General features: G+C 41.9%; 2 protein-coding genes, 1 long non-coding RNA gene and 2 pseudogenes across 3 annotated transcripts; 2 read left to right on the plus strand and 3 right to left on the minus strand.

Annotated features, from left to right (window-relative positions):
- Positions 1-999: 999 nt before the first annotated feature.
- Positions 1,000-4,531, minus strand: LOC116568673. Its single transcript, XR_004276722.1, has 3 exons — positions 4,265-4,531; positions 3,487-3,669; positions 1,000-1,212 (listed from the first exon to the last, which is right to left on the minus strand). It is a non-coding gene; the product is annotated as an uncharacterized LOC116568673 (long non-coding RNA).
- Positions 4,532-13,624: 9,093 nt separating this feature from the next.
- Positions 13,625-13,725, plus strand: LOC116569753 (annotated as a pseudogene).
- A 17,596-nt stretch (positions 13,726-31,321) lies between these two features.
- Positions 31,322-106,548, minus strand: RALA (RAS like proto-oncogene A). Its single transcript, XM_032304240.1, has 5 exons — positions 106,441-106,548; positions 46,001-46,153; positions 43,732-43,940; positions 38,915-39,089; positions 31,322-33,293 (listed from the first exon to the last, which is right to left on the minus strand). Exons 2-5 carry the CDS (start codon positions 46,112-46,114, stop codon positions 33,171-33,173), a joined length of 621 nt encoding a protein of 206 aa, XP_032160131.1. The 5' UTR covers positions 46,115-46,153; positions 106,441-106,548; the 3' UTR covers positions 31,322-33,170.
- On the minus strand, positions 62,180-65,505 carry LOC116568671 (annotated as a pseudogene).
- LOC116568670 (DDB1- and CUL4-associated factor 13-like) lies at positions 86,933-88,510 on the plus strand. Its single transcript, XM_032304239.1, has one exon. The coding sequence runs from the start codon at positions 86,988-86,990 to the stop codon at positions 88,323-88,325; it is 1,338 nt and encodes a 445-aa protein (XP_032160130.1). The 5' UTR covers positions 86,933-86,987; the 3' UTR covers positions 88,326-88,510.
- Positions 106,549-144,179: the final 37,631 nt, after the last annotated feature.

A 144,179-nucleotide genomic window follows, 5' to 3' on the forward strand; every position in this document is an offset into this window, starting at 1 on the left:
ACCCAGGTTGGGCTGGGTTGGGCCCATGTGGCAGATGGACCTGGAGCCCTGAAAGTGATCACAGGGCTGAGGCAAACAGCCTTTTCCCATGGAAACTAGTGCCCAATTTTGAACTGTGGGCATTTCCACTTTGGAAAGAAAATTACATTTGGGGGCGCCTGGGTGGCTCAGTTGGTTGTGTCCGCCTTTGGCTCAAGTCTTGATCCTGTGGTCCTGGGATGAGCCCTGCCTTGGGCGGGGGTGGGGTGTGTGTGTGCGCGCGCGCGCGTGCGTGTGTGTGTGTGTGTGTGTGTGTGTGTGTGTGTGTCCCTGCTCAGCAGGGAGGCTGCTTCTCCCTCTCCCTCTGCCCCTCCCCCTCTGACTGCTTTGGCTCACTGGTTCTCAAATAAATTTCAAAAATTAAGAAAAGAAAAGAAAGAAAATTACATTTCAAAGGTCTGATTTGACCTTCAGCTGCCTGGGGTATCACTTCTTTTTTGGCACTTCCTCTTCTAATTGGGCTACCTCTGGTCCCAGATGCTCAGGGACTCCAGGAAGTCATCTAATTTAATTATAACCCCCAACCTGTCTAGCTCTTCAGTAAAAAACCACTTTCACACACTAAATCTCTTTGGGGCCACACCATGGCTTCCTGGGGGGCAGGGGAGGCAGTGAGTAGACCGAGCGTGTGTCTGTCATAGAAACACCGGACACAGCAGAGTGCGAGTAAAAGGGATTCCATGTGTATACCCATAACCCTTCCCACACTGGGCAGTCGTTTACCTGATTAAACAGTGCTTATCACTTACTATCTTACTGCATCAAATTAGAGGGGAAGTTGTTCCCATGACCAAATGAGTCCCCATTTTTCAAAAGGGTCATTTTAAGAAGCGGCTTGTCCTGAGTTCACTTGCAGATTGTTAACATGCTTAACAGAGGGAGAATCCAAAAGCTGAAGTGTCCCAACTTGCTGCTTATTAAACAGAATAAAAAACTGAGGTAAGTCTGCCATGATGGTGCCTAAAAACGTATTTTTATATGCTGGCACTCACACATCCATAGAAAGAGGCCAACTCTGGACCTTGACTCAGTTTCCCCAGGCCCACACCACTTGCCAGCCAGCGCTGGGGCACCACTCACTTCCCACCTCCAGCTCCTTCATACCCTTGGCCACTTCCTTGGGTCTCTTCGGGTCAGCCAGAGTGGTGAGGAGCACTGTGTCCCTAGATGATCCTGCAGATGCTTCCCCACACGGGATGGGGAGGGGGAATGGGAAAGGGGGAGGGTGGGGACTCCTTTCAGGACACGCCCCTTACTCACTACAACCCGGCCACAGGCTTCTGTTCCTTTCTCCGAATGTGCTCAGCTCTGTCCTACCACAGGGCCTTTTCCCAGGTGGTTGTTTTGTCTGGAAAGTTCTTGCTCTTACTGGATAGCTTGTGGAATCCCTCTGGTGTGTGGAAACTGAAAACTCTCTACGTGCCTTTAACATCATCTGACCGTTAATGACTCTTCTCAGCACTTAGCCAAGGCACATGGCAAGGATCAGTGACATGACCCGGTCTGCAGATGTTCCCCGGTTAGGAGTAGAAATTCTGCAGCGACTCCCCAACTGGGAGCCATGTAATTTGGGATTTCTCTGGAATTCTATGTTATCTTCCACCACCATGCAATTAAAAGCCTACGGGACACGTTATTAAGTCACTGTGAACATTCTAAATGATTGTTTACCAACAAAAGATACAAGCAAAATTTCTGTAAGATAACTGAATTTCTAAGCAGTACTCGTTTATTTCTTTTGTGCAGTGTCATTTAAAGACCTCCCTAGAAGAAGATCCTATTTACAAAGACAACCAAAGATGAAAACTACCGAGGAATAAACTTAAAAATAAATGCATCAAATGATGTGACGAAAACTGTAAAACTTTGCCAAGAGACATAAAGATTTTGATAAGTAAATGCTAAATGAGGGGCACCTGGCTGGCTCAGCTGGTGGAGCATGCAACTCTTGATCTCAGGGTTGTGAGATCGAGCTCCATGTTGGGTGTAGAGATTATTTAAAAATAAATTCCTGGGACGCCTGGGTGGCTCAGTTGGTTAAGCACCTGCCTTCGGCTCAGGTCATGATCCCAGCGTCCTGGAATCGAGTCCCACATCGGGCTCCTTGCTCCGCAGGGAACCTGCTTCTCCCTCTGACTCTGCCTTCCACTCTGTCTGCCTGTGCTCGCTCTCGCTCTCTCTCTGACAAATAAAAAAAAATTAAAAAAAAAATTCTTTAAATAAACACTGGGGGCACCTGAGTGCCTCAGTGGGTTAAAGCCTCTGCCTTCACCTCAGGTCATGATCCCAGGGTTCCGGGATAGAGCCCCGCATGGGGCTCTCAGCTCAGCGGGAAGCCTGCTCCCCACCCCCTTCTCTGCCTGCCTCTCTGCCTGCTTGTGATCTTTGTCTGTCAAATAAATAAAATCTTAAAAAAAGAGAAACTAAATAAACACTGAACGAGAATTCTCAAAATTAAGGTATTAAATTAACCTATGTGTTTTGCATTACCCAAATCAAAATGCTAATGTTAGCTTTTCTGAGGTTCCTGACAAATGATACTAAAGAATATCTATGTGAAATAATTACATACAAAAATAGCCTAAGAATTCTGAAAAGGAAAAATAAGGGATAGGGACATTTCCCCTTCAAATATTAAAGACATGTACAAGAATATTCATGTAAAATTATTGCTAATAGCCAGAAATTAGGTAAAATCCTGGTGCCCATCAGCAGTAGAATGGATAAGAAAATCATTGTATATTCATAAAATTTATTTACAGCAATAGAGAATGATCTCCGGCTGCACCCAGCAATGTGGTTGCCTTTGAGAGATATAACGATGAGGGAAATAAGGCAGTCATCAAAGAATACACATACTGTATGATCTAGTTATACAGAAAGTTCAAAAATAGACAAAACAAATCAGGCGTGATCAGAACCAGAAGAGGGGTTACCTTTTAAAAACAGTGACTCCTAAGGGGTACAAGAGAGGCTCCTGACATGCTGGTTTCACATGAATATACACTTACTTATTTTTTTAAGGTTTTTAAATTTTTACTATTTTTACTGTTATTATTAAAGATTTTATTAGGTAATCTTTATACTGAAGATGGGACTCAAACTTACAACTTCAAGATCAGGGGTCACATGCTTCACCAGCTGAGCCAGCCAGATGCTTGGAATACAGACTTTTAAAAAATTCACTATTAGACTATTCCAAAAAAATACATCTGTGAGAATGAATGAACTACTGCTGAACCAACAACACAATCAAGTTCACAAGGACAATAGTGAGTGAAAGAGATCAGACACAGATGAGTGCACACTTCTATGGTTCCATGTATACAAAGCAGAAAGACAGCTAGAATCAATCTTTGGCATTAAATTTCAGGAGAGCAGTTACATCTGGAAATGTGAGGGCGGGAAAGGATAGGAGGAGGGACGAGAGGGGTTCTGGTTACTCACATTTTTCTATTTCTTGCTTTGGGTAGTATTTACACAAATATGTTCCCTTTGAGATACTTGATCAAACTGTCCATTTCTCATATGTGCACTTTCTGTATACAAGATATCCTATAATCTACAAATTGGTCTTTTCTCAGGTGCCTTCCCTTTAACCTTGCAATTTCACTTTTATGATTTTTTCCCCTAAGGAAACAATAACAAAATTACCCAAAGATGCACAAAGAAGTGTATCAGAGCACTGTTTGTATAAAATAAAACTAAGAAACAATCTAAATGTCTAATGGTAGGGGCATCAGATGAATAATTTAAGGGGCATACACTGAGATACTATCCAGCCAAGCATAGATGACACAGATCTACATTTATTGACCTAGAAAAAGGCTCACTACACAGGCTCAGATAACAAAGCAGGTGAATGTATTGATGTTTTCAGATATAATCCTAAAATGTTTTTGGCAGTCACTTGGGATGGGGGATTGATTATTTGACTGCTTTTGTATTTGCCTCAGTATATTTTCCACCTTTTCTATAAAACCCATATTTTTCTTTTTAAAAATTTCTTTCTTTATTTATTTAAAGTAGGCTCCATGCCTAGCATGGAGCCCAGTGTGGGACTTGAACTCACAACCTTCAGATCAAGACCTGAGCTGAACTCAAGAGTCAGACACTTGACTGATGGAGCCACTCAGACGCTCCATAAAACCCACATCTTTAAAAAGACATTTAGTCATTTCATTCACAGCAAGACAGTCCAGCAGTTAGTAAAGAGCTAACTTACTTGCCCTAAGAGCACAGACTCCGTAGATAGATCCAGAATGGCGTTCCAGCCTTGACCACTTGTCAGCCACATTACCTTGGGGGTGTTGCCTCCATTTCAGTTAGAAGCTTCCTCTTCTAACTTCACTGCTTCTAACTTCCTCTTCTAATTTCAGAGCTTCCTTTTGCAGACTAACAAAAATGAAGATAATTGGGTTTATAGGATTTGAAATATTTCATTGTACGTAAAGCATTGATCGCTGGCTGACGCACCAAAGATGCTCTTAAATGCCGCGGCCCTGCTTCTGCTGTGTTCAAGGCTCTTCGTATCAGAATTTGGATTTGGGATGCAACAATCCTTTCAACAGATGCTCAACTTCCCAGGGAATTAGAAAATGGTCTATGGTCTTTCTTTGTTCTTATGAGGTCCTTTTTTGGCTTGTGGTAGCAGCTTTTGATCAAAACTGTTGACAGTTCCTGGACCCTTTTCCTTCAGGAGGGCCAAAGAAACGTCATTGCCTGGTGAGGGCAGAATAGTCATGTTCAACCTTGTCAGCAGGTGGAGCTGCTACACCTGTGCTCCAGCTTTTTTTGTTGTTAAGATTTTATTTATTTATTTGACAGACAGAGATCACAGGTAGGCAGAGAGGCAGCAGAGAGAGAGGAGGAAGCAGGCTCTCTGCTCAGCAGAGAGCCCAATGCGGGGCTCGATCCCAGGACCCTGAGATCATGACCTGAGCTGAAGGCGGAGGCTTAACCCACTGAGCCACCCAAGTGCCCCTTGTGCTCCAACTTGAATATCTGCAGGGTGAGCAGCCCAGAGGACTTGGGAGGAGCTCTGGTGACACAGGAGCTCTGAGACAGCTGAGGTCAGGATTCCTGGGCCAGAGCAGCTGGGCTCTCACTATTCAGCATTCATGACCCAGCGACTTCATGCGTACAGGGCACGGCACACCCAACAGTCCCCGGTGCTAGAGTGTCAGCCTCCTAAGTGTCTTGTTCCCAATAATCTAGACCAGGATGTCAGGCCACAGGTATAAGCCCCGCATTTGTGTGGTGCAGGGAGATGTGGGGTCCTTCCCAAATGTCACCCCATGCCCCAAAAGGCTACAAGGTGCCTTCTCAAACACGACAATTCCTAGTGTAATCCCCAAAGTCTAGCTGATGTTCCAAAGGAGGAAAGTGCAATGATCGGAAGCCTGTCAGAACATGAAGCCTGTTAGTGAGTGAAAACTACATGACATGTGAAGCAGAAGTTCACTGATGCTGGGACAGTGTAAACATTGCCACATTTTCATTAAGACAGGAACTAGAGGGGCACCTGCGTGGCTCAGTGGGTTAAGCCTCTGCCTTCACCTCGGGTCATGATCCACCGGTCCTGGGATCGAGACTGGCATTGGGTTCTCCGCTCAGCGGGGAGCCTGCTTCCCCCTCTCTCTCTGCTTGCCTCTCTGCCTACTTGTGAACGCTCTCTCATTCTCTCTGTCAAATAAATAAATAAAATCTTTAAAAAAGAGAGAGAGATAGGAACTAGAGACAAAGTTGTCTGTGAACACCTTCCTGTAAGGAGACTCCACTGGTAGGGGAGGGGGTTCTCCTGGTTTATCCACTAAAACAGCTACCCTGTTTCCTCACCTCTCCAAGCCATAGTCATCATAGCTAAGACTTAGACCCCGATTACTAACACTTCAGTAGACTGACTCATTTATTCCCCATCATGACTTATGAGGCAGGTAACTTTCCAGTGAGAATGCTGAGATCATCAGCCCATGAGACTGGGCAATGCGAGCCTTACTAGTCCTCTTCATCATGCAGCTCTCTCAGCCGCTTTTGTGGTCTGGCTAAAGCCAATCTCCCCCAACCAAGCCTCTTGGTGATCAGATCAGAGGTACCAGACCTTGATCCACCCAAGATGGCTCCCTGCCACCCATCGAGATTGGTGATGCTGGATTGTCTGTAATTGACTAGGGCTGCCATTTCCGAGACTGCTGGTCAGATTGATGTTCCCAGGGCTGTGCCACCCAAGTACAGTCTCACTCCATTGTCCGACTGAGGCTGCTTCCACCACTTGAGCAGGAGGGGACCCCAATGATGCCTCAGATCTAACAGTGATTCTGAGTTTGGGGGATGCACACTGGAATCACTGAGGGGAACTTCTAAGAATCCATTGGCCAACCAAGCCCTGGACTAATTGCACCAGAATCTCTAGGGGTGGGGACGAGGCATAAGCATTTTTTAAAACTCCCAGGTGAGCTCTATGGTCAGCTGTCACCGACTGGAGAGGGGAAGACGAGATCTCCATGAAAACGGTCTTGGAACTAAACTGTTGGAAAACCCAAGACAGAACTATGATCTGGCCCTCCCTTCTTTGTTTATTTAAAAGTATAAAACTTCTAAGTGGGCTAGATTTCATTTTCCTGTTACAGAGAACAGAAAGATAAGCATTCTGTAATAAACATATGGTACACATTATTCCTTCAAATAGAAAGTACTGAATAGAAGAATCCTCTTGGCTAGACCAGAAAGAAGAGTCACAATGACCACTTTTTCATAAATATTTAATGAGTATCGACCCTATGTCAGGCATTGTGCTTGATGCTGGGGAGGAGGACAGACAGCATCTATAGTGGAGAGGAATACTATGAAACCATAGTACAGACAAAGATAAATACTTGTCAATCAGTCAGTTGCACCAGAGATATCTCCCCAGACCTGAAGGTCAGAGTGTCTAGACAGTGCGGTTTTGCCTGAGATTTTGGTAGGAATGAGTGGGCAGGTTAGAGGTGTGGAGAACTAAACAGTGGGATTGTTTTGCAGTTAGGAGAGGTCTCAGGCAGCGGAATGGGCAATGTTTATCTCTGTATCTACCTAGTTTCTTTTTCTTTTATTTTTTAAATTAAAAAAAAAAAAGATTTTGTTTATTTGGGAGAGCTAGAACAAGCAAGCACAAGCAGGGGGCGCTGCAGAGCTCGATCCCAGGACCCTGACATCCTGAGCTGAGCCAGAGGCAGATGCCTAACTGACTGAGCCACCCAGGCACCCTTTTGTCTACCTAGTTTCAAGGGGACAAATAGTTCTAAGCCAATCACTCATGAGACAAAGAACAGGATGTTGACCAAAGGCAAAGGGGTCTACGTGTGGCCTTATCACTCCTAATCAAGATTTTGTATATTGTATATATGTGCTTTTCTTCCCTGTCTTTTTTAGTTGGTAGCATTTCAAATATATGCAAAGGAAGAGAGACTAGTATAATGAATCCTCACATACAATCCTCCAACTTCATTAAGTATCAAAATTTGGTCACTCTTGATCATTTATCCCTCTTTATCCTTTTCAACATAATTTTAAGGCAAATCCTAGACATGTGTCACTTCATTCCTACATACTGTGATATGTATACAGTTAATTATATTTAACCAATTTTTTAGATTTAGGAAGGCTTCCTAAGAGAGGTGACATCTAAGTTGAGATCAGAAGGATGGGTCACAAATAGCTTGGTGAGGATGTAGGTGGCAGGGCCGGGACAAGGAGTCAGGAATGTTTTAGTCAGGGAGAAGAACATGCACTAAGTACATTTTGAGGAGAAAGGGATCCATAAAAGTTTTTGAGAGCCTCGAGCTCCAGAAGGCCTGAGTTAATTAGAGGAGAAAGAAGGAAACGGTATATCAAAAGATTTCCCTAGCCCAGAGCTCTCTGTAGCTTCACTCTGCTGGGGTCCACTTTCAGTTCCTGCCTGAGTTGGGAAATCTAGAATCTCATGGGTCTCAAAGCATCAGACTAAGCAAACTGTGTTCAGGCGCTCAGTTCTCTCACACAGCATCCCTCATTCCTGCCAGCCGAGGTAGGTGGCCCCCTGCCTGCACACCCCCCCCTTACCATGCTGTTAGATCAGAAGTGGGGGCTTGTCTTTCATGGATTTGTTCCTCCTGAAACCCACCCAGAGAAGTGAGGAGGCCCATGTTCTCGAATGGAAAAATGAGGACATTGCAGCTGAGTCCACAGGTCAGGAGAGAGATGAGCTGGCAACAGATCTGGGAACCATCTGCAGAGATGCGCTGGAGGTGAAAAGTGAGCCTGCGCCAGTAGCCAGAGGGATGCGAATATTTAAGTGCCTAGCAGAGCAGTTCCATTATATCTTGGTATCATTTCCTTAAGCTTCATAATTACATTGGTTCATTATTTTTCTTGCACCCAATTGTGTTCCTGCGCTAAAAACTACAAAACTATTAATTATGGATCTGTGGCCTTGTCTTTGGAGATAGTAAACCTAGGAGATGGCAGCAGGTTGGGATACAGGAGGTTGGGGGTTGGGGGCATGAAGCGTTCAGGAGACGAGAGAAGGAAGCTGAGTCCCTGGGAGTTACAGAATTGAGGGTTCGGGGAGGGAGAAGCACGGGAGGCCAAACTCGCCAAAGGGGGAAATAGTTTCCCATAATTGCAGGGACGCCCCACTGAAGGATTCGCAGTCCCGTCCACCAGTGAGGACACGCTGGCTCTGGAAGATCCCCCAGGGCCTTGCTGGTTCGAAGCGCTGGAAGCGACCTACGTCCCGACTCAGCCACTAACTGTGGGACTGGGGCAAGGGCCTTCATCTCGAACCCCTTAAAGACCCCTGGCAGCTGAGGGACCCCGGGCTTGGAGCCAGCAGTCTAGAGGGGCCCTAGCGCCCCTGCACTCCCGCTCGGCGGTCCAGCTCTCACCATCCCTGTTTTACAGACGAGAAAACGGGGGGTCAGGGGCAACGCCAGGTCTGGACCGCAGGGCTCCGGGGGTCGACAAGAACCTCTGCTTGTGACGCTGAAGGCGCTCGCGGGCCGGCGCGGACGGTCCCTTCCCGCGGTTCCACGGGACGAGAACACGCCCAGCGCCAGCGGGAGCAGTACGAAGCTGGCGGCCGGCGCTGGCTGGGGGTGGGAGGCCGGGGGCCGGGGGCCGGGGGCCGGAGACTGGGGGCCCGGCGCCCGACTCCTCACCGCGCTTCCCTTCCGCGCAGGTGCGGCCCGGCCGGAGCTAGGAAGATCCGGCTTCCGGTTTCCAGGCACTAAGGACGTCGCCGCCTCCGCCCTAGGGGATCCCGTCTCCTCGAGGCGGCCGGGGGACGCCCGACTGGGTTCCTTCCTGCAGTCGCCACGGAAACCGCCTCCCGCGGCACGGGGGACCACAGCTCCCCCTCCTTCCCACGCAAGGTTTCGACCAATGAGATAGCGGGAGTCCTGTGACGTCGGCGGTAGCTAGGTGGGCGTCGGCCGAGAGCTGAGCCCCGGACCTGGATGGAGCCTCTGGCTGGGGGTTGGGAAGGACGGGGCCGGGCGAGGAATTGAGGGGCCAGTCCGAGAGCCACAGCTTCCTCTCCTCCTGGATGCCCCGCGGGCACCTCCTCTCGCGAGCTCTCCGGATTCACCTGCCTCCCCGCCCACCCCTCTACCTGCTCCTCCTCCTGAATTCAGTTTCCAAGCTGGTGGCCCCGGGTAGGGAGGGTGGGAGAGGAGCGTTGTCCGAGAAGCCTGCGCTGAGGAATCCGGCCGGGATTGTGGCTGATGCGGCTGATGTGGGCTGACTGTCGCTTCTGCCTGGAGAGGCTGAATGGGGCGCAGGCAGCAGTGGGAGGTACGGGTGAGGAAGGCTTTTCTTGACTGGGGAGGGTGGGCAGGGAAATTCCACCCTGGAGACAGAAGTCGGCTGAGCTGGGGCGTACCTGGGCCGGAGCGGAGCTGTGCTGAGCCTGAATGCCAGCCCTGTCCACTTCCTCCTCCTGGAGGTGGCCGGCAGACAGTGAAAAACGTGGGTCTGTACACCGCGGAAGCCCGAGGGGACATTCCTAGGTGGAAGCGTGTACTCACTGGTATTTGTGGTTGGGGTGAGGAAGGGGGGTGTCTTTGTTAAGGATTCTTTGGGCCCAGAAGATTCTGGGGCTGTTCCTTAGAAGGCCGTAGAACCTGGCTCAGCCCAGCGTGGAGAGGGTGCCTGGAGGCAAGTCCATCATTCTTCCCTCCTTCCCTTTCTCACCTCTCTCCCTCTCTTTCTCAGTGTCTGTTAAGGGACGTCTGTGAGCCAGGCCCTGTTCCAAGGACTGGAGGGAGAGAGTGCAGACCACACACAAGAGAGTTCAGGCCCTCCAGGAGACGGCATTCTAGGGTGCATTCGAGCCTGCCTTCTAGATGCTAGACCCCAGACCCTGCTCTGGAAGTGATCATTTGTGCTGAATGCAGGGAAGAGATCACGACCAGACATAGTCCTAAAAGTGGGTACCCCCCCCTTTTAAAAAAATTTCAGCTTTGTTGAGGTATAATCAGCATATACAATTACAAGGTGTTTGAAGGGTAGGGATGCCTGGGTTAAGCATTTGCCTTCGGCTCAGGTCATGATTCCAGGATCTTGAGATTGACTCCTGTGTTGGGTTCCTTGATCAATGTGGAGCCTGGTTCTCCTTCTACCTACCCCTCCCTATGCTTGTGCCCTCTCTCGCCCACGTGCGCGCGCTCTCTCTGACAAATAAAATCTTCTAAAAAAAAAAATTTGAAGGGGACATCGCAGTGATTTGATATAGGTAGGTACATAATTGTGGAAGGATTCCCTCATCTAGTTAACACATTCATCACCTCCTCAGACCTCATTCATCTTACAGTTGGACATTTATACCCCTTTACCAAATGTCCCTATTTCCCCCCCATCCTAGCTTCTGTCAACCATTTTTCTACGCTGTGTTTCTATGAATTGGGCTTTTTTTTTTTTTTAAGGTTCCACATATAAGCAATCCCATGCAGTATGTGTTTTTCACTGGCTTTTCACTAAAGAGTGTATCCTTTCGGGGCGCCTGGGTGGCTCAGTGGATTAAGCCGCTGCCTTCGGCTCGGGTCGTGGTCTCGGGGTCCTGGGATCGAGTCCCGCGTCAGGCTCTCTGCTCAGCGGGGAGTCTGCTTCCATCTATCTCCCTCTCTGCCTGCTTCTCCGTCTGCTTGTGATCTCTGTCAAGTGAATAAATAAAATCTTAAAAAAAAAAAAGTGTATCTCTTTTTTTTTTTTAAGATTTTATTTATTTATTTGACAGAAATCACAAGTAGGCAGAGGGGCAGGCAGAGAGAGAGAGGGGAGAAGCAGGCTCCCTGCTAAGCAGAGAGCCCGATGTGGGGCTCAATCCGGGGCTCTATCCCAGGACCCTGGGATCATGACCTGAGCCTGAGGCAGAGGCTTTAACCTACTGAGCCACCCAGGCGCCCCAGGAGTGTGTATCCTTTCTTAATGGCATCCCGAGCATATCCCCAAAGCTGCCCTTCCCTTGTGCTAACTCAGGGCCAACTCTCCAGGCCTCTGGGTAGTATCCATCCCCTCAGCCCCAGTACATTCTCTCCCCTTTGGTCTGGAATCAGAAGATTTACCCAGGAAGAATTGGGCCTAGACTCGAGCATCTTGGTCCTACCCTCAGCTGCAGTCTTTGGAAGGACTCAGAGGGGTAAGGTATCGAGGTTCGAGGGATTTGGGGCCCAGCCAAGGAAAAACATATGACCTTGAGAGGCAGTAACACACACACCAGTTTTAACAAGGTTGGGCTTGAACAAGAGAGCAAGGGCGGGGGCGGGGGGGGGGGGAGTCTGTGAGGGCCTGAGAAGCTTAAAGTGAGCTGGAAGGAGCCCCCACCCAGCAGAGAGAGGCAAGGGAACGACCAGGGAGGTGGGACTCAGCGAGGGGGCTTACAGGTCTAGCTACTGTTGCTCAGCGGCATGGGGGGCAGGGTAGGGGGCAGTGTCTGAGTCAAAGGGCAGTTTGGAGTCTTATAACTATCAGACTCTATCTTATCTCTGTATCACAGACGTGGGGGGAGCTGTGCCTTGCAAGGTATGTGAAGCAGGCAGGCTCTAAATGGCTAAAAATCTGCTGGTTAGAGCTACTTTGTAAATAAGGGGATATGTAAAAATTTGAGTTTTGCCCTGGGAATGGGGGAGTGCTGTTGGGTCTCAGCCCACAGTGAAGGAATGAACAGCCTAGGGACTGATACATGGAGGCCATCTTTGGCTCATTTATGTAAGATGCGGGCTGCAGGAGTCTAGAAAGTTCTGCTGGCAGCCTTTCCTTTGCACATGACCTTGTCTCAGGATCCTCTCAAAGAGTGAATGCGGGCGTCTTGTGTTGGGTGTTTTCCACCCTTGGAGGACTCCGAAGACTGCCATTCAAGATCCTTTAAGATCTGGCCCCAGCTGGCTGCTATACCAGTGGCTAAGTATCCTAATGGCGCAATAAGGAGACAGTCTCCTTAGAACAACTTTCTTCACATCATTATCCCATTCGGAAGCCACAGTGGCTCCCTACCGTCCATTCTGTCCCACAGACTAGGTGTGCTCAAACAACAGAACTTTATGGTGTCACAGTTCTGGAAGCTAGAGTTCCGAAATCAAGGTGTCATGGGCCCTCTCTCAGGAGGCGCTAGGAGAGGAATCCTCTCGCCTCTTCCAGCTTCTGCTGCTTGCTGACATTCCCTGAGTTCCTTGGCTTGTAGAGGGATGTCTGCCCGCCCGCATCATGTGCTGTCTTCTCCCTACGTGTCTCCCAGTGTCTGTGTCTCTCTGTCTTCTTACAAGGCCATGGGTCATGTTGGATTAGGGCCCATCCTTGATGACCATCTTAACCTTTGCAGATTGTATCTGCAAAGATCTTATTTCCAAATGAGGTCATACTCACAGACATGGGGATTAGGACTTCAACATATCTTTTTGAGGGACATAATTCAATCCATAATACGAGGTGACTAACCTCCTGTTCAGTGACTGTGATAGAAATATGCAAGAGCTAGGCATCTGGGTGGCTCAGTCGGTGAAGCATCTGCCTTCTGCTCAGGTCATGATCTCAGGGTCCTGGGATCGAGTCTCACATTGGGGTCTGTGCTCAGTGCAGAGTCTGCTTGTCCCTCTCACTCTCCTCCTGCCCGCGCTCTCTCTCTCAAATAAGTAAAATCTTTAAAAGAAAAGAAGTATGCAAGAGTGTCCCTAGCCCGCCCTTAGGAAACAGCTTGTGGGTTCCCTTGTTTTGTCACTGTCTCTTCCTCTGTCTTGCCACCCAGAACTTGAACTCCGATGCTGAGACCATTGCAGATGAAGCAGCAGTGCAGAGGAGCCTGGGTTCCGCATAGTGGGGAGCACACCTCCAACCCTGGACATTCAACCTGGGCTTTTACTTTAAAGAGAAGTAAATTTCAGGGGCATCTGGGTGGCTCAGTCGGTCTGCCTTTGGCTCAGGTCATGATCTCAGGGTCCCAGATTTGAGCCCCACATTCGGCTCCCTGTTCAACGGGGCAGCCTGCTTCTCCCTCTGCACCCCCATCCTGCTCTTGTGCTCTCATGCTCGCTCTCTCTCAAATAAATAAAATCTTAAAAAATAAATAAATAAATTTCAGTGCTCACTTTGATATACTAAAATTTGGAAATGATACAGAGATTAGCATGGCGTCCGAGCCAGGATGACTTGCAAATTCGTGAAGTGTTCTGTATTCTTACAGATGGGTCTAGAAGATATCATGGGGTCCTGCTTAGTGAAATAATCCAGTGGGAGAAAGACAAATGCCATATGACTTCGCTCATATGTGGAATTTAAGAAACAAAACAAATAAGCAAAGGGAAAAACAAAACAAAAACAAAAACAAAAACAAAAACAAAACCCGGAGAGAAGAACCAAGGACCTGAGTCTTAACTGTGGAGAATAGTCTGATGGTTACCAGGGGGAGGGGTGGGGGAGGGCAGAGGAGGCAGGTGACCGGGACTGAGGAGTGCACCTGTCAGTGATGGAGAGGGGAAGGATGTATGGAAACGCTGGATCACTATGTTGTACACCTGAAACCAGTGTAACACTGTATGTTAACTACACTGGAATTAAATTTTTTTTTTTTTAAGAAATTTCAAAGTGTATAAATACTTTACTGTGGAGATTCTACCCATAGCAGCTGACTCCTGTTCCTTTACTAGTGCACTTTGTGCCGTCCTGGGCTTGGGATTTCACTGTGGGGATTGGTTCCCCCTGAGTTACCACAGGGAAGTGAGCACAGGCCCTTTGGCTTTCAGATTTTCCAACTAACTTGGGTTTCTGTCACTTCCTCCCCTTCGCGGGGGCTCACCAGTGCCTCATCTCTCTCTGCTCCTCTGAATTTTTTCTCCTTTCCTCAGTTCAGAGAATCTCCTAAGGCAGGAAAAAAATTACTCCTTTGCATTCACCCAAATCTATGATTTCTGCCATAAACAGACGCTCTGAGTCCCTTGGGGCTTTGACTTTTGAAACTCAAAACCTTTCTCTCTTATCCTGTTGTCTCAAGATGTAATCTGAAAGCCAGAACTCCGGAATGGACATTTTTGTGTGGCTGTACCCTTCCTTTCCCTGGGGTTGAGAGTATAGAATGCCACAGCTTATGCCCTCACAGGGGAAAGGTCATGAAGGCTCACAAATGACCAGGAATGAGGACAGGCTGGCTAATTTATCAAATATGAGCCTGCCCCACGAGCATTCACCTCTATGTGGTGTCCGACAATGACAGTACTGGACGGTGTCTTTAAGAATCTACCCCCAGGGGCACCCGAGTGGCTCAGTCCATGAAGCATCTGCCTTCGGCTCAGGTCATGATCCGGGGTTCTGGGTTTGAGCCTCACAGGAGGCTCCCTGCTCAGTGGAAATTTTGTTCCTCCTTCTGCCTCTCCCCCTGCTTGTGCTCTGTCCGGGAAAAAACGTAAGCTGGTACATAGGATGGCCTCTGGGGATCCAAGGTGGGAAGTCGACTTGCTTTTCGCTGTACAACTTTTGCTCTTTGGGGTTTATGCTTTCTAAGTGCAGGTGTTACCCATTGATCTGGAACGGGCACGAACTTCGGAAATGAGCGGATGAGCCCAGAACCCAGGTCGGGGTGGTGGGGGAGGGGCTGGACAAATTGAAAACTTAGCTCTTGGCTGGGTTTGCCAATGCTGTTGCCAACCAAACTCAGATAGACCTGCAGCAAGAGAAGCCCATAACTCAAGAGACAAGGTTTTTGGAAAAGAGAAAGGGAGACACTTATTTCAAGTGCTGGCAGCTGGTACAGGTGTGACAGAACAGGCAGAGAGCCAGTGATCCTACGTGAGGTTGGGGGTGGGGATTGTTCAGCATGTGATCGTGGGCGCGGCGGTGGGGGCACCTGTGGGGGTGGTCTTCTAAGGCGTTTCATTGCTCTCGGGGCTTTCCCAACCTGGCAATTGGAATGTTCCAGTCATTGCAAAACATTTTCCATGCCTCAAGAAGTTGCAATGAGAAATGAGAACCATGGGTTTCAGTGACAGCATGAGTTGAGCTGTCTTGTCTCTTGTCTGTTTCTGATTTTAATGGTTGGGGTCTATAGTTGAGCAAGAGGGCTTGCTCACTCTAATGTAGAGACAATAAATTGACAGTCGCTTAGATAAGCCCCAAACTGGATATTGACTTGACTGAAACCTCCTGGGGATGGATAACTCTTGTCCTCTACTGAAGGTCTTCATAAAAAACATCCCTCAGAAGCTCACCACTGAGGGCGATGTAAGAAGGACATTGAGGGTGCTGTGAAATCGGAAAGCAAGAAAAACAAGAGCAAAATCTGATTTAACTGTTCTGGCGTGGAACTGGCTGTGGCAGATGTTTTAAAAGCTCTAATGTGTAGCCGTAGTTGAGACCCGCTAGGACTGAGAGGGAACAACTTAAGATCTTCATCCAGAAGGTGTTTCTCTTGTTTTGGGCAAGGCACTGAGGCGGGGGGGTGGGGTAGGGTGGGGGGAATTCAAAAGTAAGACTTGATCTCCAACTTCAGATGTCTCTTGGAGCTGGAAGTTGCTCTGTTTCTTATTGAAGATGTTTCTGGAAAGAGCCTATCCCCTACTCCCTGTCTACTTCTAGCGTCATTATGTAAGAGCTGGGGCTGGGGCTGGGTTTGCTCGTTGAGAGCTGAACTGAAGCATTGTGTCAGCCTCAGAAGAAACAGAGCTTTGTGTCACCTGGAGCCCTTGAGGGCAGCTGGCCCTTCCAGGCACTTCTGGGAGAATTCCACATTCCAGATCACATACTCAGGCCTGGGGAACCCCAGGGTGGGGGTGGAGGGCATCCCATGGCTTGCAGAGCCACAGATCCAAGTTTTGCTCTAGAAAAGACTTTCCGGTTGCCAGCCCTTGGACAAACTAACTATATATATTTTTTGCCATCTTGATAAAGGAGTCATGTAACCTTTTTCAAACTGTAGCAATGAATGGGGGTGCCTGGGTGGCTCAGTGGGTTAGGCCTCTGCCTTTGGCTCCGGTCATGGTCTCAGGGTTCTGGGAGGTTCAGAGACCCCTCATCGGGCTCTCTGCTCAGCGGGGAGCCTGCTTCCCTCCCTCTCTGCCTACTTGTGATGTCTGTCTGTCAAATAAATAAATAAAATCTTTATAAAAAAACCTGTAGCAATGGAGAAATCATCATTTCTCAGAAGAGAGAGCATTCCAAGTTTGGAAAATTCTATTTAATCTTACATTTTTTATCTTGAAATAATTATTGGCTGTCAGGATGCCGCACAATTAGTACAGAGTCCTGTGTCCCCTTCACCTCTCTCCCCCCACCAGTGACCTCTTATCTGGGGGTAAGACAGTTTCAAAATCAGGAGATTGACATTGGCACAAGAGTGTTCTATTTCCTTTGCCTTTGGAGGCATGTCTTGAAAGAAGTTGTTGTGGCTGATGTTGAAGAGGTTACTACTGCCTATGTTGTCCCCTAAGATTTTGATAGATTCCTGCCTCATGTTGAGGTCTTTCATCCATTTCAAGTTTATCATTGTGTACGGTGTAAAAGAATGGTCAAGTTTCATCCTTCTACACATAGCTGTCCAATTTTCCCAGCACCATTTATTGAAGAGACTGTCTTTTTTCCAAAACTGGATTTTTTTTCCTGCTTTGTCAAAGATTATTTGACCACAAAGAGTTGCGGGTCCATATCTGGGCTCTCTAATCTGTTCCATTGGTCTATGTGTCTGTTTTTGTGCCAGCACCATGCTGTTTTGGTGATCACAGCTTTGTAGTAAAGCTTGAAATCAGGCAACATGATGCTCCCAGTTTTGTTTTTCTTTTTCAACACTTCCTTAGCAATTAGGGGTCTTTTCTGGTTCCATACAAATTTTAGGATTGTTTGTTTCAGCACTTCGAAAAATGCCAGTGGAATTTTGATCGGGATGGCATTGAAAGTATAGATGGCTCTGGGTAGTATAGACATTTTTTTTTTTTTAAAGATTTTATTTATTTACTCGAGAGAGAGACAGTGAGAGAGAGCATGAACGAGGAGAAGGTCAGAGAGAGAAGCAGACTCCCCATGGAGCTGGGAGTCCGATGCGGGACTCGATCCCTGGACTCCAGGATCATGACCTGAGCCGAAGGCAGTTGTCCAACCAACTGAGCCACCCAGGCGTCCCTAGTATAGACATTTTAATGGTGTTTATTCTTTGGATCCATGAGCATGGAATGCTCTTCCATCTTTTCGTATCTTCTTCAATTTCTTTCATAAGTGTTCTGTAGTTCCTCAAGTTCAGATCCTTTACCTCTTTGGTTAGGTTTATTTCTTTCAAGACGTGTCTCCAAAGGCAAAGGAAACAAAAGTGAAAATGAACTTTTGGGACTTCATCAAGATCAAAATCTTCTGTACGTCAAAGGAAGCAGTCAACAAAAAAAAGAGGCAACCCACGGAATGGGGGAAGATATTGGCAAATGACACTACAGACAAAGGGCTGATATCCAAGATTTATAAAAAAAACTTCTCAAACTCAACACACACAAAACAAATAATCATGTCAAAAAATGGGCAGAAGACATGAACAGACACTTCTCCAAAGAAGACAACAAATGGCTAACAGACACATGAGAAAATGTTCATCATCATTAGCCAACTGGGAGATTCAAATAAGAACCACATTGAGATATCACCTTACACTAGTTAGAATGGCCAAAATTAACAAGACAGTAAACAACGTGTGCTGGAGGGGATGTGGAGAAACGGGAACCCTCTTATACTGTTGGTGGGAATGCAAGTTGGTACGGCCACTTTGGAGAACAGTGTGGAGATTCCTTAAGAAATTAAAAATAGAGCTTCCCTATGACCCTGCAATTGCACTACTGGGTATTTACCCCAAAGATACTGATGTGGTGAGGGGCGCCTGGGTGGCTCAGTGAGTTAAGCCACTGCCTTCTGCTCAGGTCATGATCTCAGGGTCCTGGGATCGAGTCCCGCATCGGGCTCCCTGCTCAACAGGGAGCCTGCTTCCCTCTCTCTCTCTCTCTCTGCCTGCCTCTCCGACTACTTGCGATTTCTCTCTGTCAAATAAATAAATAAAATCTAAAAAAAAAAAAAAAAAAGATACTGATGTGGTGAAAAAAGAGCCATCTATACCCCAATGTTCATAGCCCCAATGTTCATAGCAGCAAAGGCCACAGTCACCAAACTGTGGAAAGAACCAAGATGCCCTTCAACGGACAAATGGATAAAGAAGATGTGGTCCATGTATACAATGGAGTATTATGCCTCCACCAGAAAGGATGAATACCCAACTTTTACATCAACATGGATGGGACTGGAAGAGATTATGCTGAGTGAAGTAAGTCAAGCAGAGAAAGTCAATTATCATATGGTTTCACTTACTTGTGAAGCATAAGGAATAACATGGAGGACATTAGGAGAAGGAAAGGAAAAGTGAGTTGGGGGAATTTGGAGGGAGAGATGAACCATGAGAGACTGTGGATTCTGAGAAACAAACTGAGGGTTTTGGAGGGGAGGGGATTGGGAGGTTGGGTGAGCCTGGTGGTAAGTATTGAGGAGGGCACGTGTTGCCTGGAGCACTGGGTGTGGCACATAAACAATGAATCTTGGAACGCTGAAAAAAATAAGATTAAAAAAAAAAAGAGTGATCTAGGCTACAGGTCTTATTTACACTTCATCTTTTTTGTTGTTGTTGTTTAAGATTTTATTTATTTGTGGGGTGCCTTGGTGGCTCAGTTATTAAGCGTCTGCCTTTGGCTTAGGTAATGATTCTAGGGTCCTGAGATTAAGCCCCACATCAGGCTCCCTGCTCCGTGGGGAGCCTGCTTCTTCCTCTCCCACTCCCCGTGCTGTGTTCCCTCTCTTGCTGTGTCTCTCTTTGTTGAATAAATAAATAAAATCTTTTTTAAAAAGGGGGAGCTGCAGAGGGAGAGGCAGAGGCAGGCTCCTCACTGAGCCAAAGGCAGACTCTTTACCAACTGAGCCACCCAGGCATCCCACTTTTCATCACTTTTTAAATTAAAACAAACAAAAAACCTGTATTCATTTGTGTTTGCAACTTGTATGGATCTGCATAGAAATTCCCGCATTTAAGATACAGATCTGTTTCATCACTGAAACAGAACTCCTTCCTTCTGCTTCTTTATGTTCACACCCACCCATTTCTAGATGAGAAGTGTTCTATAAATGGACTGTAAAGTATGCAGTCTTCATTTGAAAGGTGACAGCTTGAGGGATATATAACTCACATACCATTCATTTAAAGTGCACAGTTGAGGGGACTTAATGTAGTAAAAGACGTCGGCAACCATCAGCATAATCAAGTCAAAACCTTTCTGTCACCCCACAAAGAAACTTTCCACCAGTCCTCATGGGCTTCTGATTTCTCCCCAACCCTCATTTCTCCCCAACTACTGATCTGCTTTCTATCTGTAGAGAATCGCCTGTTCTGGACATTTCCTACAAATGAAATAATCTAATATTTTATAGTCTGACTTCTTTCACTGAGGAGGTTGTCATCAAGGTTCATTCCAGCGGTAGCAAGAATCAGGACTTTATTACTTTTTTTGTTTAAAGATTTTATTTATTTATTTGAAATAGAGAGAATGAGAGAGCAGGAGAGGGGGTAGGGCCAGAGGGAGAAGCAGACTCCCCACTGAGCAGGGACCCCCCAATGCGGGACTTGATTCTGGGACTCCAAGATCATGACCTGAGCCGACGGCAGTCTCTTAACCAACTGAGCCACCCAGGTGCCCAGGACTTTATTCATTTTTCCTGCTGACTAATAGTCCGTGGAATGGATGTAGCACCTTTGTTTCTCCGTTTATCCATTGTTTCCACTTTGGTCTACAATGAATTGATTGAATTGGTTGGCTATTTTATTGATTGAATTGATTGGCTCTTACGAATTGATCAATTCTTTCTACTCATGGCTATTATGAGTAATGCTACCAGGAAAATTTACATACAAGCTTCTGTGTGGATCTAGGTTTTTATTTTTTTAGGTTGTACCTAGGCATGGATTGCCAGATTTTACGTAACTCTCTGTGTAACCTTTTCGGGAACTGCTAAGGAAGGATAGTTGGAAGAAAGGCAGGCAAGAACCAGGAACCCCTGCCCTAAGAGGAAACCATCCTTAAAAGGATTTGACACCACCCTGGAAGGAGCCCTCCACCCTTTCCCAGGTGATAGATGATAAAAACCTGACTGGATGCACATGAATGGTAAATCGGATTAAAACAGCCTGCCCACAAGCCCATAAAACCCCCTAGACTTAGAAAATCCAGAGGCAACCAACTGGGTTTGGCTCCCTCTTCTTTGCATTATCGCTCAATAAACGTTGCTTTGCTGCCCACCACTCTTTATCTGGTCTATCTCCTCATTCTTCAGAGCTGCTCGACCACGAACCCCGGACGCTACAGGCAAGGGAATCCTGTAACACTGCCCAGCTGTTCCCCAAGCAGCTGTGCTAGCTCACAGTCTCACCAGTGGTGGATGAGGGCTCCCATCTCTCCACATCCCCCCCTGTGATTGTCTGTCTTTTTGATTCCAGCCATCTTGGGGAGTGAGGAGTAGGATCTCATTGTGGTTTTTCAAAAAAGATTTTATTTTTATTTATTTATTTTTTATTTATGTTTTTATATATTTTATATATTTTTTATATAAAATTTTTATTTTTATATGTTTCTTTATTGATTTGGGAGAGCGAGAGAGCACAAGCAAGGAGGAGAGGGAGAAGCAGGCTCCCCACTGAGCAGGGAGCCTAGTGTGGGGCTTGATCCCAGAATGCTGAAGGCAGATGCTTAACCAACTGAGCCCCCAGATGCCCCTAAAGATTTTATTTTTAAGGAACCTTTACCCCCAACATGGGGCTCGAACTCACAACTTTGAGATCAAGGGTCACACACTCCACCGACCGAGCCAGCCAGGCGCCCCTCACTGTGGTTTTGATTTGACTTTTTCTAATGACTAGAGACATTGACCATCATTTCATATGGCCTTTTGCATATCTTCTTTGGAAAAAATGTCTACTTGAATCCTTTGTCCATTTTTATTTTATTTATTTATTTTTAATTTTTTAAAAATTTTTTTTTAAAGATTTTTTTAAATTTATTTGACAGAGAGAAATCACAAGTAGATGGAGAGGCAGGTAGAGAGAGAGAGAGAGAGGGGGAAGCAAGCTCCCTGCTGAGCAGAGAGCCTGATGCGGGACTCGATCCCAGGACTCTGAGATCATGACCTGAGCCGAAGGCAGTGGCTTAACCCACTGAGCCACCCAGGCGCCCCTGTCCATTTTTAAATTGGGTTATTTATCTTCTTATTGTTGTAAGAGTTTTCTCATATAATCTAGATACAAGTCCCTTAGATTTATGGTTTGCAAATATTTTCTTCCATTCTTTATGCTTCCTTGGTGGTATTCTTTGAAGCACAAATAACTTTAATTTTGATGAAGTCCAATTTATCTATATATGTTTCTTTTTTTTTTTTTTTGTCTTTTTTTTTTTTTTTTTTTTTTTTAAAGATTTTATTTATTTATTTGACAGAGAGAGATCACAGGTAGGAAGAGAGGCAGGCAGAGAGAGAGAGGAGGAAGCAGGCTCCCTGCTGAGCAGAGAGCCCGATGCGGGACTCGATCCCAGGACCCTGAGATCATGACCTGAGCCGAAGGCAGCGGCTTAACCCACTGAGCCACCCAGGCGCCCCTTTTTTTTGTCTTTTTTTAAAAAAGATTTTTATTTACTTATTTGAATGAGAGAGAGCATGAGCAGTAGGGAGGGGTACAGGGAGAGGAAGAAGCAGGCTCCCCCCTGAGAAGGCAGCCCCACTCTGGGCTCCATCCCAGGACCCCAGGATCATGCCCTAAGTTTAACCAACTGAGCCACCCAGGCACCCCCTCCTTAGGATTTTCTATATGCAAAATCATGTTGTCTGCAAATGGAGAGGGTTTTTTAGCATGCATTTTTATTTATTTATTTTTAAAGTTTTCTTTATTTGAGGGAGAGAGCATGCATGTATGTGGAGGGTGGCGTGGGGGGCAGGGGGAGAGGGAGAGAGAGAATCTCAAGCAGACTCTGTGCTGACCGCCGAGCCCGTCACGGGGCTGGATCTCCTGATGCTGAGATCACGACCTGAGCTGAAACCGAGAGTCGGACACACTTAACTGACTGTGCCACCCAGGTGCCTGTGTTTTTTAAAATAGACTTTAGGGGTGTCTGGGTGGCTCAGTGGATTAAAGTCTCTGCCTTTAGATTTCATTTATTTATCTGAGAGAGAGAGAATGAGAGAGCAAACATGACAGGGTGAAGGTCAGAGGGAGAAGGAGACCCCCTTCTGAGCAGGGACCCGCCCCTTCCCCCGAAGCAGAGGGACCCCCTCACCGCCCCATGTGAGATTCCATCTGGGGACTCCAGGATCATGACCTGAGCTAGAGAAAGTCGCTCAACCAACTGAGCCATTTTTAGATCAATTTTACGTTCACACCAAAATTAAGAGACATGTACTCCCTGCCCCTACACATGTGTAGCTTCCTTCTTTATCCACATCCCCCAAAGGAGTGTGGGGCACATTTATTACAGTTGGTGAGCCTATACAGACACATTGTTATCACCAGGAATCCATCATTTACATTAGGTGTACATCCTGGCGTTGCACATTCTCTGGACTTGAACAAATTTATAATGACATGTAACCATCATTATGGTATCACATGGGATATTTTCACTGCCCTAAAAATCCTTTGTGCTCTGCCTCCTCTCTAAACCCTAGCAACCACCCGTCTTTTATCTATTTCCATAATTTTGCCTTTTCTGGAGTGTTATTTAGTTGGAGTTATACAATATGGTGTCTTTTCAGGCTCGCTTCTTTCCCTTAGTGGTATGCACTTAATTCTTCAGAATTGAACAACATTCCATTATTAGATATACCACAATTTATTTATCCATTCCCCTACCAAAGGACATCATGGTTGCTTCCATGTTTCCACAATTAAAAATAAAGCTGCTATAAACATCCAAGTTCAGGGGCGCCTGGGTGGCTCAGTGGGTTAAGCCGCTGCCTTCGGCTCAGGTCATGATCTCAGGGTCCTGGGATCGAGCCCCGCATCGGGCTCTCTGCTCAGCAGGGAGCCTGCTTCCCTCTCTCTCTCTCTGCCTGCCTCTCCATCTACTTGTGATTTCTCTCTGTCAAATAAATAAATAAAATCTTAAAAAAACAAAACAAAAAAAACCCATCCAAGTTCAGGTTTTTGTGTAGATGTAAGTTTTCAACTTCTTTGGGTGAATACCAAGGAACACAATTGTTGGATTGTATGGCAAGAATATGTTTAGTTTTCCAAGAACCACCTTGCTGTCCTGTTAAGGGGCTGTTCCATTTCGCATTCCCACCAGCAACAAATGCGGGTTCTTTTTCTCCACATCATCACCAGCATTTGGTGTTGTAAGTGTTTTGGATCTTGGCCATTCTGATAGTGGGTAGTGGGATCTCGGTTGTTCTAATCTGTTAAGGTCTTTGGCCCATTTTTAAATTGAGTTGTTTTCTTATTGTTGAATTTAAAGTGTTCTTTGCGTATTTTTGGATAACTGTTCTTTTAACAGATGTGTCTTCTGCAAATATTTTCTCCCAGTCTGTGACTTGTCTTTTCATTGCATTTTTCTAATGGTTAATGATGCGGAGCATCTTTCATGTGTTTATTTGCCAGCGAGTGTAATACCTGTTTATGCCTTTTGTCTGTTTCTTAGAGTTTGCTTATCACCGTGGAGTTTTGAGAGTTCTTTGTAAATTCTTGATATAAGGCCTTTGTTGGGTATGTGTACTTGTATACTTAAAAAAATTAGTTTCAATCATGTAAGTAGTACATGAATGTATTTTTCTCTCTCTCTCTCTTTTTTTAAATAGGCTTCATGCTCAACACAGGGTTTGAACTCATGACCCTGAAATCAAGATCTGAGCTGAGATCAAGAGTCAGCTACTTGGTGACCAGACACCTGGTTGGCTCAGTCAATTAAGCGTCTGCCTTCAGCTCAGTTCATGATCCTGGAGTCCTGGGATCAGGTCCCTGATCTGGCTTCTCGCTCAGCAGGGAGTCTTCTTCTCCCTCTGCCTGCCTCTCCCTGTGCTTGCGTACTCTCTCTCTGTGTTTATCTCTGACAAATAAATAAATCAAATCTTAAAGAAAAGAGGAGATCCTCAACAAACTGAGCCACTCAGATGCCCTACATGGATGTGTTCTTTATTTAAAAATAATAAAGTAAGTTTGATAAAGTTTCAGCCCCCAAATCCATTCCTTTCCCACCATCCTCCCGGGGATAACCACAATTATGTATTTGAGGTATAGCACCTAGAGTTTTTAGAAATACTCTTCTCAAGATACACAGACTCACAATGGATATAGTGCTGTTTTGTATATGGGTTTTACAAAAAACTTACACTGTTTGTATTGCAGTGCAAGATACATTTTTGAATGAGGGATTTTTTCTTCTATTTTTATTTTTTTTAATATTTTATTTATTTATTGGACAAACAGAGATCACAAGTAGGCAAAGAGGCAGGCAGAGAGAGGAGGAAGCAAGCTCCCTGCTAAGCAAGAAGCCCGATGTGGGGCTCGATCCCAGAACCCTGGGATCATGACCTGAGCCGAAGACAGAGGCTTTAACCCACTGAGCCACCCCAGGTGCCCTTGAATGAGGGATATTTTAGTGAGCTTCTTAATGCTGATAGATATCTCTGGTCTGTTCCTTCACACTGTCATAAAAAGCCTTGCATTGTGTGACTTATTTATGTTTAGTCACACCTCTGCTCCTAGACATCCACGTGGGTCCCAATGGGTCTCCAGCAAACAGTGCTGCAGTGAACCGCCCTGTACAGGGCTCTGGGCACACGTGTGAGTGTTCCTTTAGCACAATACAGAGAAAGGAAGCGTTGAGAACATTAAGGTATTATATACATATATATATTTATATACACACATATGTATACACACACACACACATATATTAAGATTGTATTTATTTTAGAGAGGGAGGGGGAGAGAGAGAGAGAATGAGAGACGGGGCTGAGGGAGAGAGAGAATCACAAGCAGATTCCACGCTGAGTGCGGAGCCCGACGCGGGGCTGGATCCCATGACTCTGAGATCAGGACCTGAGTTGAAATCAAGAGTTGGACGCTGAACTGACTGAGCCATCCAGGCACCCTGTGCTTTTTATATTTTAATAGATCCTGCCAAATCACCTTCCGAGATGTTTTCCCACACCTTAGCCGAGAACCACATGCCTTTTGAATGTAAGACCCTCTATTTCGTATGTCGATTGCCTACCAGCTGCCAAGATGGGGGCTGTCTGAGGGCAAAGAGGAGTGGGATTCAGACCCATGGCCAGTGAGGGGAAGAGGGAGCTCACACTAGATGGTGCCTTCTCTGCCACGGGGCCCGTGCCCACATGCTTTCAGCTCAACTCTGTTAGGAACTGTCGTCAACTGGAGGGGACAGCGGAGACATGAAGACTAAGTCTGGTGCGGATTCGGGGTTAGAACGTGAAACAGAAAGAGTGGGGACACGGGTGGTATCCCATGAAGTCCGTAGTTAACTGTTGTGTACCAGTGTTAATTATGTCTTGTGACAAGTATGACTGGGCTCTGCTGGGAGAAGGATATACAGGAACGCTCTGTCCAATCTTGGCAACTGGACTGTAAATCTAAAATTATTGTAACACAAAATTTGTAAAATAAAAGACTTGAGCATGCAATAAAATATATGATGTGTGTACCGTATTTGGATCCCAACAGAAACAAACAAACAAACAAAAAAGAGAGTTGGTGGGAGAAAACAGCAAAAATTTGAATATAGACTGGTTTTAAACAGTATTAAGGGATTACTATTAATTTTGTTAGCATGTTTGATGAACAAAAATCATCTTTACCTATTGAAGGTTTATGCTGAAGTATTCACAGGTGAAATGATGTAATAGCGGGAATTTGTTTTAAAATATTCAGAAACAATGGGGAAGCTTGGAGTGTGCAACTCTTGGTCTCGGAGTCGTGAGTTTGAGTCCCATGTTGGGTGTAGATATTACTTAAAGAAGTAAATAAAATAAAAATGGATACATCCCTTTAAAAAAAGTTAAAATATTCACAAACAAAAGAGAAGTACGGGGCGCCTGGGTAACTCAGTGGGTTAAAGCCTCTGCCTTCAGCTTGGGTCATGATCCCAGGGTCCTGGGATCGAGCCCCACATGGGCTCTCTGCTCAGCCGGGAGCCTGCTCCCCCCACTCCCCGCCGCCTGCCTCTCTACTTGTGATCTCTGTCAAATAAATAAATAAAATATTTAAAAACAAAAACAAAAAAGAAGTACTTATGGGTACAGTGATATAATTTCTTGGGGTTACTTTAAAATATTCCAGAAAGAAAAATGTAATTGGCAAAATGTTGCTGCCTAGTGAACCTGGACGGACCATACAGGGTGTCGGTGGGTGTCTGTCCTACTTTCTTCTCTACTCTTATGAATGACGAAGTTTTTCTGTAATAAAAAGTTAAATAGACAACACTGGTCCACAGATAGGATTGACTCTGTGACCCCTCCCCCAACTTTTTCTTCCCATGGGACTTTTCCACGCTTCAATAGCACTTCCTCTGTTGTTTGACGCCGTCCATAGAACCTGTCTCCTCTCTGGTCTGAAGGCTCCTTGTGGCTGTTATATCTGTGGGCCAACTTCATCCAGTCTTGTAAACCCCTGGGGAGCCTTGCTATGTACCAGACCCTGTGCTGCCCTGGGCGATGGGCTGGTAGGGAAAAGCAACATTGTTACTAACTGATTGAATTTATAATCCACGCTGGATCAGATCCTTGGGCATGACACTGAATCGCTTGGCTCTCTGTTTCTGTTGTCCTGACTCCTTCTCTGACTTTATCTGACCTTTCTGCCTCCAGCATATAAATCTTGTGATTACCCTGGGTCCACTGACATAATCCAGGATGATCCCCCATCTCAAGATCCTTGCTTCATCATGCCTGCAAAGCCCCTTTTGCCGCGCAAGGTAGTAACATATTCGCAAATTCTGGGGGCAAGGACAGAGACATCTTTGAGGGGGTGTTTTTGAACCGACTCCCTCTTATTTTTTTGAGTTCTGTGTTTATCCTGAAAAAGACTTGAGAAACCATCTCAGTGAATGAGATGGTTTAAGCAAAGGGAGGACCCAATCAGGTCCGCCCTTTGCCCTGATGGTTGTATCCAGGATGGACTGTGTGGGGGTTAGGAGGGGAGCAAGGGCAGGGTAAGGTGGGAAACTAGGAGGTTGTCGGGTGAAATCCTTTAGTCTGGATAAGAATGGAGGTGGTAAAGATGGAGAAGAATGAAGAATTGTGTTTGATGAATGAATGAATGAATGAATGAACGAACGGTCAGTTTTGGAACAAGAGGAACTTGCTTCCCCACTGTGAGGTTTCCACTGTGAAAGCACAGTGCGCTGCTGAGATGGGCAGCCCTTGACCACCACAGCACGGCTTTCCAAGGCCCATGTGGTTGAATGTTGCACAGACTCGGTTTTTATTAAAAACGGGGCCAGGCACAGTTAGAACCTTCCTCCGCATTAAAAAAACATATGCCTTCTAATAAAAATAGTGTATTCTCTGGGTCCTCTTTGCAACCATCCCAGGAGGTAGGCAGTGACTGCCTGTTTTACAATCAAGAGTCTGGGGTCTGTGGGAGCTCAAGGCCACGGAGAAGTCACGGAGGCCAGACGAGTCAGCTCACCGGGTTCTGGGAGGCTGGGTCTCTCTCGTGCCGTCTCCAGGTCAGGCAGCCTCGACATCACCCCCAAGCTGGAAAGGGGAAGGAACTTTGATGCCAAGACTGCACACCTGATTCTGGTTCTTACCTGACTCGTGGGATCTTGGGCAATGCCCTCCCCCTACCGGCCTGTAAACCCGATGAAATAGTGGTTACCGCCCTTTCTCAGCCAACTCCTAGGACTCTGCTCTTTCCATCGCATCAGACGTCCTTTGCCAAGGTCAATCCGCAGACCCTTGTGTGTGGAACACTCTGCCCTTAGGAGCATTTCCTGTGGGGGTGGGGTGGGGGGCTGGAAGCACCTGAACATGCCAGCTGTTGGGTTTTGTCGGGGCTTTGGGTAAAAGCTGTCTTATTCTTCTAACAGATCAGCCCCTGGCCCCGGCCGCCCCCCAGGAGTGGTGTTCTGCGGAGACAGACTACGGATGGCCCAAACTCCCCGCTCCCCACACCCGGCAGCCCCCAGGCCTCTGTCCGCAGCAGCTGTGTGCAGGGCTGCTGGAGCGCAGGGCCAGGAGGACGTTACTCTGCAGCCAGGAGACTCTGGATGAAACTGCTGGCCATCCCTAAGGCAGGCTGCTCCTTCCCGAGGTTCCGGAAAAAGCACAGTGAGGCCTGAGTCCGCGGTGGAGCACTGCACAAAGCTTTCCCTCGGGCACTTGGCCTTTCTTTTACCAACCAGGCTGTCCACACAAAGGGCCTCTTGGCCACTGGCTCCCAGCCAGGCCATCAGCGCTGAAGCGGCTGCCACCACCGTGGGGACACCTGGGGCACATCCCACCTTGTTCCCGGCTACCCAACAATTCGTTCTTGTCTCCACTCTGCTCCTCCTGCACTGTGCAGCGTAGAAGGGCATGGGGTCCCCCCCGCTGTGCTTCCTTTGCCGGCAGGTAGTTGCTAGCCTTGTGGCCCTGGGCGTTACTGGTCCTAATGAACATTAAATTTAACTACATGTACACAATATCTGGCACATAAGATGTATTGTCATTATTATTATTTTTAAGTAGGTTCCATACCCAATGCGGGGCTCAAACTCACGAACCTGAGATCAAGACCTGAGCTGAGATCGAGTCTGACACTCATAGACTGAGTCGCCACTCAGGTGCGACTTCTTAGGATTGTTTCCCATGTTGGCAATCATAAGAAATAGGGAGTTGTCCAGCCCAGAGTAAGTAGACCTAATTTTTTTTTTATACTTACCCTCTTTCTGCATGGGGTACAGAGGTCCTTTCTTCAGTGTGACTCCCTAATCGCCCCAACCCGTTTGTCCTTTCCCTGTTCTATTCCCAGCAGCACCCACAAATATGGCCTGAAAAGGAAAGGCACGAACGAAGGCCTCTAGTGACCAGCCATTCTTGCTGTTGGCTGAAGGAGACTTACAACACTGGATTCAGTCAAAAGGGTTATTTTTAAAACTTTGCAGGAACTTTTCGTAAATGGTTTGACGGTTTTACTCTAATGGTGGTAACATAAGGTTGCCAAGTATTAACTTTTATGGCCCTGTTGCACAATTTTGAGACATGGCATTCTGATTTAGTTTAAGACTGGAACTTTAACCTTTGTTGGTATGTAATATTTAACAGCATACCCCATATTGGTGTTAAAAACAGGTCCAGGGACTCATTTGGTCAAGCATTTGACTCTTGGTTTCAGCTCAAGTCATGATCTCAGGTGATGGGATTGAGCCCCGAGTTGGGCTCCAAGCTCAGTGGAGGTCCCCTTCTCTCCTCTTGCAACCCCCCCACCCCACTCATGCACCCTCACTCTCTCCCCGCCAAATAAAATCTTTTAAAAAAAATGGGTCCAGTGAGGTTAAAACTATGCCAACTAAAACTCAAATGTGCTCATTCTGGCACTGTTTATGAATTAAGAAATTAAAATCAACTGGCTTTTGAAAAGGTAGTGCTCAGTCAAAATTGGGCCAGATCATTCCTACCCCCCAGGCTCTTTGATAGTTACCACCACCATTTCCCACCAGACATCTGATGTGAGGGAGAATGAAAGGCCTGAGGCCCGTGAGATGGTAGCAGCGTGGTGACTCCTGTCACAATTTGGAAATAAATGATCTGTGGGGATCATTCTGATTAGAACATGAATACAAAGCCATCCCCTGGTCACTCTGGACATCAGCGGTACTCAGAAAGTACTGCACACAATGTGACTTTCATGACCACATAAGGGAATCTCCCTTGTAATTATGCTCACGGGACTCTCCCACAGAGCACCGAGGCTACGGTCACTGAGGGAATCTGGTGTTACCCAAAAGCAAGCCCTAAACTGAGAGTTCAAGAGATTTAGTTTTTTTTTTTTTTTAAGGTTTTATTTTTTAATTTTTTTTTTAATTTTTTTTTTTAAATGTGGTTTACTCTGAAACTTTATGGTTCCACTTTTTAAAAAAAAATATTTTATTTATTTATTTGACAGAGAGAGATCACGAGTAGACAGAGAGGCAGGCAGAGAGAGAGAGAGAGAGAGAGAGAGAGAAGCAGGCTCCCCGCTGAGCAGAGAGCCCGATACAGGGCTCGATCCCAGGTCCCTGAGATCATGACCTGAGCTGAAGGCAGAGGCTTAAAGCCCTGAGCCACCCAGGTGTCCCAGGGGTTTCTTTATTTGACAGAGAGATAAAGTGCGCAAGTAGGGGGGAGCAGCAGGCTACCCGCTGAGCAAAGAACTGGACACGGGGCTTGAACCCTGGATCATGACCCAAGCCAAAGGCAGATGCTTAACCGACTGAGCCACCCAGGTGCCTGGAGACTTAGTGGTTTTATTTATTTACATATTTTTAAATATTTTATTTATTTTAGAGAGAGCGAAAGCAATCATAGAGGCAGAGGGAGAGGCTGACTCGCTGTGGAGCGGACAGCCCGATGCATGGCTCGATCCCAGGACCCCGAGCTCATGACCCATGCAGAAGGTAGACGCTCAACTGAATGAGGCACCTGGGTGCCCTGAGATTTAGCGGTTTTAAAATCTCCTGTAAAGCTGCAGAGGTTAAGTCTGAATGTTACATATTACATATATACATATAGTAAACATCAAGTAACACCACAAGCATTTAAAAAAAGGAAGTTTATTGGTCTTTAAATGGCTCAATTTTGCAAATAAACCAGTCGGGTAGTGGCATCAGCCTAAGACATGTGATGCATCTTTGTCAGTTGGCTTCATAGCACCTCAGTACCCAGGAGAGGAAAGGTCTAAAGCAAAGTCACAATGTTAGTGGTTAGGACCCCTGGTTAGATGAGACTGCAGTGAGTACACACGGAGATCGCTGGGCCCGTGGGGCGCCTGTCACACGGGTGACTTTAATTCTGCACATGGCATAGCCTATGAAAAATATGAAATGAAAGATGTACATCTCCAACCCTTTAAGGACCAATATTTAACAGGACAAGCCAGATGGAGTATCTAAAGAGCTGAGTTCCTAAAAAGCCTATTTTTGTTAACTTTACGTACACACCTGTTACCTGGAATGCCTGAACACATCTTGGACTTGTTGAAATTAGGACTGAGCCAAAAGAAAGACGAACTTTGTTGAATCAACTGTCTTAGACCCATTCCGAAGAAGAAACGAAAACTCTGGACAGCAGTGTATTTCCTGTTGAAATTATGTTCCCAGATAGCATGCTAGATTTCTTCCAGGGGACGCACCACACAACAGTGACACAAGCTCATGTCTGGCCTGCGTCTGCCACACACGCTTCCTGCACTACACTCGGGGCTGACAGCCTGGTGTTAACGTCAGGACAGTGTGGCTCTGGTGCTCTTCGTGATGACTCCTGAAAACTCTCCCAGAGCCCAGCTGTCACCTCCTGAGCCCGGCTGGCCAGCACGCGCGCCTTCCCCAGGTGTTCCAGGGCAAAATGCGTTAGCACTAATGACGTTCTTCCCGTCCAGAGAGACCAACAACTTAACACATGCTCACCACTTGCAGAAAGGGATTTCCGCGGAACGGCATTTTAAAGAAAAAGAGGGATCACTGAAACGTGACTGCGCTGAATCCTCACGGCCTCAAGGTATCTTACAAGCATATGCTGGCCCTTTTTTTGCAAACTACCTTACAGTTAGTCAAAAGTAATCGAGGTGCTCTGGAACCTCACTTTCAAGAACCAGAGTATGGCACACATTGTAAATTTGGACAGATCCTAGCAGACGGTTATTTTTTTTACGAATCTTCTATACAAAAGTTGTACTCCACACCAGGCAAATTTTCTCTCACCAGGACACGCGGGGCGATGGGCCCACGGCACCAGTGAGGACACACCCAGGATGATGTCACCGGGTATTTTTCGGTTTCTAAATTAAGGCATATTCAAAAATTTCCATGTACAAGTTTACACCACTTTTCCACGTTAATCACCAGGTAATTAATGCAGGTTCACAGATGAATCACTCTCAATTGAACTATATGCAACAATCATGCCAACAACTTTTCTTCTATATTTTGCATAACAATGGTTAAAAAAAGTGGTACAGTTTAACTACCATGTTCACAATTGTCATTTTTCAAGGCAGTAGAAGACCAAGACATTTTAAAATGATATAAAATTTCAGCTTTATAATAAACCAGAGGGAGTAGCCTTTCCTCCCATCCCCCCTACCCCATCTCAGCTCTAACAGTTCCAGAAAGACTGCCCTTGAAACACTAGCCCACACGCTACATTCAGGACCGCAATAAATGTAGGCAATTATGAAAGAAGTTGAACTTTGCTTCTTGGTGAAGCCACATTAATTTCTTTTTTTAAAAGTGAATTTGACTTTCAGTGCAGTTCCAATTCATGCTTTTAGTGATACATAACAATTTCCAAATTGTTAAAGTAATTTCAGTCAATTGAGCCTTCAATGGCAATGCTTATAAATTATATTTATTAGTATGGTCAAGATAAGAAAGGAGTTTGGGCTTTGATTATAAAATGCAGCATCTTTCTCTGATTCTCTTGGCTAAACTTTTCCTCTTCTTTTTTCCATTCTTTTCTTTGCTGTCTTCCATCTTTCTGGCTCGAATTTCCCTCATCAGATCAAAAAATACCTAGAAAGAAGAAAACAGGGTAAATAAAGCCAACAGATAACGTGAGCTTGGTACTTCTTGGAACCACAGCAGTACTCCTTGGGAATGAACTAAGAGTAACTACTTAAGTGCTCTTGTTTAGGGAGTACAGGGAGAAGACAGCACAAAACCAAAGTCCCCTTCTCCAGGTATACTGAGAAGGCTGGGACATTTTCTGAGTTACACTTTTCGGTACAATTGTTCACATCATATAACCTAATTTTTCCATCCCAATTTTTAAGATAAAGAAGATAATAGCACTACAGATGACGTGGATTCTGTTGATACAATTGATGAATGTATTTCACCAATTCATATTTAAAGGTAATTTATGTTTAATAAAATTTATATTTAATAACTTATTTGTTTTCAGCTCCGCTTTGAGAAACAAAGCTGAGGAAAATGAGTGCTTCCTTTATCGTTCTGATACGAGGTACTAAGAAAACAATTTTCTTTGTGGCAACATACTTGAGATTTTATCAATTCTGTCTCTTATCCAGAAACTGTCAAGTGAGAGCTATTAGCACAATAACTAAAAAATTACTAGAACAACTCAAAAGTTAAATATTGCTGACAAATGCTGGAGGGCAGACAGACAAGGGTCTAAAAGGACACGGGCTCACATCGTACATAAGTAGTTCCAAGTATGCGTATGATGACCGTATGAAAAAATTTCAGGGTCTACACTCTAAAATTCTGAATTAAAAAAATTCAGTTATTACTTTGGTTTTGTTTATTTTTCTCATAAGCATGAAATAAGAAGTGACACCACACCGACATATTAAGAACTCAGCTGAATATAAAGATTTCAAAAATTCTAGTTGGCCTGTACATTGCGAAGGTGCAAAGTAAACAAATGTATGTTACGTGGTGGCCGGCGTGCCTCTAGCTCTCTGAAGGAAAGGCTAACTGAAAAAGCGAGGTGCTGTAAAGCTCATGCAGAGAGCTTCCTGCAGGAGTTACGTGGGTTTGCCTGCATGTGAAACAGAAACAATGGAAGGATAAACCAAACGCTGCTATTATTTTCAGGATGAAGGGAACAGGGGACACAGAACAGTGAGGCATCTGTGAATATACTTCATGGTACAACTTCAGCTTTGGAACGGTAAATGTTTTACATATTAAAAAATGGAATTAAACACAAAAAAGCAGCTGCTGAAAACTGAAAATCAAACTAAAACACTTTAAGGCGAGCTACACAGAGAGTTGGTGACATAATCAAACAGAGTAGAGAATTCAAGAGACTTTAAAACACGGCATACAGAATATAAATCTCAGAATAGAAGCTAAGAATAAAAATTAAAAAAACCTCAACAAATTAAAAAAAAAAGACAAATCTTGAACTTCACTTTGTAATTTAGCTGTTCACAGCAACGGCGGCATTGCTGACTTGGAACAATCTTGTACAGCGGGTTGCAGGACAGTGTAAGAGAGAAGATACGAACATAAAGTCAAAGAAGCAGAAAGTCCTGAATGCTAAAACTGAATTAGGAGTAACAGTATGCTCTCATGATTTGTTTTCTTTACTACATATTTCCCAGCACTTCAAGGGAGGCCACGAAGCAAAGACAAGGCAACAGCTGTGAGCACATCCATCCTCAGGCTATGGCTGCTAAATACCATTCCTCCCAGGGGAACCATGTTCCTTAGATAAATGGCTGATCCCTGATCTGGAGTAAGAAACAGAAAGTGAGTCAGAAAGCAAGGAAGCTATTTAAAAAAAAAAAAAGGCAAGGAAGTGATTAGAGACTAATGGCTTAAGTCAAAAGGACACAGGACCAACACACAAAGGGGTACAAATGGTTAGAAAAGGGAAAAACTGAGCAGAGAAAACCCACAGAGAATTCAGGAGACTGAAACAGACAGGTGACACAGACGCCAGAGGTCTCTGCCCCCAACTGATGCACCTCGGCTTCCCTGGGGTGATTTCGGAACACCTGCCCTTAGAGTCTACAGCTGGCCTGCCGAGGCAGGAAGCTTCCAAACTAGCTGCATGTAACATCGGAAAATGCCCCTGCAGCCTTCTGATGCAGATATATCACTATGGAATGCACTCCAGAAGAAGGTTCAATTTTTTATTTACGTAAGTTCCATGCCAGGCACTTGATCTCACGACCCTGAAATCATGACCTGAGTGAAAGTCAAGAGGTGGATGCTCAACCGATTGTGCCACCCATGTGCCCGTTATAAAATTTAGAAAGCAAACTACAGAAATGCGTATCTACATACACAGAAATACCGTGTGTGTGTGTGTGTGTGTGTATACACACGTATACATACATTATGTATATACTGTATATATACACTATATATATATTATATATATACACATAAATATACTATATATGCATTGTAAAAGTCCTATGTATACAGGGGAAACACAAGCAAACACAAGTCTTCCCTTAGACTCTATATAGTCTTTAAATGCGGATAAACATCTGGAAAGACACCTGAGTTAGCAGTGGTTACCTCATAGGAAGGGGAGTGAAGTGGAATCTGGGTGAGGAGTGACTCCCTTTTTCTCCTTACTACAAATTTTTCTTTATACAATAAGCATATATCCAGGTTTTTAATGAAAAAAAAAATTAAAAACACAGTGCATTTCTACTAAAATTCTCTCCCCAACATAAACTTGGCTCTTTTCATGTAATAAATCATTCTCTCTGTTTTGACATCTACTTGCTCAACCTCTTCCTATTCCTTCAAGATGTTCCTTAAAAATTAGGAGCAACCTTGGAGTTACGCTTGAAGAGTGAGAGCGTTCAGCTGGAAGGCTGCTAACGAGGTTGTGAGGAAGAACCAGCACCCAGTGAGTCCGTGAGCAGGACTGCCAGGTGTCCTCTGTGACAGGCGTGGCCTCTGTGACGGGCAAGGCCCCTGCTCGACCACTCAGATGGTCATGAAGCTTTTCACAGAGTGGATTCAAAATCTGCCTCTTCGAAACTTCTTCGCAATGGTCTATGTGGAAGCCAGAGGAGGGCACGGCATGAGCCCTTACTGTCTTGTAGGGGAGCTAGGATTTGTTTCCTGTGACAAAACAAGATACTTCCCAATATAATAGAAGGAGACACTCATGACCCCAGGAAACCTGTACGTGGCTCCCACAGAGGGTGACATACACCTGGGGGATACCTCAGGGGCTCCCACCATCGTGTGGAGTAGAAGAGGGAGATGACGTGGGCTCCACAGCCAAGCACACCCAGGGCCACCAGCTGCCATCACAGGCCTTCTGAACTCAACTCAGGTATGTAATCTCTCCACATCTCAGTTTCCTCATCTCAAAAGTGAGCATGAAAAGAGTGCTTCTGCTTTACTGGGTTAAAGATGCATGGCTAGTGCTGGCTATAGTGCCTGCGTCTTATAAACACGACTGAATATGAGCTCTTTTAACTACTAACATTATTTCCTCAGCAGTTTCTATTACTAGAAACTGAGTAAGTTGCAGCAAGTTACTTCTACGTAGCCACTGAGGTGTTTTATGCGGCATGGCACACGCGCCGCTCAGGGTGTAGCAGCACACACAGTGAGAGCGTTAGCTGGAACTTCTACCCTGGTGTACAAGCCGCCACATTTCATCTCGTTTTGCTTTGGAGAGGTGACCGTTGACTACAGACCACATGTTCCCACACCGGCCACAGCAATACTCCCCGCTTTCTTCAGGCATCTTGCCACTCTCCATCAAGAGGTGGAGTCGATTTCCCTCCCTTCTGACCCAGGCTGGGACTCTGGGACTACTCTGGCCAAGAGAACGAAGTTGAAATTAAGGCTGTGTAACTTCCGTGGCCAGGCCAGAGAAGGTGATGTGGTTTCTGCCTGGTTCTTCTTCTCTTGTGACGCTGGCCCTTGGCACTTACCCTGCCTCCCTGCCAGAAGAAAGCCTGAAGGAGGACACCTGGAAGAGGTCACATGGTGAGGAACCGAGGCGTCCCTGGACAACAGCCAGCATGGACTGGCTGAATCAGACATGTGCGAATGGTATTTAGTACCTAAGCCGAGCCGCTTCCCGTTTTCGGACTTGAAGCTTTTCAGCGCAGGCACCAGACATGATGGAGCAGAGACAAACCATCTCCCCCGTGAGCTGTCCAGATTCTTGGCCCAGAGATTAAAGGAGCGTAAGAAATGGTTGTTTTCACCCATAAATTCTGGGGGTACAGTTTGTGTTACACAGCCAGAGCAAGCCCTATGCTTGACAATACAAGCATATGGCAAAAAAATTCACGCCAGCAGATGACAGCACAGGGACTGTTAGAATGACAGCTCTGTGGCTTGGATGGTTACTGGTCACCTCCTCTCACGACTTTCCTCAGTTTAAATAGGCTTTAGAGTGTGCTCTATAGCCTGCTCAAGACGTCAATTAGTAGGAACCCCAAAACACACATAATAATATCCAATGTTGCCTCTCAAAACTCCAAACACATTGAACTTTAAGACATATTTTCATTACCAGTTTAAATACATTTGCCGTAGCTTTAGAGAAAACTGGTATACTAAGTAGAAATCTTGTAACACTCATTTTGTACAGATATCTTGGGCCTATGGGAATCTGACCACATGACCAAAAAAACCTAATTGGCTTAAGACAGTATGACAACATTGTCATCAGGCCCACAGAAACTGAACAGAACAAATCTCTAATTTTTCTTTTTTTAAGGATCCCTAATTTTTTTTTTTTAACTTAATGATTTCTGGATCAGTGTTATAAATCTACAGGCACAAGCAGACCAGCTCACTTAAACTTGAGGCCACCTAGAAACGGTATTACTTGAAGTATGGTCCCCGGGGCCACAGTCCGCACTGCAGGGGAGCTTAGTGGAAATGCAAATTCTCAAGTTCAACCCACAGCAAACGAATCAAAATCTCTGGGGGTCAGATGCAGGAATCTGTGTTCATGAAGTTTCACAGACGATTCTGCCCATTAAAGTTCAAGAGGCACTCGGTAGAGCCTAGATGCTTGGCGTCAGGCAAAGGCCCCACGTGGGGGCTCAGGGAGCCCATGCCTTGGCCCAGCGGACAGCCCCCCTGAACACTGAAGATGATGGTCTCCGGCAGCAGGATGAAATAATGCACCTGGGCCGGCTCCTAGAAAGGAGGCAAGGGTGTTCCTCACCTGGACTCAGAGAAGGGCCACCTGAACAAAGGGGGAAGATACAGAAGAGGACAGAGAGGAGAAAAGAGGTTGAGGGTGGGGAATGTAGGTGCAGTAAAAGATTTCAAAGTCCTCTGGCCTGCGGCTCCTTTGTCTTGGGAGTGAACCTACGTGGGGCCGGGGTGTCAGCTCGGAGGACTTACGCCATGCCTTCTAAACTACCCAGCCCATCACGATAAGAAAAAAAAAAATTTAAAAAGGGCAGGGATTCAGGTCAGAAATCCCATCAGTGCTAGAAAAAAAGTGGTGTCTCGTGTTTCAGTGTCTCTTGGGAACCCGAGGACAAGGTGAAGGAAGAAATTCCTAACAGGCCGTGTTTGAGCACTCAGGGCGGATGAGAATCAGCACATACTATATCACTATCTGCAAGTGTCACAAATCTCTAGACACAATGGAGCTGAGTTGGAGCAAATCAACTTGTTAACACGATGTAGCCATAAGGAGGGCCGCCCTTTACCTTGTCAACATTAGCTCGAGTTTTAGCAGATGTTTCCACATAGTTGACATTCCACTGGTCAGCTCTGGTTTTTGCCTCTTCTACGGAAACCTGCCTTTTATCTTCTAAATCTGATTTGTTACCAACCAGCAGAAATGGAACGTTCTCATCTTCTTTTACTCTTAGAATCTGCTCCCTGGATAAGAGGAAATGAGAAAGAAATATTAATATTACCCCCCTGTGTCTGACCAACAAAACAACAAACACCAGCTGCAATGAGCATTGATTCACAGGATTCTTTACAGTAACAATGAGCTCATTCATTGCATGATGGGAAATGAGCATCACATCCTCCTCATTTTATCATCAATCACTTGCATTACATACTCACTTCTCGGATGAAGGAAGACTACATCAGAGAAGGGAGTATAAAATGGCAGTGGAGGTACAAAATGGAAGTGTCAGAAGCAACTTCCTCCTCTTGCTGCTTTTTTAAAAATGAACTTACGAGAAGGGTGGTTTTAGATGTGCAGAGAAGTTGTGAAGAGAGTACAGAGTTCCCGTACTCTCTGCACCCAGTGTCCCCTACTGGTAACATCTTACGCTGGTGTGTGCATTTATCACAACTAATAAGCCAATCTTGATCCGTCTTTATTAACTGAAGTCCAAATCTTATTCAGATGTTCTTCGTTTTTACCTAATATCCTTTTCCTGTCCCAGGATCCTGTCCAGGATCCCATGCAACATTTAGTCATCAACTCTCCTTAGAGCGGCTCTGACAGTTCCCAGACTTGCCTTGTTTTTGATGACCCTGACAGTTCTGAGGCTTGCTGGTCAGCTCATTTGTAGAAAATCTCTCAACTGGGATTTGTCTGATGTTCTTCTCGTGTGATTAAACTGGAGTCATGGGATTTGGGGAGGAGGACCACAGAGGGAGAGAGTGCCATTCTTATTGACCTCATATCAATGGTCCCACTGTTTTTAAAAGCCCCGCCCAGGCCAGACATCTCTTGAGTAGATTTTGGTGTTCAGAGAGAAGTTATATGCCACCACCAATTTTATTTTATTTTAATTTTTTTTAGATTTTGTTTATTTATTTGACAGAGATCACAAGTAGCCAGAGAGGCAGGCAGAGAGAGACGAGGGGAAGCAGGCTTCCCACTGAGCAGAGAGCCCGATGTGGGGTTCAATTCCAGGACCCTGAGATCATAACCTGAGCCGAAGGCAGAAGGTTTAACCCACTGAGCCATCCAGGCGCCCCGCCATCACCAATTTTAAAGGTATGATGGCTCTCTGTTCCTCCTAATCACGTGCCTCCAAGCAATGAGTACTTCTCTGCCTCAGTCTCCTCGTGTATAAAATGAGGCTCACAACAGAACAGTTGCTCAGAGGATGAAATGTAACTGGGTCTGACACACAGGAACTGTTCAACAAAGGCAAGCTGTTCTTAACGATTACTAGTACTCTACTGGAGAAAGAAGTTTTCTTCTAAAATCATCATTCTCTTGCTACCCTTCTGATGCCTCTCCTTTGAAACAAAGAGACACTGAAACTACAGGAACGGTAATTTATTTTATTTTATTTTATTATTTATTTGACAGGCAGAGATCACAAGCAGGCAGAGAGGCAGGCAAAGAGAGAGGGAAGCAGGCTCCCTGCTGAGCAGAGAGCCCGACGCGGGGCTCGATCCCAGGACCCTAGGATCATGACCTGAGCTGAAGGCAGAGGCTTTAACCCACTGAGCCACCCAGGCGCCCCAGGAACGGTAATTTAGACTAAAAGAAAATGAGAAAGTTAAAGGGGTGATTAGAATGGCAGGTCAGCTGAGGACACTGACTGCAGGGATCTATCACGATGTTTGAGATGGAACAGGCATCTTCACCAATCTTAACCTCAGATTTGTCTACACTGGGCTTCCTCGGCAGTGTCGCCTGAATACCACTGCCACCACCACCACCACCACCACCACCACCACGGTGAGCCATTTACTGAGTATTCCCCATGGGCCACGGGCTTTCAGTGCCACTAACTGCACACAATATGTTACGCACCGCAGAGAAAAAGCCGCTGCCACTTAACAACTGTAGGCTGTCCTCCTACAGGACATGGCCCCGATTTTGAGAGATGATAAAATGCAAAAAATGTGTGTCTTCGAGTCTATGAAATTCTCTTAGTATCTAGCGCATGTTGTTGATGCTCAGAGCAGTGCCTGGTGTGTGGTGAGCGCTGCTGAGTACTGGGCAGGGTCACTTTTAGTATTCCTTCATTCTCCTGATTGTTGAAGTCGTCAACACCTGAGTAGACTCCGTGTATGCGGGCAGCTCTCTGGACCCTAATTCCTAGTTTCTAGCATGAATGGATTATGGACTACACAGTCACCTCCATCTTTTGGGGATCCGTACTTACCTTAAGCACCCCATGGAGGAAGGAACGAGGTCACTGGGGCATAGTAACTGGGGGACACATGCTGAGCTGTACAGGACTGGAGGGCTGGGTGTTTCCCACCACGCACGCGACCTCTTGCAAGGCGCGCGTCCACGCTCGCCATCACTACTGTCCCATTTCTGATGTGCTTGTGAAGAAGATACTGGCCAGCTATCATCTTTTTCCCGTAACAACAAATGTGCTGGTACCTTCTTAGCCAGCTTCTTCTGTGATCTAGTCTCAACTAAGATGTTCACGACAATAGACTTACCATCTGTCTCACTACCCGGCAGGGACTGACTCTGGTACTTGTGGTCATATGTGTATAAGTATATACAGTCATTAGTTTATCTTTTAATAAACACCTACTAAGGCACTCTGAATCCCTCCTTCAGGAAGAACAACAGAGAAAGTGCAGTGATAGCATTAATCACTGTATCAGAAATGTGGCCATGGAAAGCCTGGACTTACTGGGTTCAGGGGTGAGAGGACAATATCCTTAAGTTAATTAGTTTGGTTTGAATGAGCTACTTTCCTGGATGTCAGAGAAAGGCAATGTTATGTCTACAATCTTCAGACACATTTTACTTTAAATAAAGTGTTAGAGGCTGTTATAGAATTTTGGAATAGCAAAGTACCTTCACAAACTGGTCCAATTTCTTCATTTTTGACATAAGAAAAGTGAGAACAAAAAAAAAAAAAAAAGAGAGAGAGAGAGAGAGTTTCCTAACACTGTATCAAATGTTTACTGAGCAGGCCCTGTATGATACACTCCAGGAACCGTGCCAAATACGGGCATTAGGGATACCTGGACAGGTGAGAAATGGGTCCTGCTCTCAAGAGTTTTCCCCTCCTCAGGAAAAACACAGGCACATCAAGCTGACTCTGAGAGTGTAGTAAGTGTGCTGGCGGCACTGTCGCAAGCACTTTACCACATACAAAACTCCTACCTTAGAGAGGCCAACAAAGTTAATTTTATAAATTAATCTGCATTTTATTTCTTTATTTATTTAAGAGTGAGAGAGAGCACAAGCAGGGGGAGCAGCCGGCAGAGGGAGAAGCAAGTTCCCTATGAGCAGGGAGCCCGATTACAAGGCTCGATCCCAGGACCCTGGGATCATGGCCTGAGCAGAAGTCAGACACTTAACCAACTGAGCCACCCAGGTGCCCCATTAATCTGCATTTTAAAAGTTTCTCAATGACATGTTTTTTTTGCAAAGAATGCTCTCTTAGATTCCTTTAAGTTCTTGAGACTTTCAAGTGTACATGAAAAGCAAGCTTTATATAGGCTGAGGTATACAAGCCCAGGTTCAGTTTTTGCTCAACCCCCAGAAAACTTTCCTCATCGGTGGAAATCCTTATTTTTCAGGCTCAGCTATCTCGTGAAGGCCTCTGGGCTTCTCTCCTCTCCTGGGTCCCTGCAATGATCACTGCCCACATCTCCTACATTGTCACCAACTTGCTCTTGGTTTCACCCCTTTTTCAACTAGGCTGTATGAATCTCAAAAATAGAGGATACACACTATGTGTTCCTTTTGTGTCCCTCATACCAAGGCAAACTCGTAACACAGAAATAAAAAAGATATAATTAAAGAATACTTTTGGGGATACCTGGGTGGCTCGGTGGGTTGAGTGCCTGTTGGTTTTGGCTCAGGTCATGAACCTGGGGTGGTGGGACTGAGCCCTGCATCTGGCTCCGCACTGCGGAGCCTGCTTGGGATCTCTCCCTCTCCCTGCTCACTCTCTATAAAATAAATAAATAAAATCTTTACCCCCCCAAAGAATACTTTTGATTTTGCATATAGGATATGAGACTACTCAAGAACTTATTTATGCTGTAGCTCTCTCAGAACTTCTCTCCCCTTCACCAGCCAGCCCCCTGCAAACCAAATGGCTGACAGATTTTGATTAAGCAAATAGTAAATAAGATATAAAAAATATATAACACAACCTCGTATGCCAATCTATAGTATTTTTATTTCTATTAAAAAAATCAGCGTGTGCTGTCTGGCATCTGTGTCGTGAGGAGGATGGCGCTGAGCCCACTGAGCATTACACAGGCGCGGGACACTGGTGACCAACACTGAAAGATCTAAAATCTGGGGCAGAGCTCCATGACATGAGCCAATGTCAACTCTGATGGCAGCAACAATATTCTATTCCAGAGAGAAATACTGCAGGAACAGGTACTGAGGCTGTCACAGTGACACGCCCCAGTGCAGGCGGCACGGGGACAGCGGTAAGACAGCAGAAAGGTGTACGGCGGGGACGGGGTCATAGACTGCCATCGAAGAGGGAGTAAACACGATCACAGCAGAGCGAAAGACTGACAAATAACCACCTCTAGCTGTCCGCCTGTTTCGGGGGAAGACACTACTGTGCACAAAGTGCGAAGGCCTCAGTCCCCGCCATACCTGAAGTCGGCTGTGGCTGCAAAGGATTCCATTTCTGTAATAGAGAAGACACAGAGGAAGCCCTCCCCGCTCCGAAAGTAGTTGTCTCTAATTGCAGCATAATCCTCCTGCCCAGCTGTATCCAAGATATCGATCTGCACTTCCTCCCCATCCAGCACTACCTTCTTCCGATAGCTGTCTGCTTTGGTAGGCTCATAGTCCTCCACAAACTAGAAAAGATGAGATACAGATTCATGTGAAGTTGCCAAAACAGTACAGAGAGGTCCCATGCACTCTTCCTTCCATGTTCCTCAATGGTTAACACGACGTTAAGTCACATTTTCATGTTAGATAATTCAGTGGCTTCTACTTTTGCAAAAAGCAAGGGTTTAAGGAGTACGTCTAGAGTGTTTACAGCTTGAGAGCCAGGCCTTTTTCTTCCTGAAAACACCATAACTGCAAAAACGATTATACATCTGTTCAATCAAATATCTAAAAACTCCTTTCAGTGTGACTATAAATAAAAATTTTCATGCCGGAATTGTGGAAATCACTTGAAAGTGAGTCAATATTGAGGTGAGCACTGAAAGCTATTATGAGATCTCTTCTCTAAAATGAACCAAGTCAATAAAGTGGCTTATACTACTCAGTATAATGGCAAAGCACAGACTTTTGAGATCGTTCTCTAAATGTCTGCTTTTTAAAATAATAAAATTAAACAACTTTACGTTCCCACATCTAACTTCAACTCTGTAAATCTCACCTTGGTATTTTTGATCAGTGTATCATTGTTAGCATGTGTCTATGTATACATACATACTTTTGTAGGTTTTTTTTTTATTAGCTCCTATAAATATTTTCAATATCTGATATTTTCTTGTTTATTTGCTCAATATCTATATCCCCCTATGAGAATACAACCCTGAGAGGAGGGACCTTGACTATTCTACTCATCACTGTAGCTTCCAGTGATGAGAAGCTTAGAACAGTGCCTGGTACACAGAAGATATTCAATACATAATTATTTAAAAAATGAACACAGTGTATTTGTAACTATAAAGGCTACAGAACATTCTATATTTTCATGCTTATTTTTATAAGTATTCAGTATTTATGAAGATTTAACAAATATAAATATTCAGATATCATATCAGATACTACTGTGAATATTACTATTGTTGAATACTAAGTGAAAGCTTAACCATTTATCAAATGTCAGGTATGTGACTAGTCCTACCTTTGACCTCCTCCTTACTGTTAAGGGGCTGGATTTAGCTATTAGTTTGAAAGACTAGCTATTAAAATGAATAGTATAGAAAACAGATTGAACAGATAAATCAGCAAGTTCAACTTCTTTGTTATGGTCCCCAGTGAGCAAGATAACAGCTGGATTTAAGCTGTTTGCGGGTGTGACAGACGCTATGAGCAGCATCTGGGGGGTAAGTACCTGCAGGGTCTGCTGTTAGAGGGGACTAGGCTTCGGGCTCTGTTTCTCAATGGAGATCACTCCTCTGGGGCAGGTTGAGAAATCTCTCTGAGGTTCTGTTTTCTCATCTGTAAAATGGGGATACTACCACACCGTGCAGGGTTGTTATGAGGATTAAGTAAGAAAGAGAAACATATAACCTTGCTGCTCTGGAAGGAAGAGTTGAGGATAAATGCTTCAACTGGATTTTCAACTCTTAAATCATTTAAGCTTGATAAGAATCTTCTAGGGAAAGAATATACTGCTGTATGTGGGCTGAGACCTTAACTCTGAGGCAGTCAAGTCTGATATACATACAGGCACACAAATCTGTAGCCTTCTCAGAATTATGTTTTAGGGACACAGCCTTTACCTAATGGTGAGTGTAGTGCCATGCCAAATACTACAACTAATTTTTCCACTATTATTAGAATTGTTTTATTAGTATTAATATTATTATCACAGGACACCTTATTACGTCAACTTTAAGTCTCAATTAGGTACTATATCTACCAGTTCCATTAATTCAAGATGGGAACCTCCATTAAACACTTAAAACGAAAAAGCCAAAGTTAGATCGCTTTAAAGGAGGTACTGCTTCAAGGTTTGATTTGTTTTTAAAATATAACGTTTTTAAGCCTCTTGAGTTATTGACTTATTAAATCAGGATGTGTATAAATGTTGGCTCTGAACTGAAAAATGAGGAAAAAAAAAGTTCAGTAGCTTTCAAGGATTCAGGGATATACTTAAAATAGCACCAAAACGAAGCCATAGATATCCTCTCTAAACCCAAAGTTTGCTATCCATTATAAAACGGGCACTCACCTCATCGTACATGAACTGTAGGGTCAGAGCAGACTTGCCCACACCACCACTGCCCACCATGATGACTTTGTGTAGGGCCAAAGAATTCTGACCCTTGGGCTTGTTTGCAGCCATCTTGTGTCACAGAGTTTGTAGCAAAGGAGTAAGAAGAATCTAGAAAGGATGAAAAAATAAGCAAAGTTCAGTACATTCTTCTTCAGAATTGCAAGTGTAGGGAAGAGATACGGTGTCCTTGGGCTTCAAGATACTAGTTTTCATTTTCATGAAATCACTGTGGTGATTTGAAACAGATGGCAAATGAAGTATGCTCATTTAGAGGAAGAAGCACTTATCAGGGAACACCATGACAATACAACAAGTATATGAGTCAAGGGCATTTCTCCTAGAACAGCTCGTTTTTAGTAATGAGCTGCGACCCACAATGAAAATTTCCCAGTGCAACCACATGCTGACAATAATGGAGTACTGCAGGTATTAGAGCATAATCACAGACTATGAAAACATGCCAAACAATCACTTTGTTCTCATGTTAACCTTTACTGACAATAATTAGAAGAGATGTTTCTTCTAATTCTAGTAAGAAACAACTGACTCCCCTCCCATCCTGCCTGCAAAAAAAAAAAAAAAAGGTTGCCGACTGAAAGGCTTACTCCCTATCAGTTTATAAATGAAGGAATCTCATCCCAGTAACTTGGTAGCAGAATTAGAGATAGACTCCGATACTGTGTATCACACCTCCCAAGGGACGCCATGGAGTAGATGTAATTTACATAGCTGGATCCAGCGTGCCCCCGCTTTCTCCAGAACATGCATTTGTGTACTACCTGTCCGTCTGTGCTCAGGGTGGGAGGACCAGGTTCCTCCAGAAGCTGGCTGCTGCTCTATGCTAATGGCACCCAGCACCCAGCCTTAGAGAAAGAGGCCATGAGGTCACAACCAACAGCCTGTGTGCAGCCCAAGCCAGAAGCCTTTTTGTTTTTCAGTGTTCCAGGGGACTGCTGCTATCCTTCCTTCTCAGCGTCCTCTGACTGCTTTTGGTTACCGTACGGCTTTCCCAAATTGCAGCTTGCAGGGCCACACCGCCTCCTGCCTGCCTTCCCGTTCCGTGCCAGTGTCCCCCACCTCAGCTGCACCAGATCCCCACTGGCCTCCCTCGGTTCTTCAGGTATGCTGGCCCTCACCATGCAGTATCCTGCGTCTGGATTCCAGTTGGGGTCTCAGCCTTACCTGAAACTCTCAGCTCTCCCCTGCCCTGTGTTCTCCTACAGCATCTGTGATACTTTCCCTCATAACCATTATTCCTGGTTGAAACTGCCTGAATGTGTTAGCTGCTTCTTCGGGGTCTTCTTCCCTAATACACCAGAAACAACTCGAGTGCTGGGAGCCATGTCTACCTGCCTTACTCTACACCCGACGTGAGTAATACAATTTGGCAAAATCAGCCATTTGGTACAAACATGTTTAATGAACAAATAAATGTTCTCAGACTGACAACTGTGGGGAGTGATTTAGACGGTACTGGTATAAAGTGGTCATCGCTACTAGAGATCCAACCACAAGTCTGGGCAAGGCCAGTCTGCTGGGGGTCTGTGCCTCATCCACTGGCTTACAGGCACCCAAGAGTTGGGCAATTCTCAGCTGCATCCAGAAATCACACCCATATGACTATTTGCCCAAACAGAAAAGTCTTTCTTTCTTTTCTTTTTTTTTTTTTTAAAAAGATTTGTTTATTTATTGTACAGGGACGGAGAAAGAAAGAGTGCGCAAGTGAGTGGGGAGGAGGGGCAGAAGGAGAGACTCCATGCTGAGTGCAGAACCCCACAAGGGGCTCAGTCTCAGACCCACGAGGTCATGACCTGAGCCAAAACCAAGAGTCCCACACTTGAGCCACCCATGAGCTCCCTCAAACAGAAAAGTCTTAAGGAGTAAAACAAAACAAAACAAAACAAAACACAACACAACACAACCTCCCATAATCTTACTATTCATTTAACAACATGAACATGTTGTACTTTGAGACTGGTTTCAAACTGTATGGAGTATACCTTGAGCTGACACTGTATATGCAATTTCTGATCCTGTTCTTAGTGTGTATCATAAACATTTTAGCAGAAGCAATTTGCACTGCAAAGTGTCCTGTAAAGAATCCATACTTGGAGGCTAGCCATTGGATCAACTCAACAAACAAGAATTGAGTCCCCCCCCTTTTCTGGGTACTAAGGGCATGATCATTAGAGTGTGAATGACTATCATTCCTCAGAAACAGTGAAAAATAACAGCATATTGCAGATAAGGAACTAAAAGCCTGAAGTCTTCCCAGCCTACGCACTTTATGGAACACAATGCTGTTGGTGTTCCTAGGTGAATCAGGAAATGACTTCTTACCATTATGATCCTTACTTGCTGGTAGATGTAATCACTTCATGACTATCTAACTACTGTCTTATTTTTAAAACAGTTAAGTCTACTCTACGAGCTGTGTGTGTGTGTGTTTTGAAAGCAAAACATTTAGCAGCTATAGCAACTGGGTTAGAACACTTTTCCTTCCAGAGCAATTTAAAATACTGTTTAAATATTTGTAAATACGTAATTTAAATAACTACATTGTATTTATTTCAAAAATACACATATGTAAAATTTAAATATTATAAAATAATTGTGATGTAGATGTAAAAAAAGCAGATTCCCAAAGACATTCTTCCAAAGTGCAATCAGTCCCTAATAACTAGGAGCTGCACGTCTCATACGTTCAAGAGGCTATGCAGGATGAGAAGCTTCCACGGAGGAGACACTCCGCTCTCCCCAGTTCAAAAACTTGGCATTCCACAATTTAGCTCCCAATCCCTAGCCCAGATGTTGTTTTGATGGTAAAAAGCTGAAGCCCTTGCCTACCTAGAACTTATAACAAACACATATGCAAATAAGAAAATTCCACAGTTGCTGAGTGCAACACAGAAGATGACGGGCACGGGGCTAGTTTAACCAGGACAGTCAAGGATGACTCCTTTGAGGAGATAGCATTTGAGCTGAGACCTGAATTTGAAGAGAGAACCAGACAGCTCTGAGGGAAGAGCATTCCTGACAAATGACAAATGCAAAGACCTAAAATGGGAGAGTTTGGTACATTTTAGGGACCAAATGAAGTCCAGAAGGGATGGAGCCTTGGGAGAAAGAGTGGGGAGGGTAACAGGAGGTGAGACCGAGAGGTAAAAGAGGCCAATGAGAAAAGCCTTGAAGGCCATGGAAAAATGTTGGGAGTTTACTTTTAATTGTAATGGGAAGCCCTGGAGAGTTTTTAAGCAAGACAGTGACATAACTTCACTTCTATCTTTAAAAAGATCAGCCTGGCGGGTGTGTGCAGAGTGGCTGGTAGAGGTGCAAGGGTGGAGAGCACAGGGGGCTGCCTTCCCTGCAGGAGAGGTCAGAGGCTTGGCCTACGGCAGCTGCGGCCCAACTGGTAATACTACTTGTCCCCCTAACTAGTACTTGCGTAACTATCAATACTATCTGTACTGGGGACAACAATGACAAATCTTTACTGAGTACTCACTAGTGCCAGCACTGCTCGGAGCACCGCAGACGTATCAGTTCAGTTGGGTACCACAGATTATGAATGAACAGTCCTGTGAGATGTGCAGCATCTTAATTTCATTTGAAAGCTGAAGAATCTGGATAACAGAACTTGACTCGCTCAAGGCCGAGTCAGGACTCAAACTGAGGCAACCTGGCTCTCCCAACTACTATGCTATGTGCATGCTTCTGGAGAAACAGCTGACATGGGGGAAAAGCGGAGGCAGGGAGGGTAAGTGTATCTTCTAAAAATACTGAATGGGTGGTGGTACCACTAGCTAACACGGAAAAAGGAAGGAATAGGTCTGGGAAAGCAATCCTAAGCTTTGCTTGTATATTAGATATCCAGTTGGGAACTGAAAAGGACATTGGATGTTCTGGTCTGGAATTCAGGAGTGAGGGTAGAGATGGTCACAAAAATTTGAAAGTTAGTTTATGGACGCACTTAAAAATTTTATTTATTTATTTATTTGAGAGAGATAGAGAAAGCACATGCATGCATGAGTTGGGAGGGCAGAGAGAGAAGGAGAATCTCAAGCAGACTCCCCACTGAGTGCAGAGCCTAATGTGGGGCTCGATCTCACAACTCTGAGCTGAAGGCAGAGGCTTAACCAACTGAGCCACCCAGGTGCCTCAGTTTACAGATGTATTTAAAGTCACAAAACTAAATGAACTCACTTGGAGATTGAGCCCCATATCTGGTTCTGTGCTGGGCATGGAGCCTGCTTAAGGTTTTCTCCCTCTCCCTCCAACCCTCACCAACAGCCCCTATATTCTCTCTTTTAAAACAAATGAAGACATGGGGCACCTGGGTGGCTCAGTGGGTTAAGCCTCTGCCTTCGGCTCAGGTCATGATCTCAGGGTCCTGGGATCGAGCCCCACATCGGGCTCTCAGCTCAGCGGGGAGCCTGCTTCCCCTTCTCTCTCTCTGCCTGCCTCTCTGCCTACTTGTGATCTCTCTGTCAAATAAATAAATAAAATCTTTAAAAAAAAAATGAAGACAGCACTTACTGTGATGAGCACTGAGTAATCTACAGAATTGTTGAACCATTATATTGTATACCCGAAACTAATGTAACACTGTATGTTAATTGTACTTCAAAAATAAAAAAAAAACAGAAATTAATGACATAGAAGAGAGGGTACTTCTCATGCAGGAGGGCCATCTCTTTCTTTGCAACAGGAGGTGAGTTAAAGCGAAGAACAGGGGTCCAGGTGAAGGTTGCAGAGAGATTTGATCATTTCTCTAACTACATCTATATTTCCTCCATGAAATATGATCACACAGCAATTCAGTGAGTGAGTTGTAATTCAAAGGCAAAGCCTGTCTAGATAGATCAATGGAACAGAATATACAGCCATAAATCTGACTACATACTATGGTTTAGTGCGTAATTTCAAACAGAGGTGTGGAGGGAAGCATGGAGGATAATTTAATAAGTGGTACTGGGACAACTGGTAAGCCTTCTGGAAAAAAATAAAGTTAGATCTCTTCTCACACCAATATAAACTACCTGGATCAAAGATTTGGATGATAAATTAAAATCACAACAGCACTGGGGCACCTGGGTAGCTCTGTTGGTTAAGCGTCTGACTCTTGATTTCAGCTCAAGTCACAATCTTAGGGTTGTGCCATGGGCTCCTCTCTCAAAGGGGTGTCTGCTTGAGATTTGCTCGCCCTTTGCCCCTCCCCCCACTCATGTGTGCACACTCACTCTCTCAGATAAATAAATAAATCTTAAAAAAAAAATCACAAAAGCATCAGGGGGGAAAAAACTCTGGAAGAATCGTTTGATAATCTCAGAATGGGAAAGGCATGAAGTATTACATAACACTCATCATCAAATAACTGACAAAATCAACATCCAATAACACTCATCACAAAACAATTTCTACCTGACAAAATCTACAAGAGATAAAGATAAAACTGAGGAAAATATTTGCAATTCATTTCAAAGAGATAATTTCCCTTATATAAAATGTTACTATAAATAACAATCATAGGAGAATGGACAAAAGATATGAACAGTCACAGAAAAGAAAATGTAAATGGCTCTGATATGCTCAACTTTGCTGATAAGAAAAATACAAATAAATTATATTGGGACACCATTGTTTTACCCATCACGCTGATAACAATATGTTTGCAAAACTCAGCAAACTATAGCCCCTTGGCCTCCTTTTTGAGCACAATTGTTTTATGTTTTTGAAGGATTGTAAACAAAACAAATCAAACAAAACCAAACCAAGAATATACAACAGAGAATGCATGTGAGCCATAAGTCTAAAATGTTTACTTCTGGCCTTTACAGTTTATCTACCCCTGGTGGAGAGAAACGGGTACATCCACTCACTGTACCGGGAGTGCAAGCTGGAAATATGGAATACCCCCAACCAAAAAACACAAGGATGCTCTTTACCCAGTGATAGGGAGGGAGGTCCGACATACTGTTAAACTGAAAAAAACGAGAGGTAGAACAATGAATGAACCGCATACACAGATGAGGAAGAGGCTTATTTAGGAATTCACTTGTTTACTGTATCTGGAACAATATAAAATAATGGTAACACAGGCTGCCTGTGAGGACAGAAATGAAATCACTAGTGGACAGGAGTGCGACAATGGGTTTTTACTGCACACCATTTTTTGCATTTTGATTTCTGTATCGTGCATATACAACTTGTTTTAAACAAAGAATTAAAATTAGTCACAAATAATAATATACGCTTGTTTATTGCTCGCATTCACTTGGCAAAAAGTGCAATTAAGTACCTTGTTGGAACTTTCATCCAAACTAGGAATTGGAGGACTGAACCTACATTTTAGTTAAGATATGACATCTCCATGTGTGTGCATGGAGATGTCGTATCTTTCCCCCTCAACGACTCAGCTCATGAGACAGACATTCTTGGATTTCAAATGGTTTGGTTTATTTGGTTTCTCAATTATCTTCTACTTTTTACTGTTCAATTTTTAATAAGGAATGTCCTAGAATAATACTATAGAATCTATTGGTTATGGGTAGGCTTCAAGTTTTCAACCTACTGTTTTTCTCTGCTTCATTCAGAAACTAGACACCTATACCATGCTCAAAAAGACTTGTGTCATATACAAATCCCCTGACTTTCCCTTCTTCTCTGCCTTCCTCCATTCACAAAGGCACTGTTTTTCCGGGCTGGGGCTGTGGAGTTGAACCCCACAGGCGGAAGCCTGGCTGCTGAGGTTTAGTGGATGGGTAGCCACACTGCATGGGCTTCCTGCGGCTGCTGTAACAAATCACCACAAACCTACAGGGGCTTCAAACAATACACATTGATTGTCTTATGGTTCTGACTGCCAGAAATCCAAAATGAGTCTTAAGGTTCAATCAAGGTGTCAGCTGGGCAGATTCCTTCTGGAGGCTCCAGGGGAGAATCTTTTCCTTGCTTTTTCCAGCTTTTAGAGACTGACTTTCCTTGGCCCTTAAACAGCCTTAAATCCCTTTGCAAAAAGACTTAAATCCCCTGGCTGCATCACACAATCTCTGTTTCTGTGGTCATATTGCATTCTCCTCTACTGTAGTCAACCCCCTCCCCCCCACCTCTCTCATAAAAGGACACATGATTACATTTAAGGTCCACCCAGATTGTCCAGAATAAGCATCCCATCTTAAGATCCTTAACTTAATCACACCTGTAAACTCACTTTTGTCACAGAAGTAACATTCACAGATTCCAGGGATTAGGTCATGGATGTTGTGGGCCATTACTCAGTTTACCACATACAGAAAGGGAAAGAGATTCAGACTACAAATCTTCAATCCAAATAGTAAACTCTCTATTTTAAACTTTAAGAAACTTTCTAACAAACGATCAATCTAGTTCTCCAATATTGAATAAGGAATACTCTATCAAGTAAGAGATCAAACAGTCCCTGCCCACCCTAAACAAAAATCCCAATGATCTTCATATTTCCAGAGTTCATTATTGTCTTTAGACTTTCCTAATAAAGGTACTTACTATTAGACTTTAGTCTAACAAAAATACTAGCTGTAAAAGCTCCTAATGAGAGATTCTTTGTAATAAAGAGGTTAAATGAACCATTCACCTGCCCTCCAATTTCAATAGTGCATTCAAGGTTTATGATCATTCAAGTTCAGTTCCTATAGGCAAATCAGTGACTAATTCTCAAAATGTAAGGTACTTCATACAAACAACTTACCCACGACATTCCCTATCTGCATTAAGAGTATCTGCTCAAGGGTGCCTGGGTGGCTTAGTGGGTTAAGCCTCCGCCTTCAGCTCAGGTCATGATCCCTGGGTCTTGGGATCGAGCCCCGCATCAGGCTCTCTGCTCAGTGGAGAGCCTGTTTCCTTCTCTCTGCCTGCCTCTCTGCCTATTTGTGATCTCTGTCTGTCAAATAAATACATAACACCTTTTAGGGGAAAAAAAAAAAGAATATCTGCTCAATAAAACACAAAACCAAAACAAAACCAACCCAGGAATTTAGTATAAAATCAACAATTTTATTTATTTATTTTTATTTTTATTTTTAAGATTTTATCCATTTATTTGACAGACAGAGATCCCAAGTAGGCAGAAAGGCAGGCAGAGACAGAGGAGCAAAGAGCCCGATGTGGGGCTCGATCCCAAGACCCTGGGATCATGACCTGAGCAGAAGGCAGAGGCTTTAACCCACTGAGCTACCCAGGCGCCCTAAAAATCAACAATTTTAGAAGAGTTAAGGGTATACTTGACCACAGAAATGAGACACACTATTGTTTTTTGAAAGGGCTTTAAGACTATTTAGCCACAAATAATATCCCTGGTATAATATCACTGGTATAATTTTTCCAGCAATTTAAACAGGTATTATCAATACTATTTACTGTTCCAGAAAAAGCTTCCACATTCTCTTCAGAGACCAGCTTAACACCAATGATATCCTAACAAAGAGAGACTAGAGGAATTGTAGATTGACTGACCTATTATGTGAACACAGTGCAAAAACTCTAAATAAAAAAAATGTTACCACATAGAATCCAGCACATTAAAAGAATAAGCCAAAGTGACCAAGTAAACCAATGTGACCAACCAGATATTGCAAGAACAGCTTTATATTTTAGGACGTCACTATAATTCCTCATATTAACAGTTGAAAAAAATCACATTAGTACCTTCACAGGATCTAGAATATTTGATAAAATTCAAAATCCACTACTTATAAAAACACTTTAATAAAGGAGAAATTTATTAGTACTCACACAGTAGAGAAACTGGTGACCTTAAAACCAAAACCCTAAAAATCTCATTGTGTTTCATGATAAAATAAAAGCATTCCCACTAACGTTTTTGTCAGGCATAAGACAAGAATGCCCACTACCATCACTCCTTTAGCACTGTTCCGGAAATAGCATCTGATGACATCAGAAAGAGAAGTAAGGAGCAAATGATCATTATTAACTGATAATATAATTTCATATTTAGGCCAAAGGAATCAACTGAAAAATTGCTATTACAAGAAAATTTCAGAGAGTACGTGGTTCTACTAACAAATATATTATATAAAACATAAATTTCTATGTTATATAAAACATAAATTTCTTTTCAAATAACCAGTTAGCATGTATAATGAAAGAAGGGGCCAAAGCAATTAAATGGGAGAAATGACCATCTTTTCAACAAACAGTCCTGGAACAACTCTATAAATCTTGGGAGAAAAGAACCTCTATGCATTTCTCACACTATACCAAAAAACTAATTTGTATGTATGACAGGCCAAACGTAAAGTGAACATATAAAGTTTTCAGAAAACAGGAAAATACGTTTGATCCTGAAGGAGAAAAAGATTTCTTAGAAAGGACACAAAACATATGAAGTACAAAAGAAAAAACTGAAAAATTGGGCCTATCAAAACTAACATCTTTTGCTCATCAGAAGAGATTGTTAAGAAAACTAAATGGTAAGCCACAGCCTGCGAAAAAAATATTCACAACATATATGTCTGTCAAAGGACTTGCATCCAGAATATACAAGTAACTCCAACAAAGTAATGGAAAAAATATAAGCAACCCAATAAAAACTGGGCATAGTACTTGACCTTCATAAACAATTCATAAAAGATATTTCTTTGGCCAAAAAGTTCATCAAAAATTGTTTAACGTTGCATTTACTGCATTTGTTACAAGATACTGCCTTGGAGAAAAGCTGCAATGGTAGCGAAGCAAGAAGTGGTCATTCTCTGGAAGTTACTAAAAAGAAGACTGTGAGGCTTGTGGTCAGACATGGTAAGAAATGTCAGGAAATCAGAAGAACAGAGAATTGGATCAATATTTTGGAATAAAGTCTGGAAGTAAGAAATCCCCATATTACCATCAAGGAAAACCACAGGAACAGTACTTCCATCATTCAGTTCCTCTGCGCCTTTCAGTATTAGCACCTCAACTCTGCAATGGTCATCATTATTGACACTGAGTGGAAGCTCTTTTTAACAGAATCAAACAGAAATTTCTTTTGTGCATCTGTCTACTTTTTCTCAATGTTTATGAGATGCAAACTTTATAATGCAAGCAATAATGCTATTGCTTTCTTTGAATCATTTGATATTTTCAGATATTATGAATAAAAACGCTATAATCCTCCCTATTAAAAAAATTGGGTCATCGTTAGAGGGAAATTCAAATTAAAGTCAGATGCCCACTGGAATAGCTAAAGCTAAGAAGACAACACTGAATAGAGGCAAGGATGTGGAACTATCAGAACTCTTTCGTCTCCTGATCGGAATACAAAAATGGTACAGTCATTTTGAAAAATGGCAATTTCTCCAAAAGCTAAGTAAAACACATACATACCCCATGACCCCTAAGTTCTACTTGTACGCTTTACCCTAGTGATATACGTCCACAAAAAGACTTGTAAAAGAATGTTCGTAGTTTCATCCACAGTAGCCCAAAACTGGAAACAACCAAATGTCTAACAATTAAAAAAAATATATATATATGTATAAATGGAAAAAAAGACTGAATTTACAACAGCACTCACAAAGGCTACATAAGAAAGAATAAGACTTGACACAAACTGACTAAGATATACATGAAGACAATTTAATAACATACTTAGTAACTTTATAAAGAATCAAATAAATGAAGAGAGATCTTGTTTTGGAGGCAAGAGGATTGTACATTGATACAGGCACAAAATCCTGTAATAAAAAAAAGACTATTACTTTTAATACATAAGAATTTATTCATGATTAAAAAAAAACCACCACTGAGTCAAAAGACAAGGGACCTGATTTAGGAGTCATCTGATCTATCTCCTAGAGATTTCTTTACCCTTAAATTTGTGAAGATAATTTCCGATGTTGAAAACTGGCTTTAACTTTTTCTTTAAAGGCAGTTTGGTTTACATACAATAAAATCATCCCCACTTTTTCTTTTAAGGATTTTATTTATTTGAGAGAGAGACTGTGAAAGAGGGAACACAAGCAGGGGAAGTGGGAGAGGGAGAAGCAGGCTTCCCGCTGAGCAGGGAGCTGATGTGGGGTTTGATCCCAGGATCCTGGGATCATGACTTGAGCAGAAGGTAGAAGCTTAATGACTAAGCCACCCAGGTGCCCTGAAATCACCCTTTTAGTGAATTTTGGTAAAAGTATAGAGTCACATAACTACCACTACAGTCAAGAAACCTAACATTTCCATTCCCCCCTCAAAGTTCCTCTTACCCCTTTGCGGTCAATCTTACCCCATCACCCCATCCCCTGGCAGCCACTGATCCAACTTTAGTTCCGATCACCTTTCCAGAATGTTATATTAATGGTCCATATTGAATGTAACCTTTTGTACCTAGTTTCTTTTACCTAGCTATGGCTTTTGAGATATATCCATATTGTTACATGTAGCAGTAGTGCATACATCTTTCTGTAATGTTGGATGGTATTCAGCTGTTTGCAAATAGCACAATTTGTTTATCCATTCACATTTATTTGGGTTATTTCCACTTAAGATGTTAAGGATAAAGAAATTATAAACATTCACATACAAGTCTTATGTGTGTGTTTATAGATAAATACGTAAATTCCTACCTCTCTTGGGTAAATACCTAGGAATGGGATTGCTAAACTGCATGGTGTGTTTAAATATGTTTTCCAAGTGGCTGTACCCTTCTGCATTTCCACTAAGATACATAAGATTTCTATTGCTTTCTGTCTGGGTACTGTTAGTCTAATAGATGAGTACTAGTATTTCACTGTGGTTGTAATTTGCATTTCCCTAATAGCTAATCATGTTAAGCATCTTTTCATGCGGTTGTCTACCATCTATGTTATTGGTGTTCAAATCTTTTGCCCATTTATGAAAATTGGGTTTTGTTTTTTCAGGGAGTTTTAAGAGTTCTTTATATTTTCTGGAACAAAATCCTTTACCAGAAAATATTTTCTCCCAGTCTGTGGCTTATCTTTTCATTTTCCTTACATGTTTTTTGAAGAGGAGCAGCTTTTAATTTTGACAAAGTCTAATTCATCATTTTTTTGTTTCATATTTTTGGAATTCCAATTAATCTGTGACAAATAATAAATGACAAAGAAACTACTGTTTTGAATATTTATAAACAAAACCTTATTAATTTGTCATTGTTAAAAAGAGAAGGTGGAAGGAAGTCCAGGTGAAACATGACATTAGTAGTAATTGTCACCCTAAACTCTTAAGAGGTCTTCCTCCACTTTAAAGTATACAATCAAGGTCTACATGAGCAACATTCAAAGTCAGAAAGTTTAATTTTTGAGGCACTGTTTTATTTTTGAAATGTAACAACATAATATTTTCTAATTATTCAAGCTGCACTGACTAAGGAGAGTACAAAATCATAATAAAGACTGAACTAAAGAAAACAATACTGTTTTAAAGGCACAGTGGCTGGAAACCACTTAAAGATGTCCTAACATTTTGCTTTGTCTGAATAATAACATTTATTTATATGACTTGCCAAACATGTCAGATATCAAAGCACAGACTTAAAATCACAAAGGCTTGAATTATTTTATCTCCTTGGGTCTCTGCTTGTTTGTAAAGCCAAGGTTAATGTGAATAAAATAGCACTGTAAGATGTCTGATAGAGTAAGCATGGATAATATAAACTTTCAACTTTTAAGCATCTTTTCAGAAGATCCAACCTTTCTCTGCAGCAAATATTCAGCCACCAGTCAAGAAAAATTACTAATATCAGCACAAAAGTAAAGCCCTTGCCTCAGTTAAAACTAACAAAAATTCTCTAGAACAAAGGAGGAACTGAGAGCTGAGACTTAAAAGACAAAGCACTAGCCAACCAGAGGTAAACCCGGGAGGGAAAGAGTGAGATGAAGCCAGAAGTAAAAAGGGCCAGGAATAGAACCTTATGTACCAGGAATTTAGATTTTTGTCTTCAGAGCAGTGGAGACCCACCGGGAGTTCCGAAGAGAGAGACTATGACTCAGAGGCTGGCAGAACGGCTGGAAGGCTAGAGGGCCACGTGGACTTGAATGTGGACCAGGGAGAAGGTGTGGATGGATTCAAGAGATACTCAACCAGTCTGGGGACAGATTAGCTATGAAGGGTGAATGGGGAAGTTCAAGCCAAATCACCCAACTTTCTGGCTAGAATGGACATGGGTAAGGAAACAAAGAGGAATGAGCAGCCTTTTGTTGGCGGGGGACAGTGGGAGGCTTGAGAGTTGGTGGTGAGGAGGATTCATTCAGGGAAATAATGGAAGTCAATACTGATCTTTTAACAGATCAAAATAATTTAAAACAAGGTGCGCCTGGGTGGCTCAGTGGGTTGGGCCTCTGCCTTCGGCTCAGGTCATGATCTCGGGGTCCTGGGATCGAATCCTACATCGGGCTCTCTGCTTGGCAGGGAGCCTGCTTCCTCCTCTCTCTCTCTGCCTGCCTCTCTGCCTACTTGTGATCCCTCTCTGTCAAGTAAATAAATAAAATTTTTTTAAAAAATTAAAAAAAATAATTTAAAACAAGAATCTAAGTATAGCCTAAGTATAAGTGTCTTTTTTTCACCCTAGCCTCAGTCTTTTGTCATTATGACTTGATTTCTTTCTTACAGTTTCTCTTATTGATAGTTTATGAACTTCATATTGTCTATGAAAACTCTGCTAAGTTAAAAAATGCAACCAGAAAAAATAACTGAATTGATCATATCTGAATGATTCAGCTTAAAAATTATTCAAATAAGATAATATCAAACCTAGATATTAGTGGGGTGCCTGGGAGGTGTGGTCAGTTAGGCAACTGACTCTTGGTTTTGGCCTGGGTTGTGATCTTAGGGTTGTGGGATGGAACCAGTGTTGGGCTCTATGCTCATCATGGAGTCAGCTTCAGTTTCTCTCTCTCTCCCTGCCTCTGCCCCTCTCCTGCACGCTCTTTAAAATAAGTACGTCAATCATAAAAAAAAAAAGCACTACATATTAGAATACAAAAAGTTTAACAGTAAACATGAACACATGAAATATTTTTAAGGATCTAATTTCACATGAAGACATCTATTAAATTCCACTTTAACACATGTTTCATTAGTAAGCTAGCTCTCTCTGTGTAAAGTGGCTTCTCTGATCTTTTGGCTTATTTCTGGATTTCCTTCCCGTTTCTTTTTCCTACGCCCATCATCTGAGTCAACATAATTACTGAGAGTCAGGTACCACGCTAGGCATGGGAGGGGGCAGTAGTGGATGGGCAGAGAGAGAAGCGAGTCATAATCAAGTACTGAGACATGATGGAAAGAGGTCAAGTTGCAATACACAAGTTTGCTTTCTGCATCCCTTTCCACTTAAGTCACACTTGTTTTCCTGGGTTTTGTTGACTCGATGGTTATAATTCTTATGGCTCTTTAACAGTCATTCTGTAGATGTACATGAGTTTGCTTACCAAGTGTTGTAATAGAAGACGTTAGAGCCAGTGAGAATTCTTCAGTGTAACAATGAGTGACCATTTATTTCTACATTTAAAATGCTTTTCATGAGGTAGAGTCTTAGAAATGAATGAATGGATTGTTTAAGGTTTACTAGGCATAATGTCCAACTCCTTTTCAAAAGGGCTGTGCAATTGTTCAAACGTTCCTGTTAGCAATTGGTATTCTTTAAAAAAAAAACCTGCTTAAAAAAATCTGCTCATTATATATTAGGAAAAAGATCTCATTGTTATTTCTATTCTGTCTTTGATTACATGAAGAGGATGAGTATCTTTTCCATTTAGTTATTTTGTGAACTGTTAATTCATCTCCTGTATTAATCCGGCAATAGTATTGTACTACATTTTATAAAATTTCATGTCACCACTGGCTAGGCTTTTTTTCCTCTAGCTTCCCCAGGCCATTTCCACTGGTGGTGGGTGACCTACTTCCCGTTACAGATCTGGAGACTCTAGCTTCACTGGCATTTTAACAGACACACTTCACTTCAGGGCTCCTGGGCAAGGAACAGCATGACAGGTTGGATTCTTCCCCAAATATCAAACCAAGGAGAGTTTACCTTGGGTCACTAACACTTTCACTGGAACTCCGAGTCCTCCTCAGGCTGAGAGTTTAAAAGGAAACTTTTTTTGAACATTGATTTCCAAAATTACCATGGGAACCAGTGTTGTTGCAACATTTGTATAGGCTGGGTGTATGGGCAGGGATTATCCAGTTAACTCCTGACACATACATACGTAATACCATGTCCTGTCATCTCTTCTGCTGGTCCTCCTGACTCAGCATCAAGCCTTTTCAGCAACCTATGGGAAGAAGAGATTCCCCCTGCAGGCTTTGCTCCTGGGTATGCCGGACTGGGGCTTCCTCCACCCTGGTTCATTCATCAGTGCCATCTGTTTTCTGTCTTCCAAAACGTGGAAAGTCTCTGCTTTGTTGATGGTCACTCCATCTGTTCCCATTCTCAGTGCTGTTGCAAATTTACAAATTTCTGTCTGTAAATTTTATTTTCCTCTGTCATTTGACTGGGAGCCCTCCTTGACACAGAGGAGTCAGTCTACTGGCTTTCACTTACACAAACCTGAGTTAAAATCCTTGGTGACTTCCTTGAAATCCCAAAATATTTCAAATTCAGGAACTACGAAAATCTCATTAAAGACATCTAATTAAAATTAACCTCAGTTTTATCTTTTAAGATTATTTATTTACTTATTTGAGAGAGAGCAAGTGAGAGAGCATGGGCTGGGGGTGGGGGGCAGGCAGGAGCAGAGGAACATGCAGAATCCCTGCTCAGCAGGGACCGTGACACAGGGCTTAATCCCAAGACCTTGGGATCATGGCCTCAGCCAAAGGCAGATGCTTAACTGACTGAGCCATCCAAGTGTCCCAAATTAGTATCAGTTTTAAAGAATTCAAGTATCCAGCACCAATTTTAAGAATAAACAGGCTTCCTGGGGCACCTGGGTGGTTCAGTGGGTTAAGCTTCTGCCTTCGGCTCAGGTCATGGTCTCAGGGTCCTAGGATCGAGCATTGGGCTCTCTGCTTAGCAGGAAGCCTGCTTACCCCTCTCTCTGCCCGCCTTTCTACCTACTTGTGATCTCTCTCACTCTCTCTCTGTCAAATACATAAAATCTAAAAAAAAAAAAAAAAAAAAAAAAAAAGACTAAATAGGTTTCCTGAAATGAGTGACCAAATAATCATAAATTAAAAAATTAAGATTAGGCAAATTCTGGCACAGAAACAGGAGTAGGAGTGAGGCACAAGTGGGAGAAAAGAGAAAGGAGAGCCAGTAGTCTTCACTGCTGCTATAGAGAAGTGTGGAAGTGAATTTTTTTAAAAAAATGTTTTCTTTATAGCATTGAGACAGGTTAGCTAAAACTAGGAATTTACAAAGGGCCATACTGATCAGTCATGCTCTGCAAATGAAGTACTGAAACTATTGTTATAAACCAGGAATTTAGTTTTCTTTAAGATTTTATGTATCTGAGAGTGAGAGCGAGCGAGCCGGCAGGCACAAACGGGGAGGGGCAGAGGGAGAGGGAGAAGCAGACTCCAGGCCCAGCAGGTAGCCCGACACAGGCCGGATCCTCCAAGTGCCAGGATCATGACCTGAGCTGAAGGGAGATGCTTCACCGCCCCAGCCACCCAGGCGCCCCACAAACCAGGAATATAAAGCTAAAGATTAACTCTACGGCAATAAAGAGAACCTTTGTACCAACGGACCTCCACTACAGCTCTTTCCTAGACCACATGCTGATTTCCTACTTTACAGAAATGTGGTTCAATAGCCAATGGTTTATTTGTTTTTATTTGGCGGGGGGGGGGGGGATCTATAGATACTTTAACAGAAAAACCAGGCTGTACTGAGTCTACGTGACTGGAGCGGGTGGCAGTCATCTTTCCAAAGGGAGATGCAGAGCCCGAGGGCAGCTGGCGGCACACACAGGTTACAAGCGGAGCCAGGATATTCCGATCTTTTCTGGTTCTGCCCTGCATCGCCCGCTCATGCGGTGAAATGAGAGACTGACCACTGTACTGAAGGACGGAAGAGGTCCGACGGGCAGAGGCGGCATCCCGACAGGAGACAATCAATCACGGAAGAGGACGCCGAACTAAGCCCTATACGACTGGGTTGACGGTGGGTCAAACAGTAGGACCGGATGAGAACCGGGGCTCGGTACAGATCTCTGTGCTTAATGAAAAGAACAGCAATGCTAAGGGAGAGGACAGGAACATTAAAATGCCTGAAAGTATTAAAAAGAAGAGCCTATTGTCTTTATTAAATAAGACAGGAAATGCCATCTTTATTTTCCTCGCGGCAGGGGAAGCACACTTGCTGGTTTTCATGCACCACGATTTCTGGAATGAGGCCTGCGGGTCGGCTCGCTCAATCACGGGAGGACGAGCACGAGGCTGCCTGCTAATGCCGGAGCACGGCTTCCCGAAACACCTCCCGTGGGTGCTATGCTCATGCTGGATCTACAGCGCTGCCCCCAACAGCAGCATGTGCAGCAGCGAAAGCTTCTGGAACATCGCAATGGCATGATAGAGAGGTGTTCTGTTTTGTTTTGGGGCTATTTCTTGCTTGTACGTGTAAACTCTCTTGGAACAGCTGAAGTTAACGGATGAGCAGGAGTTTGGTTCTGAGCCACAAAGCTTCAGACACCCACTACAGATGCCTCTGCCCTATTTCACGACATGTCCTTCTCTAAGAAACACATTCCGTGGCTGAGTGTGAAGTCCTGTGGTTGAAAGCAATGACGAGCGGGCCACCACCAGCCCGCCTTCTTCCTCCATGTGAACCTCAGTGGAGGCCGTAGATGGGAAGGACGTCTCTGTTTCCTCTCACCAGGGAAATGACGTGGTGACCTAGTGAAAGGCAAGGGCAAGGTAGCCCCCTGCCACAGAGGTGCGGCCATCCTCTGTCATGCAGGCGGAGAACTCCGTGGCCTGCCTCTCAGCCTGCTCGAGCTTTAGTCCTGTGAAATGGAACATGCCAGTCCGGTCGGTGATGTGCTGCCGGTGTGAAGGAGCCCTCCTTGAGGCTGGAGACCAGTGAAGTCAGCACGCTCATGATGCTGTGGGCCACACACACAGGGCCTGCCTCATGGTTGGGGCTGACCAGGATGGTGGAGGCAATCTGGGCCCCACGGATCAGGGAGGGTTGGAATACATCAGGTGGATCAAGATCTTCAACTGTGACTCCACCCTTCTGGCTGTGTCAGCGTCTTGGCGGACCACAGTGAAGGCTCCCATGTACTCTCCATACAGGCCCCTGTTCTTGGCATTAGACTGGCAGAGGCCAACCTGAATGTTCTGTCCGATGAGGTGGCGTACAGCCCAGGCGTCCTTGTTGCCATCACCGCTAGCAAAGCCCTGGGAGGCCATGTCAAAGAATGCAAAGAAACTGTTCTTCACCACCGTTGCAATTTCCTTCCACTGCTCAGGGTGAGGGTCCACTCCCGTGGGACTGTGGGCACAGGCATGCAGAAGAACACTTTGCTGCAGCATTTTCAAAATGTTCTCCATAGTGTCTGTGAAGTCAAAGCTGCACGTCTTAGGTTATTGTATCAATTAACCTTGGGGCTGCATGCCAGCGTCCCTGATTTCCCCAGGATGATTCCCCAAGAAGATATTTGGCTGAACTTAAAAAATCTTTGCAGAAAACTGGCTCCAATCCTCAAGGCCCTAGTTCCAGAAATGGTCTTCAGGGTGACCTATCTGCTACTTTTCAGCACTTGGTTGGTCTTACCCGGGACTAGTTCTGCAGCTGCCTTACAAAATTCAGCAAGTCTCATGACATGCAGGTATTCTTGTCCACATATTTTGGAGCAGTCTGGGCCTCTGCCTTTCGGACACTGGGAAGCACATAATGCTTTCCATACCACCCAGTAGGCACCAACTCCCAGATTCATCTTTTTGCTGTTGTCTCTCTGAAAGGCTTCTGGGACTCCCACGATGGGGTCTGGGAGTCCCATTTCCACATGGGTCCACCAGGAGCTGGTTCTGGCAGAGACCGCAGAGAGACACCTAGGGGGAAGGTGGCAATGAACCGGGACAGTACGCCCACGGTGGGGGCGGTGAGCAGCAAGGCCAAGGTGGGCGGAGAAAAGGCAGTGGGGGAGCTACAAGGTGGAGCAGAGGGCCAGCAGCCAATTCTTCTTAAATAATAGCAGGGAGTCATTCAAAACACAGAAAGAAAGAAAACAGAAACTGGTAACCTCTGAAATTCTGACTTGCTATCACGCGTGGCACGAGGCATCCATGTAGTCTCACTAAGCTCCTAGTATGTACTCTATGATGCTTGCTGTATAAATATGACACGGCAGAAAACCAGGAAATATTGCTGTTTTTCATTAAAAACTCTAACAATGAATATAAAAATAGACAATCTGAACTTATATTTAATAATAGCTTGAGTATTTATCAACTTTCTCCTTTGCAAAACTGTTTACCACAGGCTGATTTCTTTTCCTGCTTTCTTTCTTTCTTTTTTAAGATTTTATTTATTTACTTGACAGAGAGAGAGACAGTGAGAGGGAACAGTGGGAGAGGGAGAAGCAGGCTTCCTGCTGACCAGGAGCCCAATGTGGGGCTTGATCCCAGGACCCTGGGATCACGACTTGAGCTAAAGGCAGATGCTTACTGACTGAGCCACCGAGGTGCTTAACCACAGGCTCATATCTGAAGGCTATCTTGAATGCTGTTGAGTACTCTTAATGTTACCATTAGTGTTGATCAACCGCCCACACATGCATATACACACGCACATGGGATGTGTGCTTCTCTTTCCCTAAAGTTTTCATTATTTTTATATATATATATATATTTTATTTATTTATTTGACAGAGATCAAAAGTAGGCAGAGGAAGGCAGAGAGAGAGAAAGAGAGAGAGAGAGAGAGAGGAGGAAGCAGGCTCCCAATGCGGGGCTCGATCCCAGGACCCTGGGATCATAACCTGAGCTGAACGAAGGCAGAGGCTTTAACCCACTGAGCCACCCAGGTGCCCCAATATTTCATTATTATAAAAAGCAACATGTATTCATCATACAAAACTTGGAGAGTAAAGACACAAGCAGGAAAAGTCACCTGAGTGGTAACTTAATGTTAATATTTTTGAATTTTATCTTCTTCTAGGACTACCTTATCTTTTTTAGAAGATTTTATTTTATTTATTTGAGAGAGAGAACGAGCAGAGGAGCAGGGAAGGGGATGGGGGCTGCGGCACAGAGGGAGAAGCCGACTCTCTGCCAAGGAGGGAGACCCACACAGGACTCAATCCTGGGACTCTGGGATCTGGACCTGAGCCCAACGCAGATGCTTAACTGCTTAACCGACTGAGCCATCCAGATGCCCCACAAAAACTATCTTATAGAGAGCATTCAACCGATCATATGGTTCAAGAGACTGGGAGAAAAATTCCAAGGAAAGCAGGAAAAAGAATAAAAGGGAAATTAAAAAAAAAATACCTGAAGACAGTAACACTGCAGGAAAATAAATATTTTCATTTATTGAGTATTTAAGTCGGACACTTTTTCAACTACTTGATTATCTCAAGAAACTCTTAAAGGACATTAAAACTATAACCCACATTTTACAGCTCAGCCACAGAGAGCCTTGAGAAGGTGCCCAAAGTCACACTGTTGGTGTGAAGCCAGGATTTTTAAAAAATCCAGATCCTAAGTGTTTACCATCTAAACTTTACTACCACTATGGAAGAAACTGATAAGAATGACCTTTCTACAGGGCCTGGGCCCCAGACAGTTTCTGTTTGTTTTTTTAAAGATTTTATTTATTCAAGAGAAAGAGTGAGTGAGTGGGGAGTGGCAAGGGGGAAGGAGAGGGAGAAAGAATCTGAAGCAGACTCCTCACTGTGCCCAGAGTTGGACATGGGCCTCGGCCCCACAACCACAGAGATCATGACCTGAGCCACAGCCAAGAGTTGGAAGCGCAAATGACTGAGCCACCCAGGAGCCGGGGGCCCCAGGTAGGTTTAAAGGCAATTTCTCTTAAACCTAAAGAGCTAATTCCCATGGGTAGCACAGAAAGGCTACCCTAATCCTTTCATTTGGGTAATAACAGCCAGGGGGACTAAATGACATTAATCATACCAAAAAGAAGCCACATTATAATATCATTGAAGAACAGACATTCATAAAATATAAATAACTCATTTTTACCTCTTAGTAATGTATAATCCATTACAGTTAAATGTGTTACATCCCAGAAATACTAACAGCTTAATATTAAGAATGCTAGAGTAAGATCTAATCACATGAATAAGCCAAATGAGAAAACCCATATAATCAACAGAAGAGAAAAGAAAAAGGCATTAGGTAAAATTCAACATTCCTTCCTCAGAAAAAAATTTTGAGGTAACTAAGCAAAGGCTGCAAAGGCTGCATGTTGTTTAGTGTATATATACACTTTAATGAAGTGCTTTACAAATTTGAGAGTCATTTTTCTTCAGAAGCCACACTGAACTTAAACCTCTCTGTATTTTAAGAAACTATATATGCCACTAAAGCAACCCCACTTCCTGAGTAAGGAGTGCAATCAGAGAGAACACAGTGGCGGGAGGTAGAAAAAAGCCCAGAATTCTCTTTTCGGGGTTTTAATATTTTGTCTACAGCTGTCAATGAACTAACAGAAATTTTGTTCGTAATTTTGGGCTTATCTAGAACCCACTTACCAGAAATTTCAAAACACTGTTAACAATAAGAGAACAAGAAACAAATTAGTATCAGTGAAGGAAGAAAGCTGCTGTTCAAAGAAACTCCCTCCATTTTCTCTTGGCTACATTAAAATTATGTGAGTAAGCAGCCATTGTGAGTCAGGTGAGTCAAAGTATGTTAAACTGAATTGTGGCCTGCTTACTACTACTTATTCTCTTTTGCGTGAAAAGGCAAAAGTATATTGGAAAAGTGTAAAGTCCTACATTTAAGTTGCATGAAAAATAATGTGAAGTGATCTTTCAGAACTGGGGGAAAAAAAGACCTGGAAGTTCCTTGAAAATCATGAAAACATCCTATAGCACCTACATTTTCCTTCCCAAGATTAAATACTGATAAATCCAAATTCGAGAGCTGATCATATCTTGAAATTAAAAATGACAATAATTTGAGGAGTCATAAAAATAAAGTTTCAACTGATGACCAGAAAATGAGTTACATGAGAAACAGAGGTCTGTAGAAAAGAACTTGTACATTAAAAGAAAACAATCTGAAAGGAAGATTCTCTGACAGGTATTTTAGCAGGAATATGAATTTGAATCATCTGGGGAGCTTTTTAAAAATGCTTTACTCATGGGGCACCTGGGTGGCTCTGTTGGTTAAGCGTCTGCCTTCAGCTCAGCTCATGATCCCAGGATCCTGGGATTTGAGTCCCACATTGGGCTCTCTGCTGGCAGGGAGCCTGCTCCTCCCTCTGTCCCCCTCTCTCTCATGAATAAATAAATCTTTAAAAAAAAAAATACATTTACCCAGGGGGCACCTGGGTGGCTCAATCGATTGGGTGCCAGACTTGATTTCAGCTCAGGTCATAATCTCAGGGTTGTGAGACTGAGCCCAGCAGTGGGTTCAACACTGGGTGTGGAGCCTGTTTGGGATTCTCTTTCTCTGTGCACTGCCCCTGCCTCTGCTCATGCTCCCTCTCTTTAAAAAAAAAAAAAAAAAAAAGGAAGAAAATAAAAAAGGGACTTATCCAGGACCCATGCATGAAGATCCTGATTCAATGGGCTGGGCTGGGGCCAGTGTATATTTACATACTGTAAAATGCTGACTAGATAATTCTAATTCACATCCTGGTTAAAAACCATCACTCTCTGTATCTATAAAGTTGAACTATATAAAACTGCCAACATTAGATTTCTTTTTTTACTTATAAAACAGCAGTTTCATATGATTCATTTAATAGAAAGCAGCCACAACTAAAAACAGCTAACATTTACTGAATATACTACTTTGTATACTGTAGCACTACTGTATACAGGAGTATTGAATGTACTACTTTGTACCAGGCACTAAATTCTGCACACCTATTGCTCCCAGTTTCCTAACACTAGTCAAGAAGTGGGCAAAAATATACCCGGATTTTGTATGGGGAAGTGAGAGGGTAAGAAATGCAGCTGGGAAGAGGAGGAGTGGAGTCAGGGATGATACCACAGGACAAATCATCATTACGTCTGGAATAAAGACCACTGGGGTTCTAGATGGATTCATGGAGGCAGAAGAAGAGACTGGACAACACTAATTTAAAATGACTCCCACAGAGAGCAACTGTCTGTGTGATCAAGGAAGGATAAGCCTCCTTGGTCATTTCTAACATATCTAACAGCCAGAACACAGAGCAGAATGCCCGTCCTATTACTCTGGGGGTGGGGGCTGGCTGTGGGCGAGAGTGGGTAGAAGGAGCTGATTGGGGATAGTCAGAGCTCATCAGGAATGGTCAAGAATCATAGGCTGGGTAGCAGGCCCATCTACAACGAAGCTTCCCATCTCTTTAAACTGCATCACCCCAAACTAACCATGTATTAAAATGAAAACACTACACATGTGCACCTAAATTCAAACTGGGGGGTTAGAAGCAAAGTTGTAGCATGTCATTATCATCTCTGATAATCAAAGTGATAACATCTGGAAGGTCCAGGCCCCATAGAAAGTGGTATTTCCTTAGGGACCTCATTCAATACAATATCCCCTTTGGTATACTAGCCTAGTTCTTCCAGTTTTATATGTGAAGGGATTTAGAAAGTCATTTCCATTTTCATCTAGAAGTTTCACTGCAAGATGTTAAGTCAAGTCAATACAATGTAACTGAAGAACTACAGAAGGAAGTCTTAAAATAGTCAATTCTCTCATTTTTCCTAAGAAGTAGTCAGGGTTAGAGAAGAGGTAAGTCACTTGTAAGAAATTCCACAGAAAGCTGTGGTAGAGTTAAAACGAACTGACCCAGAATAGTAATGATCCGGCAGAATCTGTGTATCTGCGTCAGTGTAGTTAGAGCAGACGTGAAATCACTGGGTACTCACATATGACTTTTGAAGCCAGTATCCCTTATCCTCATTTGTTTGCTCTATTCCAAAACCAAGGGTTCAGTTCAAGGGCTGAGTATGTTTATTTTACTAGTAACTGGTAACCACTTATGGGCTTCCACAGACCAATCCATCCTACTGGAGGACTGAGTTCAACTAACCTCTTGAAGGATTGGTCTCTTATGATTTAGTAGTTTCAGGTTATGCCAGGTGTTGAAAAACATGGTCTTGGTTAGGCAGTGACAAGTGCTGTATGAAGACAAAGAAACTTCTAACCATAAACTCACTTTAACAACAGAGCATTCCGGTTGCCAGAAAACTGGCCGCTGCTCATAAATCACCTTTGTCCTTTCCGGGTTCTTGCTATCCCTTGCAGTCATCAAGAATCAGTAGTGCTTACTGAGAATGGTGATAATCCCAAATCAGTGAACCTTGACTCTAAAGGTTTGAAAGGAAGAAAAATATAATGCTAAAACCACTTACGTGCCATTTTATAAGATTTCATACTGAAAAACAGCAAGGATGAATATATGAAGCCTGTATTTAATTCCAGCAGACTAAATTCTTAAGCCTAAATATAGTTGTCATTCTCATAAAGTCAAGAAGCAGAAGCAAGAAATTCAGGTAGTTCTGAACTTTGAATTGTTAGCTATATTTCACCTGACAGGATGCAACTATAATGTAGAGAGCCTGGGGATAAATTAAAGTATCAGAAGAAGAGTACTGACCCTGCCACCCCCCAAAAACTACATATTAACTAAAATACCAAAGAGACTGACATGAAGCCCCTCATTGTTAATATTGCCTGCCTCTTTACGTAACCACAACCTATCACTTTAGAAGGGAAATTAGTCCAACATGGCCTAAGATTCCATAGTGCTCTTAGGTTAAAATCTAAATTCTGTAATAGTGTCTCCCTATGTCATCTGCCCCTGATCATTTCCTTTTTTATACTTCTCCCCTTAAACCTCATATATCTTGATCCTATGCATTTTTCAGTTTCTACTAGTGAAATATGTGTGGACATTTGGGGGAGTTTGAGTTAAATGGATAACAAAATGGTTTGTATGCCATTGAACAATGGTAACAAGGAAAGATAACAGACTTTGTAGGAAATGACATGACATAAGGACTTGAATAAAGAAGTAGAAGGTATAACTGAAGTGAGTTTACAAATCACATTTTCTGAATGCCATATTAAGAACTACACACCATTTTAAAAAAGATTTTATTTATTTATTTATTTGACAGAGAGATCACAAGTAGGCAGAGAGGTAGGCAGAAAGAGGAGGAAGCAGGCTCCTCGCTGAGCAAAGAGCCTGATATGAGGCTTGATCCCAGAACCCTGAGATCATGACCTGAGCTGAAGGCAGGGGCTTAACCCACTTAGCCACCCAGGTGCTCCTTAAACGTAGTGATCCAAAGGGGCACGTGCACCCGAATGTTTATAGCAGCAATGTCCATAATAGCCAAACTATGGAAAGAACCTAGATGTCCATCAACAGATGAATGGGTCAAGAAGATGTGGTATATATACACAATGGAATACTACGCAGCCATCAAAAGAAATGAAATCTTGCCATTTGCGACAACATGGATGGAACTAGAGCATATCATGCTTAGCGAAGTAAGTCCAGCAGAGAAAGACAACTACATATCATTTTTTAATAGGAATAACAAAGCGGGAATTATTATATGAAGAAAAGATTAAGAAATAAGAAAAGAAAAATTTTAGCTATCAAGACATAGTTTACTGTATTATTCTATAAAATTTTTAGAATTTTATTTGTAACAGCTTTATTGACGTATAACATATAATAAACTGCACGTATTTGAAAGTCTGGCCCATCATAATCTCCCCTTCCATTGTCACCCTCCTTAATACACTGAATTACATACATTACATACATACATACATACATTGAATTGTTTTCTATATAGGTTAATTAGCATTTTCTAGAGTTTCTAGAATTATGCTGTATGTATCCCTCAGGCTTCCCGCACTCCACATAATTCTGAGATACATCCCTGTAGTATCATCAGCCCTTCTTTTCCTTCTATTCTGCACAGTGCTCTACTGTATGGATACACTACTACTACTCCTTTATCCATCCACCGCCTGGTGGACAAGTGGGTTGTTCAGTTTTTGACCCCTGTTGACAAAGGTGCAAAAGGCAATGCAGTACAGAAAGGACAGTCTTTTCAAAAATGATACTGGACAATTATGATATCCATACATTAAAAAAAAAAAAAGTAAAGTACCATATACAAAAGTTAACTCAAATCGGACCATTCTTACATGTAAAACCTAAAACAGATAAACTTCTAGAAGAAAGCACAGAATTAGGCATGTGGCCATGGATTAAGTAATGACTTCTAAGACAGAATATCAAGAGCAGAATCCACAAAAGAACAAAACGATAAATGCGACATCGAAATGAGAAACGGCTACTCTTTTTTTTTTTTTTTTTTTTTAAGATTTTATTTGACAGGCAGAGAGGGCAGGTAGAGAGAGAGAGAGAGGAGGAAGCAGGCTCCCCACTGAGCAGAGAGCCCAATGTGGGGCTCGATTGCACCCTGAAAAACTGTTACTCTTTAAAAGACAGTTAAGTAAATGATTACACCGTCATCTGCTACATTCCTATGGTGTGCCTTTTATTCCTGTGATTTAATCATTCATTCATTCCAAGTGGTAGCTACATTTGAGATGAGCACAGCATAACACAGACTTGTTAAGTCACTATGCTACACACCTGATACTAACGTAATGTTGTGTGTCAGCTATACTCAAAATAAAAAAAATAAAAAACCTTATTTTCTGCCTTCAAACAATAAAAGACAGTTAAGAAAATGAAAGGAGGGGTGCCTGGCTGGCTCAGTTGGCACAGCATGAGACGCTTGATGTTATTAGGGTCACGAATTCAAGCTACATACCGGGTGTGGAACTTACTTTAAAAAATGAAAAAAAAAAAATGATGCAGGTAGAAGAAAATAAAGGACAGAAAGGCTCCAGTGGAGAAGCAGAGGTCAAGACGAAATCTGACATACTCAAAAAAGATACAAAACTGTCTGAGCACTGCAGATGTAAACAAGGGCACTGCTGTGGGCAACCAGGCCGCTGCTAAAAGGTGTCTCCTGATTGCCTACATTTCCATCTGAATATGGACCAACTGTTTTTGACAACCATGCAGTCATGGTTATGATCGGTTGGAGAGCCACATACTCTTGAACTCTGTGTGTTTCACTGTTTTCTCTGTCCTCATTCAAACTGTGAGAGAAAAGTGAGTGCCTGCGATAATTCACCACTGTGCAAAGGCTCCTTTCTTGCTTGCTGGGACCCAAACTGATCTCGGAGATGATCCCTCTCCTACTGAGAAGCTTTAAGAACAAACAGAAGAAGCCTAACTAGAGACTGCTTGAACGCTATCAAGGGCGTGGAGGGCTTTGGACTCACCACAGAAAGGCCGAAGAAGAGCTGCAGATGTGCGCTGCTGTGAATGTCTCTCCAGAGCCCTTTCTGCACAGCTGGCGTCAGCATCATACTAAATGCAATGTTTTACTCAAGCCAAAGACGAAAAGTAAAAATTTGTCTTCCCAATAATGACAAATGCCCTGCACCTTCCCACGTGCACTTGCGTGAGACAAGGCCCATTGGTATGACCCCACCCCACCTCCCCCAATACTAGTTAATTCTGAGGAGTTTTATGTTGTCAGAAAAGTGGTCAGTACTGGTTTTTGATCTGTAGTTTCCAAAAAAAGTAATGCTTTTGTTGTTGTTTAAAAGCCAGGCATGCTTGAGCTGACTCTGTAACAGACTAATCTGGACTGTGGAGGCTGCTCCCTGGTTCCACTTGGGAGAGTAATCAGGGATATCTTAGTGGGATCTGTTTCTGTTCCATTTTCAGGGTGTGTGCTTGGTTTGTTTTTATTTAGTCTTTAAAAAAAAAAAAGCCATTAACCAGTGGATGGCCCTTAAGGTGTAGAGGACAAACTGATTCCACTTCCTAGATCTAGTTTAAAAAACATGTTGTTGTCCCCTACTCTGCACTACCCCCTATGCCCCCGTGACATGCTCTTAGGAAGGCATGTAGTAAAAAAGCCTTATGTAGTAATATACTCTTTTTTGAGAGTTGACTTTTCTGTTCACCGTTGAGTAGGTCTAGTGTTTGATGAACCTCATAAAAGCAGGTGGGGTCTGATCTGCCCCTCCTCTTTTCTGGGATGCATTCTCTATGTGACTTCCAAGATTTGTCTGCCACTTGCTGAGGTTTTTTAAAGCTAATTTCTAACTTCTACTATTGATAAATGTACTGAAAAGCACTGCAACTTTTGAGATACTATCAAATGGATTGAGTTCATAACTAAAAAAAATTTTTTTCCCTTTCAAAAAGAAAATAAGGGGCGTCAGGCTAGTTCGGTTGGTAGAGCATGTGACTCTTGATCTCAGGGTTTTAAGCTCAAGCCTCGTGTTGAGTGTAAAGATTACTTTAAGATAGTACCTTTAAAAAAAAATAAAAAGGGATAAACTACAGACTGGGGAAAAATATTTAGAATTTAAAACTAAAATCACTGAGGAAAAGGGGCTCAGTTGATGAGGAGGCTGCCTTTGGCTCAGATCATGATCTCGGGGGCCTATATCCGGCTCCCTGCTCAGCAGGGAGTCTGCTTCTCCCCTTCTCTCTGTCCTTCCCCTTGCCTGTGCGCTCTCTCTCTAATAGATTAAAAAAAAAAAATCTTAAAAAATAAAAATACTGAGGAAAAGAAAAAGGCAAATTTTGGCTCACTTGCAGATTCTTTCTGATTACTTACTATGGTAAAAAAATGAATGAACTGTATATAAGCTTCCAACAAAGGATTCAAACAGTAGGAAAGAGGGTGGTAGGGACTCAGATAATTAAATTTAAATTGCCTCTTACTCTGTAAATATATTTTAGCTATTTCTAAGATGACTAATTTAATGCACATTGATACCATATTAAATCAATGAGGAAAACAGTTCTTGATCCATGCAACTTGATCAAAACATTTTCAATGAAAACAACAGCCAAACAGGGTGATGAGAAATGTGTACATAAGGGTTAAGAAAGCTGTTTAAACAGAACCTCTTTTGTGAAGCATGTCCAGCCCTCTGACTACTCTCTGGGGCCTGAGTGGCTGCTTCCTCAGTAATTTCAAAGCACTGTGGACCTAACTTCTACCAGTGCTTCACACTGCATTAATTACTGGGGGCTTTTCAACAGCAAAGAGCTTTTTTCCAGTTCTGAAATCCCCACATAGAGCACAGTATCTAGCAAATATTAATACCTACAAATATGTTGAAAAAGAAATCAAACTCTAGAAAATGACTGAGGGACAGATAATCAGTATTGGTAAAATCTTGAGACATCCTCCAACAAGAATAGGAACTCTAGTTAAGAATTGCTTATTGAGGGGCGCCTGGGTGCCTTAGTCGTTAAGCATCTGCCTTCTGCTCAGGTCATGTTCCAAGGATCCTGGGATGGAGTCCCGCATTGGGATCCTTGCTTCTCCCTCTCTCTCTGTCCCTCCTTCCCTGCCCTGCTCATGCTCTCTCTCTCTTTCTCACTAAAAAAAATAAAAGAAAAAAGGGATGGGCAGACGAAGGAGAGCCAGCAGAGAGTCAGACTGCTCCCACATCTGATAATGTGATGTTGTATTACTTGGATTTACAATGTATTATGCATTATGGACAAATTAAATACTGGTCTCACAAGCTAAGTTAGCTTTTCCAAGACTAATGTACTTTTAAAAGCCTCAGAAAAAAATTAAATGGAATGGTAAGAGATAATTTTAAGCTCAGCAGATACTTAATGCAATTTTCTTAATGAAATTAATATAACCATGTCAACGTTATATAACATCTGACTATAAAGCAATTCAATCTTCTAATAATGAGGTCATTTACTAAGATCACCATAGCAAGTGGCAAATCTCCACAAACAAATTTTTTGCTTTTTACCTTATATATATATTATAAGATTTAGGAGTTTGGGGGACATTAGATATGTGCTATGTTCTTATATCCAAACCAAGAGGTTTATATAAGGTTAAGTTTATAGTTACTGACCTATTTTTGCAAATTAACTGAGGACATGAATATCCCAGTCACGTCTGAGAACATCCATGGATCCTCAACACAGAAGTCTCACCATGGTCCTATTTAAAAACTAATATAAATGTTACAAAATTAATACCTACAGTTATTGCTTTTGTTGAATTTGTGTATGAATTATTAGTAAGAACTGATAATTGAAAAAAAAGGCTATCATAACATGGCTGTTCAAAGAGAATTAACAACAAGGATATTTACTGTAACACTATTCATAATAAAAAATGAAGAATTAAATTATGGATAGTCATATAATGGGATTATAGAGCAGTCATTAAAAACGAAACTGAGGGAGCACCTGGGTGGCTCAGTGGGTTAAACCTCTGCCTTTGGCTCAGGTCATGATCTCACGGTCCTGGGATCGAGTCTCACATGGGGCTCTCTGCTTCGCGGGGAGCCTGCTTCCCTCTCTCTCTGCCTGCTGCTCTGCCTACTTGTGATCTCTCTCTCTCTCTCCCTGTCAAATAAATAAATAAAATCTTTAAAAAAAAATGAAACTGAGTACTGAAGGACACTGAAAAATATTCACAAAATGCATGAACGCAGCTCACAAATAATGTGAACTAGGAAAACAGATTACATATTAGTATGAAGAGGAAAAACATCAGATAGCAAAATAACTAAGAGTAGGAAGAGCAATCAAAACAGAGGCACAATAAAAATGTTTAATTTCCAGAGCCTTTTACTTCTCTGAATTCCAGTGTTCTATCATGGATGTTGCTTCTGTAAAAGAAAAAAGCTTAGGAAAAAAGAAAAAATATTTAAACAGTGTTTGTGACTGGACTTTAATATAATCGAACTGTCAATAACAGCTGCTCTGGGCAGTTAGGAAAACACTGGTCACCACCTGGCAAAGCTGGAGGTCTACAACGTAATTCTGCAGACGTTCAAGTGAGTCTGTGTAGTCAGCCTCCAAGATGGCTCGGACAACCCCCACCTCCTGGGATTCACACCTGTCTGCAGTGTCCTCCCGTACGTACCAGGACTGATCTGTGTGACCATTACAGTACAGCAGAAGTGAAGGGAGGTCACTTCCGGGACTAGGTTATAAAAGACTAAGGCTTCTATCCTGGGCACTCTCTCTCACCACTCTCTTTGGGGAAAACCATGTTGTGAGTCGTCCCACGGAGAAGCCCCTGTGGCAAGACACTGAAGCCAGCACCATGTGAGCAAGACAGAAAACTAGACCTGGAGACCGAGCCGAGCTGCAGATGACGGGAGTTCTGGCTGACACCCTGATTGCAGCTTCATGAGAGACTAAGTCAGAACCATACCACTAAGCTGCTTCTGATGCCTCACCCCCAGAAACTGTAAGATAATAAATGTTGGTTGTTTAAAGCCGCCAAGATTGGGGTCATTTGTAACACAGCAATAGCTGACTATATGGTTAGCTTATACCTTTGGAGACTTCGGTCCTTCTAAGAATCCAACTTAGTTTGAAAAAGCCCCTAGGGCTATAACTCATTTTGCTCTAAATTCAAGGTTCTGATTTCCTTCCGATCTGACCTAAACCAGAAATGACATTTGAGTACCCCTTTCAAAATGTTCAGTTCCTTAGAATTGCCTTCTACTTCTCCTCTCCCACTCATATTTCATCTCCTCTTTCAGTTACTGTAAATCTAGGGTCGACAAACCCGTTCTGCAAAGAGCCAGACAGAAAAATCTTGGGTTTCTCTGTAGGAACTATCACTACAACTTGAAAGCAGCAATAGACAACAGCTAAATAAATGGGTACAGATGCATCCCAATAAAACTTTATTTCAGTAACAGTTGGTAGGCTGATTTTAGCTCCAGAACTGTGGCTTGCCAACCTGCTATAAACGAAAACTGGTAAGATCAATGCTTCCAACTCATGCAGTAGATCCCATTCCCTCTAGCCGACTCCAAATACTGCTCCAGAAAGCCCAGAAAACCAATGCATCAATTTGTCCTACTCTACTGAAAGTACACATGTTATTTCTTTCTTAAAAAACAAAATTCAAAACAAAACAAAACAAAAAACCCCAAATGAACTCTCTCAACCCAGCTTCCATTTCTCTAATTCACTGTCTTTATGTTCCTCCCCAAGCCTACTCTTAATAGGCTTTTTGTTAAGATCATCAATGATCATCAATTCTCAACCTTCATTATACTTCACTTAGCAGTATCAGCTGACTCAGATGATCAACCCCTTTTTCGTGAAGTGTCTGCCTTTGGCTCAGGTCCTGATCCCAGGATCCTGGGATCGAGCCCCACATCGGGGTCCCTGCTTGGCGCGAAGCCTGCCGTCCTCCCACTCTGCTTGTGTTCCCTCTCTCATCGTCTCTCTGTCAAATAAATAAATAAAATCTTTTTAAAAAATACCTTGCTTTATTTCCTGGATACCATAACCACTTGGTTTTCCTCAAATTTCTATGGCTGCTCCCTTTTGATCCACTTTGTTCTAAGTGTGGTGGATCTCAGGGTTCAACTTGAACCTCTGTTTTCTGTCTATACTCATTCCTTCATAACCTCACTCAGTATATTTCTATATGAGATAGCACCCAAATTTATACCTCCAGATTTCATCTCTCCCCTGAAGGCCAGACTTATATGCGGCTGCCTACTCGACATCTTCAGCTGGTTGGGTTCCAAACTCCAAACTGTCCACAACTAACCTCCTAGTATCACCTACCTCAACCTCTCTCTCTCTCAGTTTTCCTCTTTTCTTAGTAAACGGCAACCCCATTCTTTGAGTTGCTCAGGCCGAAACCCTTGAGTCATTTTTGCCTCCTTTTTCACAGCCCACATCTGATGATGTGCTGCAAATCTGTAAGCTCTACCCTCAAAATAGATCTACTCCTGTGAAGAATTTCCATGTTACTCTGAATAATACAGTCTTACAAGGAAATGTAAGGTCCTAAGTTATCTTGCCATTCCTTCTACTAGAAGATAAACACATGGCTCACTCTCTCACATCATTTAGGACTCCCCTCAGCAGAATATGAGATTTATGGGGGCAGGGAATTTTTCTTTGTTTACTGTTTGTTACATCGCCATTACTTTATATAGTGCATAATACACAGTGGATCCTTATGTAGTATTTGCTGAATGAATGAGTTAACTGTGAAAAATAACAAAAAATATTTTCTAGTTGATGGAAAACTTACTGGTAAAACAGATGGGTATGTTAACTTTTTTTCTCATTTCCTACTTTCATAGTGTTCCTTAAATATAATCAAAGCCCCTGGTAACACAGAGTATAAAAAAAGACTAGAATATCAGTCAGTGGTCTAGGTTCTGCCACCTACCAGCCTCTGAAGTCTTTAGCTTTTCTTTAATGACCATGGTTTTCAGATCTGTAAGATAAAAACTGGACTAGGAACCCTGGATCCTTTTAAAAGTGACAAACATCCAAAACTGTGCATACGACTTCAGAGACTTAAGCAGTTACAGATACTCTTCAAGCCCACGGGCATCTGACCGCAGTCTCTGTAAAGGTGTGCTCATAGGGAAGTGTAAATCTAACTTCCTGGAAAAAATGTCACGCTACATAGAAGAAGTGGCAGAGCAGCTGATAAGTTGGTGACGGGAGGTAAAACACTTACTTAAGGGCTTTAAATGTCCAAGGCTTTATGTTAGATACAATAATAATGCTGGAAAGTAGATAGGAATTTTCTTGGTTTATTTATTATTTTTAAAGGTTTTGTTTATCTGAGAGACAGAGGGGCAGTATGAATGGGGGAGGGGCAAGCAGATTCCGCGGGGAGCTTGACGAGGGGCTGGATCCTGGAATCCTAAGATCATAACCTGAGCTAAAGTCGGATGCTGAACTGACTCAGCCACCCAGGCACCCCAAGTATTTTCTTTGCTTAGATTTCTGTAATAGACCATGTAAGTTACGTAATAGCCCCCAAAGTTACGTAACATATCCAAGGCTACACAGCTAATAAATGGCTGAGCCATTTATTCAAATACAGGTTTATGAAATTTTTCATATTAACGCGCCGAGTGGTGATGTGAACAGAGTCCATGTTTCCAAGTGCTACCACTCATACGTATTCGGATATTCACAGACAACTGAAACTCAAATGATGATCCATTCAGGCGCAGGGACTCATACCAGAAACTTCAGTTATTCTTCATGCCTCTCCTCAACTTTTCATGTGTCATTAATCACTCAAGCCCTACATGTTCTATCTCCTCAGTATTTCAAATCGGGCTGCTTTTCTTAATCTCCCTTATCCTTTTTAGGAACCTATCCTATCAGCCTGGGCTCTTCTAAGAATCTTATTAGACCTGCCTGACCCCTTCCAGTGCCTTCTCTAGAGACTGACCCTGAGAGTAGGCTTATATGCACACCAGGATGAATAGAAAACCAGCCACGGGAATATGGGAAAATATTACAACTTGTTATTTTTATGTGTTTATCATCTTAAAAAATGAGAACTTCACCAACAGCCAACATGCTGACTTACACTGGCATCCTCACTGGGTCTCTGTCAAATGGAGAAGGTCCATGTGAAATTTGAGGGGTCGGACCTAAAGGAAGAGCGAGCAATCTGAGAGACGTGAAGAGTGGTGCTCTCCCAGCTGATCACTGTCAGGATATTGGGGGGGGGGGGTGCGGGGTATTTTAGTCTACATGACCAAGGTAGATAGACATTAAAAAATATGATCTAAGTTTTACCTAAAACATCTTTACAAGATAGATAATTTAATAAACTTCCTGTAAAGAAACCATGAATTAAAAAGATTCACAGAAGCACAGGTGAGCAACAAGACAATGGCAGAATGTCAACTCATTTTCACTTCTAGTATAAGCTCTTCAGTTTCATTGAAGAAAACAATGACAAAGTAAATCAGATCTGAGAAGTAGGCCAAACTGAAATGAAAGACGGAAATGGTAATAGGGATTTATATATCTAATTCTGTGTTAGGTTTAGATTGGGCTGCTAATGACAGAAAACCCCAAATAACAGTTAAAAAGAGAAATTAATTTCCTTGATGATGTAAGCATACAGAGACAGGTAATCCAGGGCTGACAACGTGGCTCCATAGTTATCTAGCCACCAGCATGATTCTGGTTTTTTAGGGGGCAGCTGTCCCCAAGGCGCAGAGGATTCCGTCATTTTAAGTAAGTTGAAGGCATACAACCCTCTCAACTTTGAAAGCCCTTCAGGGAGTTTCACAAATCACTTCTGCTTGATCTCACTGGCCAGAAATGAGTCAGCTGGCCTTGGTTAATTTTAAGGGAGATGGGGAACTGTAGTCTTTATCCCGGGCAGTAGCACACTCTGCGTGTATAAGGGAAGTTTGTTTACAAAGGGGAACACTGAGATGAACTGTCTCCAACAACCTATCAACAATAACCCTCATTTCTGTTCCTCATTGTTAACCAGGAGTCAGCCACAGTAACAAAATACAAAAAGGTCTGAATGATGAAGTTTTTTTCAGGTGGGTATGGTGCAAACTGATGTGAGGCAAACCTGAACTGAACAGACAAGAGGTTGTTTGTACTACTGATTTATTTGGTGTGAAGAGTCATACATTTTGATGTATAAATACTATCTGATAAATGGGAACTGCCCCAAATTAGGAAATATTTAGTATATGCATAAAATTATCTTTCTTAAATTCTAAGGATTCCAAATCCTAGAACACATCTGTTTTTGATAAGATTATAGAATGGTAGTATGAAAGTACCAGAACTACTAAGGTATTTGAAAACTAAGCGTTAGAACAAGAAAATCTCCATGTTTTTTGGTCATCTTTAAAGTAATGCAATACTGAGTCAAAACTTTTATTACTTGTAATTACTCTGAAATTAACGATAAAGGTTCATAAGCATGCAATAAGCCTTCTTACTTAATAGCGAAATCCACATTATATTCTATTAAAACTTGTTCTTCCTGCCACTATAAACATGTCTAAACACACACAGAAAACAAAAGGCAAAATTCAACTGAATTTCACTACAACAAAACACTGCTGGAAATCATATAGGTTTTAGGTTAACAAGAACAAGATTCTTGGACAGGCAGATTTAAAGTGCAAGTGTTTAACGTATTTTCTAGATTCTAGAATAACGTAACACACAAGAGCTGTTTTTTAATTGCTAAAAAAGCAAGAGGTAGCAGAGAAGAGATCTCCAAAAGTAAATTACTTCTTTCATAAAAACAATGTGCTACATGGAAAAACTATGTAAATGTATCCCTGATGGAGCTATTTGGATGAATAAGAGGATTTTGGATAAGCACAGAGGTAGCACCACGTCTGAAATTTATTCTCTGCATAATTCATAGCTAGTGTAACAAAACTGAAACTGGAAGTTCACAAAATGTTATGCCATTAATATGGTTCATTTTATAAAAATAAGACCCTTAAAATACAGAAGAGAAGAGGGGCTGTATCCACACTCATGTTGTAAAACCAACCTAATCTTGATATGAAAAACTGAAAAGGAAAAGAAGTTGATTACAGGTCAATCTCTCAAAGAACAAAGATGTAAAGACATTAAAGATAACAGCTGACCAAAACCAACAATACATCAAAAACAAAACCAAACAAAACCAAAAACCCAACATCATGATCCAACTGGATTTATTCGAGGAATATAAACTTCTATTCACAAACTGATGTGTAACTCACAAAAGGGGAGAAAATCAGATTATTATCTCAACCAATGCAAAAAATTGCATCTGACAAAATTCAACATTCATTCATAAGAAAAGCCTTATTAGCAAACCAGAAACAGAAAGAAGCCTCTTAATACTGATAAATAATATTTATAAAAACTTCACAGGTAAAAGAGCAAAATGTTTTCCCCATGAGATGAAGCATAAGACAAGACTGCTTATTACCATCACTGCTAGTCAGTAAAGTCTCACAAATTCTAGTCAGTGCAAGACCAGAAATAAAAGGCAGAAGACTGAACAGGAAGAAGCAAAATTGAATTTACAGGCAACATTCCAAAAGAATCAAATTATCAATATTAACAAGTGAATTTAGCAAAATTGCTGAAAATGTGGTCCTAACTTAACATTATATTTCAATATTTAAAAAGTAATTACAGGATAAAGGACCTAAATGTAAGACCTAAAACAATACAACTCTTGGAAGGAAAAAAGGACAAAAGCTTTATGATACTCAATTTGGCAATGGTCTCTTGACTATGACACCAAAGGCATAGGTAACAGAAGAAAGTATAGACAAACTGGACTTCACAAAAATTACAAGATTTTGTGCATCAAAAGATGTTATCAACAGAGTAAGAAGGCAACCACAGAACAGGAGAAAATATCTGCAAACCATAGATCTGACAAGGGATTGATATCCACAACAAAAGCACCAAGCAACCTAGTTTAAAAACAGGCAAAGGACTTGAACAGACACTTCTTCACAGAAGATAAATGAATGGCCGACAAGCACAGGAAAGGCTGCTCAACATCGTTAATAGTTAGAGAAATGCAAATTAAAATTACAATAAGATACCAACTCAGATGCATTAGGATGACCACTAAAAAAACAAAACAAAACAAAACAAATAAACCAGAAACAAGTGCTGGCAAAGACGTGGAGAAATCAGAACCCCTGTGCACTGTGGTGGGAATGTAAAATGGAGCAGCTGCTGTAGAAAACAGTATGGCAGTCCCCCCCACTTCCAAAAATAAAAAACACACTTACACAGGATCCAGCAATTCCATGTCTTGCTTTGTATCCAAAAGAATTGAAAGCAGGGTCTTGCAGAAATATTTGTATACCCATGTTCAGAGCAGCATTATTCACAATAGCAACCCAAGTGTCTATGGGTAGATGAGTACACACACACACACACACACACACACACACGTACTGAAATATTATTCGGCCTTAAAAATCAAGTAAGTTCTGATACATTCTACAACATGGATGAACCTTGAGGACATTATGCTAAAGCAAAGTAAGCTAACACAGAAAGGCAAATACTGTAAGATTCCGCATATATGAAGTACTTCAAGCAATCAACATCATAAGGGCAGCAAGAATAGTGGTGGTTCAGGGACTTAGAGGAAGGGAGAATGTGAAGTTATTATTTACTGAGTATAGAGTTTCATTTTTAGAAGATGAAAAGAGTTATGGGGATGGATGACAGCAGTGATGGTTGCTGAACATCGTGGATGTGAATGTATTTAATACTGCAAAATCGTACACTTAAAATGGTTAAGATGGTAAAGGGCATATGTATTTTACCACAAAAAAGGGAAACAAAACTAGTAATTACATAGAATTTGAGGATGAAAACTTAGAAGTATGTATTAAGACTATTATCTTTCAGTGCACAACAAATTACCCTAAAACTTAGTGACTTAAAATAACATTTATTATCCCATGGTTCAAGCAGCCTAGCCAGGTCCTTCTTCCTCAAAGACTCTCATAAGGCTTCAGTTAGATGCTGTCAAACTGCAGTCATCTAGAGGCTTAAACACTGGAGAATCTGCCTCCAAGATGGCTCACTCACATCACTGTTGCAACAGAAAGCCTCTGAGCTCTTCACCATGTGGGCCTCTCCACTGGGCTGTTAAATGTTCTCTTAACATGACAGTTGCTTTCTCCAGATGAGTGATCCAAAACAGCAAGGCAGAAGCCAAAATGTCTTTTATGACTTCGAAGTCACACAATGTCATTTGGTCAATGTGAAAGGTAACGAAGAGCCAACAATCTTTGGGGGCAATTTGGAGGATGGCGACCACGGAGAACTTCAAACAGACAATTATAAAACACTGATGAGAAAATTTAAAGAAGACCTAAGTAATGCTTTAGTCTATGTTTATGGACTGGAAGACTCATTACTGTAAAAAAATGTCGATTTTCCTCAAATTTATTTATAGATTTAATGCAATCCCAATCAAAATCCCAGCAGGCTTTTTGGTGGAACCTGGCAGTTGGTTTTAAAATTTGTATGCGAACATGGGGCACTGCGGTAGTTAAGTTGGTTGAATAATCCGCCTTCAGCTCAGATCATGGTACTGTGGTCCCGGAATTGAGTCCCGAGTCAGGCTCTATGCTCAGCAATGATTCTAATCCTCGCCCCCCAACTCATGCCTTCTCTCTCTCCAATAAAGAAATAAAATCTTAAAAAAAAATTTTTTTTGTATAGAAACAGTTACACCAATAATATCCAAGACCAATTTTGAAGAACAGTCATCAAAGTACCCAGTGGTTGGCAAATTAGGTTGCTTGGGTTTTTTTCTATAATAAACTTATTTTACTTACTTTTAATGATATGTATTTATTAAATGTTGGAACAATCTCAAATTTACAGAAAAGTTACAAGTACAATACAGAAAGTTTGTCTCTGAGCCATTTAAGAGTAAGTTGCTAGGATGCCTGGTGGCTCAGTTGAGTAAGGGTCCAACTCCTGATTTCAGCTTAGGTTATGCATGATCTCAGGGTTGTGAGACTGAGGTGTACGTCTGGCTCTGTGCTGGGCACTGAACCTGCTTAATGCTCCTTCTCTCTTCTTCTCCCTCTGCCCCTCCCTTGCTCTCTCTCAAGGGGGAAAAAAAAAAGAAGAATAAGTTGCTGATATGATGCTTCATCTCACCCGAACACTTCTGAGTTTATTTCCAACAAACAAGGACAATCTCCTACAAACCAAAACACAGTCATCACCCCTGGGTTATGAATGTCAACAAAGTCCTATCACAGAATCCTCAGACCCTATCCAAGGTTCTGCACTGGCTTAGAATCTGATGTTGCGTTGAGTTATTCCATCTCTTTGGCCTCCTTCGGTCTGGAACAATTCTTCATACTTTGACTTTCGTGAACTCAACAATTTTTGAAGATTACTAACCAATTATTTTATAGATTGTCTCTTAATTGAGTTTTGTCTGATGATTAGATTCCGGTTATGCGTGTTCCACAGGAACACCACAAAAGTGATGATGCTGTTTCTTCTGTCTGCACTTATGCCACTCCCATCTGTTTATGTGTCGACCATGGCTGCTTTTTATTACAGCAGCTGAGGTGAGTGGTTTTAACAGAGACCATATGGCCTACAAAGTGTACACTGGATATTTTGGCCCTATTTTTGCTGACTCCCACTCTAGTGACCAAAAAGACTTTTTATAAAACTACAGTAATTAAGACCTGTGATATTAGTGAATGGATACACCAAGAGCTGGCAAATTTTTACTGTTATGAATGTAAATGTACCCATTTTAAAAGATAATCTCACCCAAACAGCAACTTGAAAATTAATTTCTAACCTGTGTAAATCTACAGATACACTGGATTTTGAAGACATTTATTACAAATATACACAAAAAAGGAAACACATTTTGATGAATTTGCAAGAACTGACTGACATCAGAGAAAACAGAAATCAGCATGACAAATTTCATTAAAAATCTGTCCTTATTTATTAGATAAAATTAAGAACTGAGAATTATCACTAAGCCAACACAATCAACAACATCATTCTCCCATTTCTGATCTATATCTTCATAAGGCATATGTTTCAAATGTGATAAGCATTAAAACAAATATAAAACAGACTGCACTCAAAACCAAGCCTTTGAATCATTTGAAAGCCTTTGAAAACCAAAACATTTCATGAAGTGTTACCTTTCACTAGAATGAAGACCATGGTAAGCAGAGACAGTCTTTTTAGTATATATTATGGTCTACTGTATCCCCCAGCATCTATAAGACGGCCTGAATAATACTTGTTTTTTACTTTTTTTTTTTTTCCTCAGCTTTATTGAGGTAAAATAGACAAATTTCTATTTGGAGAAACTGTATACCACAAGATGATTTAATATACATTTATCTGGGGTAATCCGAACGCGGAGGAAAGGCTTGGGGGGTTCAGGGGCAACTAGCAGACAAAATGAAGGTGAAGATGCTGAGCCGGAACCCGGACAACTATGTCCGCGAAACCAAACTGGACTTACAAAGAGTTCCAAGAAACTATGATCCTACCTTACATCCTTTTGAGGTCCCGCGAGAATATGTAAGAGCTTTAAATGCTACCAAACTGGAACAGGTATTTGCAAAACCATTCCTTGCTTCTCTGGATGGTCACCGAGATGGAGTCAATTGCATGGCAAAGCATCCAAAGAGCCTGGCTACTGTCCTTTCTGGGGCATGTGATGGAGAGGTTAGAATTTGGAACTTGACTAAACGGAAATGTATCCGTACAATACAAACCCATGAAGGTTTTGTACGAGGAATATGTACTCGCTTTTGTGGGACTTCTTTTTTTACTGTTGGCGATGACAAAACTGTGAAGCAATGGAAAGTGGATGGACCGGGTTACGGAGAAGAGGAAGAACCATTACATACAATATTAGGAAAGACAGTGTATACAGGAATTGATCATCACTGGAAAGAAGCTGTTTTTGCCACATGTGGACAGCAAGTAGACATTTGGGATGAACAAAGAACAAGTCCTATCTGTTCAATGACCTGGGGATTCAACAGCATAAGTAGTGTTAAATTTAACCCAATTGAGACATTTCTCTTGGGAAGTTGTGCTTCTGACAGGAATATAGTACTATATGATATGAGGCAAGCTACTCCTCTGAAAAAGGTCATCTTAGATATGAGAACAAATACAATTTGTTGGAATCCTATGGAAGCTTTCGTTTTTACTGCAGCAAATGAAGATTACAACTTGTATACATTTGATATGCGTGCGCTGGACACTCCTGTAATGGTACATACGGATCACGTGTCTGCGGTGCTTGATGTGGATTATTCTCCCACTGGGAAAGAGTTTGTGTCTGCTAGTTTTGATAAATCTATTCGTATCTTTCCTGTGGACACAAGTAGAAGCAGGGAAGTCTATCACACAAAGAGAATGCAACATGTTATCTGTGTAAAATGGACTTCTGACAGCAAATATATTATGTGTGGATCTGATGAAATGAACATCCGTCTGTGGAAAGCTAATGCTTCTGAAAAATTGGGTGTGCTTACATCACGAGAAAAAGCAGCCAAAGATTATAACCAGAAGTTGAAGGAGAAATTTCAACATCATCCTCATATAAAACGCATTGCTCGTCACCGACATCTACCAAAATCTATCTACAGCCAGATCCAGGAACAGCGGATCATGAAGGAAGCTCGCCGACGAAAGGAGGTGAATCGTCTCAAACATAGCAAGCCTGGATCTGTGGCAATTGTGTCAGAGAAGAAGAAACACGTAGTGGCAGTTGTGAAATAATACTTGGTATTCCTACCTATCCTGATGTATAATTATTTGTTATATTTTGATGTGCAGACTGTACAAATAAAATACTGGTTCTAGAATAATGACAAACAGCTCAGTTACATGTGTAGAACTGAAAAACAGTACCCCTGAAAAACTGTCCTGAAAGATGGTCTGGTTGGTAAGACTATCCAACATTTTATCCTTGATCTGCTTACTTATTTCATTGAAGAATACAGTATTGCCAACATGTTTATTACTGCTAGAAATTGCAGATACACTTTGATCTATTATTGTAGATATACTGTACATTTGAATTTACATTTATGACCAAACATCTCTTTTGTTACCTTTAGTATTACTTTGGGTAATTATTGCAATGATTCTTCCAGTGATTACATATAATGTGTGGAAGAATTATGTCAAAACTTTCTTTAATTCATTTAATTTTCTGTGCTTTATTTGTATTTGGCTCTTTGAGACTTTAAAGATAATCAGGTTGCATTTATATAACTTTTATAAATAACCATTATAATTTATGGTCAAGTTAAGATAATAAAACATCTTTTTCTCAGTGTTGTAAATATATATATATATATATACATTTATCTGTTGTATGAATGAACCAAGACTTGTAAAAGTTATAATAAAGCACATCAGACTGTAGTGTTTTCACTAAATAATGTTTTAGTGCCAACAAAAAATTTTATACTACTAAAATTTTAAAATTTAAAATAGCTTATATAACCTCCCATTATTTTACAATTTATATTCTTTGATTTATCATGTATAACTGCACAGCAGTATACATGTGTGATTTAAAAGTAAATATACACATGGGAGTTTCTAGAATTCTGTAGTGATGGAACATATGATCAAAAAGAGATCACTCCCCTGTAGCAGAGGAACCAAAAGCCTAACTAGTTAACAACGAGGAAAGAATTAAATTGAGAGTATATATTCAGAGACTTAAAAAACTTAAGAGTAATTTTATGTCTATTCAATCTAACTTTTGGAATGGATTTATTTTGTTTTTAAATTTCATTTTTCTGATAATTAATTTGTATTGTGTTGTATTTTACAAACTTCCCAGTCTGATATATATTGAAAATTTTAAAAACAGTTCTCCACCAAAGGTAATTTCAGAAGCACTGCTATAGAGAATGATCAAAACACAAATCTGATCATAATGCTTCCTAAATTTATTTGATGGCTCCCCAAGGGCCTGAGATGACAGGCTTGATGATCTGTCTACAACCCTCAGGGCCTTTGCACTTTCTCCTCCTTTCCCCTCAAGAATACACCACACTCACTCTAAATTCATGGCATGAATTTGATTTCCTAGTCCTGAACCCTCACTGTCCAATTCAGCCAGACCCTGACTTCTTATACCAAATTCCTACTCATCCTCCTGGTGGTCATTTCCAGAAAACTCTCCTTGTTCCTTAAGCCTAGGTTGAGTGCTTGTCCTTTTATGCGTCCAGCACAGTACCTGGCACACAACAGGTGCTTTTTTTTTTTTTATTTTTTAAAGATTTATTTATTTATTTGACAGAGAGATCACAAGTAGGCAGAGAGGCAGACAGAGAGAGAGAGAGAGAGAGGGAAGCAGACTCCCTGCCGAGCAGAGAGCCCGATGCGGGGCTTGATCCCAGGACCCTGGGATCATGACCAGAGCTGAAGGCAGAGGCTTTAACCCACTGAGCCACCCAGGCGCCCCCCAACAGGTGCTTATTAATTCAAGAAACATTTTATTAAACAAAATCTATGTTCATGTCACCACACATGCTGTTTCCCCCAAAGTGTTCTATACTTCTCTTAAAAACATTTCATACTACTGACAAATAAATGCATATCTATCAGCTTCAAATATTAAAGAATAAACAAAACAAATGATAATTTCTAAAGGGAAAAAAAGCCCTCAACTACTATCAATCTTCCCTTTCTTGTTTCCATTTATGAAACGTTATTGGCAACATGTCCAAGTTTTGGAATGAAGAAAACACACATTATTAACAACTTTCATCTCAAAATTACTTTCATATGACTGCTTTAAAAGGGAATCCTTCCTGGGATGCCTGCATGGCTTAAATGGTTAAGTGTCCGACTCTTGATTTAAGTTCAGGTCGCGATCTCAGGGTCCTGAGATCCAGCCCTACGTAGGGCTCTGCCCAGGCATGGAGTCTGCTTAAGATTCTCTCTCTCCATAAACGAAAAAGGTTGGGATCAGGAGGGAGACAAACCATAAGAGACTCTTAATCTCACAAAACACTGAGGGTTGCGGAGAGGATGGTGGGGTTATGGACATTGGGGAAGGTATGTGCTATGAAGTATGTAAACCTGGCAATTCACAGACCTGTACACCTGGGGCTAATAATACATTTATATGGTAATAAAAAAATAAAAAATTCTCTCTCTCCTGTCCCTACCAACCCCCGACCCACTCCCACGAGTGCACGCACTCTTGAGCTCTCTCCCCAAGAAAACAAAAACAATAAACGGAATGCTTCTTTCTAAACCCTTCTGCCCTAAAACAGAGGTTTACCGATTAACCTAGCAAAAATAAACTACAAAAAGTAAACCTGCTGCTCTTTACCCTTGGCCCAAATACTTCAATGTCAGTGAAAATATTTTACACTGACAGTAAGTGAAAAAATGAGTCCTGAGTTCTGAACCCAAATGATGTTATAATTACAGTCTCGGTACTTTAAGCCAAAGAGCACTTCACACTTTTAAGGAAAATCACTGGAAAGTCTGAATGTATACTACTTCTTCATCTATCAACATAAAGAAACAGCACAAAGTAATTCATAAGCAAAGGTTGGGTTTCCCACATTTTTCAGAAGTCAGTCAGGTAATTATATACATTCTATAATTCTATATTGCATTACAAATTGTTCTTAGTGTGAAGTTACTAAAACTTCACAAAGCACAGATAAGATTACTACTTTATAATCGTCAATGGTAGCAATGCTCTGACAAGATTACTGCTAGGTTTTGAGCAACCAAAAAAAACTCCCCAAAAAACAAAAAACCCAACAACAACAACAACAACAACAAACCCCAAAAACAAGACCCCATCAATATTCTGGCACTATACACTTTTATCTTTTTTGATTGAAAAAGAAGGTGTCAATATGTACATCAAAGACTTAAAGATGTAATAATATTAGAGACAGTTGAAACTTATAAGAATAAAGGGCAATTGACTACTTCTATTGGAAGTTTGGAAGAAAAGGAGAGGAAGGGTAAAATCTAAAGTATTTCTGGAGTAATACAATCTTAAACTTTTACTTTCCAATCCAAAAGAAAGCAACTGCTAATTAGGTAATTTTAAAAGTACTCACATACATTTTTCTATGGAAAGTTAAGTTGTTTTGCTTAACAGCATTCTCTAAATATTTATCAACTGATGGCAGGGAAAGTGGACCAGAATGTGCCGGCACACAAAGGGAAGACAAATTGTAACAAACTGTTAACACATCAAAGATGGGAGAACCTTGGTAATTCAGCCAATGTTACAGGAAATGACAAATTCTAACTGTATAGGTCATCGCCCACATCAATCAACAAGTAAACAGCTTATTTTACTTAGTGCTTAACATACATTATCATTATGGGACTTTAGTAAAGATCTGATAATCGATGAGAAACAAGCGATTTAGCCACCAGCAGTATCCAGGAAGGACAGTATCTAATTTTTGAGGTGCACTCAAAAAAGATTTGGAGTTCCTAATCGTATGTCTCACAAATTCCTCAACTTAACTGAATAGTTTTTAAAAAATTCCTTGATAACCCGGAATCATAACGAGCCACTATTCTTCTGTTCTCAGAAGCTCTTCTGAATCTGGGGCAGGTTTCCCTGGATGCAGTAGCCCTAGACTATGGAACTCTGAATTCTCCTAAGTTGTGTTTTAGCTTTCTGCCTACTGCCCTCCCTTCATAGTTGTCCCTCACTGATCACTACTGCCTACGTGCTTGCCTGATTCTTATAGCCTTTAACATTTCCTTATCTTCTGCCCCATCTGGCTGAATCTGGACAATTAAATGGAAATAATGAATCTGATATTGTTTAGGATCAGGGCCTGGCCATAGAAGGAAATCTACAAATTCTAGTCTCCTCCTTCCTCTTTGAGTGTGCTTAATATTTTAAGTTGTAAAATTTGACCTCAAAATAAATGAATGTTACTGCATTATTATTGGAAGCCTGTGATCAGGAGAGTCAGGAACTAACTAAAGAAATGAAGGACATCTGGCCTGAATAGGCAGACACTTGGGAAGCTGGCAAAGGAGTTTTATCACTGCCATCTTCAATTATTTGAAGAAAGATATCTGCAAAATGCCTGTTCTCAATACCTACTGTTTAACAAGGGCTCAAAAATGTTTGTGTACCAAGTGCTTCTTCAGAGAGCAAACCAGGCACAAAGAGAAGTCACAGGACAACACATTTCAGTACAAAACAAGAATGAATTTTAAATGCAAACATCCAAAAATGACCCAGATTTCCACAAGATCACTGCAAGAGCTTAAGCAATGGCTAGTGGCTGGGTAGTTTTGAAGGGATTTTTGTTAACTGTGGAAGAACACACTAGAGAACCTTTCCTCATTCTTCTAACTCAATGAGACATGACACATTTTATACAGACAACCTCAAACCGTAAGTTCTCATTTCTGCCTTTCACTTTCATACTGAAAACAAATCCTAAAGAGTACTGGAAAAGTATGGAAGCAACGTAAGAGCCACACAGTATCCATAGTTATTTGTTCAACTTCAGGGACAGTATTTATACAGCAATTTTATCTATCAATTAAAGGCTTTAGATAAGAAACATTTTAAGTGATAAAAATTATTTCCTTTTCAGAGCCAGAAACTCACAATTACATCAACAGTACCGTCACTATCACCATACACATCGTAAACCCAATGTCACGAAAAGGAATTGGGAACTATCCTTACTTTAAAAAAATATCACTTTGAAGATGAATCATGCAACATATGGACACTGACAGAGCTTGAGAATCCAAGTAAATGAAAGAGGAGAGGAAGGAAACTAATTATAAAAAATTGATTTCAGCAATCTGTAGGAATGTAGGAACTCCAAGACAGTTGGATACAACCCCCACTCAGCTAAAGAAAACTACATGAAAGAACAATCAAGACAAGTAGAGAAAAATCAGCTACAATTACCAAGTTGTTACCTTGTGAATGTCAGTTGCTCCTCACCTCCATGGGAGGAGGAAAGAGGTGAGTGGGATGTTTTAGTTTAAATCAAATACTGCCTCAGTTTATTTAAGAAAAAGTACTACTGGTAAAGGCTCATTCAGGGTTAAAATTAATCAGATAACAAACGTGATTTTTTTCCCCCAAACTCCGGATGTCAACTTTCTATGTATTACTTTCGGTTTAATTTCATAAAAGTGGGCAAAAAAATGACCCGACACCCCTAAAGAAGCAGACATATGGCTTGTCTGCTGAGCATTCCTTCTTCTCGTGGGAACCACCCTCTCCTTACTCACCGCATTACAACAGGCCTGCAAATCTGGATGCTCTGCCTCCCTCCAAAGCGGACAAGAGACCCAGACTCGCCAGAGTGCTCCTTTCCCCGAGCTAGTAAAGACTGGCTCTTTCTGCTGAGCTGGGAAGAACTGAATCTGGAGATGAAAGTGGGAACCATGTGAAGAGTTGACCAACAGAATGAGAAAGAATCAGAGCTGAAGAAGGGAGAGAAAAACACCAACATTCTGTCTTGCCCAAGACAGTCAAGGGTTGTGGGCGTGGCTCACTTTGCTGAGAGACTGTCTTCAGCTCAAGGTCATGATCCGGGGTCCAGGGATGGAGCCCCACGTTGGGCTCCCTGCTCATCGGGGATCATGCTTCTTCCTCTCCCACTCCCCCTTGTGCTCTCTCTTGGTCAAATAAATAAAATCTTAAAAAAAAAAAAAAAAAAACCCACCTCAGTCTAAACAGGATTTCTAGCTGTTATGGTTCAGAAGGGAAGTTTCTCACTGCTTAATTGCAGAATGAAGATGAAGGTAACTATGACTGTCTTTAACTCTGCTTCTGTAGTAGTAGACATGTGGAAGAATTAAGAAAAGATTTAGCTTTTATTCCAATTGTCCAAAAAAGCCCCATGGCAAACGAGAAAAATTAAGCAAAGCTCATGGTTAACATCATTACAAAAACAAAACAGCATTCTCTAGGAGAAAATCTTTGCAAATCACATATCTGATGAAGGACTGCCTGCGGAACACACAAAGAACTCACAATTCAATAATGAGATAGATAACACAATTTAAAAAACAAACAAACAAACAAACAAACAGGAAAAAGATCTAAGTAGACATTCCACCAAAGAAAATTTCTGAATGGTTAGTAAGCACATGAAAAGATGCTCAACACCATTAGTCATTAAAGAAATGCAATTAAATCAAAACGAGATACCAATTTATACCCACCAGAATGGCCATAACAATTACTGAAAAGACTATAACCACTGTTAAAGATGCAGAGATAGGGGAACTCTCAAACACGGCTGGTAGAAATGCAAAATAACACGTAGCCACTTTGGAAAACAGTTTAGCACCTCCTTAAAAGGTTAAACATAAATGTACCATACCACTAAGCATTTTACTTCTAGGTATATTATTCATAATAACCAAAAAGGGGAATGTCCATCAACTGGTAAATGGATAAGCAAAATGTGGCATTTCCATAAAATGGAATACATACCTACTGTTCACCAATAAAAAGAATTATGGACACCTGCCACAACATGAGGAACCAGAAAACAAACAAACAAACAAACAAACCCAAAGACGACTTATGGAATGATTCCATTTATAGTAATGCCCAGAAAAGGCAAATCTGTGGAGACAGAATGTACATTAATGGTTGCCTGGGGCTGGAGGTGCGAATGGGGATTATTGACTACAAATGGGCAAAGGGATTTTATTGAAGTGATAAAAATGCTTTAAAACTGGATTATGGTGATGTTTACATAATCAGTTACTAAAAATGACTGTAAATTTAAGCGGGTGATTTTTATGATACTTAAATTATATCCCAAAAGAGTTAATTAGAAAAAATGAAATAAGAGACTAAAGAAGACGTAATAGGCAAACAAATCATGAACCTTGATCAGACCCTGCATCAGAGGAAAAACAGCTACTAAAGACACTGGGTGGCAGCTAGGGAAGGAAATCTGAATTTGGGCTACATATTAAATGATGGTATGGCATTAATACTAATTTCCTTATGCGTTACAATAGCATTAAGGTTATACAGGAGAATGCCTTTATTCTCAGAAGATGCAAGATGAAGTATACAGAGGTCAAGTTTCATGAGGTCTTCAGCTTTCTTCCACAAATAGTACAGAAAAATAAAAACATCTAACTTAGATGAAGCAAATGGGGCTAAATAATAACTGGGAATTGGGAAATACAGGTTTACAATATAATACTCTATTAATTTTTTTTTATAAGTTTGGAATATTTCAAAATTCAAGGCTGGTGAGGTGGGAAAACAGTACTCTCATTTTAAAATGTAACCACATGTAAAAGATCACCAATGCAGTTCTCTATGCATTTCAGAAAAAGGCCTATAGTTGAGCTATAGAGATCGGCCTCTCTTTATGAACATACAGATAATAGTAGGGAACAATGGGAACTAAAGTATAAGATAATTATGCAGAGACTTAGCAAGTTAGAGCTTTATATGCTAATACTAACCAATACTTTTTGAAATAATCACTGAAGACAAAGCAACATAGTTATTTGTTGGTGCGGAAATATTTAAGTTATAGGTATATCCAAGAAAATACTGTTGAATGAAGGTCAATTTTCCCACCCCAAAGAGCACCCATCCCACCTATAACTCTTGGCTGACATAAAGATCAAATGAGATCTTGTACACAAGAGTGCTAAGTTTCAATTTTTAAAAACTTAGGCACTTGCACTTGGTACTTTCCGGGTAAGAAGAGGAATACAAACATAGGATCAAACCTAACATCTTTTTTGGTTACTCTTGTGTATAATCGGTGTTTCTCAATTTTGTAGTCAACACTGCACCAGCAAATCTTCAAAACATTGTCAGTGTCCACTATGAATGATTCCCCTTCACTCTCTAACTTAGGCATTTTGTCTTTCTATTTGTTATGCCACAATTTTTAACAGTATGCTTTTAACAATTTAAAGTTATAACAGTTTGAACCTCATCAGACACACTAATATAAAACAGAAATCTTGTTATGAATCAAAAGCAAATTTCACCTGGAAGTTTGAACAAAAAGCCACCTTTATTATAGCTTTTACAATAAAGAAAACATTCTTGGAATTGGGCCTCAAAGTAAAATATCTAAGAAGAAAAAGACATGATATGCTAAGATGTCATTACTTCACATACACAGGGCAGCTTAGACAAAGTATTCTAGCAAATGAAAGAAGACAATCACACCCACTGTAAATTTAAAAAGAGGGATTATACCAAATGTTGGGGAGAAGAAACTGGGAAGGAGGAGGAGAAACTGGGAAGCCTCATAGACCCATACTGGGTCAGTAAAATGGTACAGGTGTTTTAGAAAACAGTTTGGCAACTTCTCAAAATGTTAAGCATGGACTTACCACATGACTGACTAATTCCATTCCTATCTATGTGCCCAGGAGAAATGAAAACACATGTCCACGCAAAAACATGTACATCAATGTTCATGGCAGCATTTTCCACTGTAGGCCAAAAAGTGGAAACACCCAAATCTGTCCCTCAACTGATAAACAAAATGTGGTACATCTATTCAAGGGAACATTATTCAGCCATAAAAAGGCATGCACCACTGATACATGCTATAACCTGGATGAACACTGAAAACATGCTGAGTGGAAGAAGCCATACACAAAAGACCACACATTGTATGATTCCATTTATGGAATCAAGGAATGTCTGGAATAGGAAAATCTGTACAGATGGTAAGTGGATCAGAGCTAGAGGGAATCAGGAGTGACAGCTAACAAGCATGGGGTTTCTTTTTGGGGTCATGAAAATGTTCTTAAATCAGACAGTAGTGATGGTTGCACAACTCTGTGACTGTACTAAAAACCACTGAATTATACTTTAAAAGAGTAAATTTTATGGTATGTGAATTATGTCTCAATAAATCTGTTACTTTTTAAGTCCAGCCCCTCCATTCCCCCCAAATAAGCAAATGACATAAAGACAATTCACAGAATAAAAAACATAAATGACCAGTTGCTGTACAAAGAGTTTAAACAGTTGTACCCAAATAAACTTAAAAATAAATAAATTAAAAAAGACAAGAATGAGCTTTATGATCTGAGCCAAAGCAAAGAATAAGAAATAAGCAGAGCAACTGATCAAGTTTTATTTATTCTGAGGGATCAAGAAAGCTACTAAAACCCACTAGCAGCAAACAAGAATAAACGAAGTAATAGACACAGAGAACCATCTCAGTTGTAGCATGCAGACACAGAAACAGGAAGACCCTGGAGACCAACAGGGTAGTGGGAAAGTTACCAATAATTCAAGCATTAAGACTAGGACAACTGAAGACCTCGGGGAATGGGGATTTTCTGTCACAGACAATATGTCTTACGCAGAAGGTTAGGGGAAACAGGGATACGGTCCTCAGCCTTAAAAGGTGGGGGTAGGGGGCGCCTGGGTGGCTCAGTGGGTTAAGCCGCTGCCTTCGGCTCAGGTCATGATCTCAGGGTCCTGGGATCGAGTCCCACATCGGGCTCTCTGCTCGGCAGGGGGCCTGCTTCCCTTCCTCTCTCTCTGTGATCTCTTCCCTTCCTCTCTCCTACTGTGATCTCTCTCTGTCAAATAAATAAATAAAATCTTTAAAAAAAAAAAAAAAAAAAGGTGGGGGTAGGTGAAGTAAGGGAGAAAAAAATATGAATAGAAAAAAAAGCCTCCTCCCCAAACTTTGCCATCAAGGTGCCATCCATGTACCAGAGGGTGGGATGTGAGGGTCTTCAAGGCAGGCAGTCCCCACACCGCGTTAAGGCCGAACTGCAAGCCAAAGTGGCCACATGACCCAAAGAGAAAAAGGCAACGCAGGTCCTTGTGCGAAGGAAAAGTGGAGATGGCCAAATGACCATGGACCACTCACCTAGTGAGTGAGAGCTCTTCAACCTAGGGACAAGAAGAGATTATTGGACACCCTACCTATCCGTGTTCCCGGGCCAGTGAAGATGGACAATAGGTCAAGGACTAAGACTTGTAGGGATTTCTGGGGAGGAGCTCCTCAGTATAAGGGGCAAGAAATTAATAAATATCCTGCCACCCAGCACTCTTGTGGAAGGAAATACTTAGAATGACAAAGACAACAGGATGTGGATTGGGAGTTCACAGATGGACCTAGATAATTGTGAAATTATAAGAATCTATAGAAAGTATGTTATTTAAACTTCCTGGGTGACTTAGATGGCAGTGAAATGAAAGTACCCTCTAGAACTTGGGAGACAGCACTGGTGTGTGTCCACAACTGACATGTGGATGGAATGCTTGCTGGATGCCCAACACTTGATTCCACACAAACACATCGCTTCCAGCTAGAGGACTAAATCTTTGAAAATGCATTGTGGAGAAAGAACAGGTGATCCAGGCTCTACAAACTTGTCAGGAACCACCCCACATCTGTGTACTTTAGGTCACCTCCATGGATAAACTCATCTAATTACAAACCTGCCTTGCCATATAACCTAAAGCCCCAAGAAGCCAAGCCATAACCATATCAATACAAGGTAAGCCTAATTTATCTGTTTACAATGGAAAGAAACCACTTGAGACTGTGAAAGCCTGGAAAGACACCCTCAGATCATCACAGACCCACGGCAGCTTTAGCCTAGAGGAGAAAAGGAGGTCACCCTGGGGCATCCATGACTGACTGAGAGAAGATTACAATGAAGTTCGACAAAACTGCGTGGCAACATAAGAAAGAACAAAACTTGGGACGGATGGGTGAACTGGGAAACTACAGATCAGTCCTTACCTTGCTTATCTTTGTACTTTGCCCACTAGGAAAGTCCATTTTTCCTGCCTCTCACCACATGATGCATCTCCATTTATAATTACAGAGACAGTGAAGGACTGCAATCTTTGAAAGTCACTTCCATATCTACATTAGTATCTAGTACAATGTGTATCTTTGTATATCCACAGGAAAAAAATAATAAAGCAACCAGCATCTCTTATTAAAGACACTGTTAAACTGCAGTTTAATTGTCCTGGAGATATTAACTGATGCGGTTAGATAGGATAAACAACTGGAGGCATAACCATTGGAAAAGAAAAGACTGAAATCTCTGCAGGTGAAAGAATAGTATCTGAGCCTAAAAGAAGCAATGATGAAAGTAACTCAAACACTGAGTTTAGCAAGGTAGCAGGAAAGCATGCAAAAACCTGCAATATTAATATACATGAGTAATAACCAGAAGATATAATGTATAAGAAAATTTTATTTATAATAGCGGCAACAACACAGCAACAAAGATAAAATGCCTAGGAATAAACCTAACAAGAAACGTTCAAAACTGGTATGAAGAAAACTATAACCATTCTGCAAAGACATAAAAGTAGTTTTAAGAAAATGAAAAGACATTGTTCGTTCTAGGCTAAGAGGTCTCCACACCATCAAGAAATTAGTTCTAAGTTAAATCATAGGTTTAGTGCAATCTCAATAAAAATAGCAATAAGCTTTTTAATGAATGGACTTAGATAAACTGATGCTAAAGTTCATATGGAAAAGTAAAACATGCATGAATAGTAGGGAAAACAATGAAGAGGACGAACTATAATGGGGACTAGTCCTACATGGTATGAAATAATATACAACACCTCTATGACTAAACTGTTTGATACTGGTGCATGAATAGTCAGATAGTCCAATGGAATAAAATACACCCAACTACATAGAGAAATCTAGTATACGATAAAGGAAACAAAGATTTTCTAAAAATAAATAGCACTGGGACAACTGGATAGCCATGTAGAAAATGGTAACATTATATCCATTCTGCACACCATATACAGAAATATCCTCCAAATGGATCAGAAAACTGAATGTGGAAAAATGAAACCATACTGAGTATTAGAAGGCATGGGTAAATTTCTCTATAACTGGAGGATAAAGAAAGGCTCTCTGATGATAACTAAAAATTCAGATGTAATACATTTAAGATTAATATATTTGATGGGACAGCTGGGTGGCTAAGTTGGTTGGGCATCTGCCTTCGGCTCAGGTCACTATCCTAGAGTCCTGGGATTGAGCCCCACATCGGGCTCCCTTCTCAGTTCTCCCTCTCCCTCTGCTGCCCTCCTGCCTGTGTGCTTTCTCTCTCTCAGTGAAATAAATAAAATCTTAAGAAAAAAAATTGGGGCGCCTGGGTGGCTCAGGGGGGTTAAACCTTCTGCCTTTGGCTCGGGTCATGATCTCAGGGTCCTGGGATGGAGCCCCACATTGGGCTCTCTGCTCAGCGGGGAGCCTGCTTCCACCTCTCTCTCTCTCTCTGCCTGCCTCTCTACCTACTTGTGATCTCTGTCTGTCAAATAAATAAATAAAATCTTTTTAAAAAAATAAAAGTGGGCAAATAACATGAACAATTCTTTTTTAAAATGTAAAAAATGGCATTTAATATACAAAAAAAGTTCAATTCACAAATTAAAACTACACTGAGATACCATTTCTCACCTATTAGATTGGCAGAAATTCAAAAGCTTGGCCATACACTCCATTGGTGAGGCCATGGCACTCTTAAACACTGCTGGTAGGTATTCAAAATAGTATAGCTCCATTAAGGAGCAGAATCTGGCAAAATCTAACAAATCTTATATATGCATTTATCCTGAATATTTACTTCCAACAATACAAAGACACATATACGTAAAGATTTTCATTATAACATCATTTGTAATTGAAAAATACTGGAAATTACTTAAATGTCCAAGGACATGGGGCACTTCGGTGACTCAGTCGGTTAAACATCAGCCTTTGGCTCAGGTCATGATCCCAGGGTCCTGGAATTGAGCCCCAAGTCAGGCTCCCTTCGTAGCAGAGTGTCTGCTTCTTCTCTCTCTCTGTCTACCACTCTGCCTGCTTGTGCCTCCCTCTCTCTCCAAATAAGTAAAATTAAAGAAAAAAAAATGTCCAAGTACAGGAAACTGGTTGAATAAACCATGGAGTACTATGCAGTTAAGAAAGAAATTATTGGGGCACCTGGGTGGCAAACTGGGTTAAAGCCTCTGCCTTTGGCTCGGATCATGATCCCGGGGTCCTGGGATCGAGCCCCACATCAGGCTCTCTGCTTGGCAGAGAGCCTGCTCCCCATCCCCGCCCCTCTGCCTACTTGTGATCTATCAGCTAAATTTTTAAAAATCTTAAAAAAAAAAGAAAGAAAGAAAATTATTTAATTCACGTGTATATTTTTTTTCATGTAGCTACTGAATTTTTAGGACTTAAATACTTATTAAGTTGCTTAGGCCTATTTAATAAATTAAACCGTTAGGTGTTTTTTTGACCTAGGGATGCTGCGAAACTATTATTGGTATGATAAGGACATCATGAACTAAGAAAGTTTGGGAACTTCTGGTAAAGGCCTGTGAAGACTTTTAAGAGTGTTATTTATGTGTGTAGTTATGAGCTTTGCGTGTAGTTACTATGGATTGTGGTCAACAAAATTTAATGAAGGCACTGCCCATAGTGGTAAAAGTGCTATGCTGGATTTTATGGCAGCCCATAAAAAGAGCAACCAGTCCAGTTTCGAAAGTTGTTGAAGTTTTTATTTGCTGGTTTTTCAGTTTCTTGTTTTTAGATATGAGATCAAGAGAAAGAATCCAATCCAGACACAGTTTCTGGAGAGGCATAACCCACAGTGAGTGCTGGACAGGCATACACCAGATTGGGGTAAAGCGGAATGGCTACAACTACAAGAGGAAATGGGGCACCAAGAAAACGCTAGCATTCTAGAAGTTTGGTCCTGCTGGAACAGAATATCCTCGAAGAGGAGAGATGAGGCTAGAGAGTTAGGGAAAGAGCAGGTCTTCAAAGTTTTGTATGTGAGATTAAGGATTATAGGAGTTTGGATTTTATTAATAGGCAAGGAGGAGCTACGAAAGGGCTTTAAGCAGGGGAGTGTCACAGGACTGCTCTAACGAAGAGTGGAGAACAGATCCGGGTGGGGTAGGCAACAAAAGGCTAACGAGCTGCTGCAGCAATCCAGAACAGACCTAGACAGAGTAGCTGAACTACAGCACTTGCAATCAGTAGTGGGCAGTCTCCATTTTCAACGAGGAACGATGCTAGCTACTCAACTGCATCAGGAAGCAGAGGTCCTGTCCTTAGATGACTACAATCATGATCTTTGTGGAAACTGAGGGATCTCTGCCCACCCTTCATGATGCATCTGGGAGTAGAAGTCATTTCATAATCTTGCTATGTTTTATTCTCCAACCTGACATTGTCAAACCTGATACCTAGTTCCAGTAAGTGAATTCAGCAACCCAGTTGGATCCCAGACATCAAAGGGATTATGTGTGTCAAGCGTTAGGTCTATTCCATCTAACAGGGAACTTTAACTGTGAAGGACCTGGAGAATAGTATCCTAATAGTTTATGTAAGCTTGCTGGTTTTGGCTTGTACAGACTACCCTCTTGATGCTGAGGAATTGTACCTTAGGTATAATTATATCAAAGATTCAAATTCTCTTCCAAAATTTACTCACGTAACTCTTAAAATTCACAGAGCTTTACTTTCACTTTTTCTATATTGTAACCAAATCCTCTGGAGTGTAATAAGGTAGTATGAAAGGTGTCTTAGAAAAACAAAGAACAACTGTTCCTAATGGGGGCTGGGGAATGAGCCATTTTTTACTCAGAGCTACATACTTTAAAAAAACAAACAAACAGACAAACAAAAAAAAACCAAGAGATGAACACATCCTTCAGATTAAGCCCATTAAAAGTGCATTTTCCCCCCAAAAAACAAAAAAGCAAAAACAAAAAAACCCCAAAACCACACAGGCTTGGGAAGAGTAAAGAGAGTTGACCAGCACTGAACAGCAATCAGACCCTTACAAGAACCTGCCACTTTTAATCCTCTATATTAAACCCAAAGTGAAAATGATACCTGGTTTGAAATGATAAAAACAGATCCAGGATACCTTCGCCTCTTCTACATTCTTCCCAATTCCGCCTCCCGCCTCCCAACATTCCCCCACCACCTCCTTTAGTGAAAGAACTAAAAAACAAGGTTTCAGGAGAGGTCACCATAAAATGGATTTTCCATGGTCCTCTCCAGTAGGGATTATTCAGGTATTTCAGAGCAAAAAGCAGTAATCTACTGCTTGAGTTCCTGACATTCTACTCCTCCAGGACCCCTATTCCAACAACACCCAACCACTTCTTCACGGCACACCCAGGCAGATGAACACCGCATCTGTAGGCACTCACAACAGAAACAGCCGTAACCCTAGGGCCTACTGGATGGCCAAGAGTGCTGAGATCACTGGATTCATGTTCTTGAAGCTCAGCTCAATCAGAAACTTGTTTTTCCTCAGCCTTTTAGGATTAACTGCAATATGCAATGCTCTCAGAAATCGGTACTTTCAAATCCCAACTCTCCTAAATATTAGTTTCCGGCCTCCAGCCAACAGCTTCTCTTAGCCTTAGTAAAGTACAGAAAAGCTACCTATCTTATAGAGGTACTGTGGAGATGAAGAATAATATAACTAAAGGTCTTATCACAGTGTTTGGCGGGCAATCAATGTTATATGGACTGTTATTACCAAGAGGGCTGCTGAATTAAAAGAGATCTCACCTCTGTACAGTGATATTGCTAAGAAACTGCAGGCCTCCCTCTCCTTAGTGTCTAAGAGTGAAAACATTTTACAAAACAATAAAAATCACAAACTTTCTCCCTACTACTTCCAAATCATAATATTTTTCCTCATCAAGAGTTCATACTATTTTAAAAATGCCTGTTCTTGCCACCCATTTATATGGATTACAAGTGTGTATAACAGTGATACACACATATCCAAAAAGTGATTCCAGTCCATTCATGTATATCCTGCAGACACTGAGCTTTGGAAACAAGTGCAGGACCACCACCAGGCATGTGGAGAGGAAAGAAGATAACAGCACTTTTTTGGGGGGACCTCTCGGAAGTGAAAACAACCCAACCATCTATAGACAAAAATTATTCCCCCACACAAATGGCAGAAAAGATCCTTCCCTATAATTAGCCCTTCTTTTCCCCTGAAAGCCCTGCAAAAAAAGGGTTGTATGAAACTACTTTAAAATAAGTGATAAGATGGCTGCACATTCAGCAGACACACTAGAGAACATCAGGATCTTGACAAAGAAATGTGAAAGTGGCTACTGGTAAATCATGCCAAGGTCATATCAGGATGTCAGAAGATTTCCTCTACCCCTGGGAGAAATAAGCCACTAAAAGCAATTCCGCGATGTATCGTGTTTTCCAAACAGTGGTGACTTCTAATTTCCTCTTTTGTAATTAAAATTACTGTATGGCTATCAACCCCAAACATAAACTTACTATCACTAGGAAATCTCTTCTTAATAACCCTGGATAAACATGTTTAAGTAGTTCAGTACTGAAGACTGGAATACAAGCTATTATAATGCCCAATCACAATATCCCAAATATAATTTTAACCTTTCAGAGGAGGATAGTTTTGGAAGGACAGCCAAAGATTCTTCGTAAATTGTCCTTTTCATCACGTTAAAAAACACTAACACAAAGCAAAGTCTGTATGTGCCAAGAAACTGGGACACAAACAAAAAAACCAACAAAATAAACGATTCCTGAGGCAACTGTGGGGTCAGCTACACGTTCATTCATTCAGTGAAGAAATATGGGAATAACTTCTATGTGCCAGTCATCACTTATGAACACAGGGATGCATAAGACATAGTTCCTTGCCTCAAAAAATGTAGTCTAAAATTAACGTCTGAAGAGTCACAAGAGTCATTTTACAATAAAATTGTATTAATAGACATAGAAATACATAAACTAGTAAAATACATTTACATATATTAATAAACAAGCTGAAAGAAAAAAAAGACCCTCTACTGCAAATTTACTAACAAATTTTGTTATCCGAGTCTGAAACATGACTAAAGTTGTAATGTACTTTCAGGACAAAAATTAACTAATGACACACGTTTTACGAAGGCCTCCTCACGCCCCACCCCTCCCCCCAACACACACCAAACACAATTTGTAAATTGGGTGCTTTTCAGCTTGACACGCAGGGCGTGGCACGGGAGTTCTCACACAACCCCAAAGACACCTGGATAAGCTCTCACAAGTCTGGACATTCAGGTTTCTCAAGCAAAGGCCAGTTAACTCCCTAATTCTCCTTAAACCTTGAAACAACACTGCCACCTCTCTGTGCTGTCATCCCTGCCCACTTACACACATATACCCAGACTAAAGCATACAAATCACATCTTCCACTCCCGGAAAACCGTAAGGAACAAATCCAGAGGAATGACCCTCTCACTCAAAAAATATCTGTATTCTCTTCCTCGCTTTAGAGGCTAGATTACCCTAATATGACTAAAGCTGTGCAGTTCAAAGCTGAGCATCTAATGACTTAAGTCTGAAAAAGCCATTCCTTTAACTAGCACAAAACCCTGGCGGAGATGCTTAAAAAGCAACTGCTCTAGTACAGGCGAGGAGTGGAAGAAAGGGAAGGAGGGGAGAGGGGCGGAGTGAAGCGCGGGGACTGCGGCGGTGGCGACGGGTCCCCCCAGGTCGCGGGCACCGCCCAGGCGGGGACCTCGGCGCGGCGGGCCAGAGATGCAGGGTGACCTTCCGACGAAGCCAACTCAAGGAGGTGCTGGGCTCGGAGGACCGAGCCGCAGCCGCCGGCTCTCGGGGGTGCACTCGCCCGCACAGCAGTGAACACCGCGCCCCGGATTCCAGCCCGGGCTCGTCCAGCAGCTCGTTCCGGGACAGAACGCGGGATGTGCAATCTCGGCGTCCGGGCCCTGAGCCTGGGCCTCGGCCCGCCGCCGCCTGGACACACCCCCGCCGCCGCCGCTCCGGCCGCCCCAACCCCTCCTGGGGCGGCCCGGGCAGGCATCACTCACCTGCACCGCAAGCCGGTCCTCCGCCCCGCGGGTTCTGGAAGCCGCGGCTGGGCTGGCCTCGGCCGGAGAGAGCTTGGCCCTTGTCGTCTGGGAGGCTCCCCGCCGCGAGCGGCAGAAGGACGAGTCCGACGGGCGGCGGCGGAGCCTTGGCGGCAGGAGGAGGAGGAGGACTCGGGGTGCTCCGCTCTCCGGAGATCCACCCTCCTCCTGGCCGCTCTGCAGCAGCCGCCGCAGATCACTTCCGGGGCGCTGGGGGAGCGGGGCGGGGCCGGCTGGGGAGCAACTTCCTGTCCGTGGGCGGAGAGGAGGTTGTCGGGGGCTGGGGCTGGAGAACAATGGCCAGGAGGGCGCGGACTTGCTGGCGTCTACCCGCTGCGTGCTGAGAGCTGGCTGCGCTGCCCTTCGGACCGCCCCACCCCCGGCTTCCCGCGCCCGGCGAGGTGGACTCGCCTCCCGGGGTCCCGGGAGCTGCCGCAGGCCTCGCGGAGGTTCCCGGATCTCGGCGTCGGCGCCGCGACGTCCTTGTCTCTCTTCTGGGGACCAAGGAGGGGGTTCTCGGGGAAGGAGGGGAAAGCGGAGGCCGCCATCTTGCTTTCGGGGGCCGGCGCTTCCCCTGGTTGTCCCAGGGTGAAGGCCGCTTGTCCCGTGGCCGGGGTTTTCCCGAGTGGGGCTGGCGACGTGGCTCGTTGCGGGCGGAAAACTTGGAGATGGCTTGGTCGGTTCCCTGCCCTGGCCGGAGGGTTCCGGTAGCCGCCCTGGGCCTCGGGTCGAACTGCTGATCCCTGGAGAGCTCGGACCTTAGGGTGTTTTGTGATTTTTTACTGAGGGGACTCGAGCCCCCGGACACCGCAGGCCTCGTGTCCGGTGCGGCCCTGAGATCAGGCGGCGCCCCCATCTTGTGATTTGGTGGCTTGAGTTGGAAGAGTTGCACTAAATCGGCTCCTCTGTTTGACCCTTTCCACAGATTTGAACGAGATCGTTTGCTTAAGATCCGTTAGCGCTCGGAGTCTTCCCTGTTGACATTTATTTATCCCCTTCTCTCCTCCCACTGCTGAATAGCAGTTCCCAGCTTTGCACAACTCGTTCAAGGAATGCCCACTCTGACGGGCCGACGTGGAAGCAAGTAATTATGGTTGGAAGGATGGTGGACCAAAGTATCCAGAGGGAAGAATGGAGGTCTCATAACTGCGTTAGGTTTTCAAGATAAGGGATTTCCCAGCACAAATTTAAGGGTGGGATGGTAAAGCCAAATCCTAGCAAAAAGGACATGCAGCAAAGGGAAAGATAGTATGTGTTTAGAAGTCTGGGTAATATTACAGGACTTAAAAGTTAAAGCCTGAGTTGCTGAAAAGGATGAATCTGGAGAAGCAGATAGGAACCAAATTGTGAACCGTCTTTCACTCCTTGGTGAGGCAATGAATAGAGGAGTGACCCTGGACAGTTTTACAATTTAGGCTGTTGGTAGAGGACATTAGTTGATTGGAAGAAGAGGGGAAGAGGGCTTGTGGACGAGGGGACTTGACAGAAATCAAGAGAAAGGATAAGGACCATTATGGGGAGTGTCTGTGAGCACCCAAAGAAGATGGATTCCAAAAATACCAGGATGCCAAATCAAGTGATTGTAATTGTAATTGATTGCTGGGGGGAAGATTCTGGGTAAGCCAATGGAAGTAGCAACATGATGCCTTGCTTTGCGTTGGGGAGAGGGTAAAGGTGTAATTTACCAAATGGAATAGGGAATGGCTGCGATGGGAAAAGGGAGGGGATGTGGAAACGAGTGCCATTTTGGACCTGGCCAGCTTGAGGTGCCAGTGATGCTGTCTCAGGCAGTTGCTACATGGGTCCGGAGTTCTGGGCTGAAGTTAGAAACACCACAGGCTTGTATCCCCACATGCAAGCCCACTGCAGGCCCACTTTGTCGAGCACAGTTTCAAAACCACTTCTTTCTCCCTACCTTTTCTTGGGAAAATTGCAGAAATACTACGTTTTAAAAATCCCGATGTGGTAATTATACATATGCCCATGCCAATACTCAAATGTTTAATGTTTCTATTGGACCGGAAAGGTCAGGCTTACGAAAAACAGTATGACAGTGACAACTAGTATATAAGCATAAACTCAAAGATGAAATATCATTAATTTTAAAAATTGTTAGGTTTAATCATTGACAATAAACAGCTTCTTTAAAGCCAGCCAGAAAGGACTGAGGACAGTAGTTTGCACAAACACCTGTTGACTGGAGAACGAGGAAGATGACTTCAAGAAGAGTGAGCAATGGGAACACAATGATAGACAACCTCAAGTTCATTAGTCAGCCTGTCTCAGTTTCTTCATTGTTGATAGCCACGCTAACCTAGCCAAAAGCACTCAGAAATAGAATGGATCATTTTGAGCAGAGGCTTTGGAAAGCAACAAATAATAAAAGCCCTATGAATAAGAGTTACAGTGGCAAACCAAAGGGTAATTATTAGTTTTTATTCAACATTTTTGAATATAAAAAATAAAGAATTCTCACCTTTAATCCGTAGATTATTCAAATACATTATTTGCAGTTTTCCTAGAGTAGAAATACATGTAGGCGTATTAAACAACCCTTTAATGGGTACCATACTGAACTGGAAATGAGAACAATGATCTCGAGGCCCTTTTTCTTTGTTCACCTTACGACCCTAGCACAGTCCCTTAACCTCTCCATGCCCTAGTTTCTTTGTAAAATAGAGATAATAATAACCCTCTACTGGCCTACCTCTCAGAGATATTATAAGAAATAACAAATTAATGCTTTAAAAGCTCTGAGGTACTTGGATGAAAGGGTATAATTGTGACTACATATCATTAATAATTAGCACTAATATCCAGTAGAACTCATGAGCGTTCCTAAATTTGCTGCCCGGGCAACTCAAAGAACATGAAGGATTCTGTTTATAAAATAGGCTTAGATTTAAAAAAGAAAAAAGAAAAGAAAAGCTGAGCTTTCTTCTTGTGAGTATAAATTTTTATTATTTATGATCAAACCTGTGTGTTAAATATACTATGAGTAAGAAGTAAAAGGAATTTTTAGTAACTACAGCTCTTATGTTCACTGCTGTTATAGATAATCTGTATTTTAGGGGGGATGTATAGAGTGGTATGCTTTTGTCAGAATCTTGTTTTAGAACTAATGATTAGTTTACTGAAGTTAGTTTACTAGAATTTTCTATGAAAGCATTACACATCCCCAAAGGATAGTAAAAATTTTATCTGCAGTTACATGTTTATCTGAAACCTGAAGCATTCCTGTGAATCTTTTGTCATTCCCATGATTGTTTAATCAGAAATATAAAATTAAATATATAGGTCCCTGAGGTTTTATCCAAAGTCTACCCTAGAGTAGATGAAATTTTGCCCATTAGATTCGTGGCTTCGGTATTTCTATGTTGAAAGGTATATGCATAAACACCTTTAAACATATTCATGGCTATATTATGTGCATATTTTATACGTATACTTATTACATACCAATTTATAAAAATGTTATATGAATGTACATTAACTACACATATAGAAACAACTGTTAACAACAGAAACCTCTTTGGGTGTATTGGTCAGATAAGAAAGCAGTGGTTATTAGCAATTTGTCAATATTGATGGAAAAACAACTCAAAATACATGTTATTGTCTATAATACCCATAGTACCTTAACTTTTATATTACTTCATTTTGTTTTCACAACAACTTTGTGAGGCACACATTATTCAGAAAAAGAGTTTGACTCCAAAGTCAAACTTTGGAGATTCCCAGAGACACTGTTCCCTGTAGTACTTAATACTGTGGTTACCAGCTTGATATGACTATTAGACCAGAACGTATTTATAATATGACATTCCTGGCTTATGAGTGATAGACTGCAGGATCTGAAATTCAGCCACACTTGAATTTTTGAAAATTAAGCTGCTATTATGTTTATGGCAGTATCTTCACCAGAAATTTTGTTTTATTCATCTTTTTATTCTTCATGATGTCAGGCATAAATACTCAAAGTATTTTAGGGATGAAAATTAAAAGTATACTGTGATGATCAGTTGACTAAGGAAAAAAAAAATATATATATATATATATAGATGAGTGGCTCAGTCGGTTAAGCATCTGCCTTCAGCTCAGGTCATGATCCTGGGGTCCTCGAATCAAGTCCTGTATTGGGCTCCTTGCTTGGCAGGGAGTCTGCTTCTCTCTCTGCCTTACACTCCCCGGCTTGTGCTTTTTTCCCCCCTCTCTCTCTGTGGCAAATAAATAAAATCTTTAAAAAAATTAAAAAACAGGTGTGTGTGTGTGTGTGTGTGAACGTATAACAGCCTCCTAATTCTGATGAACGGTCAAGTCAGGTTTGGGAAGCTCCGGTTTCGTTAACTTATCCAAAGTCACCCAGAACCGTAAATAGAGCCAGAAACAAACAAATCTTGTAAGTCCAAGTTAAAGATCTTTTCACTGGACCTTTACTGTCTACATATGACAGGGTAGGAGAGCAAAATAGCGATTTCATTTTTAAAATTACTTGTTTTACCATATTGTGTTGTATGGTTAAAGATTTTATTTTTAAGTATCTACACCCAACCTAGGGCTCGAACTCATGACCCCAGGATAAGAGTTGCATTCTCCACAGATGGAGGCAGCCAGGTGCCCCTCTGTTACATGGTTTTAAGATTAAATGAGTTTATACCTGTAGAGTGCTTAGAACCTTATCTGGCATGAGGCAAGTATGGTGTTAAATAGTAAGTTTTCCAGCTATATTGCTCCTGTTGCCCAGGATTAAAATTAGTAAGATTATGTTAGATAGAGGCATTTTCTATGTAGAAAAAAATGTATGTAAATAATGGTGGAATCTTTTTTTTTTTTTTTGTCATAGAAGCTTTGAATTTGTATAGCTGAAAATATTTCTATGTTGTTTCTTTTAATCTTTCCTGACACAGTAAAAGAAATATTAATAATATACCTATTAAATAAAGTTTTGGAATTGAGGCTGTGTAGTATTTTCATATCGTTTTCTTTAAGACATAGTTAAGATACATGAGATGATGTATTTTATTTATTTTACATTGTCCTCCTATCACTAAACTAGTTACAAAAATCAATTCTTACTGTTGTGTAATCAAATATTCACTGTTTAGAAGCCATTGGCTGCTCGGATTGACCTTTCAAATGAAATATTTCCCTGGAACAAGGCAATAGATAAACTCGGTTCTATTTAATTTCTCTACTTCTCTACAGGTTTCTCTGTAGTCTTTCAGCCTTGAACAAATGTTTGTACTTGTTAACTATAAATAAAATCGTACATTTTCATCCCGAGTAAATGAAGAACCCAATTTGATATTTAAGGGCTCTTTGATATATTTGGAGAAAGTCTGGCAAAGTATGCCTTTGGTCATCATCTGTGACTGAAAATTGATACTCCTCTTAGTGTTTGTTCCATTTTATAAGTTGTATGACTTGCCAGAGGAATTATCACATAGCAGCAATTTCTAGTAGCTCCTGTATTCCTTTGTGTGTGTGGGGGGGGGCATACACATACACGGGGTGCCTTCACATCTTCATGCAGAACATGAATTTAGTCTTTAATATATTTCATTAAGTGAATTATACTATACCCTTTTCCGAAGGTGAGGATAGACCAGAACAGAAGGTATTTACAAAGTCAGGAGAGACCTGGTAGGTATAATTAGACCAGAAGGTACAGATCTGAGAAGCCAGACGGAAGAACTAGATTCCATTAGTGGTGAAACAGCTGGCTACCGGTGTCCAGAGTCAGCCAACAGAAGGGAATTAAATTAGCATTTATTGAATATCTACTATATTTCAGACTTTGTAGCAGTTAGCTTACAAAAGAAGGAACATTTGGTGAGGCTTCATAAATCTAGGTGGTTTGAGTCTTGGAAGTCAGAGAAAATAGTATTAATAAGCAGCACACTTGAACAAATCCTATTATTCTCTGCCTTTTAAAATACTTATACTGGGGGTGCCTGGCTGGCTCAGTTGATAGAGCATGTGACTCTGATCTCGGGGTTGTGAGTTTGAGCCCCACATTGGGTATAGAGATTACTTAAAAATAAACACTTAAAAAATCTTTAGGGGCACCCGAGTGGCTCGGTCGGTTGAATATCTGACTCTTGATTTCAGCTCAGGTCATGATCTCAGGATCATGGGAGCATGGTTGGACTCCCCGCTCAGTGGGGATTCTGCTTGCCCCTCTCTCTGCTCCCACCACAACCTGCTCATGCTCACTTTCTTTTTTAAATGGATGAATGGGTAAAATCTTTAAAAAAAAAAAAACTTATACTGTATAGTTTATTATAAGAATTAAAAATTACATGAGATGTTATGTTAGTTACTATAACCAAACACACATCTTTTGAACCGTATCCATCCCTTCTTTGTTCTTTCTACCATAGACAAGCATTGTTCTTTCTGTTCTGAATCTCAACTCCTCCTATCTACTGGAAGACCTATCTTCATCCGTTGTTCTCTTCATTGTGTACTCAGCTCTTACCCTATTGGTTACTTGTCTTTGGTATTTTTATTGGTACAAGGTATCTCCCTCATATCCTCTCTCCCTCTATCTTCCACCTAGATTCTTCTTCCTTTCAGTAAAGAAAATTTTCCAGAGAATTTTTTGTGCTTATCTCCCCTTCCTCATCTCCAAGTCACTCCTCAACCATTTGTAATCAAGCTTGCATCCCCAGCACTACTCTGAAACTACTCTGATAAAGTCACCAATATCACCCCTATTATATGATCTCTCTCTCTCTCTCTCTTTGAAGGGGGTGAGGGGCATAGGGAGACAGAGAATCTTAAGCATGCTCCACTCCTACCACAGAGCGAGACATGGGGCTTGATCTCACCACCTGAGATCACAACCTGAGCTGAAACCAAGAGTTGAATCCTTGACTAACTGAGCTACCCAGGCACCCCATGATATCTCTAACTTATTAATGTTTCAACAACTTTTGAGTTCATTGATCATTCCTTTCTTTTTGAAACAATCTGTTCTCTTAGCTTCTGTAATACTACACTTCATTGTTTCTTTTCTGGCCACTCCTTGTTGTCCTTGGTCCTTCTGTCTTCCTTGGTCCTTCTGTCTATGCTTAAATTTTGCCATTCCAAAGAAGTCTAAAGCTCTTATCACTCTTGTCTGGTCTACATGTTCTCTTGGATAATCTCATCCATGTCCAACGTATGGATAATACATTGATGACTTCTAGCCACGAGCCCACTCCTGAGCTTGACACCCATATATTCAGTTCCTTCCTTATATCTCTTTGGTGTTTCATAGGCATCCAACTCAAACACAGAATGTCCACACTGAACTGATGCCATCACTCACCCCAAATGCCCCAAACTAGAAATCTAAATGTTTACTTTGCATTTTCCATCTTCTCCCTCAACATCTACTTTATCACCACAATCTTTTAAACTTTCCCCCTTAGGATATCTCAAAGTCATCCATTCCATTCCGTATCTACTCCCACTCTCCTAATCTGAGCCATTTCTACCTGCTTACCATTACTGCTGTCCAGATCCAGTGGGTTTAGTGTAGTCCCCTCTATATCCACTCTTCATGCTGCAACTCTTATGATCTTCCAGAGGCAAATGGATTCATATAATTCCTCCGCTTCAATACTTTTGGTACTTCCATTAATCTCAGGATGGTTCTGAATTCCTTTATCTGTCCTATGCAGCCTTACACAATCTAATGTCAACTGATATCCGTAGTCTCATCTCTGGTCACTCATCATTTCCCCCATTACACACACGTACACACACACATCCAGGTCCAAGAAAACAAGTAGTTGTCTGCTTTTTTATATACTGTGGTCCCCCAAAATGTGTGAAAGTTAAATGAACAAAAGTTAAGATATATTGTATGAGGTTTGTAAGATTATAAAACAAACCCTAGAATATTTCCAATTATTGTACAAAGTTTTTATTTTTTAACCCCTGCCATGTGTATACCTAATATATTTAAAACCTAGGTTAAACATTGAATATGATAAATATCTTTTTTTTAATTTTTAATTTTTTATAATCATATAATATATTTTTATCCCTCGGGGTACAGGTCTGTGAATCGCCAGGTTTACACACTTCACAGCACTCACCATAGCACATACCCTCAATATGATAAATTTCCAGTTCTCCCACTTATGGTGACATTTAGTATGCAAAATTCATTTTCACGTTGGAAAGAAGCTGGTGATGTATATTTTGTAGAGTAGTGATCATTTTTGTTAATGTTGGGAAATTACTGAGAGAAACTTGAATTCCAGCTTTCTCTTGGTAACAGGTTCATTAGTGAGGTGTGTCCCTATTCTGTTTGCACAATGTTCTTTCTGTGTTTAAATCACGGGAATACTTAAGGATGGCAATGAGCAATCCATAATTTTAACAATTTCTCCATTCCCGTTGTCACTGTATTTTATGTTTTAGACACAACTGTAAAGGGTAAATTTCCAGGATTTTTAAAACATGCTTGAAAAGCATTCTTTTCTTTCACTGAACTCACAGGAAATCCACTTCAACAAGCATCTGATTTGGGCTAAAGATTCACAACATGAGGAAAACCTAACGATTTTTTTTTTTTTTGCCTTTGTCTCATTTACACTGTTAGTAACAACTTTTTAAAATTTCTTTCATTAATTTTTATAAAAGATGAAGTTCCAATGCAGTAAAATACAAATAATTGCACAAGCACTGCAGTACAAAGATTATCTGAAAGTCAGTTGTCAGATGGCAATGAACACTGCTGTGTCATAAAAACTTCCCATTTTTATCAGTGGATATGTTGTGATCTCAATTCAGCCTAGAAAAAGTAGAGGGTGGGGTGGGAGTAGATTCAGTGAAGTCTAGTACCACTTCATGTGGCGTTCTTGTCACTGCTGTGTCTCCTGCCTGGAGAAAATCTCTCACCTCCCCCTCCAGCCTCCTACCTCCCCTTCGCTTCTCTTTCACACCACATGGCAACTACTCATCACTACATTCTACTCTCCTTTCACATCGCAACTTAGATGTCACTTCAAAAGGACTTTCCACACCTTCCCTGACTACCGCAGGTGACATAGGCATGGGCTCCCTTCGTGTCCCTGGGCTTTGCTTAACGTCTAGTACAGTATATTAGAATTGTTTGTATTTCTTACTTGATAAGGAGGGCAGGAATTACATCTATTTTGTTTATAGTTATGTCTTAGATTGATATCAACTTCTTATTTAAAGATTTTATTTATTTGAGAGAGAGAGGGAGAGAGAGAGAGAGAGCACGAGCAGGGAGTGGGATGGGGGGAGAGGGACAAGAAAGATCCCCATTGAGCTGAGCACAGAGCCCGAGACAGAGCTCCACGTGGGGCTCAGTCCCAGGAACCTGAGATCATGACACGAGCTGAAGGCAGACGCTTAATTGACTGAGCCACCCAGGTGCCCCAGGGATTTTGAAGTTCTAAGAGACCTTTGATGTGGTCTAGACCAGAGAATTTCTCAAAAACCATTTTACCATGACCCGTGGAGGTAGGCCCAAAGATCCTGCCGCCCACCAGTTTCAATTTTCTTTTCTTTTCTATTTTTTCTAAGATTTTTTTTTTAAAGATTTTATTTATTTTTTTGACAGAGAGAGATCACAGTAGACAGAGAGGCAGGCAGAGAGAGAGAGGGAAGCAGGCTCCCTGAGCAGAGAGCCCGATGCGGGACTCGATCCCAGGACCCTGAGATCATGATCTGAGCCGAAGGCAGTGGCTTAACCACTGAGCCACCCAGGCGCCCTATTTTTTCTAAGATTTTATTTTAAAGTAATCCCCACACCCAGTGTGGGACATTCCTGAGATCGAGTCTCATGTTCCACTGCCTGAGCCAGCCAGGTGCCCTGTTTCCGTTTTCTAATGAAAAGAACTCAACAATGATGAATGGATCAATAAAAATTGTAGAACCAGAATTCTAGTTTTTCCTCAGACCAGCATTAAGTAAAAAGAATAATCTACAGAACATGAATCACTCACCTGTAAGAACTGAAGAAAAGGCTTGTCTTGTAAAACATTCCCAGTTCATATATATCAGGGTTCTCTAGAGAAAGAGAGCCAACAACAGATTATCTATCTACCTATCTATCATCTATCTATCTATATCTAGGAATTGGCTTACACAATATGGAGGCTGAGAAGCTTCAAGATCTGTGGTCAGCAAGCTGGGGACTTGGTAGGGGGGACAATGCTATAAGTTCCAGTCCAAAGGCCAGTAGGCCAGAGAGTCAAGAAGAGCCAGTGTTTAAGTTTGACTCTGAAGGAAGAAAAAGAGCTGATGTCCCGGTTCAAAGGCAGTCAGGTAGGAGGAGTTCCCTCTTCTCTGCAGGAGGGTCAGCGGCCTTGTTTTACTCAGACCTTCAACTGATTAGACATGGCCCATTCATGTTAGGAAGAGCAACCTGCTTTACTTAGTCTACTGATTGAAATGTTATTCTCCTCTAAAAACACTCTCACAGGCACCCTCAGGAAAATGTTTGATCAAAGATCTGGGCACCCTGTTGTCCAAAGAAGTTGGCACATAAAATTAGCCATCACAGCCCATGTGGTAGGATGTCAGCTTACAGTAGGTTATAAAGTCACTTTGACCTGATCTGGTTTCCTACCAAAACAAGAATCTCTCGATAACACCGCTGCAAGCTGGCTATGTTCCTTGACTTGAAGGATGTCTCACTATAATTTTAGCCAATTGTCCTACTTCTAACCTGTTGAACTATCCAGGATAGTTCTATACCATATCCCCCATACTAACTTTTCAAATAAATTAAGATTCCTGTTATAGTCTCCCAAGTGTTTTTCTCCCCCCAGCATAAATAGCCCTGGCTTATTTTTCTAATCCTCATAGTATAGGATTTCTTTGATGCACTCTACTTTTGTCAGTTTTCATAAAATATAATGCTTTGAACAGAAAACATTTCCTAAATTGGTTCTAACTCCTTTATGCTGAAAAAAAAAATCAACTTTGAATCTCTGTTAATATTCTTACCATAAAACAAAAGGAACTTCCTGTTGTGAGAACCACTAAAACCATTATTTATGACTAATAATCACACTAGTCTTAATATAGTGTACATTATATTGTGTGTACACACATACACACACACACACACACGCACCCTACAAAGTATATATGTATATATGTATATCTTTTACACATCCAGCAATATATCATTTTCCTTGAGACTCAAATACCTGTGGAAGTCACACTGTGGACCTAAAATCCTGATTTTTTAGGTATCTGCCTATACCTGCTTTGTGACTCAGGTGAAGATGACTCATACCCAACCTAGGAGAAAATCTCGATTGGTTTAAACCATTAGAGTGTTTCTGAAGGGAAGCAATCTCCCTTGTCAGGAGATTGGCTTAATAGCAGGCATGTGATATAATTCTGGCCAACTGGTTATGTAGGGAAGTCTGCTGGAGTTGCTTCTTGGAAAGATTTCCACATTCATAAAAAGGAGATTCCAAGAAATGGTCTCTTTCCTGCCTCTGGATATTATATCAGGATGTGTTGCCAGGAATTGCTTTTTGCTGTCAGCCGGAAATGTCAGAGTGAAGATACTGAAAGCACCTAAGTCCTTAACATCAACCAACCCCTCCTCTGTATTTTCTGCCCTTCTTTTATCCTTGCCATTATGTGAGACAATTAACTATATTATCATTTAGGTCAGATTGAACCAGGGTTCTCTGTTACTTGCATCCAAAGTCATCTTACTTGATAAACTCTGCCCTTGATCTATTTCAGAAACCGAATTAACCCTCATCTTGCCATTGGTGGGAAATCCAAAATCCTCCCGATATTTTTTTTGAAGTTCCTCAGGCTGACATTCTTCAAGTTCAACTTCTTGGTTCTACTGAATTCTTCACCACCCATATCCTCTGGCAAAGTGTATCCTTATGCACTGTGTTCATTCAACCATTGGAACATGACTTCTTTTCCTCCATATAAAAAAGCCCATTCATATCAGACACACAGAACTATGTACATGCGTGTATGTGTGTATGTGTGTGCACCAAACTTTACTGAAGTTTCAGAATAAGAGAATAAAGCCTACGTTACTCCACTTAGACATCTTAAAATGGATTATTAGACATTAATGTTTCTAGACATCCTCAGGAATTCTGTCTATTGGAAATTTTCACTGATCACCTTCCACAGTAGTCTCTGCTTTCAATCTTCAAGCTAGTGTCTTCAGGATGAAGTACTTCATCACAATTCTCACACCTCATTTTCAGATTAATTTAATTTTCCACCTACTTAGGGACTGGGGCTTATGTTTGCATACCAAAACTCATTACCTGTACTGCTAAGTTAAGAGCCATTTGCTTCAGGTCTTACTTTTGGGGGAATGTGGAAAAGTTGGCAGATACTAGAAAACTTCAGTCCCTGCTATGAGTATCTGCCAAAGGAAGCAACAGGTAGTAATGTTCTCCCTGATAGGAATTCTGCCACTTCATCTTAGAAGAAACAGCTGTAGTAACTGCGAGTTTTGTTTGTTTGTTTCTATTTGTTTGTTATTTTAGAGAGAGAGAAAGAGGGAACACACATGAGCAGAGTGGGTGGGGGAGCTGGCAGATGGAGAGGGAGAGAGAGAATCTTAAGTAGGCTCCATGCCCAGCATGGAGCCGGATGCAGGGCTCGATTCCATGACCTTGAGATCATGACCTGAGCTGAAACCCAGAGTTGGACACTCAACCAACTGAGCCATCCAGGCGCCCCAAAGTCACTGTGAGTTTTAAAGAATATCTTTCCTTTGTATATGCATTACATGAATGCTAATACAAGGACTGTGTGAGAACATATGCAAAATGGATCTTCTCAGAAACCTTGAATCTTTTCGTGTGCTAACGACCTCTAGGGCATGGGAATCCTCTTTTCATCACCAGTTTCTATTCACGGTAAAACTCTGAGTAGGGGTGCCTGGGTGGCTCAGTTGGTTAAGCGACTGCTTTTGGCTCAGGTCATGATCCTGGAGTTCTGGGATGGAGTTCCACATGGGCTCCTTGCTCAGCAGGGGGTCTGCTTCTCCCTCTGACATCTCTCCTCTCATGCTCTCTCTCTCTCAAATAAATAAATAAAAATCTTTTTTTTTTTTTTAAGATTTCATTTATTTATTTGACAGAGATCACAAGTAGGCAGAGAGGCAGGCAGAGAGAGAGGAGGAAGCAGGCTCCCTGCTGAGCAGAGAGCCCGATGTGGGACTCGATCCCAGGACCCCGAGATCATGACCTGAGCCAAAGGCAGTGGCTTAACCCACTGAGCCACCCAGGTGCCCCAATAAATAAAAATCTTAAACAACAACAACAACAACTCTGAGTGAAATAAAACTTGGCTTTTAAAAATTCTTAGAGGGGCAGTTGGGTCGCTGAGTGGGTTAAGCTTCTGCCTTTGGCTCGGGTTATGATCTCAGGGTCCTGGGATCGAGCCCCTCATCAGGCTCTCCGCTCAGCAGGGAGCCTGCTTCCCCCGCCCTCTCTCTCTGCCTGCCTCTCTACTGGTGATCTCTCTCTGTCAAATAAATAAATAAAATCTTAAAAAAATAAAACCTCTTAGAAATGTGTTGTCTAGGGCGCCTGGGTGGCTCAGTGGGTTAAAGCCTCTGCCTTCGACTCAGGTCATGATCTCAGGGTCCTGGAATCAAGCCCCGCATCAGGCTCTCTGCTCGGCAGGGAGCCTGCTTCCTCCTCTCTCTCTGCCTGCCTCTCTGCCTACTTGCGATTTCTGTCTCTGTCAAATAAATAAATTAAATTAAATTAAATTAAAAAGAAATGTGTTGTCTACCTACCTCTCTGCAAGTCTCTTCGGTATCAAGAAAACCAACTATGTCACTGATTTGCTTCAGGGTGTGTTGGTTGGATCCGGCTGGGGTGTGGCAAGTTTCTGGCTGTAGCAGATTGGGGAATTTTCAGGGAGAGACTGGATATGCTGAGTCCGGGCTAAATTTAACCACATCTCTCTAATCAGATATTCTCTTAGCTCTCCTTTCTCACTGGCTGTCTTTTTGAGTCCCTCTGATCTGCTTCTAGAAAGGATGGAGGTAGCAAACATGATCCCAAGACAGTCACTATTCCACAAAAATTCCCATTAATTACTCTTTAGGTGTTCCATTTTCAAAAGTAATCTGCTCTCTTAATCCACTCATTTTTTCATTCATTCCTTCATTTAATATTCATTGTTTTCTATATGCTGAGTATGGCTCATCATTAACTCTCCTTGAGGTTAGAATATTCATGAATATACTTCAAACTCTTCTGTTATTTCAGATCAGTGTCAAATCAATATAATGCTCTTTCTAAGAATCTAAATGGGGATTCAACACAACAAGGACCCGTTAGGTCAAGGAAAGCTGGGCTGTTCTTCATAGTTTATCATTACACTTATTGTCAGTTATTCTTGAGAATTCAAAAAACATAGTGCCATAAACAGATTTGCTTACTAGTATTATTTGACCCTGTAAACATCTTACAGTGTTTTCATAAAATAGAGGTAATTGCAGAACTTCGACTTGAATAAAATTAAACAATGAGATTTCTTCTGCTGCTGATCTCAGTCTGCTTACTGTAGCTACCGACTTAGTCAGCTCTAATGTCAGATACTGAGCATGCTCTTGGCATAGGGTTTAGTAATATGACGGCATTTCCAAAAAAACTTAGATAACTTCTTAGAATTGTGCCTCCCAGAAAACTATTTCATTTTGCTCTTGGTGATGTTTGGTTTGTATAACTTTTGCTTATATAAAATACTACCAACCAAAGCATCTCTTTCAGAATAGATTCAAACCACCAAGAACTACACTTATAAATAAACATACCCAGTTTTTAAAAGATGATGATGTCACTAGCTTAGTGAATTCATTTCCTGAGGCTGCCATAACAAAGTAGCACGTACTTGGGGGGCTGAAACAAGGGACCCTCACAGTTCTGGAGGCTAGATGTTTAAGTTCAAGGTATGGTCGGTGGTTCCTTCTGCCAGGGTGGGGTTGTGAGGGAGAATCTGTCCATCCTCCCCTGTGGCTTTTGGTCTTCTGTTGACAATCATGGGTTGTCTGTGGCTTGCGGAAGCATCTCCCCCATAGTGTCATCATCTCCACATGGTGTTATCCCTGATGTATGTGTCTGTCCCCAAATCTACCCCTTTTTAAAAAATTTTTCTTTCAAGATTTTATTTATTTACAGAGATCACGAGTAGGCAGAGAGGCAGGCAGAGAGAGTGGGAAGCAGGCTCCCAGCTGAGCAGAGAGCTCGATGTGGGGCTCGATCCCAGGACTCTCGGATCATGACCTGAGCCCAAGGCAGAGGCTTTAACCCACTGAGCCACCCAGGCGTCCCCAAATTCCTTTTAATAAGGACATCAATAATCCTGGATTAGGGTCTGCACATCTCTGGTATGACCTCCATCTTAATTATATCTGCAAAGACCCTATTTCCAAATGAGATCACATCTAAAGCACTGGGGATTAGGACTTCAACATAAGAATTTGGGGGGGGGCAGTGGGCACCTGGGTGGCTCAGTCAGTTAAGCATCCAACTCTAGGTTTCAGCTCAGGTCATGAGCTCAAGGTCCTGGGACCAAGTCCCATGTCAGGCTCCTCACTCTCTCTTCTTGAGATTCTCTCTCTCCCTCTCTCTCTGGCCTTCCCCCATCCTCTCTCTCTCTCAAAATAAAAAAGAATTTGAGAGGGACACAATTCAACCCTTAATATGAAACATATTAAGAATTATTCTTCCTTCAACAAATATTTACTGTTTGTGTGCCAAGCACTGTGCTAGATACTGGGAATAACAGAATAAATAAGATACACACCTTGACTTCAAAAAACTTTAGTTCATGGATTTGTGCCCCTTTTCACTTCTGAAGAAATGAAATAAAACACAAAGGGACTATAAATGATCATAAACCGTATGGCAGGACAGCTAAAGACAATAATAATGGCCAACTTTTGTTGGACACCATGTAGTGTTATCCTGTAAATTACCTCACTGAACGTTTAAAACAACACTACGAAGTAGGAACTATTGTCACTTCTATTTGTAGATAAGGAAACTGAAGCTCTGGGAAGGCTAACAGATGGCCGTGGGAGAATTTAACCCGATGGTCTGGTACTTGAGCGGGAGTCCCCTGTTACCTACTCCCTACATTTGCATACATCTAATAATGGCAGGAAGAATTGAAACATGTCTTTATGTCTGCCTGCCTGACGGCCTTTCTTCCCTCTTTCCCTCTCATCCTCCTCCCTCCCTCCCTCTTTCTTTCTTGGTCTTTCTTTCTTTAAGATTTTATTTATTTATTTTAGAGAGAGAGAGAGAGCGATCAAGAAAGAGCAGAAGGGAGAGGGAGAAGCAGGTTCCCTGTGGAGCAGGGATCCCAAGGCAGGACTTGATCCCAGGACTCTGAGACCATGACCTGAGCTGAAGGCAGACACTTAACCAACTGAGCCACCCAGGTGCCCCTGAAAACATGTCTTTCCAACATCTTCAAAGGGTGTGTAAAGTAATACTATGGTTAACCCAGGGAAGGGTTATAATTTCTTCTCTTGCTCTGTTGCTTTCTTTCTGACTTGTCAACGTTCACAATCATTTGTTCCTTTTGTCAGCATTTCTTCCTATGTATCTTATTTCCCCTTTCTTCCCCCTTTCCATAGAAGGGCTCCCCTTTCTGTGAATTTGCACCACAGACTATGTTAAATCCAGTTACGTAAAATCCAGACTATGTTAAAAACTAAGTTGAATGGCAAGGTAGTAGGCATACTATTCTAGGACAAACTACAGAAAACATCTTACCTCTTAGAAATAAACTGCATGGAAAGCGGAGGGGTGGGGTTCAGCTCTTTCCAGAATTGAAAACAATCCTGTTTTCAGCTATATCTAGTGATTCTACCCCTTTCTCTATCAAAAGTCCAAGATTTCGGTGCTACTGCTGATACTGTTTTCTTCTAGACCAGATGACATAGATAGGGGTTGCTGGCTGATCAGAGGGGTATCTTTCCCCCAGGATTTAAGGCAAAACCGTAATTCAGCAATGGCATCTTTGTGGGGAAAAAATGCAATAAACTGAGGCCAGCTTGTTCTTTGAGCTAATAAGTCTCTGAAACTAAACAGTAAATTAATAGGTAGGTGCTCATTCATATGTTCCACTGTCTCTTTTCTAATAAGTGACATGATTCTGAGGGTGAAACTATTTTGTTTGATTATGTAGAACATCATGAGTAATACAAATGTATCATGAGTAACACAAAAAGGGTATCTAGACTAAATGTATGTGTATATGTGTGTGTGTGTGTGTATATATATACTTTTTTTATGCATTCCCTAAAGACTTTTACAGGATCCTTTCTATTGTGAAGAAGGCACAGTTAAAAAATAACTCCATTTTAGAGACAAGTCTTGCATTTCCAATCTGTTACATGATGGCAAACCCCACAGTTACTGTGACTTATTCGAGGAATGTCTTTAAAGTTTAGGTGTTAATTGTCACTGGAAGCACAAACGGAAAGAAGGTCAATTCCAGTGATATAGAATCATGTTTGTTTCTAAAATCTTTCCCTTGAGATTTGTATGGACATGACCTGTTTACTTCTTGTAATGTTAATTAATTTCCCTATATCAGTTGTGTCTTGGGCACAGTCATTCATTTATCCAACAAACATGTATTGAAGGTTTTTTTGTTTTTACTTATTTATTTATTTATTTATTTATTATAAACTATATAATATATTTTTATCGCCCAGGGTACAGGTATGTGAATCGCCAGGTTTAAACACTTCACAGCACTCACCATAGCACATACCCTCCCCAATGTCCATAACCCCACCCCCCTACATGTATTGAAGGTTTACTTAATTCCAGGAACTGACCTAAAAGCCAAGGATTCAGAGTGAGGTGAGAGATAAGAGCATATCCTCAAAGAGCAGATGGCCTAATGGGAGGAGACAGGGAGGTAAATCGGGCATTTCATTGCAGTGTGGTAAGTAATAGGTCGCAAGTCGGTATAGAGGGCATGCCGGCCAAAGCAAAAGCCAGGCTGGGAGGTGAGTGGAGTCAGAAAAGTGGTCAGGAGACGGAAACATTTAAGCTACCTCATGGGGGAATATCTATTGTTACAGGTGACTTACAGATTGTGAGATTAGGTAAAATTCAATTTTGTCAGTTCCCAACTGTTCCAAATAATAAGTGGCTTCCTTTTGCAGACTATAAAAAAAAAAAAAAAAAAAAAAAAAATTTAATGACAGAGAATTCAGCCATGTGTGACTTCCTTTGTCTTTTCCACTTCAAATCATTAAGGCCAGAGAGACATTAAGAAAAAGATGTATTCAATAGAGAAAATGGACAACTGGGCAGAACTTTAACTGCTTGAGTTAGAGAAAGAAATACCCCATATGCAGCCTTAACCAGGAAAAAGCAAGAAAAATTCCTTCTCATCTCAGGAGGGCTTGAAGTGAAGCAGTTTCCAAATGCATTCCTTAGATACCAAATCTCAGTTCTTTCCATCTTTAAGCCCAATCATTCCAGTCTTGAAAGGTAGCCAGGTATCTGCTTACAGCCACGACATACAGCTTTGAATAAGTGTGATGGTAGCAACACTAATTGTACTTGAGAGTTGGAGGTGAGGGGCCCATTTCCCCCTCCTTTTGTAATACAGTAGTTACTGAAAAAGTTGTCTAGGAACTTTGTATTCATTTATTCCGATAGTATTCATCCTTAAAAAATTATTGTATGGGTGGGGCACCTGGGTGGCTCAGTGGGTTAAGCCTCTGCCTTCGGCTTGGGTCATGGTCTCAGGGTCCTGGGATCGAGCCCCACATGGGGCTCTCTGCTCAGCAGGGAGCCTGCTTCCCCCTCTCTCTCTGCCTGCCTCTCTGCCTACTTGTTCTCTCTCTCTCTCTGTCCAATAAAATAAATAAAATCTTTAAAAAAATTATTGTATGGGATATAAATTATATCTTAATGAAGATGTTTTATTATTTTTAAAATGTTTATTTATTTATTTGAGAGAGAGAGAGAGCCAGGGGAGGGGCAGAAGGAGAGAGAGAGGGAGAGAAGCAGACTCCCTGCTGGGCTTAATCTCACAACCCTGAGATCCTGACCTGAGCTGAAATGAAGAGTTAGACACTTAACCTACTAAACCACCCAGGCACCCCCAAAACACTGTTTTAAAAAGATACTTGTAGTGTGCTCCAATGTCATCTTCCACTCCCAGCCCCAGTGAGATCAGCAGCATAATCTGGCACATAAAGATCTTTCTTCTTCTTCTTCTTTCTTCTCTTCCTCCTCCTCATCCTCTCCTTCCTACTTCTCCTCCTTCTTCTCTAAGGTTTCTTGAATTGAGTAGACCATGCAGCCTGGTTGTGTCTCCATCTTCTTTGGTACATTGTGACAATCTTTCCTCCTTTCATGGTTATGCCATTAGATATGAACTAAAAATCCCTTTTATTCAGAAATCGACTGTACAATCCTCGAAAAACTCTAGATAAATACTTTTATCAATAAAAAGAGAACAATTGAATGGAATGCTTGGAAATGTTCCCAGGCACTTACTCAATCTTGGGAAAATAATCCCCCATCTATATTGTTTCTATTCCCTAATCCACAGGAGTAGAAGGAAAGATAAATCAGGACAAGTAAAAATCCTATTAGTAGAGAGGTTCTGGGAAAAAAAGTAGCGTGACAGCCTTTTTTCAGCAAAGAAATGAAATACAAGCACCAGAAGATGAATGGAGAGGTTGTCCTCTTTCCAAATATTTTATCTCTAAAAGGTGAAAAAACAAATCAAAGCATGTTTTGGTAGGGAGCAACAGGGTTGGTATAAGTAAATGCAATATATATTGTATTTATATCTATATATATCTGTATTATGTCTATATATGGAGCAGATTTTTCTTGGTTAAAGGAAGAAAATGAGGTTCCATGTCTATGAATGGTTGAGTAGCTTGTACCAGATCAACCATTTCATAGGTAACACTTTGGAGCGCTGTGTAAGATATAAGAAAACAACTATATGAAAGCACTGAAAAGTAACCAAAGCAGGCAGAAAGTGGAGAGAGTGGAAACTTGGAAGAAGGGAAGGACATTAGATGAGTTTTCCATTTTTAATGACTCTACCCGAGGGCCAACTCCCGTCAGCATCACGCAGGCTAGCTAAGGCTCAGGAACCTGTAATCTCACAGGTTAAATATTCAACTACAGCAGAAACATGAAGGAGAATAATCCAGAAAGGAGAGAGCCATAGAGGGGTGTCTCCAATTTAGGAGTATAAACTCTGCACAAACTTCTGGTGGACCCTGCACTATGTGTGTGCAGGGCAGAATCTAAGCAGCTTCTTTAATACTAAAAGAACTGAACAGAGATTTCAGCTGCCGCCCAACAAAGAAGAGTCAGAGTTTGGAGCCCATGTTCTGCCAAGTTAACTGTCTTCTGTAACAAAAATTGATACTCTTGAGAACATAATGGAGGTCAGTCGCTACAATGGAGTTCAGTATCTACAATTGAACATGTTCAGCGCAAGATCCAAAATCATTAGAGTGAAGAAGACACAGGAAAGTGTGACCAATACTCAAAGAAAAAGATAATGAATAGACACCAACCCTAGGATGTCTCTGATTATAATCAGCAGACAAGGATTTTAAAGACAGTTACTATAACATACTTAAGGATATAAAAGAAAATATAATCGTAATGAACAAACATTAGGACATCCCAGCAGAGAAACAGAAATTAAAAAGAAATAGCCAAATGGGGGCACTTAGGTGGCTCAGTTGGTTGAGCATCTCACTCTTTTTTTTTTTTAAAGACTGTATTTATTTATTTGAGAGAGAGCATGTGCTCGTGAGTGTTCACGAGTGGGGGGCGTGGAGCTGAGGGGGAGGGAGAAAGAAACTCAAGGAGACTCTGCACTGAATGCAGAGCCCTACATGGGGCTCAGTCTCATGACCCTGAGATCATGACCTGACTGGAAACTGAGAGTTGGACACTCAACCATCCAGGTGCCCCAAGTATCTGATTCTTGATCTCAGCTCAGGTCTTGGTGTAGGGGAGTGAGTTCAAGCCCGGTGTTGGGCTCCATACTGGGTGTGGAGTGTACTAAAAAAAAAAAGAAAAGAAAAAAGAAAAAGGAAAAAAAAAGAACAAAAAACCACACACAGAGAGAAAGAAAAGAAAGAAATAGCTAAACGGAAATTCTAGAACTAGATATTAAAATACCTGATATAAAAAAATCCACTGGATAGCTTTAACTTCAGATTGGAGATAACAGAAGAAAAGAATTAGTACCCTTAAAAATAGGTCAGTAAAATTATCTAATCTGAACAAACAGAAGAAAACCTGGGGAAAAAATAAGCAGAGTTCCAGTGACTTGTTGAACAATATCAAGAAGTCTAACATTGTGTGTAAATGCAGTCCTATAAGAGACTGAATAGAGAGAGAGAGAGGTTTCCAGATTTGGTGAACTATCCAAGACTCTTGGCAAGCTCCCAAGCACATTAAGTACAAAGATAACCACACCTAGGCACATCCTCCCTGAACTACGGAAATCCACAATTAAAGAGAAAATCTTTAAAGCAGCCAGAAAAAAAGAGCACATTGTAAACAGGGCAAGCAATGATACTTAACGGCAGTTGACTTCTTACCAGAAGCCAGAAGGCAATTAAATGGCCTATTTAAGGTACTGAAAGAACAAAACAAAAGAAAACCAAAAACCAAACCAAAACAAAACAAAAACCAACTTGGAACTTTATATCTAGTAAAAGTATCTACAATTTAACAGCTGGCAAAGATACCGTCAAGAATAAAAATGAAATAAGGTGTTTTAATGTCCATGAACTAAGAGACCCCATTGCTGGTACAACAGCTTTTTACAAAAAACATTAAAGAAATATTTAGGACTGTGTGCCAAACAGCACCCTTCTTGTTTGATGTAGTTGTTTGTGTTCCCAAGAAGCCAAGTCTGGAACAAACTTCAGCTGAAGTAGTGTATTTAGTAGAGGTTATGGGCCGAATGGGGTCCCTCCCCTGTTTATACGTTGAAGTCCTAATCCCCAGTACCTCCAAATGTGACCGTATTTTGAGACAAAGACTTTGAAGAGCTGATTAAGCTAAAAAGAGGTCTTCAGAACAGGCCCTAACCCAGTAGGACTGCTGTTTTTTATAAGAGTAGACAGGAACATGGGGAAAGATAGCAAGGCTCTGAGTGCACGAAGAGACGACCCCGGAGAGGACACAGGGAGGAGGTGACCATGTGAAGTTCTATTATGAAGCTGTGTGGGCGATGGCCAAGATGGGCCATCCAGTGGGGAGGCCCGAGGGGATGTAGCCAAAGATCACACCGTTTAGGGGCACAGGGTTTGCTGCCAGGCGGGTAGGGGTTCAATCTTACTGGCTCTTAATTTATCTGTAAAGTAATTATAACACTAACACTTACTGAGATTAACAGTTTCTCTACGAAACCTGAAACCAGTGTTCGACACAATCAAAGCGCTCAGTAAGTGTCATGATTTTATCATTTAACAACTAGGTGATAAATAAATAAATAAATACTAAATAAATAAATCGTTGCATGACAACTCTGTGAGATTAGTGTAAGTGATGATAATTACACCTAAATATGTCTCCACTAACTGAAATGATTAAAATTTAAGTTATGTTGGGAATCGTAGCCCTATTATTGTAGTTTATAAGTGTTAGCATAGTGTCTTAGTATATATTTAATATACTTAATACTTAAATATGTAGTATATACTCGGTCATAATCCATTTGTATACACATGCGGTTTTCACGTTGATGGACTGGGCTGTGCTGAGAGGATACTCCCTCGTGTTCTGCCTTTCCTGCTTCTACAGTCACAAACTGACAAGTATAACACATATTTTATTGGTGACACATGTCAGGTGTTTACTTCCTCTAAGGCCCAAGGTTTGGAAAGGGACTTTTGGTGAGTCATCATCGCTGTGTCTCAGGATGTATGACCTCATTGTCTGCCTGCTGCCTCCAAGCATGGCTTCCTGAAATAAGGCTGCATTTCCCTAAATTTTAGGTACCTTTTTAACTGCTCTTGTTGCTGGGGCCAGATTCCTGGAATCACCCTTAATGGGCTCATGGTGCCTCCTGGCAAACACAAGTGTATTTTGTGACAGAGGTATCAGTAAATCTTACTTACAGAGGCAAGTAAATCACCTTCAGTTATGGAAAACACAAAGTTTCATAGCAGTGTTAGTGACCAAAACAGATTATCCTTTCATAAGTGGCAGCTAAGAGAAATAAAAATTTAAATACAGAAGTTCTACTTTCACATTTTATTTTTCTAAATTGTTTCAGATTTTATTTATTTATTTGACAGAGAGATAGAGAGCACAAGTAGGCAGAGCAGCAGGCAGAGGGAGAGGGAGAAGCAGGCCCCCCGCTGAGCAGGGAGCCTGACACAGGACTGGATCCCAGGACCCCAGGATCATGACCTGAGCCGAAGGCAGAAGCCCAACCAACTTAGCCACCCAGGCGTAGGTGCCCCTATTTTCAAATTTAAAAAAACAATTTTCAGGTCATACAACTGAAACTGAAAGAGCCAATTCACTTTAATTTAATTTAATTTATTTATTTGTCAGAGAGTGTTAGAGTACAAGTAGGGAGAGAGGCAGGCAGAGGGACCACCAGGCTCCCCACTGAGTAGGGAGCCCGACATGGGACTCGATCCCAGGACCCCGAGATCATGACCTGAGCCAGAGTCAGACACTTTACCGTCTGACCCACCCAGGCATCCTGAGCCAAGTCACTTAAAAAAAAATTCTTTAAAAGAATGTTGAAAACACATTTTTAATAATTTTGTTTCTGTTAAAAGCATAAGCATTTTATTGATGTCAATGACAGGGAAAAAAATCAATCTGTGTCTTACAACCAGTATTAGGAATTGGGAGATTAAAAAAAAGGAATTGATTTAAAATGTTCACTCATTTTATTTATTTATGTATTTATTTAGTAAGATTTTTATCTATTGACAGAGAGAGAGACATGGAGAGAGGGAACACAAGCAGGGGGAGTGGGAGAGGGAGAAGCAGGCTTCCTGCTGAGCAGGGAGCCCAATGTGGGGCTCCAGCCCAGGACCCTGGCATCATGAGCTGAGCCCAAGGCAGACACGCAACAACTGAGCCACCCAAGTGCCCCCTGCTCATTCATTTAAGATATTTACTAAGACCACATATTACCGAGCACTAGTCTAGGTGGGGTATTCACAACTGTGAATAACATACAATTGTTTCTTGAACAACACAGGTTTGAACTGCGTAGATCCACTTACGCACTTTTTTTTTTTTACAGTAAAGTATGTAAATGTATTTTTGTTACGATTTTCTTAATAACATTTTCTTTTCTCTGGCTTATTTTATTGTAAGAATATAGTATACAATACCCATAACATACAAAATATGTGTTGATTGACTCTATGTAATCAGTAAGTCTTCCAGCCAAAAGCAGGCTATTAGCAGTTAAGTTTTGGGGGAGTCAAAATTAAACATTTCGATTTTCAGCTGTGCTGGAGATTAGCATCCCTAATCCCTGCATGGCTCAAGGGTCAACTGTACATTTAAAAAAATTACTCTCAGAGTGCCTGGCTAGCTCAGTGGCATAGAGCATGGGACTCTTGATCTTGGAATCATGAGTTCAAGCCCCATGGTGGGTGGAGAAATTGCTTAAAAATGAAATCTTAAAAAAAATTACTACTTTCACATTTGAAAGAATCATTTCAATAAACAAAAATATCTGGAATAAGGAAAAAAACCAATTCCTGGCATTTAGCAAATGTCAAAGACACAATCAAATCCCAAATGAGGAGTCAGGGATAGGCAAATTATTTCCAATTTGGAAGGTAATCGACCAAAAACAAAAGAAAAACAAAAATAGAAACAGTAATACATTACACATAATCAAAAAAACTACCATGAAAATGGTTGGGTAATAATGGCACAAAACAGTCAAGGAATCTTGTTGGCCATTTTAAGTTTTGAACCCATGCACCAACAAGCAATCCCAAAGGGATCTTAGCCATCAGATCCAATAAGACAAAATTCTCGGGATGGAATAAAATAAAAGAAGAAAATCCAACAGTCATCTGAATGTTCCCACAAGGTCTGTGTCTTGGTGGGCTCTCTTGGATGCTTGAAAGACTTTTAAGCTGTGTTCAGCAATTCTATTTCTTCTGTTCAGAGCCATCAAGTTCTGTCAAATTAAGTCATATAGACTATATTCAAAAGACCTAAACGAACCAGGGCAATTACGTCACTTTATGCATTAATAGCTCTCCAATGGACAAAATCTTCATAGACATCCAAGATGCCCTTCTCCAGAAAACAAGTGACTTGTATGCATTTAAGAAGTGTTGTCTAGACTGTGGGAGAGAAAAGGATCATTCTGTGGAATGCTATTTGTCTAATACATGCATACTGAGAACTTACTGGATGTCTAGCAGTGTACTAAACGCCAAGGATCCAGATTTTAATAAAATCTGTTTAATCTTTGTAAGAGCTCACAGACCAATGGGGCAACCCCGAGGACTAATTATACCGTGTGATGTGGCAAGGAAGGAGGTCCCAGGGAGGCAGGGAGGAAAACATTATTACTTTAGCCCTGGCAGAATGAGTAATGGCTTCCTAGAGATGATACTTTAGTTGGATGTAAAGGAGAAGACAGTGGAAAAAATTTATTCCAGGCAGAGCAGTAAATACTTAGAAGAACACAGAGTACTTACAGAACAGCATGTGTTACTCTCACTGGTGGGTGAGGCTCTGTTGTACGAACAGGAGATGACACTGAAAACAAGGGTGGGTGGGGTATCTGGCGGGCTCAGTCGGAGGAGCATGGGACTCTTGATCTTGGGGTTGGAGTTCGAGCCCCATGTAGGGTGTAGAGATTACTTCAACAATTAAATGAATTAAGAAAAAAACCAAAACAAAACAATAGGAAGGCTGGGACCAGTTGTTTCAGTCATGGAGACACATAGAAGAGAACAATATGACCAAATGCGGGTTTTAAAAAGATCCTCCTTGGCAATATTGCGCAGGATAGGGGAGCTACAGAAAGTAAGGAGGGAATTTGAGAGGGTATTCCAATGGCTCAGGTAAAAATGGTAAGGCAGTGGAAGTTAGAGTCAATGCGTTAACATTTGTCCCTGAGCATGACTGGTGCTTAGCTAAAGAAAAGAATTTTTTTCCTTAGGGCAGTGTTCAATACATACCATACATACATACATATATTTCTTCATGGATTCTCCTTTTTCTCAAATCCATCCAAACAATCAGCGAACAATTAACTCTATAGGTTTATCTCTTATTAGACCTTAGACTTTTGTCTCCCCCTGGAGTTCAGGAGATAGTCTAAATCACTCACAAGATTTTAAGAGAGGGTAGCCTATTGCGTGTTGAAGTCTAACAGTTGCCTTAACAGATAGAAATGGGCCTTTTGTTAACACCAGAACTCCTCAGGTGTTTGGGAGTCAAAAGGGAATACTATTTTGGGGGGGGTTGAGGGAGGGTGGGTGGAATTTAGACTCTGCTGGTGAAACACCAGCTTGAAGAAAATCGGGTTTCCTGCATAGCTAAGAACCAAGTTTGAGCAATTTCAGACTCAATCAAAAAGAATATGGGGACTTCTACTAAAACTCAGCAGGATTTGGGGTCCTCTATTATATAAGAAAAGATAACTTATGTATAAATATTTTATACACATTAGTAAGTTTGAACACTATTGTATTCTAATTAAACAATTTAGATGCTGCAAAATTGGCTGCCATCAGAAGGATGCATTTCAGTTTTGGAACATCAGCAGAGCACTAGTAAGTACTTCTTTGTATATGTTTAAGGATGTTCCTCCCAAACAATCAAAAAATAGCTTCAAATTCAGATTTCAGATCCTAAAATCCATGTGCTCTTAAGGTCACTGAGCTAGCTATACAGAAAGCTACACAGTAGGGATGTTTATCTAGGACAACCACTTTTCAAAATCCATCAATTTCCAAGGTAAATTAGTTTCTATTGCTTCTAAAATGACTGCAAGTGGCTTACTTTATAACTTTTTAATTTTACACTAAACTAAAACTAAAATTGCTCAGTGTATTCATTTTTAAGGTAAATTCTAAACACAGAGGGTGATGTCTTTAGAAATCAAAAGCAAGCAAGAAAATAAACAGGAATCCTGGCTTGTTGCAAGTAGATGTAATCAGCAAACAGCTTCTGACCAAATAGCCACATACTTGGGTAGGAGTGGGGAAGCCTTCTCCTTTGAGGGGAGACTTATTGCCAGAAAAGAAACACTGGAAATTCCTGTCCCTGCTGAGCAGTGGTAGATACGATGTTTCCTTCTTCCAAGCTTTGCCAAGTTTACAAGCTCCCTACATGTACACAAAGAACTAAGTGTCACTAGCTTTTCAAGACCAGAAAGTCCACAGTAACATATTAATTAAATCTAGACAGGAGCAAAATAAAGACTGGAGAAAATGTAACATCTCTCAGAGACAGATATAGTTTGGGAGCTTTAAAAAGACCTGGGGAAAAAAAAGAAGAAGAAGGAAAAAAAAAAAACAAACCAAAAAAACCCTGGAAACCAGTAGAGACTAAGAATAAATCACAGCCAATTAAACCAAGAAGAGGAAACAAAGAAACTAAACAGAATTTAAAAAAAAGTAAAAGGTAGTCAGGAAGATACATACAAAATTTTGTTTTCCAGAATCTCTCCTGAGTTGCTACCCTTAAAGCAGTGGTTTTTAAACCCACATTGACCCATGTGTCTATTTTAAACCCACATTGACCCATGTGTCTACTCACTTTTCCATGGGTAATAGGTTGTAATGAATCCTTGACTCCCTTGAAGTGAGATTTATAATAACTTTACCTCCAGACATAATTTAAAAAGTTGTAATGGAGCTCAGTTGGTTGAGCTTCTGACTCTTGACTTCCACTGAGCTCATGATCATGGGGTCGTGGAATCGAGCTCTGCATTCTGCTTGGGATTCTCTCTCTCCCTCTGCCCCTCCCCCTTCAAATAAATAAAATCTTTTTTTTTTTTAAAGAGCTATAATTGTAATATAAGGGAGAAGTAAAAGGAAGATAATTATCAGCCAAAGCATCGGTATTTTAAGACGTGAATGTGTGAACATTACCTCACCAAGGCAGGACAGAGTCTGCAGCTGACAGGGGTCGTGTGACAGAGAGGTTAGCAGCCTTGGTGACTTGATACCAGGAGCTGTATTTTGTCAGTTTGGCAAGATTCCAAACACAACCTATTACAATGTTCTTTCTTTTTAGGTAGTAGTTGTATCCCCAGAAAATTTCTGTGTGTACTGAACTGTACCAAAAAAATAAATTAAATTAAATTTAAAAAGATATCTCATGTTTAAAAAAAAAAAAAAAAAAAAAACATGGTAAAAGGGTGGGAAAGGGGCCGTAGAACAAAAGATTGACCTGAAAGTCAGGACATCTGGTCCTGAGCCCGAATCTCCCCTTGGTGGTAGACATGGGTTGCTGTGTGCCCACCATCTGAGTCTCCTTCTGTGACTGGGGGATCCTCCCACCATCTGAGGCTTGCTGGTAGACACAGCTCTCCCCCAACACTGTGAGGTACCACACAGTCCTTCTGCCTGTCTCTGACAGAAAAATTAACTGAACACTCTTCCCTAGAACTTAGAATCTGAAGGGAGAGGTTGAAAACCTTGGAGCAGTTCTGGATTGTTCTGGTGTTTCTGGCAGACTCAGGAGCCCACACTGCCTGGGGGCTCACAGTGGCTCGGTGAGCTGTGGACCCCCTTCCTTAACCTCCTGAGCTCGGTTCTTCCATGGTTACCTGAGATCCTGCAAGAAATTATTTTTTGGGCTTCTGTTGACCAGAATTAATTTATGGATCCCAGCCACGAGCTCTGGCAGGTCCCGTTTCTCTGGGGTCTCAGTTTCCTCCCATGTATGGTGAATAAAAGCTCCTTCCAGGTTTGATGGTTTCCAGTCAGTGAATCCATGAAGACCACTGGTGGGGAGACCTCCTTTGCCTGTAGTTTAAGCTTTAGAGCTTCCAAAGGGCTCTCAAGTCTATTATCTTTTCTGGCTTCGAGGAATAGGGAGTAAGACATTGCAAGCAAAGTGTCTATTCCAGTGCCTGGAACATAGGAAGCCCTCAGTAAACGACAGAGGCTGATACCTAGGATATGTTATAAAGTGAAGGGATCAAACTGCTTTTTGTATATTTGGTATGATTTCATTTTAGTAGAGAATTTGTTCTGCACCGCAAAGTGTCCTCTCTGAAAATACTACATATTCAATATGTATCCGTTGAAGCAATGAATTTCTATGAAATAAAATTGTGCCATTTGCTAGTATGTACCTAGAAAGATTTTGGAAGAATCTGGAAGGGGGGGGCGTGGTTATCAGTTTGAGCAGGCTGACATAACAAGGTAGCAGAGACTGGGTGGCTTAAACAATGGAGATTTATTTCCTCAGAGTTCTGGATCAAGGTCAGGACGTCAGCAGATATGTTTCCTTCTGGAGCCTCTCTCCTTGGCTTACGGAGGACTGTCTTCTCCAGTGTCCTCACATGGTCTTTCTTTTGCGTCTCCATGGATGTCCAAATTTCCTCTTCTTCTAAGGGTTAGGGCCCTACTAGCCTCCAACCTCATTTTAAGCTAATCACCTCCCTAAAGACCCTGTCTCCAAATACAGTCACATTCAGAGGTACTAGGGAATAAGATTCCAACGTGAATTTCTGGGGGTGGGGTGGGGAACACAATTCAGTCCATAACAGGTAGCAAAATGAAAGGCTTACTTTCCCTAAATACTATTTTCTACTTTTTTTCTATAATGTTGAAAATACTTCATGAAGAACCTAATTATTTAAAACTTGGAAAAGCAATATTGTTTGAACAGAGAAAACCCATTTGTGTTCATATTTAATAAGTAGTTAGATTCTAGGCTTAGACCATCGTAAGCAGGTTTTCCAGTGATAGGAATGTCTCCGGGGGCGTTTGGGCGACGTGAGTTACGCAGGACAGCTCTTGTGTTGTGAACGGCCGACCGGAGCATTACAGCTTGATGGCAGCGCTTCCCCTACTACTGCCAGAGACCCCTCCTCTATCCCTCTGACAACTAAAAAAAGGTCCCCACCATTTCCAAAAACTCCCCCCTCGATCATCACTTTAAAGTATAATTTGATACTAATATCTGTAAATCTTTAAAGCATTTTCTCCTTTTCTCTCCGTAACCATCCTTCCTCCCAACCCCTGCAAAACAAAAAAAGTAAGAGAGGAAGAAATCACGCTAATTACCTTTAGGCAGGGCAGTGGTCCCGGCAGAACTGCGGGATAGCTCAAGTTGTCTAAAGGCAGCTGTTTACCCAAATAGCAGGCAGGAAGCTCTGAAGAGCAGAAAATAAACAGCTGCTGGGGAGTGAGCATCGCAGATGTACCCGGCATTGTCCGGAAGGCTCCACCTTCCGGACATTCGTTTATTCTTCTGGACAACCCCATGAGGTAGGCACTATTATTTGAGAGATGAAGGAACAGGCAGGGGAAGGTGATGGGACTTACCAATGACGGAGCTTCAGAGCGGACGATCTGCCGTCCTCAACCACCAGGGGTATCAGCTGTCGGTACTGAGCATCTCCTGGGTATCCCACATACGTTAGGGCAGGTGGGCCTCAGAGAAACAGTGAAATTGCTTCCGTTACCTCCATTTTACAGATGTGGGAATGAACAGGCTCCAAGAGTTTGCGGAAGCAGAGAGCATACAGTATGTCCAGATGCATACAGTTTATTGACATGCATGGAATAATGGCCGGTTTGACCAGTTACTGCCCTTGTCCAGTCTACACAGAGAACCAAAGAAATGAGAGGGACATATATGTTCTCTTCCGAAGATACTTAACTTAGTAGTCGGTCACTTCTTGCTGAATTTTTGGGGGTTCTGGGTATCTTATTATTGGGTAAGATGTATTGTGTACAAATGTTTCATAGAGATGATATTGGTTTTCCCTGGGAGTCAATGAGAAATAACTAAATTGGGCTAAGAGGAATTCCAATTTTGTGAATGATCTTTCTCTTTTAAAATGGAAGCAATATTGTGGACAAATCCAATAAAACACTTTTTTAATTTTAATTTTTGTTCCTTTTTTTTTTTTTTTTTTTTTTTTTTTTTTTTAGTTTGTTAAGGCCAGTCTACTCAGGCGACTGAGAATGTACCCTTGTCCTGGGGCACTCCTCCGCCAGCTGGTATAATTGTTAGTATCTTACTATTGTTAGTATCTTACAAGGGCTGTTAGAAAGTGTGCTGAAAGTAGGTAGAAATGGCTTCTAGCATACTCCCCTTTCTCTTCCATTGGAGTTTAAAGTTGACTATGTATACTTCAAGGGATAAATTTCAGGTTTTGATATAATTGAAAAAATAGTAAACCATAAATATATTTTGATTTATTTTTGTATGCCCCTCACCAGACTGTAGCCAGGGATGTTTTTCTGATCCACTGTTTTGAATTAAGTGCAGTTGCTTTTTTTCCAGAGTCTGATTTTCAGGATAAAGCACACGTGGTTCCTTTTCTTAAAAATGAATAGTTTTCCAAATATTTTTCTTATTGTAAAACAGCTCAACATAAAAGAAAATTCTGAAAAAGGAAAAACTCCTCTAATCCTATCACATTAATACATTACCATATCTGAGCATAAGCTTCCAGTTTTTATCTGTAAAATACACATTTTTTAACATAATTTGCCCACATAGGTATGTAACATATCACTGTGGCTTTCACTTAAAGATACCCCTAAGTACCTCCCATTTCTCATAATGATAATCTGTAACGGGTGTGTGTCCTTGCTGTGAATAGATGGGTTATAATTTACGTATTCTTTTTTTTGTTTGAAGACTTATTTATTTGAAAGAAAAAGTGTGCCCAGGGGGAAGGGCAGAGGAAGAGAATCTTCAAGCAGACTTCCTGCTGAGCACGGAGCCCAATCCTATGACCCTGAGATCATGCCCTGAGTCATGACCAAGAGTTGGATGTTTAACCACTTGAACCACCCAGGTGCTGGTTATTTAGGTTGTTTCTAATTCTTCTTTACTTTAGATAGAATGTGGCAATGAATATCTTTGTGCAGAGTTTTCATAACCTGTTCAATCAGGTTATGATTGAAGTAGGGTATCTTTGATTTGATACAGACCCTACCGTAGCAGACAAAAAGCTGTCGACCTTCAGTATGCTTCTTTGTCAGCCTCTCTACTCACTTTCTCCCATCAACTGAACAGTATCTGTCAATGGCCACTTACTCTGCCTGACCTTTAATTCCCATCATCCCTTGGTTGCTTCCCTTGAGACAGCTGTAACCTGGGATGAGGTCAGGAGTGTCATGTTCACACTACAGGGATAGAGCCAGCGAGCAGCTGAGTGAACCTGGATCACATCTCTGACCCCGTTCTGCTGCTACCTTCACGAAGGCAGTCCTTTGTTCTAACATATGGACAGAAATAAAAACGGTCTCTGAGCCGAAAAATGGGGTCATAATGAACACTGCCAGATTGTCGATTTTGTGGGAACCTCATACATTCCTTTAAGGAGATTAAAACACAGATTAATAATATATCATTTGGTATCTTGAATACCAAATACCAGCAAAGTGATTTCATGTGACAATAGTTTAATTGACTCCTGCTTGGGATTTAAATGTGTAAGTGCATTAAATGAATTTTCCTTCTGTAATCAACTCTGTGACCATAATTTATAGTAGTGATGAAAAATTTGTGGTGAGTTCTTAACAAGTAAATGAATTCATCATTGAAGTTTCCTAAAGTATGTTTTGATGTTTTACAGGATAAGTTTATAATCACAAATGAGAGTCCCTGGTTATTTTAGGATCTGAATTCGAAAGAAATGTCTTGTAGTGTTTCCAAAGAAGAAAAAGGAAGGTCTTTAGTTTTCAGGTTATTTACGTTATACCCTCATTTCAGTCCAGTTTTGCTTTATTGATAAGGACTGTCAAATCACTCTTATGGTTGTCAAATCACTCATATTATTACAAAAGATTTGGCAAGTTATTTATATTTTATGTTAAAAATTTTCTTATAGGGACGCCTGGGTGGCTCAGTTGGTTAAGCAGCTGCCTTCAGCCCAGGTCATGATCCCAGCGTCCTGGGATCGAGTCCCATATCGGGCTCCTTTCTTGGCAGGGAGCCTGCTTCTCCCTCTGCCTCTGCCTGCCTCTCTGTCTGCCTGTGCTCAGTCTCGCTCCTCTCTCTCTGACAAATAAATAAATAAAATCTTAAAAAAAAAATTTTCTTATAGAACGTATATACTTATTTTATAACTAATTTTACATAATGGTGACTATACAACTCCTAAGGAAACAGACTTAAAGAGTAGCTGGAAAGCGATGTATTTGAGAGGAGGAAAACCTCTGGCTGTTGACTTGTTGGTGAAAAAAAAGAAGGGTTGTGACATATTGGAGAGGTTAACAGAGTAAGTTGCTGTCTCTCGCTAAGTTTGAATCCTGAGAAGTTGTGCTTGTGCGTGTGTATGAGAGAAAAAGAGAGACACAGACAGAGATGAGATAGAGGGAGAGAAGAGAGAACTAGAGAGGGAGGGAGAGAGGGATGGAGGGAGAGATTAAGACTGTTTAAAACACGTTAGGGACAGTCCTGGTTGACAAAATAGAGATGCTTCAAGCATGTGAAATTACAATTTTTTATCCCTTTTGATTTAAGTCCCTATACTTTGCGTTCTATTTATCCACAGGGATTTGGAGAATAAAACGTGCTTTTTTTTTTGCGAACATGTTTCCTTAAGATTGGTTATTTTGACTTAGAACAATTCTCAGCCTAGAATTGAAAAAGGCGGGGGGGGGGGGTTGCTTCTCATTTCGTGATTTTCTTCACTCCCAGCCTTCCCAGCATTACGAGTAACCCAATCTGTCTGACAGAGCTACAGCATCATCGCGGGCTTGTCCTTGCGACACTGAAGACGAAGCAAAGAGCAAGTCACATTTCGGGGTGTAGCAGCGCCACCCAGTGGCCAAGGAATTCCCCAGCTCCCGGGAAACAAACAGGATCCAGACCGTCCCCGCCTCCGTCCCGCAGCGAATCGCATGCGCAGGCCTTAAAAGAACAGGGCTCAACTTCTCAATCTCCGCAGCATTGAGTCCATCATAGGTAGGTCTCATTGTAGTTGGCTAACCTTCTTTCTTGAAAAATCATACTACTTACAGGGCAATGAAATGGAACTTGGCGTAGGTTAAGGACTCTTAGCTCCTTTGGGCAGATCGGTAGCAATGCACGTATTTTGTAAGCCCTGAGCTAATTCCTGCTTGTGAAAGTTGAGTAGAAATTTATGAAAGCTAAAGGAACATTATCACAGAGTAGATGGCACAAATATCCTCTTCATGAGCAGTGTAGAAAGTCTGAGGAGTCCGAGGAGAATTTAATTTCAGAGTATGCTAAATGCACCTTGCTGTACCACTCCCTATGGAGAGATTCTCTCCCCCTTCCCCCCAAGAAGGGAATGGTATTTTTCTTTTTCTAGGTACATGGCAAACAAATTTCTGATAAATTTATTGTTATTCGTCACTCTGATTATTATTATTTTTTAAAGATTTTATTTTTGAGAGAGAACGTGCGCAAGAGTGGGGGAGGGGCAGAGGGAGACGCAGACTCCTCGCTGAGCGGGGAGCCCCATGCAGGACTGGATCCCAGGACCCCAGGATCATGACCTGAGCTGAGGGCAGATGCTTAACCCACTGAGCCACCCAGGTGTCCTGTAGCTGCTGATTATTATTAACCTTTTATTAAAAAATAATACTTGAGATGGTTTAAAAAATGCAGAAAAGTAAAAATGAATAATGAAGACAAAATACAGTTCATAGACCCTCTACTGAACACAGCCCCTGCTACTGGACTATATTACTCAGTGCACATCTACCCTGAGCACAGAATCTGGAGCTAGATTTTCCTTGCTTTACGTCTCATCTGAGCCATATACGTAACAGCAAATTGGAAGAATTACTTGGGCTTCTCAGTGTCCCGGTTACACATTGCTGGAATGGGGATAATTAATAGCTCGGTCACATGGGGTTGTTGTGAGAAATGAGCAAATTAATACATGCAAAGTTTTCAGAATGGTGCTTCTGTATCATGAACACTGTATTTTTAGCTATTTCCCCCCCACTCCTGCATTTCCTCCAGCTCCTTACTGCTATCAGAGATTAGGCACCAGGCATACTGCTAGAAACAAGTATTTTTCTTTCTTTCCAGTTTTTTCACTTGCGGTGTCCTTCTGTCCTTTCTTGCTTAATAGCTGAAACTGAATTCCAAACGTAATTTTGTATCTTTAAAAATTACACTGTAATTTTATTCATTAGTGCAATTTCAAATGATTGGTGAGTAGTATTGCTTTTTTTTTTTCCCCCCAAAGATTTACTTACTTTGTTGGGAGGGGAGGCAGAAGGAGGAAGAATCCCAAGCAGACTCCCCACTGAGTGCGGAGCCCTCGTGGGGCCTGATCTCACCACGCTGAGATCATGACCCTGAGATCTTAACCCTGAGATCACGACCTGAGCCAAAATCAAGAGTTGGATGCTCAGCTGACTGAGCCACCCAGGTGCCCTGGTGAGTAGTAGTGTCTAATGCTACTGTTTAGCCTGGTATAAGACGATGACACAATTTGGGTATGTGGATTTTATTAACGTGCAAAATGAAAGCAATTTTTTTTTCTTCAAGTTAAATACAAAGGTTCCTTTTCCCTTTTAAAGACAAAAGAACATGATGTGGAGGGAGTCAAGATGGCGGAGAAGTAGCAGGCTGAGACTACTTCAGCTAGCAGGAGATCAGCTAGATAGCTTATCTAAAGATTGCAAACACCTGCAAATCGATTGGCAGATCGAAGAGAAGAAGAACAGCAATTCTGGAAACAGAAAAACAACCACTTTCTGAAAGGTAGGACTGGCGGAGAAGTGAATCCAAAGCGACGGGAAGATAGACCCCGGGGGCGGGGGGCGGGGGACGGCTCCGGCAAGCGGTGGAGCAACGGAGCACAAAATCAGGACTTTTTTTTTTTTTTTTAAGATTTTATTTATTTATCAGAGAGAGAGAGGGGGAGAGAGCAAGTACAGGCAGACAGAATGGCAGGCAGAGGCAGAGGGAGAAGCAGGCTCCCTGCCGAGCAAGGAGCCCGATGTGGGACTCGATCCCAGGACGCTGGGATCATGACCTGAGCCAAAGGCAGCTGCTTAACCAACTGAGCCACCCAGGCGTCCCCCAAATCAGGACTTTTAAAAGTCTGTTCCACTGAGGGACATCGCTCCAGAGGCTAAACCGGGGTGAAGCCCACGCAGGGTCAGCGTGGCCTCAGGTCCCGCAGGGTCACAGAAGGATCGGGGGTGTCTGAGTGTCGCAGAGCTTTTGGGTATTGGAATGGGAAAACCGGCTACAGAGACAGAGCCGACAGTAAGATCACAGCTCAGGCTTACCTTGAACCAGCCGCAGGCTCGGTGAGCTCGGAGTGCGGCCGGAGGTCAAGCAGACGGTAGTTACTGGGCGCTGTTCTCTGAGGGCGCACTGAAGAGTGGGGCCCCGGGCTCTCAGCTCCTCCAGGCCGGAGACCAGGTGGCCTAAAAAATCTGGCGATTAGAATGAAAGGGGACCAGATTCAAGACATTAAAAAAAAAGATCTTATTTATTTGAGAGAAAAAGAGCACGAGTTGGGGAGAGGAAGTGGATGGAGGGGGAGGGAGAACCCGGCTCCCCGCTGGGCAGACAGTCCGATGTGGGGCTCTATCCCAGAACCCTGGGATCATGACCTGAGCCGAAGGCAGAGGCTTAACCCACTGAGCCACCCAGGTTCCCCTCAAGGCATGTTTTAAAGTAAGATGGATAAACTCCCCAGTGGAAGAAGGGTCCGATAGCAAAGGAAAAGCAGAGAAAGACTTAAATGTTTCTAGCTTTTACAAACTATAAAATAAATGTCATGGGGATGTGATGTGCAGCATGGTGACTACAGTTAATAATTCTGCATTATATATTTGAAAGTTGCTAAGGTTAGATTTCCAAAGTTCTCATGATAAGAAAAAAAATCATAACTGTTTGTGGTGATAGATGTTAATTAGCTCATTGTGGTGACCACTTTGCAACATACACAAATATCGAATAATTATACCGGCCACCTGAAACTAATATAGTGTTTATGTATCAATTATATCTTAATTAAAAGAAAAGGTTCCTGGCTTTGAGTGAACAGAGATGACAGGAGAAGATCGCCAGCGCAAAAGGTACAGCAGGTTTGGCGGGCGGGAGGGGAGAAGATGGAAATGAGGTCAGTTTTAGACATGCTGTGCAGCTACGCCAAAACAGGCAGGAGAAATTGCCATTGGAAATATGGGTCTAGAGCTTGGGAGAGGTAGAGGGGTGGGAACATCAGCTTTGGGATAGTCAGTGTATTTGAAACTGTGGGAGCAAGTGAGACGATCTGGTTAGAGTATAAAAACATAAAGAGGTCCAAGGATAAAAGTATCATGGTCTCCCACAGGCAGAGAAGGGGAGACTTGGCAGAATGATAGGAAAGAGTGAGAGACCAGGGTAAGCAGGACAAGAAGACGTGCCGCTGATATAGGCAAGCGGAGGGACCGTAAAAAGTCGGGGATGGTCACCATGTCCAGTGACAAGGGAGACCAGTCAGGGAGGGGCTGCTGTGGGACCTCAGCCACAGGTGACCTTAACAAG

The sequence above is a fragment of the Mustela erminea genome, chromosome 11 (assembly GCF_009829155.1).
Source record: "Mustela erminea isolate mMusErm1 chromosome 11, mMusErm1.Pri, whole genome shotgun sequence".
Lineage (NCBI taxonomy): Eukaryota > Metazoa > Chordata > Mammalia > Carnivora > Mustelidae > Mustela > Mustela erminea.

Excerpts from the sequence above, each read along its gene's own strand:
- RALA (XM_032304240.1), bottom strand. The coding sequence starts at position 46,114 with ATGGCTGCAAACAAGCCCAAGGGTCAGAATTCTTTGGCCCTACACAAA. Across the intron at positions 43,941-46,000 it reads TACAGTTCATGTACGATGAG|TTTGTGGAGGACTATGAGCC; the intron begins GTGAGTGCCCGT and ends CATCTTTTCTAG. Across the intron at positions 33,294-38,914 it reads CTCGAGCTAATGTTGACAAG|GTATTTTTTGATCTGATGAG; the intron begins GTAAAGGGCGGC and ends TCTTCTTTCTAG.
- LOC116568670 (XM_032304239.1), top strand. The coding sequence starts at position 86,988 with ATGAAGGTGAAGATGCTGAGCCGGAACCCGGACAACTATGTCCGCGAA.